Source organism: Ailuropoda melanoleuca, chromosome 10 (genome assembly GCF_002007445.2).
Source record: "Ailuropoda melanoleuca isolate Jingjing chromosome 10, ASM200744v2, whole genome shotgun sequence".
NCBI lineage: Eukaryota > Metazoa > Chordata > Mammalia > Carnivora > Ursidae > Ailuropoda > Ailuropoda melanoleuca.
The window spans coordinates 47899170-48038047 of record NC_048227.1 but is presented as its reverse complement, the minus strand read 5'-3'; the positions used below and the strand labels follow the sequence as shown (position 1 = coordinate 48038047).

At 39.5% G+C, this 138878-nt stretch overlaps 2 protein-coding genes and 1 long non-coding RNA gene across 4 annotated transcripts in view; 2 read left to right on the top strand and 1 right to left on the bottom strand.

Annotated features, from left to right (window-relative positions):
- Positions 1–792, bottom strand: part of LOC117804233 — a 4658-nt gene extending 3866 nt beyond the window's left edge. The window contains exon 1 of the long non-coding RNA XR_004628573.1: positions 499–792. This is a non-coding gene — a long non-coding RNA (uncharacterized LOC117804233). The remainder of the gene's footprint in view (positions 1–498) is intronic.
- Positions 793–827: 35 nt separating this feature from the next.
- NDUFAF4 (NADH:ubiquinone oxidoreductase complex assembly factor 4) lies at positions 828–8661 on the top strand. Its single transcript, XM_002927648.4, has 3 exons — positions 828–1070; positions 1587–1690; positions 6580–8661. The coding sequence occupies exons 1-3, from the start codon at positions 854–856 to the stop codon at positions 6865–6867; spliced, it is 609 nt and encodes a 202-aa protein (XP_002927694.2). The 5' UTR covers positions 828–853; the 3' UTR covers positions 6868–8661.
- Positions 8662–59366: 50705 nt separating this feature from the next.
- Positions 59367–112013, top strand: GPR63 (G protein-coupled receptor 63). 2 transcript variants are annotated; one of them, XM_034670846.1, is made up of 2 exons: positions 59367–59732; positions 106597–112013. In XM_034670846.1, the coding sequence occupies exon 2, from the start codon at positions 106747–106749 to the stop codon at positions 108004–108006; it is 1260 nt and encodes a 419-aa protein (XP_034526737.1). In that variant the 5' UTR covers positions 59367–59732; positions 106597–106746; the 3' UTR covers positions 108007–112013. The 2 variants fall into 2 exon arrangements, with proteins under 2 accessions (XP_034526737.1, XP_019663921.1); XM_019808362.2 differs by having other exon boundaries at positions 59367–59763.
- Positions 112014–138878: the final 26865 nt, after the last annotated feature.

Genomic DNA, 138878 nt, shown 5'->3' with positions numbered 1-138878 from the left:
CGCTATGAGCCTGCTTCTTCCTCTCCCACTCCCCCTGCTTGTGTTCCCTCTCTCGTTGGCTGTCTCTATCTCTGTCGCATAAATAAATAAAATCTTTAACAAATAAATAAATAAATAAAAATAAAATAAAATNGCTTGTGTTCCCTCTCTCGCTGGCTGTCTCTATCTCTATCTCTGTCGAATAACTCGTTGGGAAAGAATACACTTTCTTATTTTGAGATTTTTATTATTGTTATTTTTTTTGAGATTTATTTTTATTTTTTTAAGTTATCTCTGCACCCAACCTGAAACTCGAACCCACAACCCTGAGATGAAAAGTTCCACGCTGCTCCCGCCAGCCAGCTCCCCCAAAGAATACACTTTCATTATTTTCCTCTTGGGAAACAGGAAAGGGTGATTTTAGGACCTTCCCTTATCCTGGTGCACTTAGTTCCATTTTTATTGGCCTTTCTTTGTCTACACTGTCCTGTCAAAGGATTTCAAGGTCAGTTTCCTTACCACTTTGATTCTCTTCTCAGCCTGCAACTTCCGAATCACGAGGAAAGCTTGAACCACAGCCGGTGCTCACTCCGGAGGAATTAAATCCCAAAGTCTGCGGTGAGGCCTGGCACTGTTTTAAAGCTTCCCGCCGAATTGCCCAAGTCTGCAGGGGTGAGAACCTCCGCAGATCGGACCCTAAGCCCCGCCTCCTCCCGAGGGACGCAGCCAAAAGCCTCTCGCCCAGAAGGGAGGCGCTCTTTCTGACCCACTCAGGGGGGAGACGCGGTGTGCGCCCTCCCGACCGCTAGGGGGCGAGCCGGGCGCACTTAGCGCCCATTTTCCGGCGTGTAGCCGGGTCGAGCCCACAGTGCGCATGCTCGATGCGCCCAGAGGTCGCCGGCGCCGGTGTTTTCCCACGTGCGGCGTGAAGCAGAGGACATCATGTTGTGAGGAGATGGGGGCCTCGGTGTCTCGAGCAATCAGGAATTTCAACCTAGAGAGCCGGGCAGAACGGGAAATCAGCAAGATGAAGCCCTCTCCCGCTCCCAGGCACCCCTCCACCAAGAGCCTCCTGCGAGAGCAGATGAGCCGTAAGTGGTGCAAGGGCACTTCGGAACTCCGCTCGCGGGCTCCCGGGGCGGGCCGGGCGGTTCCGCGCAGGTGGATCTTGGCGGGGGGTGGGGGGTGCGGGTGACTGGGGTCAGCCGTGCGCGGAAGGGTGGAGCCTCCAGGCCGGTGACATTGAGAGAGTCCCAGTGCGCCCGCGGCGGAGTGGCGGCTCCGCCCACTTCGTAGTTCCGGTGGTGGCGGCCGCTGCCCCTGCTGCCCCGGCTCTCGGAGGCTTTTATCTTTACTGCTTACCGACTTGCTGAAGGGAATCCGAAAATGGAAGGGATCGTGTGCCTCGGAAATGCTCCCTAGGTGTCTTCACAGAGCGGTGAACCCCGAGCCCGACCTAGCATTTCGAGTTACATGTACAGTATTTCCCGTATTGTCCTAGTGGTTGTTAAACAGAAAATTAAAAGTGGCTGTCTTGTGTTAAGTGTTAGGATCTTAGAGGAAATTTTCTTTGGTTTTAGTATTTGACATTCTTTTTCTTTCCGTAGGCTATCCAGAAATTAAGGGAGAAATTGCTAGAAAAGATGACAAGCTGCTGTCGTTACTAAAAGATGTGTACGTTGATTCCAAAGATCCTGTGTCTTCTGTGCAGGTAATGTGTGTTTTAATTCAGCAGATAAGTAACTTAACCTTTTTTGTGCTCGAGGAAAACGATCGAGAGACCTGTGTGTGGTAGGTAGTAAAAGAGAGTGAGTGCTCTGCACGTTTGAAACTGTCAGTGTAGTTGTGACCAGAATGCAGTGCATCGGCAAAACTTACACGTAGTGGTGATATTATTTCACAGTTTATAGGATTTGGTAAAGTTCTTCTAGTGGTTGTCATTTGAATCACCAAGGGAGAGCCTTAATACTGTTTTCTCATCCTTCAGTGGATTGAGTTTTGTTCTAATTTGAGGGATTCCTTTAGTGTTGTGTTGTTGGTGTTTGGTTTTTTGGGTTTTTTTTAAAGATACGTTCAGATAGGAAATGTAAAAATTTGGAGATTACAGAATACATTGAGACTGGGAACCTATATGTAAATCCATATATAAATGCCAGGCACAAGTGCTTTGTATATAGTTATGAACAAAGCAGACCACTTCTTGCTCGCAGTGCTTAGAATATTGTGAGGGACACAGACATTAAACAGATGAGCAACCATTAGTACAAAATTACTGATACATCTGCGAAGGACAAGTATAGGCACTGTGAGTATATCAGAGGGACCTGTTTGTGATTGGACAGGGTGGCTTCTGAGAAAGTGACGTTTAAGCCCCAGACTGAAGGATGAGTCTGAGTTAACTAGATGAATTTGTTGGGGCAGGAAGGTTCTAGGTAGGGGAAAGGGTTTGATTAAAGGAGAGAGAAGTGCCAATGACAACACCCAGATTTGTTTCCATTCTGAAATTCTCTGGTACTCTGTCTAGATAGGCAATACTGTTTGCACAGTTAGAATTATTAATATAATTTTCATTAGATAAGTGAAATAAAATTCATGTAAAATAAGGTTTGTGAATTGTTGCATGTAAGAGCAATTAGAGGGTTCATTTATCACCAGAGGTTCCCATAAAAAAGATAGAAGGGTTGATGTTCATATTCTTGGTGTTGAATACTTCCATCAATAACAGGTGTTGAGTAATAACTTCCAACTGTTGTTTTTCTTATGCTATACTAAATCATACATTCAAAAATTGGCCCTTGGGGAGTGAAAAAAATTTAACAGTCTTAATGCATACAGTTACATAGATACATAAAGAGATATACAGTGGTATTAAAATTTTATGGGAGGTATTAGGAAAAGTCTAAAAAGACTCATGGGAGAATGACAATGAAAAAGTGGAAGTACCTATTTATGTTTTGTCCCTTTTTCTCTTTTGGGTAGTTCCTAGTTTTCTTAATTTGCGATGTCTCGACATTAGTGATATCATATGTCAAATAATTTATTTTTGCGGGGCTTTTTAACATATTGCTGTTCAGAATTCTGTCAGATATGTTAGCCTTTTTGTTCTTCATGGTATTGGAAGTCTGGACTCTAACATAAAAACGGTTTTCTGTATTTTCTTTAGTACTCTTACGACTATATATTTTACATTAAAATCTTTATTTGGCAATAAATGTAGTGTTTGGTGTGTGGAGATCTTTTCACCTGTTGTCTAAATATAATTTACTGAATAACCCAGTCTTTTCTCCACTCACTTAAAATACTAATACATACAAGTCTGTTTATGGATTCATCAGTTCTAGTTATTTTTCTATTTTGACACTAGGATCATATTATATTAATTAATGGAGCTTTGTAATGTATCTTGATATCTGTTAAGACTTTTCTTTTTCCCCAAAAGTTTCATGGCTCTTGTCACACTATTTTTTTTTCCGGACGAACTTGAGAATCACATTGTCAGGTTCTTTAATTAATTAAAAAGATTTATTTATTTGAGTTAGAGTGTACCTGCCTAACTCGCAGGGTGGGTGGGGTGTAGGGGGGTGGCCATTCTCAAGCGGACTCCCCGCTAAGCGCAGAGCTCTATGCAGGGCTCATCTCACAACCCTGAGATCAGGACCTGAGCCAAAATCAAGAGTCAGATGCTTAACTGAGTGAGCCACCCAGGCGCCCCTCAAATTGTCTAATAAGTCTGATTTGGATTTTGAGTATAATTGAATTGAAAAATATAGATTAATTTTATAATTAACATCTTTGTATTATTGAGTCTATGGGGCATAAAGGGAAGGCTGTTACTATGGGATCTTTTTTCACCCTAAGTTTTTAAGCTATTTATTGCCAGTGTGGCAGAAAGTGAGTGATTTTGTATTGCAGCTACCCACGTTGCTAAGTTATTACTAGCTTTTCAGTTGATTCTGTTACTGTTCTGAAGATACTCTCTGTCATCGGCATAGAATTACAATTTTCCTTTCTGATATTTATACTACTTTTATTATGTTTGTAGCATTAACATAGCAGTGAAAGTTGGTGTTCTATCCTGTTCTTCCTTTATATAGGGTGCCTCTAATGTTTCAGCATTAATTATAATAAAATCGTAAGGTTTCTGATTAAAAGATACTTCTGTCACATTGGAGACTTTTATTTTTAATTTGCCAAGAGTTTTTTTTTTTTTAATCAAGAGAGGATGTTGAATTTTATCAAGTTTTTTTCAGTGTTATAATAATTTCAGTATTTAATATTAATCAGAAGGGAAATTTGAATAAAAGTAAATATGGAGTGGAAGAAGGATTACCTGGGAATATAAAGTTAAGAGAAGCTTTGAGTTCTGGAAAGCGAAGAAGTTGGGAAGAGTGTTTCAAACCAAAGTTACAGTATAAAGGTAGGAGTGTGTGATGCCTTTGGAGAACAGTTAAGAGTTCATTACAGTCAGGGGAAAGTGTGAGCAATACATTTAGGAGAAATGAGATAGGATGAATGTAACAGGGATCCAATCATGAAGGTCCTTACTTATCTTGCTAAGGAATTTGGGTTTTATCTTGAGGACAATGGGAAGCCTTTGAAGAGCTTCATGTCATATTGGCTTCATAATGGACTGGGAGGAAACAAAATGCATTTTCAAAGGGCACCATTTGGAAGGAAGGCTTTTGTAGTAGTTCCCACAAGATTCATTGGCTTGGACTAAGGTGATGTAGTGATGGGGAGAGAAGTGAATGGGTTCAAGAGGGACTTAGAAGTCATTATCAATAGGATTTGGTCACTGATTGTGAGGAAGAGGGAGAGGTCAAGTATAATGTAACAGAAGCTTTAAGTTTTGGAATGCGATATGGAGGGAAGTGATATTGGTCACTGAGATAGAGAATATGGGGATAGAATTGGATTTTCAGAGGAAAGAGGTAAGTTCAGTTTTAGATATGTTGATTTTGAGGTGCTGATAGATTTTTAAAAATTAATTTTTTAAAGCATTTTATTTAGAGAATGCATGTGTGCACACGTGCAAGCAGGCGGAGGGACAGGGTGAGAGAGAGAGAGAATCCTCAAGCAGACTCCCTGCTGAGCGCAGAGCCCAACACATGGGGCTGGGTCCCACAGCACTGAGATCACAACCTGAGCCAAAATCAGGAGTTGGACACTCAACTGACGGAGCTACCCAGGCACCCATCAAGGTGCTTGTAGATTATCCAAGTAAAGATGCCCATTAGGCATTTGGGAATTTAGATCTGTAAGTAAGAATAGAGGTCTAGGTTTGAGATCAGCTTTGAAAGTTACTAACGTGTAGGTAGTAACAAAGTCCAAGGGGTATGTGGGATTACTTCAGTAGAATGCAAAGAGTAGAAAGAGGACCTGGGCCAGAATTTGGAGCATGCTGACCTTCAGGAGGCAGCTGAAGGGAATCTACAAGAACAAAGAAGGGAACCACTGGAAAGAGAAATGGAAAACTAGGAGAAGGGGTGGCATGGAAACCAAGGGGAAGGATTATTGTGGATGTGTTGGAGTGGTCAGTAGTATCGGGTGCTGTAGTGAGTTCCCGCAAAGCCTGAAAAGTGTCCTCTGCATTAGGATCTAATCCTGGGTTAGAGATCACAAATATCAGTATCTTTAAAGCTTAACTAAGAAGGAAACTGGCCATAAAAGGGAGTGTTGGTTCAGGTTTGGTGGCCAATTTTAAAAGGTACTGACTACAGCATTTTTATATTTTGACCAAACAGCAGGAGTAGGCAAGGTGCAGTTGAAAGAAAAAGGAAAAAGGAATGATTGGCATGGCCAAGTAACGAATGACATACAGAGCACGCAATGCAAAGATTACACTTGGTTGGGACAGACAGATGGAAAGATGGGTATGCATAGGTTGTTTTATGTTTGTTGGGTATATTGGAAGCATAAGTTTATTTTTTCTCACAAGGCAAGATCTCTAGCAATGTTTGAATTCGTTTAAGGTGTTTGGAGGCATTGAATATAAAATACAAAACTAGGAAACCGAGTGAAGATTATCGAGTAAGCTCTTAGGGCAGAATCAGAATTCTGCCCTTGTAAGACAGTTTTAATCTAATCCATTCGTTTTTGTTCTTTAATATACATGAAATAATGTGATGAGTGGATACAGTCAACTGTTATGTTCCAGAACTACCTAAATTTTTTTTTTTTTAAAGATTTTTTTTTTTTTAATTTATTTGACAGAGACAGAGACAGTCAGCGAGAGAGGGAACACAAGCAGGGGGAGTGGGAGAGGAAGAAGCAGGCTCACAGCGGAGGAGCCTGATGTGGGGCTCGATCCCATAACGCCAGGATCACGCCCTGAGCCGAAGGCAAACGCTTAACCGCTATGCCACCCAGGCGCCCCTAGAACTACCTAAATTTCTTAACAGTGATTGAGCTATAGTTATGTAATGGCCATGGGGCAAAAGTGCCATCAAACTATGTGTCATTGTAATGAGAAAAGGTAGTTTGGAGAAGCATGTGTAGTATTTATTTGAAGAAGTATAGTGGAAATTTGAGAAACGTGAAAGTAGATATCAAATCTTTTCTCTCATCTTGAAAGCCTTTTGTTTTGTTTTTTGAAACTAGGTGAAAGATGCTGGAACACGTCAAGAGCCAAAGGAGTTCAGATTGGCAAAAGGCAGTGACTTTAACATGATGAATATCAAGAACATTCCCAAAGGCAGAATTTCCATTGTAGAGGCACTGACACTTCTCAATAACCACAAACTTTATCCAGAAACGTGGACTGCTGAGAAAATAGCAGAAGAATACTATCTAGAACAGAAAGATGTAAAATCCCTTCTCAAATATTTTGTTACTTTTGAGGTCAAAATCATCCCTCCTGAAGACAAGAAAGCGATACCATCAAAATGAAGAAAATTTTGAAATTACTTTTCCTATATGTTCTCCCCATTCCCATGCCATGTTTAGTTTCTCATTTTCAGTTTGGTAAATTATACAAATTACTGAATGTTTAAAGCTCCCTTTTTGGGAGAACGTACTGTTTATTGGGCTTTGCTGAATTTTCAGGATTGCTGATAGAATGAATTTTATTTCCTTGTATAGTTTAATTTGGTTTAGGCATATGTTCATATGAATATCATCAAGACTAAGCAGCACGTATATAAATTGATTATAAATAAAAAACTTAAATTGTAATTTTAGGCACATCATATCATCAGCTTTTAGATTGGTCGTATGGCCTCTTGGGAAATGTCAGGAATCTCATTTACATTCAAAGTGTCGCCGTCCAATTTAGGTGGTTAATTTATTCTTCGTATGGAATTGTGAAAGTAAGAGTTTTCCTAACTCTTATGACTATGATACTTTCTTGTTAGGGAAAGGGAGACTTAACAGGGAGGCAGGATAACAGTATTCCCAAATGAAAGCAGACAGGAAAGTGGAGACAAAATCAATGGAGAGTACATTTTATTATTACAGGGAATAAGAGTTAGTGAGGACTTCTCTTGTTTTGAACTGTTTTATTTATGTATGGAATAACTTCTTAAAATTATAAGAAGGTATTTTCTAAATTTTAGCCATCTCTGTTTTAACCAACAGGTAGATCCAAAAAGCTTTCAGAGAGGCAGGCAGTTGTGGGAGCTATCAGGAAAAAATAACTTCTCTGGATTTAATATAGAAATAACAAGAAAATTGTAAAGAAGGGTTAAATCACAGAACCATGATAAATGAAATTTAGTGACGAATTATATATATTTTCTAATTTCTAAAATTACTGATTGAAAGGAGAGGAGAAAATTGCAAGAAGCAGCTTAAAATTTGAACATTGGAAGGGACCTGGGAAATTGCTGCTGCATCCATTGAACCAGCTTAGGAGTACAGCGTGTACCAGTACTACGGTCTTGAGTGAGATTGTATACATTAGCTGTGTCGTATTACCACCTGTGGGATCTTAGGTAGATTGTGTAACCTCTTCGAGACTGAATTTCCTCTATAAAAGGAGTATAACGCTGCCTTATTTAAATCTAATGGTTACTGTGAAGATGAATGATAATAAAGGACTCAACGAATACGACTTATTTTTTGCAGTTAAGAACAGAGAGCTGGGGAGTTTCATGACCCGCTTGGGATTATTCTCTAGCCGGGCCCAGAAACTAGGCTTTCAGATTCCTAGTGCTATGTTTTTTCTGCTGTGCCTAAAGGAAGCATATTTCAGAAGAGCAGAAAGTGTACGTTGTAGAAATATTGGAGAATGTGGTAAGAAAAATTCAGGTTATCTGTGTATTTCTGAAGGAAGACAGACATTTTACTCCTTCCCAGGGATTCCCCTGGAAATGCTATGGAAGATGGTAAGAATCCAGCATGATGATAGAATGGAGCATTTGCAATGCTGAGAAGAGAAAAATGGACTGAGATGGGGAATTTTTAGACTTGTTTTCAGCTGCACTGTCTATGTGAATAAACTGTACCATGTTTATATGTGGTTCAAAACAGTAGTTCTTTTAAGAAAACAACTATAAAATTGCATTTTAAAACTCCATATATCAGTCATCAAAACTCTTTATCAAATAAAGGTCAATACTTGAATTACTAAGACTGCTATTTCTGAGCCATCTTCCCTGTTCAAATATATACTGTGGTTAGGCATCTGTAAATTTGGCTGTTACATGGTGTCACATGATAAAATAAAGTACTTCCCAAATCTTTCATTAGCCTCTTACCTCTTTTTATTGTATGGAGAGCACTTGGGTAGTGGTGTCACAGAGAGCATGGAGTTTAGATTCAGAAAACCTAGGTGTAGATCTCAGCATCACCACTAGCCACGTGATCTCAGAAGTAAAATGGGTAACCATTGATAACATCTTAAAATCAATGACTGTGCTGGGCACTGATCTCAGTCCTTACCTTTATTAGCCTGCTTAATAGTAGCAAGAGAAGTACTATTAACCATATTTTACAGGGGAAATTGAAGCACAGAGGTCTAAAATAACTTCAAAAATTACCTAGTAAGTGTTGGAACCTGGGTTTAAATCTTAGGTTATTGTCAAAACCCTGTGCCTCTGAATGCTCTACTGCGTTACCTCTCTGGGATTATACGAATTAGGTGATGGCGTTGAAGGTGCAGGACTACTCAGTGCCCACTGTATATGAGAGTCATCGAATAACATGTCTGGGCCCTCTGCTACGACAGACTGGTTTAATAAGGTGCCTATGTTGGTGGGCTCTAGATCAGGGATGTTTTTAACAATATCTAATGACTAGCGTGGCAGCAGACTCCAGTGTGTGCTGACCATCTGTGCAAGCTGAATAACCACAGTGTCTGGATCTAAAGGTTATTGTGAAGAAAAGGAAGGAGGAGGAGGTAGGGGGGTGGCTTTGAAGGAGAGAAGCTTTCCAGAGCCTGAAGAAGGGAAGAGGAAAGAATTCCTGGAGATGAAAGATTTGGCATTAGCAAGGTTAGGAGAGGAGAGAGGAAGATTAATTATTGGGTGGGCAGGAGGACTGAGGTCCAGAGAGCCGATAAAAGCCACCCAAGTGGGTAGATTTGGCAAAGTTCTAAGATAAACAGGGTTTCCATATAATTTACTGCCCAAACTGGGACACTTGAAAAGGGCATCAATTGTATTCGGACATCAGGGACAAGAGCATAAACAAATGTCTTAGATAAACTAAGGAGGTGTGGTCATCCTAACCACAAAAGGCACTGATGGAGCTCTTGAAGGGCATCTCACCACAAACCACTCAGAAATGGCCCCTCTCTGTTGCAGAGGGCTCTGCTTGGCCCCAACAAATGCATGGACATCCCCTCCATATCTACTCCATGCCCTTAAACACCCATAATCCCAAGAAAAGGGGGGGGGCGCTGGACAATAAGTGGTGGTGTGATTAGGAAGCTTGTACCCATAACTCGAGATACTGAACTGAAGCATCTCCAAGCACCCTGAACTAGGGCCATGCTCTAAGATAGTTTGTCAGGTACAAGTTGAAAATATGTAAGAAATGAGCACACATAAAGGATTAAAGTATTTTCATGCATCTTAAATAGCCATCACTCATTGCTTGGTAGCTACTCTATCTTGCTTGCCGGACAAAGACCAATCCATTAAATACTTTGAGAGAAGGAACATCTGTTTATTTGGATACTCCATTTCTTCTGCTTTAGGGATAATAGGACTGAGTTACTCATTAGGAGAAAAGATGAAATATCAGAAGCGCTTAGATCTAAATCCCCATATAAAAACCAAAGCTTTACATTCAGAGCATTCAGGTCACTAATTCCGTGGTCTTTGCCATTGTCGGTGCTCCAACAGGAGAACTGTGTCTTGGGAACACAAGTGAGTAGAATTGTAGAAGAGGAACTCACCAGTTAGAAGAACAGAATCCTGAGCACACATGAGGTTCTGTCATTTTTTACTGTGTTGATGTAAAGTATATAGTAGGTAAATTGCTTCCTTTTTTGCTTCCTGTGGGGAAAAAAGCAATAGGTGGGTCATTATAAAGATGAATAATTTGGGAACAGGAATTTAGTCAAAAATGGGATAAGCCAGTACTTGGGAGTTGAGTAGTAATGCCCGACATGAAAGGAAATAGATCACAGTGCCCAGTCTTGATCAGGAATATTTCTCAGTTGTGCAAGGGAATATAACCTCTGGAAGAGTTAATTTAATTTTGAGAGAGGAAACCCATGACAGTGCTACCTGACTGATGATATATTCTGCTTATGGCTGCAAAGCAAGCAAGCTAATAAAAGGATGTATGTAAAGGGAAAGATTGTTTACTGACAGCCAGAACTGGAAATGGGAGGGGGGACCGAGGAAAAAAATAAACAATGTTTTATGTATTTCTAAAATAAGCCTCAGGCCTTTCTCTTATTTCAGAAAGATATGTATTGATTAAATTTAATGCATGTATATTTGGTAGTAAAAATTCCGTTTAGAGATAATGATTTTGAGCAATTTTGCTGTTTTAGTATACTTTGTAACACCTACGTATGAGAAATATCATAGCCAAATTTTTCTTTAAATGTCTTCCTGCATTTTGAAGTAAGCATAGTACAAGTCGTGCAATAATTTAACTGAACTATGTAATGATGATTATTACTTTTATTTTAGAATTATTTATAATTTCCTTTCATTTTTCAGTAATGATCATTACATAATGGTATATTTTTGTGTAATATTTTCTTTTTTTTTTTCAATATATGGTATTATGATTTTACATATCTTTATATGAGTGATGAGCATGTAAACAGATGCTGCTTTTTAATTACCCAAATAAAAAACAATAAAAATGGTCTCCTATTTATTATTAAGATTAGTGTAGAGAAACCCTTGCATAGAATATTCAACTCTCATTAACTCTATTCATTATTCCTTGGGCTGTTATCCATTCATTAATCAGTCATTTCTGTATCAGCCTTCCCGCTGGTACTGGTCTGCAACAGATGCTACTGGTTCCGATAAGGAGCTTAGAAATGGAAAAACCATTTAAAATATGAAAGAAGTGAGAGGAACGGAGGGAGGGAGAGAGGGGGAGGAAAAGGGAGAGAAGCAAAGAGAGAGAGAGAGAGATTATTTTTTGCTTTATAAATATTCCAGGAATACCACATCACCAAAGCAAAATGAGTACCTTTTCTCCTCTTCGGTTATTTTTTTTTTATTACATCCTTTCCCTTTATTGCCGGCCCTGGTGCTTCTGGAGGACTAGCAAAATGTAAGATAAAAGACTTTTTGAAGGACTAGATTTAAGAGATCTTAAAGCCTCAAAACAACATCCTTAATGAGGCCTTTAAATATTTAGGTTGCCACGTTCTATTTTCTTAAGAGACCCACTTTTAGGTAGGTCAAATGTATGACCCACTTCTGAATGTAGATATAAGATTAATAGCACGATTTTTTAAAAACGCTCTCTGCTCGCTCAGGTAACTTATTAAGCAAAAAGAAGACATTTAAACCTTGCTTAAGAGTTTTTTAAATGTGGCCTGTCAAGTCATTTCCTCAAATCAATAGTATTGCTAATTATTCAATTATTTATTCATTCACCACAAACATTTATTGATCTGTTTATGGTGTGCCAGGTACAATTCTACAAGCTGGGGATGCAGCTGGGAGGATAGTCTCGTGGAGCTTACACTTTCACAATGTTGGCTGCTATTTCAGTTACCTGTTGCTATTGCACAGCAAACCACCTCAAAACCTAGCAGCTTAAAACCATTCGTTACTATGTCTCATAGTTTTGCAGATTGTGGATGCTGAGCCAGGCAGTTCTCCCTTGAGATCTCGTGCAGCGGTGGCTGGAGCTGGTGTCATCTGAAAGCTAAACTGGGCTGGGCATCCAGGATGGCCGACTCCTATGACAGGCAGCTGATGAAAGTTCAACTGAGACTGGATTAGAACATCCATAGGCAAGCTCTCCATGTGGCCTGGGCTTCCCGTAGCGCTGCAACTTGGGAGGGTCCAAAAGCAAGACTTGCAGGACAAAGAAAGCAGAATTGTCAGAGCGTCACTCCTTTATTCTCTTTGTCAGAGCAGTCACAGAGCCTGCCTTGTTTCCAGGGTAGGGGGCAGACATATGTAGTCCATGCTTCTCTATGGGAAAAGTGTCAAAGAACTTCTTGCCATCTTTGCCCTTTGCAGCGCAGCACATCAGGAAGTCTCATTGTGGTGGTGTGAACCCTGACAGCTAGGTGAAGGGGGCATCGGCCATTTTCTCTGTAAAATGACTATTTCTTCCCTTTTAATTAATAAGATACTGATTAGGAAGGGGCACGAGAGGTACTGGAAGCATTCTCTGTCTTGACCTGGGTGGAAAATGCATTAGTACATACATATGTACAAATACATCAAGCTGTGCATTTCAAAATATTGTACATACTTTAGTTTATTATGCATAATACCTCAGTAAAAAATTAAAAAATCAAAGTTGCCATCTTCACCTTCCTCTCTTGCCCAGTTGCACTTTGGTTGGTTGGTTTGTCAGTGATGCCTCTAGTCTCTCGATTACAGATTGTAAAACTCAGATACCTCAGGCTGTTCTCTAACACACACACACACACACACACACACACACACACACACACACATGCACCCTGCTCCCTTCAGCTTTAGGCCACAGTCATGACTCTCCATAATTTGTTTTCCAACTGGCATTCAGACTGATTTTTTCTTTAAAAATGCAAATGAGAAACTGTTGCTCCCCTGCGTTAAGTTCATCCCATCAGCCCTAGGATAAAATCCAAATTTATTAAATTATAAGGCACTCCATGTCTGCTTAATCTCTCCAAACTCATCTCGTATGACTTTCTCAGTGTGAACTCCAGCCTTCCCAATGAAGTTTCCTACTGATGTATGTATTTACCTATGACCTAAAGTGCAAAATAACACCTCACTGGTTTATTGGATGGTAATTTAGTTCAATTCGGTTGAATGACTATTACTAGGTATTAATTGAGTGCGATCTCTGAGCTGGGTACAGAGGTAACAGTTATGGTAAAGAATTAACACAGCCCTTGCTTCCTGTTCGGATAAGAGTACAAATTATCCCACTACAGGGCAGAATTTAATAAGTGCCCTAAGAAGTATAAACACAGGGCAATGGGAATTCAAAGGAAGGAGAGATGAGAACCCTCCTAAGCAGAGTTTATTCACCTTAATTAATGCTACCGTCCTAAGGAAAAGGAAACTGCCATTTAAGGGGGAAAATCATATAAAAGTAATTAGTCCATCAAAGAATTGAGTTTCCAGAGAGCCCAGTCCCTCTGGCTCTAAGGCATATTTGGAGCCTGTGCAGGCAGGTTTTCCACTCCCTATGAATGCACTTCTACTTTTCTTGAGAAGCTATTGAAAGCACTTGCCTTTTGTGCGGTTTTGATTTTCTTACGCTGGTAGATACAGTTTCTGTGTTTAATTCCTCCTTGCAGAGCTCCAGTGGGGCTGGCTGCACTATAAGCTGAGGCTCTCACTGTGACACTCACTATGGGGCTTTTGTGCGGGACCGAACATGCTATCCAGAGAGAGAGAGTTCTTTCATGTTTACAGAGAAGATGTGACCTCTAGCAAAGTCCCAGATCTTCCTATTTCATTAGATACCTAATGTCCCTTTTTTACCAGGTATTTATATTTATCTACATTAGAGTCCTTTGATCACATGGCTGCTATAGAAGAGCTGACTGTACTGGTGTGTTAGGACTCTGCCGTAACAAAGTGCCACAGACCTCGTAGCCTAACTGACAGAAATTTTCTCACAGTCCTAGAGTCTAGAAGTCTGAAATCAAAGTGTCAGCAGGGTTGTTTCTTCTGGGGCCTCACTCCTTAGTTTGAAGATAGCCATCTTCTCCCTCTGTCCTCACACGGTCTTTCCTCTGTACCTGTCTCTGTCCTAGTGTCCTCTTTTTATAAGAACACCAGCACATTGGATTGGGGCCCATCCTAATGAACTTCCTTAACCTTAATCACCTCTTTGGTGGCCCTTTCTCCAAATACGGTCACATTCTGAGGTGCTACGGGGTAGGACTTCAACACATGAATTTTGAGGGAACACAATTCAATCCATAACATTGACCTACGTCAGATTTTAGCTGCATATAATTATTTTTTAGGGACGTAATTTGGTCTTGGCGTCTTTTACATTGCATAAAGTTCAATTTAGTTTATGCTGCAGCTCAGCCTCAACATTTCTGTTAATGATAACCGGGTGCAGCACCCATCGAAGCATCCTCTAGTGCTGGGTGGTATCTTACGATAAGGGCCAAGTCTTTCGCTTTGCAGGTTCCGGTATGGTGTGTAAAGTCAAATAATTAAAAGCAGACGGTAGAACTCAGGGTCTTGATTCCCTGATTCACCATGCAATGTTACACCCATCTTGTAACGTCACTTAATCTCCTAAAATTGACCAGGAAACACTGCAAAGATTTTAGTCTTTTGTCCTTAGAAATGAAATTAGTAGTAGGTCTAGTTTTAAGCTTATACTAAGACTTCTTAGTGCTCTGAAAATATTCACAACCCATATGCAATACCTATGATAATTTTTCGTAAGTGAATTAGGGGTTATGGAGCATATGAACAAGGCACATCTGTGTCCAAATGTCAGCTTCTCCCACCGATTAACAAGTTACTTAAACGTTCTCAATTCCATCTCCCCACCAGTGAAGTTCCCCAATGTCTGATCTTCACGATCTTCAGAATAGAACAAAAGCCACATCATAGTAGCAATGTACCATTTTAATACAGTTCCCTATCATAACTGTGATAATGATTAAAATATTGTTTTCTAGGCCTATGACGAAATTTTTTCTTGCTATGATTTTCTTTACAGCTTTATAAATCTGAACCCTTGTTACTTCACAAGTGTCCCCAGATTTATGAACTTGTATTACAATTTTAAGTTTTTTTCAGAATTTATAATACAGTTTATAAGTATAAAATAAAGTGGTTTCAGTGAAAGTTTAATCAGTTAAAAGGAAAGAGAATTCTATAAAAGAATGTCTAATGATTTGAGGGAACTTATCATGGGAGATAGTAGGAGATATAAGACATTGGAGAGAGGATTAATTCTTTTTTTTAGCTTATTTATTTATTTTGGGGGGGAGATAACAGCAGGGGGTGGGGAAGGAGCAGAGGCAGAGGGAGAGAATCTCAAGTGGACTCTAAGCTGAGTGCAGAGCCTGACATGGGATGCGATTCCAGGACCCTGAAATCATGACCTGAGCCAAAACCGAGAGTTGGACACTCAACCAACTGAGCCACAGATGCCCTGAGAAGATTAATTCTTAAACATTTAATTTGCTACACAGTGTAATATAGTCAGACTTCATCACTTGAGATTTTAATATTTGGCAGTGCTCAATAGAAGCAGACCATTTAAATAAAAGTGATCTCTAAGAAGAAAGCAAGCAACAGCTATCTGAGCAAACTGTTAGTTTGAGGCAAGTGTTGGTAACACATTTAGCTTGTTCTGGAGAATAATTTGCTTTTATTTATTTTTACTTATTTTATTTATTTATTTATTTATTTATTTATTTATTTATTTATTTTAAAGATTTTATTTATTTATTTGACAGAGAGAGACAGCCAATGAGAGAGGGAACACAAGCAGGGGGAGTGGGAGAGGAAGAAGAGGCTCCTAGCAGAGGAGCCTGTTGTGGGGCTTGATCCCTGAGCACCGGGATCACGCCCTGAGCCGAAGGCAGATGCCTAATGACTGCGCCACCCAGGCGCCCCAATAATTTGGTTTTAAAATCCAAAATTGTTTTTAAGACTTAGATGTTGTTACATATTTGAGGAGATTATGCTTATTACAGATGCATGATTATCTCTTCTTTCTCCAACTGGACTTCTATTTAAAACAGAAAGATGTGTATGTTTACACACCTTTGCTTGTGCTGCGAACTTACAAAGGAAAAACCACACTCCTTTAAAACTATTTTCAGTATCGCGGCTTCCACCTTTGTTACTTTGATGTGGGAGATTTCAATCTGATTTCAATGATGGTAAATTTTTATGAAATGAATAATCTGGGGGAAGCCCAAAAGTAAAACCTTTTATTCCTTTGTAGAGTCCTATAAATATACAAAGAACTGAGTTTATAATGATAATGGTGATAATAATAATGATATTTTTATCATAGTTTAGAGTTGCAGTGTTTATTATTTACCAGGCATAGTAGTAAATACTTTACATTCTTTATTTCATTTTATCTTCACAACTACTCTATGTGGCAGCTTCTTTTATTATCCCCAATTTCCAGGTAAGAAGACCTTAGAGTGCTGGGGCGCCTGGGTGGCACAGCGGTTGAGCGTCTGCCTTCGGCTCAGGGTGTGATCCCGGCGTTATGGGATCGAGCCCCATATCAGGCTCCTCTGCTATGAGCCTGCTTCTTCCTCTCCCACTCCCCCTGCTTGTGTTCCCTCTCTCTGGCTGTCTCTATCTCTGTCAAATAAATAAATAAAATCTTAAAAAAAAAAAAAAAAGAAAACCTTAGAGTCTAAATACTTGCTTGACTTAAGGTCATGTTGCCAGTCGGTGGGGGAGGGGCTATCCCAGGAGCACTTTCTCCCCAAGGCCCAGGTCTTGACCACAGTGGTGGTGGGCTACTTCACCATCACCACACCTGTATCCTACTTGTAATGTCCAGTACCTAACAAGCAAGATTCTTTTTAACTTTGAGATTAGACACAAGTATAACCATTGCCTAAGATTCCCAGAAAGATAAATTTCAAAGGAAGTGAAATATCACAATGAATCTTACAGGCTTAGTGGTTACTGGGCTGGACATTAAAGGAGAGGTAGGAATTCCACATGGAGGAAAGTTTAGTATGGAGAGAGGGAACCACATTAGTTAAGATTTAGAGGTGAAAGAGAGAATATGGACATGATCAGTTGTTTTACTCAGATCTGGATCAATAGTTTGCCTTGCATTCTTTTATCCCACATCTCTCTGCCTCCTACCGAGGATTATGCCTTTGGTTTCTTTACTTTCACAAGTTTAGAGGACCTAGACTATCCTGTATTGCTAGGGCCTGTCTTACATCACATTCTATCTTGAGACTGTGCAGGCTTGCTGTTTGCCTCGTCTTTGATGAATCACTGCTGGCCTTTGAGGTGTACACACATAGTTCTGCATAGTATCCTTGGTGATGGGATGCTGATAGAGGCTTTCAAATGCTAATTAATGAGACCTTCACACTTCAGGCATCTCAAGGGCTCCAGGAAGAAGGGTCAGTTACCTAAATGAGACTCCTAAAGGCAGGTACCAAAAGTTCTCTCCTCTCTTAACAACATCTTATTATGTTTATTACGGCACATGGGTTGTTCTGGTCATCGTAAGGGAGAGGAGGCAGAGCCAGGAAGGGGTAGTGAAAGGTCTTGTTTTGAGGGCAAGGAAGTAGGCTGTAACATCTTTTACCAAAGCTCATTCTCATTAAAGGTTCTCGGCTATCATGTTACTTACATCTGTGATTTTCCATGTATGTTTTCCATTTATATTATTCCATATATTTTTTCCATATATAATAAATATGCCTAAGAATCTTCAAAAAGTAAGAAGAGATCTGTGATACCTGTGCTTCTGATCTCCCATCTGACTAGCCTCTGCCACCACTTCAGCCTCTGGACTTACATGTATGGTCACGTCCTGAGCGCAATAGTGGTACATTATTCCTATTCTATTCATTAACCACATTTAGAGTTTTCAAAGATATTTCTCCAGTTCTACTGCTAATGCAGTTGATTTTAACAATTAATCGTTACTTAATAAATTAAATTGTTAATTAATTAAAACACAGTCAAGTAAATATTTGACCCTTACCATTCTCTAAGTCTCCACTACTGACAGAATTAATCTGTCGTAATGCTTAGGTCTCACACAGAGACCTAAGATTCTGGCAAAAGTTCTCATCTCTAACAGTTTTGACCGAAAGAGCTTTGAGTGGCCAGTCGTCATCATAGAGTTTTCCTGGGCTTCTCTCCTTCCCAGCTGATTGCGACAGCATTGATTTTAAATGGACACGCTATCAGTCTGACCTTGGAGGCTTTGCAGGGTCCTGCAAACAGTTATGGGAATGAAGATGAAGATGGCCTTCCTCCATACTGTCTGCTGTATTAACTCAGGATTGGGAGGGGTGGGGCTGTCCTAGATTTTGTTCCAGCCTCTTTGAAACATCAAAGAATGAGATAAAGCAACCAGACACCTCAGTATTAGAAAACTCTTTGTTCAAAAGGTGAAGGTGGAGCAGCAAGCTAATTTATCATTTATCTCATGAAAATGTTCCTTCCCCATTGTCAGTTAGGAGAGAGGAGGTCAGGTCTCTTTTTGAAAAGGAAAATAGGAAAAGTTGGCAAGAATTTGAAGATGGTTTGGAGTGGATTTTTCCCTGGATTTTCAAGAATAGTATTTGCATATATAAATACTTTTACTTATTCTAGATGTGAAAGAGGAAAATCACCATTTCTGAGGAGGGGTGAGCCAGAGACGAAAATACAATACGAAGGTGCTAAAATAATGCTAGTATCTGCCGCAATGTTGATTTACTTTCACTGTTACAGCTGAGGGCATAGAGAAAAGAGGTTAAGCTATTTTCCTCTTCTAGGATTCAAACTCCTTTTTCTTTCCCAGAAGTCTTTTTTTTTTTCTTTGCAGAATGTTTATTTTTTCAGCGTGGTGTACAATTTAACGAATCATTTATCTTCATTCATCATTTCGTATACTTAGGACTTCATAAACAACTTGTTCTCAGAAGGATTCCAGAAGAAACTGAAGTCACACAGGCTTATTCTCTGCTTTATCTCAGAACAACACAACAATATTTTCTAGGTATTTCTATTTTTACCCTATAATGAGAACACTCGATCTAAAATTGCACACTGTCCTGAGCTCTTACATCTCTGGTTCACTTTAACCTGAATAGGCCTTCAGGTTTTCCTGAAATCAGATGCGTGGGATGCCTGTTTTCAAGGCAGTACCTGGCTTGTTACCATCAGAATTCAATGTTTATTTCTCATTGTAATGAAAAAGGCTCTTTGCTTGTCCAACCAGCTGTAATTTTTCACCAGCTCTGAATAAACATTTCAACCCATAACGAGTCGTTGTTGGATTTGATGAAGAAAATGGAATAGAGACAGAGTAATTTACATCCATGTTGGCCACCCATTAAAGTTTTTCAACAAACGTGGGTGAGGCAACAAGATGGCTATAGTTTTCAAAATGTGGGGAAACAGTTGACAAAGACTGATGTTACTGCTCTGTGAAATGTGCTGTTCTGTGGAAACAAACAAACAAACAAACAAACAAAACAGGCAAAGCTGCTGTCCTTGCTGGTGTGGCTGACTGGTGTGCAGACCTCCTGCTCCACGACAAGAAAACCTTCCACAGAGATGAGATTGGATTCCCAAGAGCAAGGCCTGGCCTTCCAACCTGGGAGCTGGCCCTGTGGGATCTATCCCTGCCACGCATTCCAGCACGCTCCCATAGTCCAGACAGGAGCTCTGATCTGGAAGGGAGGCAGTCTGAGGAAGACGGTTCCTGTGTCAAAGGCGCCTAGGTCAGCTCCCCCTCGACTCTGTGTGGCACTCCTGGAACTGGTGCCCACCCCCACCCCCGCCCGCTAGTCAGATCGTTTGGGGCAGAGACTCTTTTGCTGAACATCAGTGAATTCACAACTCTCCCAGGTGTGCTAAGGAATTCTCTGTAATCCAACCTCTACTGCCTGAGAAGTTGCTCAAGGATAGGCTGCCTGAGTCTCTCACGTTTCCCCTTTACCCCTATAAACCACTGGATGCTTTTTTCTCAGATAATCAAGTGAACATTCAAATAAGCCAGGTTGTACAACGTTAGCTTTTAAGCTTTCCACGCTTTCAAAGCTCTGGACTTGTTGCAAGAAAATGTCCTTCTTAGTATGAAATTGTAGATTTGACTTACAGTGGAATGCTGGGAAAGGTCAAGGAGCCTCAGAATGATCAGTGATGGCATAGGTAAGTGAGCTCCCCCAAGAAAGGGGGAAGGGAAGCTTGCAAATCAGTCAGCCATCAGAGGATGCAAAGTGCAAACCTTCTCAGCATTCAGCATTACTCCCTGGAGCAAGGCACGACACCGCCCATCTTCTAAGTCACCATTTTTCCCTGCAGCCTCTGTGCCCTATCAGAGAAGAGACAATCATGCCTAATTTTATATTCACTGGTTGAATTTCTTTAAACCACTTTAAATATCACAGCAGCATTCTTAACCATAAACAGAAATGTTGTTCTGAACTGATTATTTAAATGAGTTTGTCACTTTCACAGACTGGAAGTTGTTTAGGGGATTTTGTTTCCAAAAGAACTTTAGAAACTACTTAGCAAAGATCTTTTATTAAAGTGAGACAAGTGATAAAGAACCGAATCTTTCTAAAATTACAGATTATGAATCACCGGAAAAACTGATGGCGTATGCATATCAAATCTGTGCTTGAAAACATCATATTGCCAGAAGGCTGTGACTGGAATGGAGAGTAGAAAAAAGATACAAAACGTCAATGACGAATGTGTAACAATGATCAGCTAGATCATTTTTGGCAGAAAAGCAGGCCTGGTAACTATATTTTTGCTTCGCTACTAGACATTACCAACTTTAGACGCTGAACAGAGATAGTTGTGTGATGGTTCCTAGCAAAAGAAAAATCAGAGTTTTTTAAAAGATATTGACAAGTATGTAAGCTGTTTGCTTACAATGGCAATGCCTTGTTTTTAAATAATGGTGTTGGGTTTGTGACAGTTATTTGATTCTGATATCTGAGGGCATGATGACTATATATAATCTGAGAAAATGAGGGTACCTTGGTGGTTCCGTTGGTTAAGCTCCTGCCTTTGGCTCAAGTCATGATGCTGGGGTCCTGGGATCGAGCCCAGCTCACATCAGGCTCCCTGCTCAGCGGGGAGTCTGCTTCTCCCTCTCCTTCTGCCCCTCCCCCCTGCTTGTGTGTGCTCTCTCTCTCTCAAAAAAAAAAATATATATATATATAATCCAAGAAAATGAGAGAAAAATGTCTGTCCTCAAAGGTCTTATGGGCAAAAGCAACAGATTGATCCTGTTGAGTTTTGCTCCTTTTCCTTCCTCCCCACCCTCCTCCTCCCCCTGTCCCTGTCCTCCTTCTTCTGTCCCTCCCTCCTCCTCTTCTTCTTCCTCTCCTCCTCCCCCTCCTCCTCCCCTTCCTCTTCCTGCTCCTCCCCTTTCCTCCTCCTCCTCCTCCTCCCCCTCCCCCTCCTCCTCCTCCTCCTCCTCCCCTTCCTCTTCTTCTTCCTTCTTCTTCTTCTTCTTCTTCTTCTTCTTCTTTTTCTTCTCTATTTCTACTTCTTCCTTATTTTGTAAAGCAAGGGGATTCTCTTTTAGGATGCTCTCCAATATCCCACTTAACGCATCTTCTTTGAGAAGTCATGACTGCACCAAGGAGCTCTATTGTAGGTGCTAGTTGTGCTTGTCCCTGTAGGGCAGAAGGAGTTCATTAAGTTAAAAAAAAAAAAAAGGAAAGAAAAAGAAAAACTATGCGTTTGAGTTTGAAATGTGGACTTTCCCTCATTTAAAGTAGAGTGGTCTTTTGTTTTTCTGCATGTCCTCTAACATGGAGCACAGAAAATGATGAGTAAATGATTTTTGAATGAGTGAATAATCACATTCAGAATGGAGCAGATTTCCATACAGACAGAATCTAATATGTATCATACCTAGAATTGATATGATGCATCAAAAAAAATTTTTTTTAATGGAGAGAGAATTGTTTTTCTCTCATGTGTCTTCACAATACCACTGCTTCTTAGTAGGCATTACCCTTTCTGGAGTAATATTGAGGGAAGCAGATTGCGGAAGGCTTCATAAGCCATGCCAAAGCGCTTACACTTGATGTATTCGCTCTGGAGAGTCACTGAAGGATTTAGAACATCCAAGGAACTTAATGAGAATGGTTGTGTGCAGGACAGTTGGGGCTGGGAACTAGGGGATGCAAAGTAGGATTCTGTTATAATTTCCCAGGTGTTGCAGGAAAGAGAACTGGTCTTAGATACGGTCAGTAGAAATGGAAAAGAGATGGATTTGAGAGGTATTTTGAAAAATTATGAACTCCTTGAGAGTTGGAATTCTGTCTCCTTGTCTCTGTGTCTGCTCCAGCACCATAGGATAAGGGACGCTTAGGATTCAGTAGGCATATGTCAGTGTAAATTGAACTGTGTGACAAAACATAGCACATAAGACTACATAAAAAACAATAATGCCTACAATGCCTGTGGTGGGTTGTTTAGGGGTGCAAATTCAGTTATATTTTGAAGAATGATTCTAAATAGGAAAATGGTGAGATCCTTGAGAGAGACTTCTCTGGGTTGAGGGTCATAATCAAACACCAATTCCATACTTATTTATGGTGCCTTTGAGCTGTCCCCAGACACAATTCCTTGATCCTTCTCTGAGCTCCAGGGCCATTTGATTCACTCAAGTGTATTGTTGCTCTTATCACATCGTATTACTATTAGTTCCCTCCTATTATAACTTCTTGAAGATAGGGACCTAATCATGCTGTTTTTGAAAACATAGAGGTATAATTGTCATTCAGTAAAATGCACATATCATTACTGTACAGCACAGTTACTTTCTACTTTTGTATACACCCATGTAGCCACTACCTGGCTCAAGATGTAGAATAATTAAATCACCCCAGAAAGTTCTCTTCTGCTCCATCTCAGTCAAAAGTCAGAAGTGTCATGGCCCCTGCCCCAGGTAATGACTATACTTTTTTTTTTAAATTTTTTCTTATGTTATGTTAGTCACCATACGGTACATCATTAGTTTCTGATGTAGTGTTCCACGATTCATTGTTTGTGTGTAACACCCAGTGCTCCTTGCAATACGTGCCCTTGGTAACGACTATTCTGACCTCTATTGTACAGCTGAGTTTCACCTGTTTCTGAATTTCATACAAATGAAAACAATTCAATGTGTACTGTAATGCTTGGCATGAGGTTCATTTGTGTCACTGTATTTATTGGTTGCTCTTTTTAATTGTTATTTATTTTTCCGATGTATGACTATTTCACTTTCCTGTTCATGAATATTTGAGTTGTTTCCAGTTTTGAGCTATTGTGAATAAAGTTGATGTTATATTCTGTGCATGTCTTTATGGTAACACATGCACTCATTTCTCTTGGGGTATGACCTGGGGGCAGAATTGCAGGGTTATAGGGTAAGCATATGTTTCACTTTATTTAAAAATGTCTAATAGTTTTCCAAAGTGGTTGTAGCATTTTACTCTCCCATTGTTAATGAGCCTTGCAGTTGGTTCATTGCCTTATCATACTTAGTACGGCCAGTTATCTAATTTTGGGTGGGTACATCATGCAGGTTTAGTTTGTATTTCTCTGTTGAATAATGGTGTTGGATACCTACCCATTGGCTTATTTGGTCATTTGGATGTCCTTTGTGAAGTATCTCTTCAAGTGTTTCGTACATTTTAAAAATTTGATTGTTTGTCTTGTTAATTAATGATGTTCCTTTTTTGGATCCCCAGTACTCAGTATAGTGATAATTAACAAATATTTTTATAGGTTTGTTGAATAAGACAATGAGAGTAAATGAAATTGGCTTTATTTGCAAATTTTTCTCTGTCACTGGCCATAGGAAATGGGTTGTGGAAGTAATTAGCTTCTATGATGCATTTAAATTTGTTGGTTTTTGAAAATATCAAGACATAAATTCTAAACACAGCTGGTTGTATTTGTGATAGAGCACTTGTAATTTTACATTAAATTTTGGTTCATTCATGCATGCATTTAAAGTACTCATCATCATAGTGTCTGGAAGCCCAGAAAGATTTCAGACCAGAATACAAATTGTAACATTACTTTTTGTTCTTTCATCATGTTAATAAGGTAGATTAGATATGATGTCCAAAATGCAGGATTTATTCCATTAGTTACATTTTTTATTTGATTTCTAGACTAGAAATGTGCTTTCAAATTCCTTAAAGATAAATAAGTTTAAAAAATAGGAAAAAAATTTAAGTCCAGATTTCAGTTTATGTTTTAATAACTATTTTTTTTTAAAGATTTTATTTATTTATGTGACAGAGAGACAGCCAGCAAGAGAGGGAACACAGCAGGGGGAGTGGGAGAGGAAGAAGCAGGCTCCCAGCGGAGGAGCCCGATGTGGGACTCAATCCCAGAATGCCGGGATCATGCCCTGAGCTGAAGGCAGACGCTTAACGACTGTGCCACCCAGGTGCCCCAAATAACTATTTTTAATTAAAAGTAAAGGCCACTCAATTTTGAATATTTACAAAATATGGTAATATAAAAAGAAAACAATCTTCATTTGACCAAATCCAGATTCCCACTCTGAACATCTGGCCTTCTCTCTGTGTTTTATACACATGCCTGTGTGTATATATACGTATCTACATATATGTGTCCATCTGTGTGATTTATGTAGCTACATGTTTATTTTTATAGTTCCCCTCAACCTACTCTTACAGTTGATTATGGTAGTTCATTAATATACTCGTAGAAAGAAGGAAGTTGGCTGTTTTAGGTCTCTGGTATCTTTTGCACAGCTTTTGCTTCATGTAGCAAGACTGCAAATAGGTACTTCGTAATGCTTTTCCACTCTCTGTGCTTCTTCAGGATGGGAGCAGTGTCCCTCTTTTCTTTGGCTAGCACTTAACATTATGCCTTGTGTATGTAGCAGGCGCTCGTCAAGTGTTCCTTAACGGGTCTCTAGAGAGCTGCTGGCTCTGTTAGAAGCATCACTGCTGCAGAGACAAGGCCAGGTTCTGTGCACTAAGTAAGAACAGGCTGTTCTATGTGGTCCTTCATAGGTGTAGAAACTCCTGGTTTGCTTATATGCCTGAGGCTTTGTAGACTCAGGAGATCCACAGGACCCTTAAAGATCTTCTCATGTAAGTCTTTGCATCCAGGCAGATGAATTACTAAAGTCTAGGACAGCCATCTTTTTAAAGATGGAGACTATTGAAATATTTTATCAAATGCAGTCTCTTCCAAATATTATTCTATGGGTAGATTTAGTCAGTTATTTAGTTATGTTTGAGATAGCTGAGTTTCAACTTTGACTTTTCTAATGTTAAAATTATAGGGGTGCCTGGGTGGCTCAGTCAGTTAGGTATCAGGCTTTTAAGGTGCTGGGATCGAGCCCAACGTCATTGGGTTCCACACTCAGTGGGGAGTCTGCTTGAGGATTCTCTCTCTCCCTCTGCCCCTCCTGCCCCTCGTGCAAGTGTGCGCTCTCTCGCTTTCAAATAAATAAATAAATAAATAAATCTTTAAAAAAAAAAAGCCTAGATAATTATATTGCACATTTAGGTGGTAAGAAAGAAATGATAGCAGAAAGCAGTATGCTGAATTTACGAAGTAAGGAGGTTTATTCTCTAAATAGTGAGTGTATAAAGTTGTAGCCTTGTGAATTAATGTGACATATGGATTTAAGATATGAAAATTAAATGTGATTTCATAAAATCTCACTTATCAAGAAATTAACCCAAAGGAAAGCATAAGTATAATGCAAATAGTTATCTCTGGTTAGGGCATATTTTCCCTTGGACTAATAAAAGCTTTGTGTATAAGGTACCTCCAAATATTATTTTCTTTCAGGATAAAATAAGTTTATGGGGATCACTCATGGAAACTTTACATGAATGTACAATGGACATTTTTTAAAACTTCAAAAGGTTTAATTAATGCAAATAAAAATGGACCCAAACCCCAAACTTTCCTCTCAGGCAAAGCATGATGCCAGGTGTGTGGAAGGATGCCTCCTCCTGTATCCTTGTCTTTCCAGAGTTTTCAGTTGGTGGGGGGAGGGGTTGTCATCTATACAAATCCTTTGATAGGCCAAGATGGCTCTGGAAGTTAAGTGTATATGCTTTCTTAGTCTAGGAATTTTCTAGGTGCTATAATGTTCAGGCTGTGGGATATTTTTTTGCAGCAGTGATACTAAGCAGCTGACCCCAGGCTCTCTATAGTATAATGAATGCAAAGCCCGTGCATCACTGCTGGCCCCCGACAAGGTAAAAGGATTCTTCTTTTCCTTTTTCTGCACCCCTCCTTTCTGTTAAGGTTTCACTCCTTAGTAGGAAGAATGAAGCTTCTGATTTTGATCAGAGTGCATCAATTGTATTTTTGCAATTGATAATGGTGAGTAAGTAGGCAAATTTCCTTAGTCAGTACACCCAACATGGCCCTGAAATCCTGCTATAAATCTAGTTCTTCTTACACCTGAAATATCAATTTAACTGAGCCTAAGAAAACCCCAAACTTGGATGAGGTTAATGAATTTAAGTTCCTTGAGCAGTCAGTTTCATATCAAAGCACTTACTGAGGTTAAGATAATTTCATATTATACATATCACAACTTATTTCATGCTATGTATAGAGCATTAAAATATAGTTTGTGCTTTATGTGAACGAGAAGATGGAATCATTATGTGGTTTACTCTTTTAAATGCATCCCTTTAAAAAATGATAAAATAGGTACATTCTACTATTAATCCCCAGTGTTCCCTTCCTTATTAGACATGAGGTCTGTTGATCAGTGCTCAGGAGACCTTGTTGGCCCCACATGTCTTTAAAATTGCCAATTAGCAGCCCTGCCCAGATGCAGCTTGTTACCAGCTACAAAGGAGGGATGTTGTTTAAAAACAGGCAACTCGCTTCTCCCAGGATTGGGCTAAAAACATGCAAGAGGGTTATATGAAACAAAGGGTGGCTTTGAAGTTGTTTAAATCCTTCTATGACTGAGAACCGTTGCTGCACATTTTCCTGTATGCTTCAGGACCTCTCCCCTGAGTATAAGCACCTTGGAGACTGGAGGCGTTGTTTTGCTTCACTCGGCATAAACTGCTTTGAGACTCTCTGACATCATTAAGTCAAATTTTAGCCCAGACATTTTGTTCAGACCTAAACTCTGAATGACACTTGTTCGGTTGATGAAGAGGGAAGTACAGTATCTGAGAACTGCTCATAACGTGATACAAATGCCAAAGGGTTCGACTTGAACTTGAGATATTTTTATACCTCTCAGCTCTCATTGTTTCACATGCTGGCGTGAAGATTTGATTTTTTTTCTCCTTCTGACACACTTTGGCCTGATTAATCATGCCTCAGGTCTAGGGTGTGTTTGCTTGAGAAGTTGGTATTCTTTTTCTCCTGCTATTTCCTCCCCCTTCAACTTCCCACCTCTCATCTTCTGTCCCCAAAGAAGTATTTGCCCTTTTATTTGTAATCTTTCATGTTATATTATTTTAATACTGTGAGTTTGAGTATGAACCTATACAAAAAGTTATCATCTGATGAAAATAATACTGGACCAAATTTATAAAAGATACAGAAATCTAGATAAATTCATTTAAAACAAGTATTATACCCTTAATGTTGTAGGGATAAGCCCTAACCACTGACTTTAAGTATAATAGTATAGTAGTCCTAACAGTATCAATGATAGTAGTGTTAACATTTACTGCAATCTTATTTTATGGCAGACATGGTGTAAGGTATTGTTCATTCATAATCTTTTTTTAAAGAGATTTTATTTATTTATTTGTCAGAGAGAGAGCACAAGCAGGGGGAGTGGCAGGCAGAGGGAGAAGCAGGCTCCCTGCTGAGCAAAGAGCCCGACGTGGGACTCAATTCCAGGACCCTGGCGTCATGACCTGAGCCAAAGACAGATGCTTAACCAACTGAGCCACCCAAGCATCCCCCCCATTCATTTAAGATAAATTCAACGGTCCCTATATTCCAAATGAAGAAATTGAGGCCCAGAGAGGTTAAGTAATTCATCTAGGATCACACAGGTCAAATGGGATCCAGGTAGGACAAAGATTTGGATTGAGTCTGTCTGACTCAAAGGTGACGTACCCGCACAACGCATGAATATAGCTGTGCAAGGCACTGAGTGATGGCGTGTTCGGGTGTGTCGAGAAATTTAAGAAAAGAGAAAATAATTCAAGACTTGGGTAGTCAGGAAAAGTTCTGCGAAAAGGTGAACACTCTTAGAAGTAGGAGGTTGGAAATATGAAGAAAAGGAGCCTGGGAGAGCTCTTCAAGGAGGACTCACACACTCTGCAAATCTGTGCAGGCCATGCCACGTCGGGTCTGTAAGTCCTCAGAGTCTCCGTGTTTGCCAGCAGCTTCAGGCAGCCTATGGACAGAGCAAAAACAGGGTTCCATTCACTATGCCTCCCACAGGCCTGCTGGGTACAAAACCCAGTGGATTTGGTCTGCATTATACCATTGACAGAGCTTTTGGGAAACTGTCAGCCCATTAGTTTCAATTAGGTGGTCTTCTAATTTGTCAGAAACTGTGGTTTATTTATCATTCTCAAGAAAATTGTCTTATTTGGGTCCTATCAAGGTAGGATGGGCATTATTATCCTCCTTTACTAGTGAAAACAATAAAGCTAAGAAAGGCTTTATAAGAATAGGATCCTACTATATTCTTTATTGCATCTTTCTTTTTTCCTTGACGGTGTCATCGCATATTCTTATATGATTAGACATTCTTTTACACCATCATTTTGAATAGTTATGCACATTTCCTCATATGGGTATGACCTAGTTTCCTTAAGCAGTGCTCTGCCGTTGGTGTTTAGCCAAATATTCCTTTTTGGTGAATGGTGTGGGGAAAGGTCTCTCCTATATTGGATATATTGTGGAAGGGACTTGGAATTTGATGATATCTATTAAAATTAAAAACACATGTGTTCCGTGAGCAAATGAGTCTACATTTAGGAATTTGTCATCACACATGTGCCACACCAGCATCGTTTACATTTTCAGAAACACTGGGAATAGTTCACACACTCATACATTACAGATTGGGTAGGACATGGTACATTTATAGATAGAAATCCCCCAGAGCCATAAAAAGAGTCGATGTGTGCTATCATGGAACGCTTTCCAGAATATATTTTGAGTAAAAACATCAGGTCACAAAACAGTATGAACCCACTTATTCAATGTGAGTATAGATTTATTTAATCTAACAGGCATAAGACATGTTTGAAGTACTATAAAACAGATCATCTAAAGTGATCTTTTGCAAGTTTGTTCGACAGGTGTATGGATGTGTTGGGCAAGGACCTGGAGACGCTTTGTATTTTATACATATCTGGTTTTCCTTAACTTTAATAATATTTAGATGGTTGGCCCTTGAACAATGTGGGGATTAGGGGCACTGATCTCCCATACAGTTGAAAATCTGTGTATAACCAAAAACTTTTCATAGCCTGTTGATGACCAGAAGCCTTACTGGTAACATAAGCAGTCGATGCACATATTTTGTATGTGGTATGTATTGTCTACTGTATTCTTACAGGAAAGTAAGCTAGAGAAAAGAAAATATTATTTGGAAAATTATAAGGAAGAGAAAATATATTTATTCTACTGTCCTGTATCAAAAACATCTGTGTGTAAGTGGACCCATGCAGTTCAAAGCCACGTTGTTCAAGGACCAACTGTATTTATTATTTATTTTTTAATTAAAAAAGTTTTCTGTAGGAAGAAGTACACAAGTGTTGTAGTTCGGTGTGGACCCACTCTGCTTGGATCCCGACTCCTCAACACAGCCGCCTGAATTCTGGCTGTAGGTCAGGTGCTTTGTGCACTCCCAGGCCACTGCCTGCTCTGTTGGCGGAGCTGCCCTTACACTGGGATCCTTCCTACCTCCCTTAACCAGCCTCCCTCCTAACACCATGAACAAGCCAGCTGAAGGGCTGCCCCAAACCCTTCCACCTACCTCACAGCCTATGTTTGCCCTTCCACACAAGGAGGTAGGAGACTCTTCCCCCCACCTAGTTTTGTGCGAGATCAGGCTACTTCCTTCATGTGATGAATTGCATGGCCAGACTCTGTGCTGCTCTTCACTCCGGACCTGTCTGCCCTGCTCCCGGCAGGTATCTCTTGACATTTCTGGTATTTCAGTGGTTCATTTCCAGTGTTCACATGTGCTTTGTCCCTATTTTTATATTTCCTTCATTGTTTTGGTCTGGATCAGAAAGAAGAGAGTTACATGTCTCTACTTATGTTTCTGTCTTGACTTGGGACTTACAGAGCCACACAGCAGTGAACCCAGACCTAGGAGGGTGTATCAGGCGGGGGGGTAGGCCTTGCAAAGGCACAGGGATTAGAGAGAGTAGGGTACGTTGAGGATACCATGGGTGATTAGGCCTGGCATGAAGGAGATGTTGCAAGATATAAAATATATGTGCCTATAAGCCATAATTTCACCTCCATCTACTACACACACACACACACTCATACACACTCATACACACACTTACACACATGCTCATGTGCGCACACATGGATGCCTTATGACTGTAGCAAATATCACTGATTAATTATGGAGGCGACCTCATAATCCCTCTCAAGAGCAGACTCTTCCAGCAGCCATCATCTGTGGGTATTGGTATATGAGAGAAAATTCATTCTTCCATCTTACATGTGAAACATTCCTTGAGGCCATGGGTAGAGTTGGTCACTATCTTTGCAGTGTGACCCTATCCATTGCACACATGACAATACCACACTGACAATATTTAATGGTTGATATTCATTCTAATTTATTTAGTAAGTATATTTTTTCTCTAATCTTTCTATTCATCCTTGGCAGGCAAATTGTCTCTTCAAGGAGATGAAGACTGCTGTGGAAAACAACATCACTATGGGGTTGAGAAAGAAGTTCAGGCCTGAAAGTTTCGTTGTGATGTCAGAGGGAGAGATAGAGCCCCTTTTCTCTGCAGATGGATAATTTATCTCTTGAATGTTTCCTACATTTTCCATTGGATTGGTATTCCTTAAGTCTTAATGTATTTATTCTCAGTGTTTATTTGCTGACAAGATCAGTTTTAACCAATGACATGGAAATTTAGGTCATAAAATAGATATTTCAATGTTAGTAGTTGGGAACTAAAAATGTTTCTTTTATAATGTTATTTTTATTTCCGAAGCAATTAAGATGTACTTTTATGTTTGAAAGTCCACTTTTTCTCTTGAGTGAATAGCCTTTTGGAGGTACTTACAGCCTAAAACTCTGCTGAAATTATGGATTGGATTTAATTCTTAAGGGATACTTTTTGAATTCTTCAGGACTACTTCAAGGTCTCAGATCAAGTTTCAACTAGAAAGACGTTTAATGATCACTATTGAAATGTTTACAGTTATATTTAAATTCAGTTCTTTGTAATGAAAGGCCTCAAGCAACATTCAAATTAATAGAGAAAACAATATTTTCTGATAACTTTATGCTTTTAAGTTTACTGTCTGAAACGGGTAAAATCAAAATAAAAGAAAAAGAGCATTCCCTCACAAACTTACCCTCCAACCTCTCCATCTGCTTTCATTGTTATCTGTTCTCTTTAAGTTTCCATCTATGTATAACAGCAATGTAAAAATTGTAGTATAACGTAAATGTATTTTTTTTTATTATTAATAGAAATTACATTTTACATTTCATGACCAAGCTGCAAATCTTTGTAAACATCGGTTTCTTTTCTGGTGTTATGTTTTCCATACCAAGATTTCTTGGATTCTCTCCAAACTCCTTTTCTGGTGTGTTCTCTCACCAGAAATTTATGTGTCCCATGGCCTCATCACTTATGAAATTATTTTCTCATTCATTCCAGAAAGTAAAAGGCAAGAGAGCTCCCAAATTTTGAATCTGTTGGCTTTTTGAGTGACCAAGGGGGAAGGGAACTTCCTCTTTTTCAATACTGTAACTCTAGCTTTACCGAATTCCTATTTTATTTTTATTTTTTATTTTTTAAAAGATTTTATTTATTTATTTGACACAGAGAGACAGCCAGTGAGAGAGGGAACACAAGCAGGGGGAGTGGGAGAGGAAGAAGCAGGCTCATAGCAGATGAGCCTGATGTGGGGCTCGATCCCATAATGCCGGGATCACGCCCTGAGCTGAAGGCAGACACTTAACTGCTGTGCCACCCAGGCGCCCCTGAATTCCTATTTTTAAGACATGCCATTTATACTCTTTTAAGCCTAAAATATTTGATACTTGATGAAACTGAAATTTTTGTGGGCTATCGGCACAGCAGATCCATCTTAGTTAAGAAAAAGAGGAAAAAAAGTAATAGGTTTGTGCCCAGTAGATGCTTGGCTGTAGGACTGGCTAACAAGTCCCCGGACCCAGGGCAACTTGGGGAAGAGGATGCTGCACCCTGTCTTTCATGGTTACAAGAAACCAAGGCCGCTAAAGACCTTGTAGAGGAGGAAAACTTTTCCCTTCTGCTTTTCTAGGTTCTTTGGCTGGCATCGTAATTAAACCGACATAAAAGAGCTTAATGGGGGAAAAATTTAATTTCTTATGTACAGGAGCTCAAAAAATATGAGACTCAAACACGGGACTAGAGCAGGCAGCCTGTATACCTTTTAGACAAAGAAACAATATATTTGTGGAGAATTGACAAGACACAGGGGTTTGGATTTGGGGTAATAAATTAGTGAAGCAGTAACAAGGGTTGTTTATGTGGACTTCTGGGCCCTAAATTCCTTATCTCTGGTGATAAGGATGTCTTTTTTCCTCCTGGCACAGGGAAGGTAACTTCCACGTGGGAGATTTATTTCCTGTTTTCAGAGGACAAAGGAAGTCAGAGTGTCCTTTTTGAACCAGATATGTCTTAAGCAGCTTTAATTCAAAATAATCAATATACCAAAGTGACATATTTTTGGGGTGGCATATTCTGTTTTCCTTCAGACTGATGCCAAGATGTTTATTTCTCTAAATACAATGACGTTGGAAGCAGGGCAAGAGTCACTGTTTATACGATGGCGTGGAATTTAATTCAGATATTAACTCTTACCAGATTTGTGCCTCAAAGCACAAAGGGAAAGGCGATTTTTAGTTTTAAAATCCAGATTTACAACTTTTTTCCATACTGTCAAACTTTAATTTTTCCTTATGTATGTAAAAGTCCCATTGATTTTGTTAGATAAGTTATCGCCATATTTAGGATCAGCAAAAGTTTAGAATTTGCCACGCACTTGTCTAAGGAATTTTTGTTTAATTCCTATGATCCTCCTGTGAATTAGACATTATTATTGTTATTAGTCCCAGTTTAATGAAGACATGACTATTGCACAGAAAGTTTAGTAACTTGCCCTGCTTACGTGGAGGAGCCAGAAGGATGAAGCAGGTGGTCTTGTTCCAGAGCCTTCGGACCTGGCTGTCCTCTGCAGCAGCATCCCAACATGCAACACGGCAAGAGTGAGAGACTTGCTCGCTGGCTGAGAAGTCTGTAAATACTTGTATGGAAGCCGTGGTTGCATGAATATAGGAAATGGGTGACGATGGAAACATCTATGTTAACTGTGAATGTTTCAGAGAAGGTATTTAAGTTTCAAATGATTTGTGAACTACAGCAAAGCCATCTGTATTTTGTAACCTCACGTGGGAGGCAAAATAACTGCTTGGATGTAATACTTCAGCAGAAATGGAGACGCTTTTCCGGGCTTGGGTGGAAGCCCTTTCAGACTGCGTTTGAACCTCGGTTCCAGATCACGGCCTCAGTCTCTTCACACAATAGCACCACCCTCATCTTCTCTTTCTACACAAAGCATCTTCCCTCTGTTCTCTTCCAATGACTGATTCAGAGATAATGCGGGTCTTCATTTGCACGCTAAACATCAGCACTAGCTTGGTAGGCCAGCGCCAGCGAGAGCTCAGTCCAAGCAGAGCTCCTTAGGGTATTTACGGTAAATTTAAATTCCAGACCCCTAAGCAAATTTCAAATTTAGAGGTGATTGTGTGAAAGAAACAAAGAGAGGCTGGGAACACAGTAGCTGAATAGGAGGAAGAAAAATAATCCTCCCTAAGATTTTGCCCAGGGCCCGCCCACCCGGCTGTAGCTTCCTCCTCATGGGGCTACGGCTGGAGGCAGGACACTTGCTTTTGATGGAGAGTGGCCTTCCTTTTGATTCAGCTGTTTGGATTCCTTGAACTAAATCAGAGGTGCCAATCAAAGCTATACCCCATCCTCTCTAGTTAGGATGTGCTCTTTAATAATGGTGAAATAAGTCACCTCTGTTTAAACCACAGGGCAGTTGGCCTGAGCAAAGCTAGACTGCTTGCTTAAAAGCGGGTATGGGCAAAAGAAACAAATCAAGTCTTCCGCTCCTGCATTTGAGGTTTTGTTTGGTTTTCTGGCTTAGTTTTTTTCAAATATTAATTAATTAGTTAATTAATTTTAAAAAATATTTTATTTATTTGAGAGAGAGAGCACAAGCAGGGGATGGGCACGGTGGGCAGAGGGAGAGGGAGAAGCAGACGCCCCGCTGAGCAGGGAGCCCAACATGGGGCTTGATTCCAGGACCCTGAGATCGTGACCTGAGCCGAAGGCAAATGCTTAACGGACTGAGCCACACAGGGGCCCCTCTGGAATGAAAGTAATCTAATGGTAGGAAGAGGTCACAGAGTTACCACGGGAAGGCATGATCCCGTCAGGGTGAGAGAAAATGCTTGCCTCCCTTAACCCATTGTTACCTTTGACTCAGGGAGTTGATCATTTGCATATAACAGAATATTGGGGCATTTCAGGAAAGGCTCATGGGACAGGATACTGACAGGAAGATGTCATCCCTACTAGACCTCTTGTCCTGACAACCCCTCCCAACTCTATAAGATGTTCAAAAGAAACTAGAATTAGTGAATGGAAGGAGAGAGAAATCAAGAATTTAGAACAACTTTAAAAGAAACAAGGTGTATTTACATGGATAAAATATAAAGGAATATCTCTTCTCGAAGTTGCTTCAACGGGTAAACAGAGAAGAGGTGGCCCCTGAAACTGATATGAGGAAGGAAGGAGAATGAGTGCCTGAAAATAATGTGGAACTGTTGTGGTTTGATTGTGAGGAACGTAAGAAATGTGACTTGAGAAAATAAACATGGAAAGGGCAGGACATGAATGTCCTGACTTGTTCAATTTAGACACTGCATACATATATTGTTTTGTTTTCTCTTTGCTTTTTATTTTTTTTTAAAGATTTTATTTATTTATTTGACAGAGACAGCGAGAGAGGGAACACAAGCAGGGGGAGTGGGAGAGGGAGAAGGAGAAGCAGGCTTCCCGCCAAGCAGGGAGCCCGATGCGGGGGTTGATCCCAGGACCCTGGGGTCATGACCTGAGCCAAAGGTAGACGCTTAACGGATGAGCCACCCAGGCGCCCCCCTCCTTGTTTTCTCTTTGAAGCCCTAGAAATAGAAATTGAAATATTCCTCCAGCATCTAGGAGAGTTTAGAGAGTCAATCCTTTCTGCCATCAAGGAAGGAGAAACTGGTTTTAATTTAAGATTGAGGCTCTGAGCATAATGGGCGTCACAGCTCATTGCGAAAGTAGAAGCGGAAGGACAGGGTCTGGGCAAAGCAGCAGAGTGGCGTGGAGAAGCTGAGACAAGAAGGAACTTCAACGTGGAACGAGGTTCCCCTGGGAATAGGGAGGCTCAGAGTATCTGGACTCCGCAGTTCCCCGGATGGAGCCTATGGAGGTGAGATCCTCAGTAGCAGAGCTGCCAGCTTCCTGGACAACGCCCACGTCCTACTGAGGGCAAGCAGGCGGAGAGATTAAGAGATGACGTCACGCTTGATGAGTGAAGATGCCTGCAGCAACCTCGACAAAAGGGCCGAGAGGCCTTCTTTCTCCAGGTACCCCGAATGCCTTCTGGTTTTGGATGAAGCTCTGGGATGGGATTAGGAGTCCCACATCGATGGCCCAAGTAGAACTGATCTCCAGTGAGATAGGCTCTATGGCCGAACGTGGATTGAATTAATGAAAATTAAGTGATATTTCCTTCATGCTTGAGGCCGTGGACTGGGTTTCTTAGAGCTATGTAGTTTTACCCAATATTGGCTTCTACCCGAACACTCACAATACATCTGGGCTTGTTTTCTGTGAAGGTAATTCGGATGTATCCTTCTCTATGAAGGGTGTATTTTTTTTCCTTTTGTGACTCAACATCTGCGTGCTTTTTTTGAGGGGGGGGGGTCTTATGAAATCTAGCAGAAATGCTGAAAATGAATAAGATTCCCCTAGATTTATGAGAGTCCCCAAATATAGGGAAGTACTCCCTACCCATCAGCCTTTAATTCTGGTTTAAAAGGATTAGTCTTTATATATGATGAGGATTTATTTGGATAGGGTCAAGCTTCAATGCCTGGATCACATATTTCACGTGTCTCTCCTAAGTCAACTGGATATAGGCAACTCAGATTTACATAAGCGACTGATCTGTTTTGCATAAATGGAAGATTGGAGTTTAAAGAAAAAAGTTTTTGGCTGAGGTAATTCCTGGCTGAAGTCCTATCAAAGTCCCATATTCTCCTTTTTTTGTGTTAATTCTCAGATAAAAGGCGTAGGGTGTGGAGTACTAAAGTCCTAACTCTCTGACAGTAATTTAGGGGTCTTGCCTTGAAAGAAATTTCCGTGAAGTAGAAGCAGCAGAGGGCAGATTTGGATTTAATTTGGGCAAGTGCTGTGACGCGCTGAAAGCTTGGCAAAGGGAACGTGAATTCCAAGGTGGAAACCAGCACTGTCACAGACACGGGGTTCGGTTTGTAACATTTATTGGATCAGATGCGGAAGGCGAAGGGATGGAAGGGTACCGATTTCATTTGAAAAGTTATTTTTCCTAATGATAAAAGCATTATATGCTCAATTGAGGAAAGTGGAGAATAAAATACACAGAAGAAAACAAACCTAGTCTCATCCAGAAATACCTATTATAAACATTTTGGTGCATTTCTATACATTCTCTCTCTCTCTCCCCCTTTCTCTCTCTCATATATTCCAAGATAATGTGCTGGAAATATACTGTAGATACTGTTTGTATACTATCTTATTCACTCAATAATAAATCATTAGCCTTTTCTTACATCCTTAAAAATTCTTTCCAAATATCATTTTGAATGATAATTCATCAGAAATGTATAGCATAACAACCATTCTGCCTTTTGGGGGATAATTTTATGGTGAAAATCATTGCTCAGAAACCTTAGACATACTTCAATTATTTCCTCATGACAGATTCATAGTTGTGGAATTATTTGGGGAGACAGAAGATAGAAACTTTCTCTGGCTCTCAATTTATATTATGAAATTGTTTTCTAGAAAAGTTCTATCAGTTTATGCAAGAATGCCCATTTTATGATACCTTGAATGTCCTGTATAGTATCTTCTAAAACTCTTTGTAATTTGAAATGCTGAAAAAATTACAATTGTTTGAATTTGCATTTTTTTGCTTATGAATGAGCTTGAACATATTTCATATGTTTACTAATCACATTTCTTCTTCTGTAAATATGTCTTTTACTTGCTTTTATGTTGGGGGTTTTAGTGTTTTTCTTAATATATCTATTGAAGACAGCAATCTTTTGTTATATTTTGACATACGTTATGAGTTGTATGGTACATGTATATTTCTGTACTAAGACTATTAACTCTCATTGTTGAAATCTGGTTTTGTCTCGTGTATATATCCTCCTCTGAAGTTTTTTTTTTTTTTTGAAGATTTTATTTATTTATTTGGCAGAGACAGCCAGCAAAAGAGGGAACACAAGCAGGGGGAGTGGGAGAGGAAGAAGCAGGCTCCTAGCGGAGGAGCCTGATGTGAGGCTCCATCCCAGAATGCTGGGATCACGCCCTGAGCCGAAGGCAGATGCTTAAAGACTGCGCCAGCCAGCCGCCCCCCTCCTCTGAAGTTTTAATCAATTCTTCAACACCCAGTCAAATCTCATTTCCTCCTAAAAGCCTACCAATACCCCTGAGGTGAAATGAAGCTTCTCCCCTTCCATGCCACCACCATATTTGGTTTTGTTACTCTATAGCACCTGTTTCCACCAGCTTTAAGAGTAGGCCTCTCTCTTTGGAAAGCAGCCATTCGGTTTTAATCATTTTGATATGCCTTACAATACTCACACAAACCTCTGCACAAAACAAGCATCTGACAAATCCTTGTTGTGTTAAGTGAAGTGAGATCAAAACCATTATGGCTTAACTTTCAAAATAATAGATCCTCGGGGCACCTGGGTGGCGCAGTCCTTAAGCGTCTGCCTTCAGCTCAGGGCGTGATCCCAGCATTCTGGGATGGAGCCCCATGTCAGGCTCCTCCGCTAGGAGCCTGCTTCTTCCTCTCCCGCTCCCCCTGCTTGTGTTCCCTCTCTCGCTGGCTGTCTCTGTCAAACAAATAAATAAGAAATCTTTAAAAAAGAAATAATAGATCCTCATCATCCTGTGATTACAAGTGCAGGAGACTTGACTAAATCGACTACAGTCCTGATGAGTTAAAAAAAAACAACTCACCATGAATTTCTCTCTCATAACCCAAACATAGGCAGGAGGGATTTGTGACTCTAGAGCAGTTTGGTTGAAGTTAGTCACTCATACAAGCTTTTTCTAAACTATAACCATGAGGTCATACAGTTAAATTTTACTGGGAAAAATAGATCCTAAAAACCACTCTAGGTGACACACAGAAAAGAGAGAAATAGAAGCTAGACAGGCACACTTAATCACAAATTCTAATGGATTTAGAAATATGAGCATGACGACCGAAACAACAAAACGTCCAAGAATGCAGAGTTGAAATGGCCAGGAGTGATTCTGAGTGGTACAGTTTTGTCTTATTGGTACCCAGGGTCCTTAAGGATATAGAACAGAGCGATAAACATAACCAGTACTAGAGTATACGGTGTAGTGGCGGGCTGTGGCAGGAAGCCCGATATAAGATACTACCTTTAATTTTAAAATGCAAGCCCTCAGTTTGCTTTGAGTAGCTAGAATTACCTTGTTTTTTGTTTTTCTTAGAAAAATTCATATGAATATAGGTCTAAAAGATAGGCCACAATGGGCACCCAAAGTAGTGTTAAAATGCCAGTTAATAGTGGGATTACTTGTGCCTCTGTCTCTTTGGCTCACCTGGGGTCTGGGTGTGCTCACTCCTTCAGGCTGACAGATCCTATCCCGACACCGACACCATCGCTCTTAGGGGATAATGATTTCAAAATAAGCAGATCCTCCAGGACCTTAAGGAAGAAGGAAAACCTTCACATAGGATGTGCTATAATTTTTTTAAGCCTTGAGTTTCAAAGTGTGAAATTACCCAGGTGTGAAGCAGAAGAGGTCTGGAGCAGGCAACTAAATTTTCTGCCAGCAAGATGAAAGAGTCTCGAATCACAGAGGTTGACGAGAAGTAGAGTTACGTGCAGCACTCTGTCTCTCCAAGCCCTCTGTCCTTCCTTCCCCAAGAACAAACTCTTTTGTCCGCAGTATGGCAGAGAACACAAGGGGAGCTTGTCCCCATTACTTTTGGGAGATCCCAGTGTAAAGGGGCTTTTTCTCAGCAAATGTTCCGAGGGTCACCAGGCATGGGAAGTTTCACAGAGATGTTGGTGAAGGGAAAATGTGCCGGGAATGGCCAGCAATCCCTGTACTGACAGATGAAAGATTATTCCAGATTTTGCTGTGAAAGAGAGGAGAAGGCAAAGGGGTCAATGCTCAGAGACGAAGACCCTTCACTCTTCTTTGTTCCTGCTTTTATTGGTCCTTCAGGATACTCACAAATCCTTATCACTCTGTTTCTCAAGCACGTGATGTGTGACAAGGGGTCTTACTAGAACTTGGAGGATCTGATTATGGGAAAGATACGATATGCTAATCTCTGTGTTCTACAAGTTCTCTTGATCATAGGGGCGCTGTCTGGGCTAAGAAAGCTTCGGGGAGGCAACTCCCTGTGGCATTCCAACTACAGAGTGGTCACTCAGGCCTCAGCATTCCAAAGGCCTAAGCCCTTCTCTGAAAGCTTCTTCTTTTTTTTTTCTTTTTAAGATTTTATTTATTTATTGGACAGAGAGAGACAGCCAGCGAGAGAGGGAACACAAACAGGGGGAGTGGGAGAGGAAGAAGCATGCTCACAGCAGAGGAGCCTGACGTGTTGCTCGATCCCAAAACGCCAGGATCACGCCCTGAGCTGAAGGCAGACGCTTAACGACTGAGCCACCCAGGCGCCCCTCTCCGAAAGCTTCTATCACCCCCAGCGGCCTCCGTGTTACACTTTAGCAAGCTGGGTATTATGGCTGGTTTCATGCTCTACATTAACCCCAGTGAAAATGCGCCCATGTGAATGCTCACTAATAATGTTATTATCTTTTATAATAACATTATGATCAGAAGTTTAATGCTACACTGGAATAATAGTAGACAAATTGAATTTTAGAACTGGAATGTACTGTAATGATGCCCTAGTCAAGCTCGACGTTGTACTGATGAGGCGGTCTGAGCAGCAAATTTAATTCCTTACCAGAGTAACCCAGCTCTTTGAAGGCAGAGTCCGGACTAGATTCCAAGCTCCCAGTGCCCCGTGCCTTTCTCTCCAGGACCCCGACTCCCCGTCCCCACAGGGTTTCTACTCTTCATCTCAAGAATTTCTTTGATGGTCTCACAATCTGTAATTTTTCACATAATTTTTTTTTATTAAGTCACATGTATAAACAAAGTTGTTTTTAAAAAGAAAAACAAAACTCATGGAAGGACTAGGGAAAAAGTAACAAGCCCTGGTCTTGTCTTCTATCCTACTCTATACAACTATGTTAACCCTTTTCTCCCATTTCTCTTGTAATCCTTTTGGTCTTTAACTCAAAATAAAATACTGATGTGCTGACATCAATGTCAGATTTTTGCTTGTGGATTTGGTAGAAGAGAATTGCGTTCATTCTAGTTCCACAACTCACATCATCCACCGTCTTTTGTTACCACTGACTCTCCTTACCTTTCGGGGCACAGTACTGCGGATGTGACTTATTCTGTTTATCACACACTTGTGTAGAGTGTTGTTATACATCTTTTGTCTTTTTATTTTTTAAAGTACATTATTTGATATTCAATTACATGTAGATTATGTGCTTAATACAGTTTTAATGCATATGTCTCTGATGCTTAGTAAATTCATTTTTGCAGGCTAGAGCCTATCTTCTTTAAAACCTACCAGCCCCAACACAAAGCTGTGCACTCCAGTGATGCTTAAAATGCAATAACTGGGCACCTGGGTGGCTCAGTCAGTTAAGCATTTTCCTTCGGTTCAGGTCATGATCCCAGGGTCCTAGGACTGAGTCCCGCATGCGGCTCCCTGCTCAACAGGGACCCTGCTTCTCCCTGTGCCCCTCCCCCCCCACTCATTCTCTCTCTATCAAAAATAATTTTTTTTTTTAAAAGTCCAGTGTTCAGTTTTGGTTGTTTTTGAGCTCTAACACACCCATAGTAGTATATTGTAAGCGGTCTTCTTGGACTTGCTGTCTTTATTCAATATTTTATTTCCAAGAGTTATCAATTGTGTTGCATTTCTCTGAGTTCATTTAATGTCTTTGTGATATTCCATTATATGAATGCACCACAATTTGTGCATCCATGCTGCTGCTGTCTGTATGGACACTTGTTTTTTCCTTTTCCTCCCTACCTCCTGAGGAGCATTCTTGTGTCTCCTGGTGGGCATATGCCCAGAGCTTCTCTTGCGTAGTCAGGAGTGAGAATACTGGGTCACCTGCTCTAACGATGTTCAGCTTTTAGAGGTATTGCCAAATTGGTCTGCCCTCTCACCAGTGATATATGTTTCCATTGATCTGACAGCTCTCCACATCACTGTGAGGTGGCATGCTAATGAGATTGAACATTTTTTTATGTTTTATATGTTTGTTGACCATTAATTTTATTCTTCTGTGAAAAGCCTACATACATCTTTTGTTAATTTTTTTGTTATATTGTCTTTTCCATGTTGATTTGTAGGAGTCACTCATGTATTATCATTACTGCTCTTAGGTTCATTTTATGGTATAAGTCAGGGTACTGTCAGGAAATCACACCAATTATTTGAACAGGGAAAGTTTAATATAAAGAATTATTAAGTAGTAGAAGGTAGTTATCTACTAAAAGAAGTGATAGATGAAGGTAAGAGGTCCAGAAGCGCTTAGCTCCCCAACCTCTCACTGCCAAGTCTGAGACTCACACCTCTTCAAAAAGGGCAGGGCCTCTTCGAGAGCCTTCCAGTGGTGAAGGCATTTATGAGAAGGTGTGGCCAGAGCTAGTCTGCAACCTGCGAGTGCAGAAGGTGTGGGCATGCTAGGTGTGGTCTCTAGAAGCGGTTCACCATTGCTGGAGGGCAAGTTGGTGAGAGCTGGTCTGTGGAAGTAATCAACCCTTGCAGATGGCCGTGAGGGGGTGAGGAGGTGGAGTGGAGGAGGGAAGGGGTGGGGGGTGGAGGAGGTGGGGGCGTTGGCAGGAGTAAGGCCAGAAGTCGTATCTTAACACTTGAATAGATTCAGATTAAACGTTATTGGCAAGACTACCTTACTGGTAGTACTGTATACTGCATATCTGACCACATCAGGAGGCAACTAATGACAGGTTAGTTCTTGCTATCTCCTAGAAATCTCCATGATAAACCCACATGTTCCTATTTGCTATTAAATGATGCGTGGGACGAAATTTTATACTCTGAGAATATATTCTTCCTCGACAACTTTTCGTGTAATGGTCTTTATAATTTTTGCCCTGATCAGATAATACATTGGGAATTACAAAATGATGATTATTTCAATTCTATCGAACTGCATTTATTAACCTGCATTCTTCTGTAACGAGGTACTTTCTTTTTATTTCCCGCCATTTCTTATGACAGAAAGCAGGCAAACACCCAAAGGCTGATTGGATAATGTCAAAAAGTTACAGAAGTCAGCCAGAACTCCCATGGGCCAAATTTGGGACAATTTGAGCACCAAAAAGAATGATGGTATAACTAATTCAAATGTATTCAATAAATAAAATCCATAAGTCTATAGTGATATAAAGAGCACAGAGAGAATTTCAGCTACCGAATTTAAACCATTTATACTTTCGGTTGTGAGTATTGCTATATTTGGATTTATCTTTACATCTTACTTTTGGACATCTATTTTTGTTCCATTTTTTTCTGTGCTTCTAGTGCTACGTTTGTTTCACAGAGATTGATTTTAGTTGTTAGGATTCACTTATTTTTACTTTTTCCTTATTCAATTTCACCCCTCCACATATTCTGAATTTATACAATATTTTCGTTCATTTAGTGTTTGTCTCTGAAAGATTACCATTTATATTTCTCAAGATAAAAACAATGTGCCTCCTTAACCAGACACACAAAGACCTTGGAACACTAACTCCAAGTAACCCCCTGTCTGGTATACTAGTATAGTCCAGAATGTTAGCTCTGTTCTTTTTTAAAAAGCATTTAAAATTAGAAACTATCATCATTGTTATTTTATAGAGAAAATTTTTGTTTGGATTTATATTTATGTTTCCATTTTTAAAATTTACCATTCTTTCCAGAATCTTAGACCCCTCTTCTAGGACCATTTTCCTTCTTCCTAAATTATATCCTCTATTAGCTCCTTTATTTTTTAATTTTTATTTTATTTATTTTTTTAAAGATTTTATTTATTTATTCGACAGAGATAGAGACAGCCAACGAGAGAGGGAACACAAGCAGCGGGAGTGGGAGAGGGAGAAGCAGGCTCCCAGCAGAGAAGCCTGATGTGGGGCTCGATCTCAGAATGCCGGGACCACGCCCTGAGCTGAAGGCAGACTCCCAACCGCTGTGCCACCCAGGCGCCCCTATTAGCTCCTTTAGTAATGATTTCTTAGTGAGAAATTCTCAGATTTTGTTTATTCACAAATGTCTTTATTTTACTTCCATTCTTATTTATTTATTTACTTGATTGAAAGAGAGAGAAAGAGAGAGTGCTGGGTGGGGGGAGGAAGAGGGACAAGCAGACTCACCAAGAGTGTGGTGCCCAGGGCTGGGCTGGATCCCACAGCCCTGAGATCATGACCTGCTGAAATGGAGAGTGGGACACTCAACTGACTGAGCCACCCAGGTGACTCTACTTACATTCTTAAAGAAATAGTCTTGCTAGGTACCAATTTCAAGGCTGGTTATTTTCTCTCACCACTTTGATGATGTCATTCCACTGTTCTCAGAATCCACTGTTGCTGTTGAGAAATGCGTGTCATTCGAATTGCCGTTCCTTTGGGTTCTTTTTTATTTATTTATTTTTTAAGATCTTCTCTTTGTTTTTGATGTTCCGTATTTCTACTACCACGTGCCTAGATGGGGGTTTCTTTTTGTTTATACTGCTTGTCTGCAGTTCTTAATCTGTAGATTCATGTTTTTAATTGATTCTGGAAATGTTTTAGTTATTAGCTTGCTGAACCTTTCTTCTTCCCTATTATGTCTATTCTCTTCTTCTAAGACTCTCATTTTATATCTATTAAACTCTCTCAATTCACTCTCCCAATTCTTAATATCCTTGTATTGGTCAAGGTTCTCTAGAGAAACAGAACCCATAGGAGGTGCATGCGTGTGCACACACACACACACACACACACACACACCTCATGGAAACACACACCTCATGGAAAGTTGAGAGAGAGAGAAAATGGGGCTTGGCCAGTCCAAAATCTGTAGGGGAGACCCAGGGAAGAGCTGCAGTTGGAGGCCAAAGGCAGTCTGCTGGCAGAATCCTGTCTTCACCAGGTAGGTCAGTCTTTTTTCTATCAAGGTCTGCTATTGTTTGGATGAAACCCACTCACATTATGGAAGATAATATGCTTTATTAAAAGTCTACTGATATAAATGTTAATCTCATCTAAAAACTACTTTCACAGAAACATCAAGAATAATGTCTGACCAAATATCTGGGTACTGTGGCCCAGCCAAGTTGACACATAAAATTAACCATCATATTCCTGTTCATGTTTTCTCTACGGTTTTTCTATTATAAATTCGGAACCATTTCTTTGCATCTGTCTCAGCCACTGTCTATCTCTCAGATTCTTTTCAGTTGTATAAAATCTACTCTTTAATAGTTAATTGAGATTTTTTTTCAACAAATATATTTTCAGTTTCTATAAGTTATTTAAAAAATATGTTTGCTTATTCTATATATTCCAATAGTCACTGTTTGGTCGATCATACATTTGTGAGTCATTCTTCATTTTTTAGACCTTCCTTGCATAACTGCTTCATATTGTAGACTTAATAAAATTCTAATATCTGTAATCCTTGGGCTCAAAATATGTTGTTTTGTTGGTTTTGCATTCTAGCTTGCTTTCCGATCTTTGATTACAGTTCCACTGACGGATTCTAATAGGTGGGAATCCTGTGGGCCTAATTTGGGGATTGTGGAAACTTTCCTGTGGAAAGGATTTGCTTCTGCTTTAAATGATGTTCAGATGGTGTCACTAACATGGGACCATTTCAGCTCCTCATGGTATAGACTGGGCCCATCCCAGAGTCCTTGGCTCCCCAGCTTCCCTTCCCCATCTGGCCAGATCAAGGTTCAATTCCTAGATAGCAATGCTACTATCTGTAGCCACTGTCAGACTACCCAGATCTTTGGTCTCAGCTCCACATAACTGTTGCTCCATCTTAGCTTATGTGTAATTAATCACTACGAAGACAATGTTATCATATATGATCAATAACCATAATAAAGATAGTAGCATCAGCTGACTTCTCTCCTCAATGGTGTATACAAGGAAAAGGAGGAGTGAAAGCTATGAATGTCCAGCTGAGGACACGCATGGAGAATCAAGAAGCCTCCATGGCAACTTTGAAAGAGTCCTTCCTCTCCTGTAGATTGCAGGGTAAATATGGCTGAATCCTGGGCACCAAGGCATGATGGGAAGTCCTGCAGAGTTGCAACATCCGTGAAATGCTCCATTCTACTTGATCTCTCATACTAAAGTAAGGGTGCCGGTGGGAAGGATGTGGATGAAGATATTTGGGCAGACACATGCGAAGCTGAGAGATTTCAACCCTCCAAACTTCAGGAATCTCTCTTGACAGAGGAGTCCTCTCCTGGTCTTCAGGACATCAGCATCACCCTGCATTAAAGTCTTTCAGTGAGAGCGCCTTAGGGAGCAGTTGCACAAACTGGCACTGATTCTTCTCAGGATCCATCCCTTCACTATTTTTTATTGTCTTCGTGTTTACATATAAAGGTTATATCACAACATGGTCCAGATTAAAAAAATATCAGGACATAGTTTCTGCCCCAACAGGTACAGTACCGCACCACATTCTATTTTCCGAGTGTGAGGAGCATGTATGGGAGTGAGTTCCAATGGCGTTCCCTCAAGGAGGATGAACTAGAAGGCTTGATTGGGCTGAATTTTTGGCCATGGTGTGCTCACATGGAATTCTGAATTTAATGTGTTGGTTCAAATACTTGTGATAGCATCACCAGCGTCTACCACTCTGGAATTCCATTTTTGGTCATGAGATCAGGGAACCCAATCCCATTGCAGCACCTTGTGTCGCCATCAGTGGTTTACTCAGGACAAGAGCAGTGGAAGGATGGTGATGCCCCCTTCTCAATGTATTTCTTAATGCCTTGGTGACAAGAGGAACTTAAGGCCTCTTGGAGGGGTATGGCTAGGGGATGGCTGAGAATATTGCATATACTTGAAGCCTTTGAACAGTTCCATCTCCCTGAGCTTTCAGATGGTTTCCTCAATATCTGGGTGCTCAAAGTGTGGTTCTAGTACCAGCAATGTCAGCATTCCCTGGGCACTTGTTAGAAATTCAGCTTCTTAGGGTGCCTGGGTAGCTCAGTTGTTAAGCATCTGCCTTCGGCTCAGGTCATGATGCCGGGGTCCTGGGATCGAGCCCCACATTGGGCTCCCTGCTCAGTGGGGGCCTGTTTCTCCCTCTCCCACTCCCCTTGCTTTTGTTCTCTCTCTCTCTCTCTATCAAATAAATAAATAAAATCTTAAAAAAAAAAAAAGAAATTCACCTTCTTAGACCCCAACCCAACCTACTGAATCAGAAACTCTGGGGTGTAACCCAGACATCTGTGTTTTAAAATACCCTCCTGAGATTCTGTTGTTTGCCAAAATTTGAGAACTAGTACTCAATAGCTCTGAAAGCACACTACGTAAGAAGTCCAGCCATTCTGAGGTCACCACACTGGAAAGACTATGTAGAGAGACTACATAGAAATAGAGAAAGATGCCCAAGGACCCCCGCCTGATCCAAGCCCTGGCTGTCTGACAGTCACTTTTAATGTTTTTAAAATGTCTTTGATTAGATATAGGACTTTGAGAACTATGTAGTGCTGTTTGGGTGTATGTGTTTTTAATTTACGTAAGGAGTATTGTACCGTTTCCTACATTTTTCACTTGACAGTATATTTTCATGTATTTCTCACCACTGCATGCTAATTCACCGTGTGTATCTACCACATTTAACATTCTTTCTCCAAATCATGAGCATCCAGGTTGTCTTCAACTTCCCAGTACCACAAATGATTGGTCAACATCCTCATATATGCACTGCCCCACTTTCATGAACCTAGGAAAATTTCTATGAGGAGTATACGGATGGAGAAAAACTTAAATCCCCATTTTTATTTACAAATAATTCTAGTAGAAGACAAGACTCTTCTGTCAGAAATTTTAAAAGACTGGTTGGGGAACAGTCAGTACAGAAAGGCTTGATGCTTTTCTAGTTTTATATATAAAACATACACACATAATACAAGCACATACATAACTCCATAGTCTTAGTTTTGGGGTTGAAACAAACAAAAAAGTCACGCAAGTGACACGTTGCTAATAGCTGTAATATTTGCTACTGAAGTGTATACTGATTGATGCTTTTCTTATAAACTATGTACACCTGAAGCCAGCTGAAGAGTGCAGTTTCCTGGGGGAATGTGAATTCCCTAGATGGTTGACAACAGCATAGTCTTAGTAAATATAACCAGATGTCAGTGAAGGAGTCATGGGCTAGCACTAAATGCTTTAAGAATATTCATGCACTTAATTGCTGTCTTGACAACAGGTCATTCTTCAGGACTTACATCGATATTTGTTGTTTTGTAAATTTCTTATCCATTCAGAAATAAATGTTGTCGTAATCTCCTTAGAAATGAAAGCAGTACATATACTCCATAGATCTCTTGAAAGCACTTTTAGTTTATTATGTATTATGTAAACTGTGGATATCAGGTACACATAAGTTAACTTTCTATTACCCATGCTTGAAGAAGAAGAATGAGTGAGTGTTGTTAGTGTGAAATTTCCTCAAATTCCACCACTTCCTCCTTTTCCCCTCTGGGGCTCCCTTGCTTATAGAGTGGTATATACAGGGACTAAGCCAATCAGGGAAACAATGGTAGACTTTTTTTTTTTTAAGGAAATGTCTCTGTTGCTTTTACGAGGAGTATATCTGGTACTTCGGGTCAAGACTGCAGTAAAAACAGAATTGGCTAAGCCAGAGAAGTATCTGCTAAGCGCTTGAGTATATCCAGGCTGCTGGACTTCCTAACTTACCCAGGAAAGGACAGAGGAGGGAAACTGCCTGGTACATTCACCCAAGCAGGCTGAAGGCTTACCCGCCACTGCACATGGAAACAGGACCTAAAGGAAATGATTGGTTTGGCATCTTCCTTTAAGGCACAGTAAACTTGTGCATTAGGTAATGGTGGCCTCATGAGTGTTGATCCCATCAATAAATATCTACTGAGAATGTATTTAACCAGGTACAAAGAGGAACACACTTTGTCTTTACTGTAAGAGTTCACAAGCTAGAACAACCTTTCTCAAAATGTGTATTCCAAAAACAGGTGCTTCATGCAGAAGAGATCTGTGGTCAGGAATGTTTGAAAAATGCTGGGTTGTTTTGATCTGTTCAGAGTATTATAACAGACTGGGTGCCTCACACAGCAAGTATTTATTTCTCAGTTCTCGAGGCTGGAAATCCAAGATCAAGGAGCCTGCAGATTCAGTGCTGGTGAGGGCCTGCTTCCTGGTTCACAGCTGGCTGGCTGTCTTCTGGCTGTGTCCTCACAAGGCAGAAAGAGTGAGATGGTCCTCTGGGGGGTGGCACTAATCCCAGTCACGAGGGCTCCTTCCTCATGACCTAATCTTTTCCCAAAGGCTCCACCAGCAGATACCATCACATTGTGTGTTAGGATTTCAACATATGAATTTTGGGGGGATACAAATATTCAGGCCGTTGCATAGGTTATAAATGTTAAACAGATTACTTTTGGCAGGACTTAAAGCATTTAACATGCGGATGACATTGTGACTCCCCAAGAGGAACAGAGACTATATTATTTCCCAAACCTCTTAAAGGACTCATGTTCCACTGAAATATATTTTAAGCTTCCTCCTTGATTCTCAGGCATCTAAGCCTTCAATGTTAATAATTTGTTTATGACTTCATATTAAAAAGAAAAATTACTATTTAATTCTAAAACTTGATTCACCCAAATTCTACTTGCTGATAATGAAAAGGATGGTTTTGAGAAAATGAAGTAGATCTGGCTTTAAAGTTACTTTTCAAAGCATATGGGACGCTAATTTTGATCTTAAGTTCATCTCCTCCCCATTGTCTCTCTTAATGGTAAGTCATTACAGAAATATATCCTTAAGTAGGACTCTGTGAACCAAAAAAAAAAAAAAAAAATGGTACCTCTTCTTTTTCCCCATCCTATGTTGAATGCTTGTTTACTGACTTGTCATCAAATGTAATTTGATTAAATTGTGCTCATTCATGCTTATATCCCTGTATGTAAGGCTAGCTTATTATCAACTAACAAAAATCAGGGGCATCTGGGTGGCTCAGTCAGTTAAGCAACTGACTGTTGATTTTGGTTCAGGTCATGATCTCAGGTTGTGAGATCGAGCCCTGGGTTGGGCTCTGTGCTGGATGTGGAGCCTGTGTAAGATTCTCTTTCCCTTTGCCCCTCCCCCCTTCTCTCTCTCCCTCGCTAAACAAAAAGCAAAAAACAAACAAAAATAAGAAGGAAGAAAATAGCACAGTTCCTTTCAGTTTCATCTTCCTTTAAAAAATAAACTTATGAAAATCTATGTGTAACTTTACTGATGTTTAATTTTTAAGAAGTGTTGGGTGTGGAGTCAGAGTTCTAATGGGACTAGAATAAACTTTAATAAATTTTTGTGTTATGGAAGTTTTCAAACATACACAAAAGTAGATAGAATAACACAATAAATCCTATGTACCTCTCCTCTAGCTTCAACATCTATCAACATTATATTATCCTTGGACTAGATTTGAAAACATGAAAAATGAGTCTTCATTACCAAAAGGAGTCCAGTTTTCAGTACTACATCCAGTCTAAGACTCAGTAGAATATAAGATAGATCTTGATTTCACACCACACTATCCTAGAACCAGTGAAAAATGTTAATAACTGAAATTGTCTGGAGAGCAAAGGTCCGGGGTGAGGAGGGGGAATTTCACCACAGCATGGCCGAAGGCAGTGGTGGGAGGGAAAGAAGCAAGATGTTTCCTTTCGCTTCTTTCTAGTTTTGTGCCCCTAACAGAGTCATCCTATTTAATTAATAGTTACTATTAACATTAGTCACATTTTTTGTGTGTTTTCTCTGTTCTAGGCAATTTGCTATTTCCTTCACAAATATTGCTTTATTCGGTTTTCATCAACCCTATAGGCCAGTTATCCCCAGTTTTCAGATGAGGCAGTTGAAGCTCAGAATGGCTAAGTAGGTTTCTAAGATTGCACAGAATCTAGAGAACAGGCTGGGATTCAAACCCAGGTCTGCCTAACGCTCAGCCAGATCCCACCACCCTCCATCTCCACCCCTATGGTTCGGGTTCGTGTGTCTCACCCTGTCTCTGTGACTCCTCTGTGAGGTTCCCGGCATGACTCTTTACCTTCATGTGGCAGATGCTGCCATTGCCCCACCAGTCCCCCTGGCCTGTACTATTTCCACGCAGGCTAGCTACACTTCTGATTGTCAGAACCTGCATCAATGCCTGCGAGCCTTCTCTCACCTCTGGAGCCAGCTCTGCCCCAGCAGAGGATAGGCCAGATGTTCCAGAGAATTACCACTCCCCACTCAGGCAGTGATTGACGGGAGCTCAATATCCAGGTCCCTCATCCTTGGGCATAACTCTCAAGTGCGGGCTCCAGAGTTCTCAGCAGTATTAATTCTACTTGCACACAGGGGAAACTTGTTTGAAAATACACCTTTTAAAGCTTTTCTTCCCTTCCAGTTGCATTTTCCCACCTCCCAAATTAACTTTCTGCACTCGAATCCTGTAGGATCTGCTTCTAAAGGAACTGAGACTCTTTCTATGCCGCAGTTCCTTAACTATAAAAAGTGCAGGTGTTGTACGAGATGAATTCAGGAGTTAGAGTTCTATTGCACGATGGTAAATGCAACCCAGACATCAAATACGGCCTTCTTGTCTCTTACGAGCCGGATCAAATGAGCTCAATACCATCGACCCTAAGTCCATGGCCATGGGAATCCAATGCCTTCTCAAGAGTTCTGAGAATTCCTGAAGGACATAATGCAGTCTGTTCTCATCTGCTTCCCAGGCTTCGGCTTCTTTAGAGACTGTTCTACCATGTGGATCCAGATGGGAATCTCAGCTTTGACTTCTCTTAAAGCAAACAAACAACAAACAAAAACAACTTCCTAAAAGCATGTGTAGCTTAGTCAGACATTAGCAAATTTCTGGAGAGAAGATGAAGGGATGGTTTGGGTTCTCATAACACAAACAACTACAATAGCACTGCTCTTATGCCAGTTCTCACCAGGTGCTGTGAGGACCCCTCTGCTGAGGAGTTTCCCTGATGCTTCCCCTCACCTGGTCTCAGGTCTTCTCCCTCTCTTTTTTCTCTCTTCCGCTCTTCACTCATCTCTCCTTGTTACTCTCAGGAGCAATAACATCCCATCCCCCGTCTGTGCAATCCAGCTTCTCCCTTCTGGAATGTTTTGGTACATGTTTGTTATCTAAGCCTTAATGGCCTTGCTTCTATGACGTGACTTCATTGATTTCTTCTCCCAAATAATGACACATTCCTGCTTAGGGGGGATACTGGTGGTAATGGTTCAGTGACTCATCCCTTCCCTTTCTCCCACCCCTTTCTCAAGTGAGTCAGATATAGCTCTTTTCTTTCTCTTCCTCTAGTGGGCACTGCTGTTAGCTCTTTGACTTACCCAAACAGGAATCCTCAATTAGTTTTTACATTTTCTGTCTTGCTCTCTTCTTTCTCCATCTAGCTGATACATTTTTTGTCCTCTTTTCCAGGCAGTCCTTGATGCTGGTCTGCCTCACTGCAAGCACGTCACAGCTTTCCTAAAGTTGCAGATGGCTTCTCACTGTTCTACTGATAATGTGCACACATGGTGGTCTTTCAAAGAAGTCCTCCTGTATTGAGCAAAATAAGCACACACTGACTCCTTGCAGCTCCCCTAGGCTGATGCTACACCTTCCCTAGTTTCTAACGAAACCTCAGCTACGCTCTTAAAAGTGTTTCCTAGCTGTCAAATTCATGTTACGTGAGTTTGTCTGTCTTCATCCACCAAGAAGCAGGCACCAAGACGGGATGAGGTGTGTCAGAGATTTATTGGTGGAAGTGTCAGTAAAGATAAAGAGGAGGATGTAGGAAGTAGCGAGAGCCTTCAGACCATGTTGCAGGTCTCAGTAGAGTGCAAGGAACAGAAGGAGGAAGGACGACTGGGGACGAAGAATTTCAGACTGTAGCACAGTTGTCAAAAATTTTGGTCAGTCTGATGAGGAGTCCTGGAGCCAAAGCTGTCTGTTAGAGAAGTCCCATGTCTGCAGGAGTGGACAACACTAGTGCCCTGGCCATTCTGTTGCTGGCTCAGTGCAGGCCAAGGGGAGTGTGGCCTCAGTGAATGCAGGGCTGGATCTTTAGAGCAGCAGGCCGGCAGTGAGGTGGAATTCCTCAGAACAGCTGGGTGGTGTGTTTTATTTCTATTTATTTATTTATTTAAAAATATTTCATTTTGGGGGGCGCCTGGGTGGCTCAGCCATTAAGCGTCTGCCTTCGGCTCAGGTCATGATCCCAGGGTCCTGGGATCGAGCCCCGCTTCAGGCTTCCTGCTCGGCGGGAAGCCTGCTTCTCCCTCTCACACTCCCCTTGCTTGTGTTCCCTCTCTTGCTTTCAAATAAATAAACAAAATCTTAAAAAACAAAAAACAGGTGTTGAATAATACTTCCAATTGTTGTTTTTCTTATGCTATACTAAATCGTACGTTCAAAAATTGGCCCTTGGGGAGTGAAAAAAATTTAACAGTTTTAATGCATACAGTTATGTAGACACATAAAGAGATAGACAGTGGTATTAAAGTGATTGAAGTGATACCTTTTGTAAGGGCCAGTTATAATTGTTTTTTAAAATATATTTTTTAAAAATTATTTTTTCAATTATATGAAAAATGAGTGATTACAAAGGAGATAATAGGTGATAAAACTTACTATTGGCATGGTAAGAACCACTTCACGTGTCAAAAAAATTCATGCTGAAAAAACCTCACAGTGAAAATGATATTGAACATTGTCAGTTACATTTCTTAATGGAAAAATTTCAAATCAGCTGCCTGTTATTCCAAACTTTCTAAAAGGAAATGAGATAAAAGAACACCCAGAAAAACACAAACGTGGTGTCATTAGTGATGGTTCCAACATGTACTGACATTAACTGTATCAGAGACTATGTTAAGTGTTTTGGATGAATGTTTTATTTAATCCTCATAATACTTCATTCTTATTCCCAATATACAGATGAAGAAACTGAGGGTTGAAGAGGTTAGCTAACCAACCGCCCCAGGTCCCTCCATCACGGTGGCACTAGAAATAGAACTGTAATTATCAAAGGATTTATTTATCTGCTGCATTACCTTGCATTTCTAGTTAAGCTCCTACTCAACTGGGCTTGCAGTGTGTGAGCTATAAGGCCTCTTTCTCCTTCTATAGGTAAAGATGGAATTTCAAAACTCTTAGATATGAAACACTTTCACAAATTTTGTCATATTCTCAAAATATCTTTTATTCACTTTTTATTCACTTAATATTTTTAATTGACTCATTTTTTAAAAAAAACAGCTTCATTACTAGTTATCTGAGCCCCTCGTCGGGTTTTCTGCTCAGCTTCTCCCTCTGCCTGCAGCTCCCCTTGCTGTGCTCTCTCTCTCTCTCTCTGTGTCAAATGAATAAATAAAAATCTTAAAAAAAAAGATTTATTCTTTTGAGAGAGAGAGAAAGAGAGAGCATGCAGGGGGAGGGGCAGAGGGAAAGGGAGAGAGAGAATCCCAAGCAGACTCCCTCCTGAGTGTGGAGCAGGACATGGGGCTCCATCTCACTACATTGACATCACGACCCAAGCTGAACCAAGAGTCAGATGCCCAAGAGATTGAGCCACCCAGGCGTCTCATGATCATGATTGTTACATCTCTTTTATTCTTTAATCAGGCCTTTGTTTTTTTCATGCCATTGATTCGGTAGAGTAACCAGGTCATTTTTTTTTATTGAACTTTTGACATTCTGGATTTGACTGATTGCTTTCTTGAGGTGGTTTGGTTTTCAAACTCTGTCCTCGGTCCCCTGTATTTCCTATTAGTTCTAGAGGTTTTATTAGATTCAGATTCTATCTTAGGCAAGAACACCTGAGAGTGGTTCTGGGTACTTCTGATTTTGTTATATCATGCTGCACATAAGGGCTGGTTGTTGGAATTTTAGGTTTTAGGTTTTTTATTCCTTTCATATCTCAGTTGCTCTGTCTCTTTGGTGAGATTCACAACCGTTCTACGTTATTATCTTTGCCCAACCGAATAAGAAAAAAGAAAGAAAAAAAAAGCCAAAATTTACAGAGACAAGATGACTAGGCAGGATAACCGGTTCTGAGTCTCTTGGACAATCTGTATTTGAAGAAAGCGTCTCCTGCTTTATACACAAAGGGATTGACTGTATAGGGGAAAAATGTCTAAGACACGAACACTTAGGGATTACTAAATGTAAGATTACAAAAAGCACATCACTAATTAGTATATTTAGAAACTGCACTATTAAAAGTCAGGATGAAAATAGCTGAAATTTAATGAGTCATTTGCTAATTATTTAGCTTATGGATTTCCAATGCCATTTGCTTCTGGCCCTTTTCCTCTTCCTTAGGGAATTTTTGGTGTTTTTTTTTTTTTATTGCTTTTTAACACCTCCGGAAACCACTGTATGCTGGTAACTGACCATAAATTGTACACTTGGAGAGATATCTAAGAGATTATGACTCAGGATCCATGCTGTGTTGCCGACTGAGTTAAACCATGAGTGGTTTGCACCACAGTTGAAGATTTTCAGAGCCAAAAGTAGTTAGAATTCTGCCGATGACCTAACTTGCTACCTATTGCTTGGTAAAGAAACAGAGACATAAATCATGAAGATCAATGTGCCTACTGAAGAAAAAGACAGTGTCTCACCATGTTCCTCAGGTGCAAGATGGGCTCTGCTACGGGTCCAGCCCCAGCGTCTGTAGCCATGACTGTACCGGGGAGCTTTTAAACACTGATGTGTAGACTCTCCCTTAGAATTGATTCTGGGTCTCTAGGGGTGGGTCCCAGGTACTGGGATTTTGACAAAGTTCTCCAGGTGATTCTCTTATCTCCAAGGGAGGCAAATAAGAGGTGCCATTCATAGGTCTCACTCTGTGCAAAGGACTGGGCTGAATATCTCTTGCACATAAAGAAACCGATCCTTGGAGGGATGTTATTCAATCGATGTCTTGCTACAAAGCAGAGTTTCACATCCGGTCTGTCTGGCTTCTGAACTAGGCGCTTTTGAACTTTTTTTGAACATAATCCAAAGTAAGATAAAAAATTTACGTCATAACTAAGAACATAACTAAGAACATAATGAAACACCAGTTTAACAAACAATACTTAATCTTATTAAGTATGATGCACACGGATATTCTGTTTTATTTAATTAAAAAAATACTCCTCAAAACCCACTAAAATGATCTCACGACTTGCAGTTAGAAACACTCTTCTAAACCATGACAGTACAGACTTCCTTTCTGTTACAAACACATGGTAGGATCTTTCCTCCAAGAGTGCCTTCTCATTTTGTTTGTTTTCTCATGTGGAGAGCCCATTTTTTTTCCTCTGCATTTTTTAAAGACCATCAAGGTGGTTCCTGGCTTAAAAGTGCTTCTCAGACGACTCCAGTTTATGGTGTCTCTTATTTCAAGGACTACAGGTAACACGCAGCTCACCACAATTTTTAAATACTAAATTATGTGGTATAATGTGATTCTCTATAATTGTCTTATAATATCTTAGATGGTTAATGTCTCCTTGACTGACTAAATTTAGCCTATTTTGAAGATAGTGGCCATATTGTATGCTTTTGTTTCTGTACTTTTTGAAATGTTGAGCCCAGAGCTGGGCTCAACACAGATGCCAAAAATAGCCGCACAATCCTACACAAGTCAATTTCTGAGCTTTCATTTCTTCCATGAAATAAAGGGGGCTCTTTTAGGTTCATTCTAAAGTCTCCTCCAGGTTAAGTCTATTTTTTTATGATACATACAAACTTCTATAAAATACAGAAATGAAGGAAGAAAATATGAAACATTTTTGTTAGCAACTACAAGGAAAGTTATTGTGTGGGAAGAAAAAAGCCTGAAACTTGCATTTTTGGTAGGCAAAATGTAAACTCCTCTGTGCTTTGTCTGAAAAGATTAAAGAAGAACTTGTTGGAGTTTGAAAATGAGGTTGGGCCCTGTGTCACTTGGATACTGAAATGTGATTATTCATAGGCCTCATTTCTTTCTCAGTTGAATGAACACATTGTATAGGTAACAAGACATTTCCATGCGCTCTTATCAAGTTGAATTGATTATATAATAACACAAAGCTTAAAAAGGAATGTGGAGTTAGGGGCATGTGGAAGCAGAGGTATCATGATTTAGGAAAAAAATGATTGAATACAATTACATTTTGGATACTGTTCGTTTGCAAGTGGTTGTTAAATATCACTGAGCACCTTCCCAAGGGCTTCTGAGGCCAAACGATGTGGCTAACTGTAACCCCAAGACCATTGGCATTCTTCTGGTCCTGAGGCTATTGGTGGAGAAGCCAGAGAGGTACTCAGTCCCTTTGGTGCTGTGTGTGTGGGGGGGGGGTGGGGCGTGAGGAATGGGGGCTGTTGGGAGTGGGTCATCTATGGTCTTTACCTACTCAATGTTCATTTTCTCTTTGCTGGCAAAACTATTTTCCTTTGGGGGAACCTCCTCTCTTCCACTCAGGTTTAGGTATACAGGCCGGGGGGCACTAAAGCTATCTCCCTTGATCTTTTTCAGACACAGTTGAGTGACCCCAACCTGCACTGCAAATTCAAACCCGTGGTTATAATGCTCAGTTCAGAGATGGGAGTAGGATCCAAGTGAGTCCAATAAGACTCATTCCTTGGCCTGTTCTCTTGCTAATGGGATCAGGTGCTGAGGACGCTGGAGGAGAAAGTAAGTCTGGGGCTGTCAAAGTCTAGGCCCTGATTAGAGAAAACAAAACCCGAACAATGAAAGCCGGCACAATATGGAGAGAAATGGAGTCCTAACATTCTTTGAGCATCTGGAGAAAAAAAAAGATTAAAAAAGATTCTTCTTCCTCTTCCTCCTTTTTTTTTTTTTTCTGCATCTACTCTTGGGATTTTAAGCATATGAGCCAATACATTCCAATCTCCTCCACTATAGGTTTTCTTGAGTCACTTTGAGTTGGGTACCTATCACCTCCAGTTACCTTGACTATATAGGACTTTATCGTAATAGCAAGATATCTTGCCTCTTGTTCACTGCCAACCTCCTCTCTCATCTTCATATTTGCTCCAGGAAGGACCATGTCTCCTGCTCTAATAGAGCCCAAGGCTTACTTCTGCTCCACATTGTAAGAGAAATTGCTCCAACCTTTTGCACGTTGTCTCCCTGCCCTCTTCCTCCACACATCAGCATGTGCTTGTCATACAGCTGCAGATGGCTGCACTGAGGTCCAGTCTCAGGCTACTATGCCAGTGCTTTTGTGTGAACTAGAATCTACCACTCCCTCTGAGCCCACCCCGCAGGGAGGCAGTTCTTCGTAGCCCAGGCTGGATCTTAACCCTGAATTGTGGGCCCATTTCCATCTCAGCCAGAGGACACTGCGCAGGGTACACACGACAGCCTATCCTGAAGCCCCGCAGTACAAAGAAGTAAGAACCTGAGCCGTGAGGTAGAAAAACAAGCCTTCTGCTGCCCACACCCACTGTTCCTGTGGTCGGTTCCTAACGCATTGAGGGCGGCTGACGCTGTGTGTCTCCGTGGCATCTCCACGCTGCGCACACCTCCCAGTGGCCTCAGCAGCGATCACAAATGTTGATGACGGCTAGGAAAACAGTATCACTTGTTACTTGAAAGCAGCATTTCCCAGCTTCATTTAAATCTTAAGATGGTAAGTTTTCTGGAGGGTCCTCCTGAGTTCATCCGGGGGATCTTTACAGCCGATCTCTGTTGATGAAAGTCAAAGTCAACAGTTCAAGAAATCCAGCTGGAGGCCATCTGGCAATTAGCCATCGGAAAACCGAGCACAGGGTAAAGCAGGACGTTTGGCAAATCTCCCATGCTCTATACAAATGACACTTTCAGGTATAGTTTTGGGGCCCCCACTGGCCTATCTGGTTATTTCAGTGTCCAGCCCTCCTGGGGAGACCCTCAATACTGTGTGGGAGACAGAGGAAGAATATGCGGGACCCATGCGAGGAAACGCAATTCCACTGGGCAGTCGCCAGCGGCGCGCAAGGGCTTTGGGGGCGCAGGCGAAGGCGGCGCTGCGGTGGGGGCAAGAAAACAGGACCCGAAAAGGATGGGGGCGGTGAGGAGACTGGGAGAAGTTCCAGGGGCAATTCTGGCACAAGCCAACGGCGGGTGCCGGGTCCCAGCACTTGTCCTACCTTTGCCCAGGGGGAGGGGTAACCAGATCTGGCGGAGAGTCGGGGGAGCAGCCGGAAACGGGCGGGCGCGGCAGCCTGGACGGTGGCCTCCGGAATCGCTCGGGCTTAGCTTGCCCCCTCCCTCTTTATTAGCCTCCGCCCCCTCACCCTCCTCCCCCTCACCTCGCGTCCTAAAACGCGGCGGGCGCCTTTAAGAGGGAGCTTTGGTTACCCTGGGGGCGGGAACCCCTCGGCAGATTGGGAGGCGGCGGCTCTCGCCCGCGATGCTTCTCACTTTCTGCTCCAGCTCCCGCCGCCGCCACCGTCGCCGCCGCCGCCTGGATCGCCACCACCGCCTCCTCCTCTTCCTCCCCTGCCTTCAAGCGTCGTTTTCTGCAGCAGTGAGAAGTGCTATGTCAGGAAAGTTCCGGGAGGGACTGGATGGGGCCATGCTCCCTGGGTTCTTCGGTAGGCGCCCGCGCGCAGCCCTTTGTATGAGGTGAGACTTGGGGTCCTCGGCCCCCGGACAGGTACCCGCCCGCGGGGAGCGCTTCGATCCGCCGCGTTGGGGAGGCTGTACTGTTGGGCGGAGCGTGTGGCGGAGAAGGAGCTGGTTAGACCGAAGTTGTGCAGGAGAAGCTCGGGTTTTCGGGAAGGTTTTCGGCTGAACTTGAGTGATTTCGGCAGCCCGCGCCGCACGGTGGGGGCCCGGTCGGGACTCGGTTTCCCCGGGTGCCGCCCGCCTGGCTTCCCGACGCCCCCTGTCGCCGTCCCCTGCCCGCTGGAGCAGTTGGGCCTTCTAGGAAACTGGGCGGCTGCAGGTTGGCACCCAGCGCCGGCTTTTTCTCTGCCGGGCTTTCTCCTCCCGAGGCTAAGTGCCGGGAGTGAGAGGAAGGGGAATGGAATCCTCTTGAACTTTTACACTGTGCTTTCGTCCCTCTTTAGGGGTGAAATTCACCTCGTCTGCCCAAGTCGGGAGGCTCCCCGCGAGCTCCAACAGTTTGAGAGCTTGCCTCTTACGTGTGGGTGAGCTTGCGGCGCTGTGTGTCTTTCAGCCCTGGTCGGTTTTCAGCGTCGCCCAGATTTTAAGTCCTCGCTTCCCCGCCCCTTTTGGGAAACACTTTTTTTTTTTTTTTAATATCCTTCAGGTTCAGGGTGCTACACACACACACACACACACACACACACACACACACACTAACACCAACAATATATGTTTATGATATGTCCCCTGGGGTTGATCCAAAATTTCAAAGTGATCCCGTAGTCTCTGATTAGATATTTAGACTTGGTCTGGATACTTACGGAATACAGGTATCCCTCGTAGTAGATAAGCAGTTTTTTTTTCGGTGAAGCAAGGTGAGGTTTTAACCATACCGTTTAAGATAGGATTTTCTCTTTATTTGTTTGTTTATTGGTGAATATGGTCTTCATTATGTCTTAGATTAAAAGGCTCCAACTAATTTCAAGGGTAGTGTTTCTAAGAATCATAAAAAAACACACACCCTGATGTTTCTTGCATAATCCGACATTACTTCAGACAGTTTTACCCTTGGATGAGGTATGTAATATGTGTAATTATTTTGATGAAACCTAATATATGAGTACATTTATTACACAAATGGGTAAGTTTTCTTTTTTCGTGTGTCCTGTGGGTGAAGGAAGCCCATTTTCTCACACCCCCAGGTCTAATCCTGTTTCTGTTCTCTCCACTCACGTGGCATACATCTGGTGTCAGCTGCAAATCAAAGGTGCTGATGAAAAGTCCCTGTATTTTGTGAAGTGTTGCATAGCCAGAGTTTTAGTGACATAATTGATTGCATCATCTAGATTATTTTAAACATTTAAAATAGAATGAGGGAGCTTATTTAAAGAAAAGAATATCAGAAGTATTTAAATTCTCAGTTAATATGCTTTATGTATAATCTCTGTGTGAAAAAATATTATCAAAATAGAGAGGGGGTATTGTAGGAAACATTTGTAGTGAGGAAATTTTGAAAGGAAACCATTCCAGAATAACCATTAATATTATAGCATTTTGTTTGGGATATAGATTTTCATCTCAGAGTAAAATTTTATCACTCTGCTGTGAAATATTCCAGAACTGAAACTTAAAAAAAAAAGAAAAAAGAACTCACTGTCCAAGCATTTTCTGAAAATTTGCAGCACATTGACCGTTCTTGGAAAAAAAATTTGCTTAGAAAAAGTCACATACTTAATATCCTCACTGCAGTTACCGTTTTACCTTAAGTTTGCTGGAGTCCAGTCAGGAAAGTACTGTATTCAATGAAATTTGGGGTTCTAAGGTGGATGGGACTTAGTTCCTAGAATACACTATTTTCTAGGAAATTTAACAATTTTGAGATTTTGTATATGGTTTATTTGATTTGAAATGATTGTTTTATGAATGATGCTTTTTTTTTTTTTAAGTAATCTTTACACCAGATGTGGGACTTGAACTCACCACCCCGAGATCAAGTTTCATGCTCTATCTACTCAGCCAGCCAGGTGCCTCTGAATTATTCTTTTTAAAGCTAAATATATATATATCACACACACGCACACATATGCACACACATATATTTACAAAATCCATATCTGTCTTTATCTATACTTACATATTTATATATCTGTAACAGGGACTTGATATAGGGACTTGATAATATGCATGCACTAGAAACACAAGTATAAGAGATCAGAAGTTAAAAATAGTTCCCGTTAAGGCTTGTCATCTCTTCAGCATTTTCATCAATTTCATCAATATAAGTTAAGTTAAAAAATACTGTGTTTTCCCATGTGTTCTTGTTCTTGCACAAGGCTTGTACCAGGGGGCCGTATGCCAACGATCTTAACCACATGTTTATTAAAATGGACTGAATTATCCCATCAGTGGATGATTGAAGCAGGCATTTCTCATGCTTCAGTAATTTATCTTCAGTAGAGGAATCCCTAGGAAAAAATTAGCTTGTCAATATGATGTTTTCTTTTTTAACACTTCAAAAATGGCCTTCAGGGCATTCTCCGAAGGTCTGAGACTTAGAGAGTAGATCTTGAAGGCGTGGGAGGCAAACCTTGGGAAGTTTTGGTCCTCCAATTTGTGAATGGTGTCCTAAATAAGTATTTGATTTGAAAGAGGTACCCATTAATGCTTGGGAAAATAATAGCTATGATACAGTGCTCTAATCACTACAAGCAAAGGTTTGGAATATTTCTTATCACATTCCACAGCTGAAGCGGCTACATTTTAACATATGTGTATGAAAATTAGGAATGAAGTGAAATAATCTAAAAGATTTTTGCTCTATTTGCTAGGCATTTTTTTAAAAAAATGTGTTTATATTTGTGTTTATATTTGCCACAAATGCCCTTTACATTGTGGCAGGTGGCAGTTTTATTCCTTTTTTGTAAGTATGAGCTGTGTTTTAGGGTGAATTCTTAGTGTTTACTTGAAACAGACAGTAATGTGTTTCACTGAGTTTATGTTGTGTCTCTTTGGCTTTCAAAAAATAACATTTGAGATATTTGATTATGAGCCTGAGATCACAGCCTTTCGGAACTGATGGGATCTTGGTCAATTATAGTTTCAGTTTCCTGGGAATTTTTTGTTAAGGTCAGATGTGGCCCTGATTTTAACTGGATGATCCACAAAATAGGTACTTTCGTAACCACAAGACATGGAGAACATTCCAAATAATTTGCAGTTTGGGCAGCCCAACATGCTTTAGTGTTTAGTTGGCTTGAGGCAGTGTGCCATGCTTGTAAAAAATGGTTTTTGAAGCTGACAGTGAGCTGTTTCAGTCTTTGAGTTTGACACATAGGATAAAGTGCCTTTTAGCCTCTATGCTGGCAAATTCGGACAGGACTGGTAAAAGTAATTTGTTCTCATTTCTGTCTGTATGACATAAGACTCAGAAAATTCAACCATGAAACTCTAGCTTAATATACTGGAAAGCTCATTCATGTTTATTAAAAAGTAAGGAAGAGTTGGGAAGGTTGGATTTTAACATAGCTTTCAGACCTTTGGCAAAAGAATGTATATTTGCAGTTAGGAGGGTCATCTAGGGGTCACCAATTGAAATTAATAATAACAGTGTTATTATCAGTATTTCCTTTGGGTGGTAATTCTGAAGAAATTATATTCTCTTAGGCCCAGTTTAGACTGAAAAACATTCCCAGCCAAATACTGTACGAATAACTAATCACCTGGCATATGTGTTTATCAATTCTTAGATAATTTTCAGTTGAAACCCTTATGTGTCATTTTAGCCGTAAGTTTTACATGCCAGTTGGGGTTTTTGACCAAAGCTGCTTCTTTAGCTTCTTTTCTCGCAATTGACTAAGTCTTGTCTATATCATGAAAGCATTCAAAAAACACGTTAGGTAAAATGTTTTATGTGGAAACCCTAAATGTTCTGCCTTGAGGAGGTCGTGCAGAAGAGCCGTGATTCTTTGTTCTAAGCTGTTACCTTCCAAAGGGAGATGCTGTCACCTCTTCCTGTTTTTTTTTTTTTAATTTTTTTTATTTATTCAACAGAGATAGAGACAGCCAGCGAGAGAGGGAACACAAGCAGGGGGAGTGGGAGAGGAAGAAGCAGGCTCTTAGCAGAGGAGCCTGATGTGGGGCTCGATCCCATAACACCGGGATCACGCCCTGAGCTGAAGGCAGACGACCAACCGCTGTGCCACCCAGGCGCCCCTGTTTTTTGTTTTAAACAAATTTTAGAGAAAGAACATTTGCAGGCATTTAAAGATGCTTGAAGTTTGGATCAGAATAAAAGTTTCAACTGAAAGTTACCTAAGAATCAGTTAACATTTGTGTCAGGTGTTCAGTACAGTCTCTGGCTGAGGGTGTCTGCTGCAGGTTTTTTGATCTAAGTTGGTCCTGGGAGGATACGGATTCAAAGCGGGGTGGAGTGGAAAGGGACTATTCCAGGCGTAACATCCATTGGCTTCCAGAGGGAAAAGTGTTGCATTTTGGGCACAACTCTAAATGTGTACTTGCATTAAAAACCCATTCTTTTAATCGTTTTAGCTTATTTTTGCCATTACCTCCAGGCCAGATGTGAAGTAGGCCGTCTTCCTGCTCCATTTTGATAAAGTTTGCCCAAACTATTGTACCTTCCACTGCCCACCAGTAGCAGGAAGTCTGTTCTTTTATTCCTTCAGCTAGTTCCCATTCAGTACTTCTTAGACACTTTTCCTTTTTTTGAATTATTGAGCTCTTTCATGAGAGGAGTTTTGGATTTGAAGCTCCCCCATTTTCCATAAATAGGCTTTGGGTAAATTTGTTCCTACAGAGAGGTGTAGTGATGTTGGGAACTTCTCATTTTTGTTTCCATATTCTGTAAGTAGTTGCTATTGTAAGGTTTCAAATCTTTATTCTTTTTTTTTTTTTTAAGATTTTATTTATTTATTTGACAGAGATAGACAGTCAGCGAGAGAGGGAACACAAGCAGGGGGAGTGGGAGAGGAAGAAGCAGGCTCTTAGCAGAGGAGCCTGATGTGGGGCTCGATCCCATAACACCGGGATCACGCCCTGAGCTGAAGGCAGACGACCAACCGCTGTGCCACCCAGGCGCCCCTGTTTTTTGTTTTAAACAAATTTTAGAGAAAGAACATTTGCAGGCATTTAAAGATGCTTGAAGTTTGGATCAGAATAAAAGTTTCAACTGAAAGTTACCTAAGAATCAGTTAACATTTGTGTCAGGTGTTCAGTACAGTCTCTGGCTGAGGGTGTCTGCTGCAGGTTTTTTGATCTAAGTTGGTCCTGGGAGGATACGGATTCAAAGCGGGGTGGAGTGGAAAGGGACTATTCCAGGCGTAACATCCATTGGCTTCCAGAGGGAAAAGTGTTGCATTTTGGGCACAACTCTAAATGTGTACTTGCATTAAAAACCCATTCTTTTAATCGTTTTAGCTTATTTTTGCCATTACCTCCAGGCCAGATGTGAAGTAGGCCGTCTTCCTGCTCCATTTTGATAAAGTTTGCCCAAACTATTGTACCTTCCACTGCCCACCAGTAGCAGGAAGTCTGTTCTTTTATTCCTTCAGCTAGTTCCCATTCAGTACTTCTTAGACACTTTTCCTTTTTTTGAATTATTGAGCTCTTTCATGAGAGGAGTTTTGGATTTGAAGCTCCCCCATTTTCCATAAATAGGCTTTGGGTAAATTTGTTCCTACAGAGAGGTGTAGTGATGTTGGGAACTTCTCATTTTTGTTTCCATATTCTGTAAGTAGTTGCTATTGTAAGGTTTCAAATCTTTATTCTTTTTTTTTTTTTTAAGATTTTATTTATTTATTTGACAGAGATAGACAGTCAGCGAGAGAGGGAACACAAGCAGGGGGAGTGGGAGAGGAAGAAGCAGGCTCATAGCGGAGGAGCCTGATGTGGGGCTCGATCCCATAACACCGGGATCACGCCCTGAGCCGAAGGCAGACACTTAACCGCTGTGCCACCCAGGCGCCCCTCAAATCTTTATTCTTCATCCTTATGCTATAATAGATATTTTTTTCTTACGGAAGTGACACACGTTCATTATAGAAAATTTAGAAAATCCAGACCAACAAAAAACCAAAAAGACCCCGAACAAACAGACAAGAAAAAAAGGAGGAAAATTATGCCCACAGATAACAATTGTTAACATTTTGGTGTATATTTTTATATAATGTAGAAAAATACTATAATATTTCAGTTTCTAAAAATGATACTATACCATATATTTCTTTTTTTAATTTTAATTTTAAAATTTAAATTTTCTTTTTTGGGGGGGAGGGACAGAGGAGAGAGAATCTGAAGCAGGTTCCACACTCAGCACGGAGCCCAAAGCGGGGCATGATCTCACGACCTGGAGGTCATGACTCAAGCCAAAATCAAGAGTCAGAGGCTGAATCAACTGAGCCACTCAGGCGCCCCACTATATATTTCTTCTTAATTTTCACACAAGAATGAACCACATTGCATATCATGGAGTGATCTTTCATAACATATTTTGTATACTGAATAATATTGTAGTCTATGAATGTAACATAATTTATTGGGGATATGCCATAATATCAGACAGGTTTAACTTTTTTGTTTTTTGCTACTATATAGTAGTAAATATCTTATAGCTCAGTTTTTCATACATATCTGTGATTATCCATTTGAGTAAAGCCCTAGAAGTAGATTTTTTTGGTAGGGGTAAAGGGCATTGATGTTTCTTGTTGACCTTAAGTCACTTTATTATTCTCAATATCTAATCTATAGACTTGGTTATACTTTTCCTTCATTGCCTTCTGCAGTTTTCTTATCAATGTCATATGAAATGCTCAAGTCGGATAGGATTTGAACCCAGACATGACTGACTAGGTCTTTATCTAAATGAAATAACCTTAGGTATTTCTAAGTACTCAACTGTAAGGTCCAGCCTCCACACCAAACCATTCACTAGGGCTTGGTCATAGCTGTAAATGCTATTACCATCTAAACAGGTACAGAAGTTATGAATTGCCCTGAGAATGTTCTCCATTTTCATTTTCAGTCTCCTTGCGATATAGCATCTGACCTGCTGCCCCCATATGCATACACAATTGCTGTGTGGTAGAAGGAGTAGATATTGTTTCCTGTGTAATCATCTTCAGGATTTAAAAATGTCCTGTTTTCTGTCCTTTGCTGCCAACTCTGGGACTCTTAATGTCCTGTATTAATGGGTCTGTTTCTGTGTATCTGTATTTTATCTATATCTTTTTCCCATTCTGTCATTAATGTAAAAACTCATCTTAACCAGAAATTACCTTTTGAAACCAGGTAAGTATCAATCTGGCTATCACAGAAACATGGTCACTTCTAGGAACAAAACTAGAGATAAAAATGGGCAAAACCAGGAAAAGGTCATGTGTGGAAACTTAAGGACAGATGGTTAAATGTAGAGAGAAGTTCTCCCCTTCATATTTATGACCATAGTTACATTTAGCCATCAAACAAGACCCTAATGAATGCAGAGTCACATTTGAATTTTCAGGCATATTTTTCATTTTTAGAATTTGGTCCTGGATGTAGAAGGAAAGAGAAAGTAAACACATACACACCAAACATATTTTCTGGGCCAGTTATTCTTTTTTCAGACATTGTTTTCTCCACTGTGAAACAATCTGCTTTCCTCATTTCTGCAAGTTGGACTGAGGTTCTCTGTTCCCTTAGTACGCACTTCAGAATGAATTTTTTGTTTAGGGGAGTATCATTCCCTCTGTAATATCTCAGAGAACAAGAACCATGTCTTTGTATTTTGGCATAGACTGTCACAGGCATGGAAAGATTGAAAAGGTAAATTTTTTTCAGGAGATCATGTGAATGTTCACTGTTTCCATGAAACTGATTTTACCATGAAATTTTTTAAAAGAACATTATTGTGAAGTACATTGTACGTATAAAAGTACATAAAACATATTTGTAAGTTAAAATACTTGAATACCCATGATCTACTACCAAGATTAAAAAGTGTGATATACCTAGAATCCCTCTATTTCCTCATTCCGCACCTAATGACAATGCTTTATCCCTAAAGCAGCGTATTCTTTAGCATTGGTTATTTTTGAACTTGATGTAAAGAGAATTATATATTACATATACCTTTATGCTTGCTTATTTGTTCACTCTTATGTTTTTGAGATTTGTCAATGTTTGTAGCCATAATTTGTTTTCATTTTTGTTCATGTTTTAGTGTATGAATTCCATAGTTTATCCATTCTACTGTTAAGGAACATTTGTCATTGTAACTAGGTTTTCAAAAGCACAAGTATTATCATAAAGTTTTCCATGATATTCTTTTATCTGTTTAATCATTGCTGCATCTGTGATATGTCCTAATTTTTTAAAGCTCATGATTTGCCATGTTCTCTGTCTCCTTCGATCCTCATGTATGCAATTTCTCTTAATCTGTTCAAAGAACCAGGTTTTGGTATTGCCGATTATCTCTATTATATGCTTGTTTCCCAGCTCTTTTCATTCTTGTCTTTTCTTTCTTCTGTGTTTTCAGGTTTATTCTGCTATTTTTCTAATTTCTTAGGTTGGGTGCTTAGCTCATTAACTGTGGATCTTGCCTTATTAGAGGACAGTTAATTTCCCTTGAATCACTACATTAGCTGCTTATCAGAAATTCTTATATAGTGTTTTTTCTTATCATACAGTGCTATTTGCTATGATTTCTTTAAAACGGTGTTTTCTAATTTCTAAACATACTTACTTGTTGCTGCTGATTTATTTCCAACCTACTTGTGATGTGGTCAGAGCATGTGGTCTCTATCATACCAGTTCTTTGATGCTTTTTGATGTAAGCTTCATGGGCTAGTGCAAATGTTCTCTTTTAGTAAATGTTCCATGTGTAACTTGAAAACAACGTGTATCCTTCAGTTTCTTGGTGCAGTGCTCCATGTAGGTCCGTGTGTATCCGTAAGATGAAAGTTTTAACTGCGTGGTTTAAATATTCTTTACCCTTATTGATAGTTTTGTCTCCTTGATCATTCACTTACTGAAAAATTATAAAAATGGATTTGTCAGTTTCGTCAAGATAATTTACCTTTGCTTTACATATTTTGAAGTTTGTTATTAGATGCTTTTAAGATTAGATTTTTAAATATTGTATGGTAAGTTAGGCTTTTTATCATATGTAATGACCTTCTAAATCTCTGATAGCCCTATTTGACTTAATGTTTTTTCTTTGCTATTAATAAAATGATATAGGGTTCTCTATGATCAACTTGATATAGTTAATGTTTTTAGATATATTTCTTGTAAATAGTGTGTAGCTGGATGTTTGCTTTAGAGTTTAGTCTTTTTATATTTAGAATGAAAACTGGTATATTCAGATTCATTTATTCTTGTGTTATGACGTATTTTCTATTCTACTTTTTCTGTGTCTTTCTCCTCTTTGTTGCTTTCTCTTGGACAGATTGATTTTCTATTTTCTTTACTATTTTTTTTTTAAGATTTTTTTATTTGTTTATTTGAGAGAGAGTGAGAGAGAGAGCGCACAAGCAGGGGCTTAGGAGATTGTTACACACTCAGTATCTATTTTTTTTAGTGGATACCCAGATAATTTTACTATGCATACTCATAATGATATTGTCTAAAGTTAATATCTTTGCCTTCTAATGTGGACTGAATAGTGTCTTCCCAGAATTCATATGTTGAAGCTCTAACCCCCAATGTGAATTTATTTGGAGATGGGGCCTCTAAAGAGACAATTAAGGTTAAATGAGGTCATAGGAGTGTGGCCCTAATCCAAGAATATTGGTGTTCATATAAAAAAGAGGAAGAGACATTAGATCTCTCACTCTTCCTTTTGCACAGGCAGAGAGGAAGGGTCATGTGATGACACAGCGAGAAGGTGGCTGTCTGTAAGCCAGGATGAGAGATCTCACCAGAAACCAACCCTGACAACACCTTGGGCTTGGATTTCTAGCCTTTACAACTATTAGAAAATAAATTTCTCTTGTTTAAACCACCAGTCTTTGGTATTTTATGTTAGGCCCAGCAGACTAATACACTGTTCTTCTAAAAAAATGCAAATTCCTTAGAATTTTTTTAACTCTTGTGATACCCACTTCCAACTTATGTATTATTGCTGTTGAGTATTTTAGTTCTAGCCTGTCTTTTACTTTCATAAGTTAGATGTTACTTTTATTGTTGTACACAGCATCTTTATGTTTAACCATGTATTTATCAATATCTGTTCTCACCATTCCTTCTTGGATGTCAGACCTTCTATGTGGGATCATTTTTTTCTGCCTGAAGTACATACTTTACTTTTCCTTTTACTTGTGTGTGTATGTGTGTGTGTGTGTGTGTGTGTGTGTGTGAGAGAGAGAGAGAGAGAGAGAGAGAGAGAGACAGAAATTGTTGTGTGTGATAATCCTTTTACTTCACCTTGTTTCTTGAAAGAGAGACTCCTTGGTATTGAGTTCTATTTTGACAGTTATTTTCGTTAGGTACATCAAAAAATATAATTCCCTTGTTTTATGAATTTTACTGTTGCCATTGAGAATTGAGCAGTCAAGTGATTTTTTTTTTCCTCTGTAGGGGAATCCATCTTTCCCCTCTGGTTCCCTCTAAGATCTTTTAAAGATACTCAGATATTCTCCTGCTCTCTGTCTCTCTTATTTCTGAATTTTCAATCTGATATTTCTGGGTATGAATTAAAAATCTTCTTGGCATTAGAGAGACTACATTTGAAAACTAGGATCTTTCAGGAATTCTGAAAACCTCTGTTTATTATCTCTTGAATATTTCCTCTATTAATTTAATGATCTCCTTCTGAAACTCTAATTGCATGTTTGTTAGACCTTCTATATTATCTTTCTTGTCTCTTATCTTTTTAATCTCTTGATTGAATTTGGGAAAATTTATGTTTCAACTTGCAGTTTACTAATTCACTTCAGCTGTGCCTAATATTTCACTTTGTTGCTTTTGTCTTTAATATTGGTTATTGTATTTTTATTTCTAGAACTTTGATTCTTTTTCACATTTGCTTATCTCCTTGTAATTTCAACTATTATTTTATATTCTAATAACTTCTATAACCGAAGTCTTTTGGTGGGTCAGTTTCTTTTCTCCTCCTGCCTTTTTTTTTTTTTTTTAAGATTTTATTTATTTATTTGAGAGAGCATGAGAGAGAGAGAGAGAAGAGAGCGAGAGCACACGGTGGGGGCCGGGGGGCAGAGCTCCATCCCAGGACCCTGGGATCACTACCTGGGCCGATGCTTAACTGAGCCACCCAGGCGCCCCTTCCCCTGCTTCTTAATCACTCATGTTGCTTCTATTATTTTAAGGTTTTTGTGATTTTTTTTTAAGATTTTTAAAAATTTATTTGAGAGAGAGCATGAGCAGGGGGACGGGCAGAGGGAGAGGGAGAAGCAGACTCCCCGCTGAGCAGGCTTGATGTGAGGCTTAATGTGGGGCTTGATCCCAGGACCCTGAGATCATGACCTGAGCCAAAGGTAGATGCTTAACCAACCGAACCACCCACATGCCCCAAGGTTTTGTGATTTTTGGCCATGAGCTGCTCACTTTCTTTGGAATTTTGTTTGTGGTAATTGTGTCAGGCTGGGTTGAAGGTGGTTTCCTGCAGAGGGGGAAATATTTTGCTTCTGCTACTAGCTTGGGCACTCTATTTACCTGGGCACATTTTAAATCAGATTTCTGCTTCAGGGTCTTTTTGTTTGTTTGTTTGTTTGTTTTTAAATTTCAGTCCCAATTTGTGGTTACAGTCCTTTGGGGAATTATTTTCCCTCATCCATCTAACATCAGGATCAAGACCTGCAGTTTTCTTTTTCTTTGCCCTTTTGGCATGGAGGAGTTTGACCTCAGACATAGCAAATGTAGCCTTTTGAAGTCCTGGTTGCTGTTGGGGTCTTCTGACAAATATTATAATGCTATAATCCCAACTCAAAATTTGGTTTAAATATGACTATACTAAAGAAACTATTTGGTGTCTGAGATTGTAGATATGTCCAAAATAGGATGTCTTTTTTTCAGCTTAGTATGTAAACCTTAACTAATCACTATAGGGTGTTTGGTTTTGAAAAGAAAAAGCAGACCCTAATGTGTCAAAATACAGTGGCAAGCTGCTTACCTTTTTTTTCCCCTTTAACTCCAATTTTATGATTTATTTTCCTCTGCTGATAAATTTGAAGTATTGGTATTAACACTTTCTCTTCCTAAGCTGTAAGCTTTATGTCGTTTACAGTCACTTTAACTTTAGTTTTGTATTTTGGTCTTTAGAGAGTTAGTGTAGGCATTTTATTTTAAATTAATTGGTTATACCTGGTTTCATCTTTGAGCTTGAAAAACACTGCCAGTCACATTTAGTTTAACGGGAAAGTTAAAAAGCCACCCATGATCCATCCACATTGCCCTTATTTATTTATTTATTTAAAAAATTTTTTTAATTTTTTTTTTAATTTTTGATGTAAAGTTCGATGATTCATTAGTTGCGTGTAACACCCAGTGCACCATGCAATACGTGCCCTCCTTACTACCCATCATCAGCCTATCCCATTCCCCCACCCCCTCCCCTCTGAAGCCCTCAGTTTGTTTCTCAGAGTCCATAGTCTCTCATGCTTCATTCCCTCTTCTGATTACCCCCCCTTTCTTTATCCCTTTCTTCTCCTAACGATCTTCCTAGTTCTTATGTTCCATAGGTGAGAGAAACCATATGATAGTTGTCTTTCTCTGCTTGACTTATTTCACTTAGCATTATCTCCTCCAGTGCTGTCCATGTTGTAGGAAATGCTGAGAATTCGTTCTTTCTGATAGCTGAGTAATATTCCATTGTATATATGGACCACAGCTTCTTAATCCAGTCATCTGTTGAAGGGCATCTCGGCTCCTTCCATGATTTGGCTATTGTGGACAATGCAGCTATGAACATTGGGGTGCATATGGCCCTTCTCTTTACTACGTCTGTATCTTTGGGGTAAACACCCAGTAGTGCAATGGCTGGGTCATAGGGTAGTTCAATTTTTAACTTTTTAAGGGACCTCCACACTGTTTTCCAGAGTGGCTGTACCAACTTGCATTCCCACCAACAATGTAGGAGGGATCCCCTTTCTCCACATCCTCTCCAACAATTGTTGTTTCTTGCCTTGTCTATCTTTGCCATTCTAACTGGCGTAAGGTGGTATCTCAGTGTGGTTTTGATTTGAATTTCCCTGATGGCTAATGATTTTGAACATTTTTTCATGTGTCTGTTAGCCATTTGTATGTCTTCATTGGAAAAGTGTCTGTTCATATCTTCTGCCCATTTTATGATTTGTTTATTTGTTTCTCGTGTATTGAGTTTGAGAAGTTCTTTGTAGATCTTGGATACCAGTCCTTTATCTGTAGTGTCATTTGTAAATATATTCTCCCATTCCGTAGGCTGCCTCTTAGTTTTTTTGACTGTTTCCTTGGCTGTGCAGAAGCTTTTTATCTTGATGAAGTCCCACAAGTTCATTTTATCTTTTGTTTCTCTTGCCTTTGGAGATGTGTCATGAAAAAGGTTGCTTTGGCCGATGTCGTATAGGTTGCTGCCTATGTTCTCCTCTAGGATTTTGATGGATTTCTGTCTCACATTGAGGTCTTTCATCCATTTAGAGTTTATCTTTGTGTATGGTGTGAGAGAGTGGTCAAGTTTCATTCTTTTGCATGTAGCTTTCCAATTTTCCCAGCACCATTTATTGAAGACTGTCTTTTTTCCACCGGATGTTTTTTCCTGCTTTATCAAAGATTAGTCGCCCAAAGAGCCGAGGGTCCATTTCTGGGTTCTCTGTTCTGTTCCATTGGTCTGTTTGTCCTTATACTCTCAAAAGCAGCAAGTGAAAGATGGCAAACTGCAGGGTTCTTCTGGGTGGCTCACTTTGGAAAAGGAGTAATTATTCTATGCTTATTTCAGATGGTTACATCTTGGTAAATATTTTAAGAAGCACATAGTTTTTCCTTTTGTTATTATAACATACTTAGCTTTTCCCTTTAACCCTGCGTGGGTTAGATGCGTGGGCACAGCCTTGGTTGTGATTAACAGTTAAAGTCGAAGAAGTTTAAAAACCTTACATTTATTTCTCCATACTCAGTCACTGTGGATTAGCTATAAAAACTTACATACAGTGATAAAATGAAGCCCAAAAAAGAAGACTAAAGTAATTAACTTGATTACCTTTGGATAATTATTCCATTCATCAGGTGCTAATTATCCATGTCATCGAGTTAGCTTTTATTATTTTCTGTGCTCTTTTTATGACATAATTTTTCTTTTGCATTATGAATTTTAAAGTCCATCTTTTTGTCCTACTAATTTTCCTCATCTTGCATAACGAGGCACCAGTACAGAAATGATTTCTGAAGCCTGAATATTAGAATCTTATCCCGGTAAGGTCTGTCTTTCTTTCTTTCTTTCTTTCTTTCTTTCTTTCTTTCTTTCTTTCTTTCTTTCTCTTTCTTTCTTTCTTTCTTTCTTTCTTTCTTTCTTTTTTTTTTTTTGGTTTATTTGTTTATTTGAGAGAGTAGGAGAGAGAGAGAGAGAGTGCTGTGTGAGTGGGGGGAGGGGCAGAGGAAGAGAATCTTCAAGCAGACTCCCTTAAGGTTGGAGCCAGATGTGGGACTCCATCTCATGACCTGTGAGATCATGACATGAGCTTGAAACCAAGAGTCAAACACTCAACCAGTTGCGTCACCCAGGTGCCCCATTATTCTTGTAAGGTTTTTGCTCATATCTAGATTCTAAGTTGGAATAAAGTTCCAGGAAAAGCTCTTTCTGGTAATTATTTTTTTAATGAATAGACAGAATACTCATACGAAAAGCCATGTTACATAAAGCACCCATTTAGTTTGTTGCCCTGTAGAAAGGGAATTTTCTGTTTACCTAATATCAAATTGAGACGTGGATTGATCATTTCACTGAATGCTGTCCCTTCTAGAATCTGTGTGAAATTCTGCATCTTCTACTCAAATCCAGAATAATAAAGTATTCTGCATATAAGAAGAATTTTCCTATTTGTTTCATCAACCATTAGGCAAACTCTACATTTGGGCCATTCTAGTGCAGTGGTTCTTGCCATTATGGTATATATAGAATACGCACACACCTGCATGCACACATGTGCACCACGTTCTGGCATCACTCTTTCTTTCATAGGCTGTATCTGCTAGGGGATATCAGGTGAGATATGGACATGAATAAAGTACAATACAACTAGAAAAACCCCACATAAATACAAGCAGTGATGTTCATACAGCAATATTTAGTGCTCTTCCTCCTCCCTGTGTGTGTGTGTGTGTAAGAGGAAATCCAGGAATTACAGTTTTGACTCTTGTGTGTGCAGTTGACATTGGGCTAGTGAACTCCGTAGGGGTACTTGTTACCGGCCGTATGTCAGTTGCATCAGCACCTTGTGAACTTGCAAGGCTTCTGCTGATGCTGTGATCTTTGAACAGAGGACTAGAGGACTAGCAACCGGCACCTTACTGAATGGCAGCATCACTGGTAAACTATCAGTGGGGAGCCACTAATGAACAAACACTACAACCCAAATCCTTTCTCCCTCTGATTTATGATGCATGATAAGAAATTGTTCTTTGGAGTTCAGAATACAACCATTTTATCAGCTTGATTTTTTTTAATTTCTAAAAAAAATGAATATTGCAGGTTTTCTTCAAAAAATTTGTTTGCTAGGGGTGCCTGGGTTTTTCAGTGGGTTAAGTGTACGACTCTTGATTTCGGCTCAGGTCATAATCTCAGGGTCCAGGATGGAGCTCTGTGCTCAGGAGGGAGTCTGCTTGAGATTCTCTCTCCCTGTCCCTCTGCCCTTGTCTCTTGCATGCTCTCTCTGTCTCTCTCTCTCTAAAATAAAATAAATAAATCTTAAAAAAATTTGTTTGCTGAGGCATGATTTTTTTTGGGGGGGGGAGGAGGGTGAGTGTTGGGAGGTGATATGCAGTACTTTGAATTTAGAATGACAATTATGTAACAGGTTTTGCTTAGCGTGATCCTTCCCCATTGTTGGATGTACAGCAAACTTGATTGAAAATTTAAATTTAGAAATAACAGAAATGGAAATAAGGTTGGGTTAGAGGAGATAGTCATTTTTATGCTTGATTTCTGCTATATGTTAGGATTTAGTAGAGTCCTTCAGCTAGTGAGTTTTCAAGAACCATTTTCATGAATTTAAAATTATTTGTCAAGGGGTGCCTGGGTGGGTCAGTTGGTTAAGCAGTGGAGTCTGGATTTTGGCTCAGGTCATGATCTCAGGGTGGTGAGATGGACCCTATGCTGGGATCTGGGCTCAGCGCAGGGAGGCTGCTCAAGATACTCTTTCTCGCTTTCCCTCTTCCCCTCCCTGCCCCTGCTCGAGCACACTCCCTAAAAAAATTATTTGTCACGTATTTGGTTTCAGAAAACTTTTTTCAGGGCCCCTGTATTTTGTAAAGTTGTATTTATTCTTTCAATGAGAGAGTCCTGCTTTTAGTCTTTTTATTTTATTTTATTCTATTCTATTTTATTTTACTTCTTACCCCCTGTGACCTATTTTCTCCTGCCCCGTACCCACTAAAAAATAAAGCAGAATACAAAAAATAAATGATAACTTTAAAACCAAAATATACTAGTCTTTAGCCTAGTACTTTTGAGTTCATCATAGTGGATGATATCACACTATCACAGAACATGAGATTTAAAGGATGTTGCAAGAATATGCGGACACATGTAAATGAGGAATTATGTTTTCTCGTTTTCTTCTCTTTGAGAATCCCGAGTTTTCCTTCATAGCACACATACTCCATTGGTTATTTTGTGTGTGTGTGCATTTGGTATGAGTCAGGGCTCTCCAGAGAAATAGACAATAGGAGATGCATGTGATTTATTATAAGGAATTGACTCATATGATTATATAGGCAGATGTGCTATGATCTGCCATCTGCAAACTGGAGACCGAGGAAGGCTGATGGTGTGGTTCTGAGAACTAGAGGACCAGTGGCGTAAGTATCAGTTGAGGGTAGAAGACTGGTGTTCAGCTCCAGTAGTCAGGCAGGGTGCAAAATCCCCTTTCCTCTGCCTTTTTGTTTTATTCTGGATTTCCATGGATGGATAAGGCCCCACTACACTGGGGAGAATAGTCTGCTCTACTGTACCAATTCAAATGCTAATCTCATCCAGAAACACCATCATAGACACACCCAAAAATAACGTTTAAATCAGGCACCCTCTGTCCCAGTCGAGTTGACACATAAAATTAACCATCACAATGAGTCTCCACACTACACTTGTGAGTTACATAAGATCAGGAGATGTGTTTTGTTCTCCATTGCATGCTGTGCTTAGTCAGAAGCTGGCTTAGAGCAGGTGCTTAATGACTATTTGTTAAAGGAAAGAAGGAAATTTAAAGAAGTACGTAAGTGAAGCTGTAAATTATATGTCAAGGATTTATATAAAACACATGGGTAGGGGGACACCTGGCTGGCTCAGTCAGTGGAGTATGCAATTCTTGATCTCGGGGTTGTGTGTTCAAGCCCCGCGTTGGGTGTAGAGATTACTTAAAAATAAAATCTTTAAAATACGGGGGTAGCATGGTGGAAGACTGAACATCAGGGCAGAATATACAAGTGAAGGTAATTTCAATTGGCACATGATGATTCTGTTTACGTTTTCTTTGTCTTTATCTGGTGGCTACTTTGACTACTAAAACTAAAGTCTTACTTCATAGATTTTTGAACTCTTAAGTATTTTAAGTATGACCTTTAGATTTTTCAGAATCTTCCCAAGTTAACCAGAATTATTTTGATCATGGCAGTGAATCAAGGTCAAACAGATCTGCCATTATTTCTGAGGATGAGTCAGCAGTGCTCTTCAGCAGTCTTATTTTGAAATGGCATACTAAGAGCAGAATGATCTTTAATTCTGTGCTGGTTCTCCTGTGTTATCTTCTAGCTTCCCACTCATGAAAAAATTTGTAATTGCATATTTTCCCTTATGTTCATTATTGGAATTTGCTATGGTCATGAATTATATTTTCATATGACAGGACCAAGGGACCAATGATTTTAGCAGTCTTTCAAAAAATAAAGATATACAGTTGACCATTATATATATAATCGAGAGGTTATTTGAGGCCTTTGGTGATATCATTTAGGTCCTCTGATTCTACATTCTGTGAAATTTCTATGATACTGTAGGAGAACATAATGTCCAGTCATTGCAGGTGAGGTGAGGTGAGGTGGTAAGTGGTGGGGTAGGGAGTCTCATAAACTGTCTTATGCCAAGAGATGATGTTTGAACCATCTTAGGCAGTGACATTGCCCAGATATGTAGGAAGAAAGAGGAGACTATGGTATAGGCATCTTTGTCCCTCTTGTTTTTAGTGGGTAGATAGCATGTCATATGAATCACTGCCGACTAGCATAGTACCTGGCACATGGTTGATGCCCTTGACATTTTTGTTGAATTGACTTGGCTGGAGCTCTCAGGGACAGTCACAGTCACAAAAAATGTTGTTATGAAAAACAAATAAGCTATATTATAGTTGCACCTGGAGAAATAGGAATAAACTGGACATGGTTGTAGTGGACTGTTTCTGAAAGGTCTAGGAAAGAATATATAGACTTCTAACATGTTTGAAGCAATGAAAGAACAAGAGAAGCTATCTCTTTTGTTCTGAAAAGAGACTATCAAAAGTCACTGTTCTGAATAAAGGGGGGCAGAAGCTGGAGTGGAGAAGGTCAGAGGAAGAGACACAAAGGTTTGTCAAAATCATAGTGCAGAATCTTGAAGTGAGAAAGAGATTTAAGTTCATTTTGGGGTGATATATGAAAAATAGTCAATTGCAAGGGTGATGGACGAGTATCCCAAATGTCACTCAAGTGCTGGTGTTGTGGAGGACGTGGTTTTCCTTTGTGGCCTAAGTAGAACTGCTGGCTCATATTTATTGAGCACTGATTACGTGTCAGTACTTTACATTTGCTGTCTCATTTAATGCTACGGCAGCTTCGTGAAGTAGGGTGTATTACGATCATCTCCGTTTTCCTGAGGAGCTGAGAGATGAGGTAACCTGCCTGATAACACACAGCTCGTAAATAGCAGCTGGGTACTCTGACCACTGCTAAGGTGGACACAGTGAGCATCTGGAGGAAGAGTATGGAAGTGCTCAATAGAAAGCTTATGGTGGCCCTTGACTGACTTTTTATTACCTACGAAGGACATGCCAAAATCATTTGTAGTAAGAGGCAGTGGAGAATAGAGTACCAGCAGTTTTAGAAGAAAATACCAGTGTAATAGTGGAAAACATTGACTTTTGATTTGATAAATTTATTGGAAGGCCTTGGAAACAAACTCTCATTGCTCTAACTTTGTGACTATTAATGAAAAATTAGGGGCGCCTGGGTGGCTCAGTCGGTTAAGTATCTGCCTTCGGCTCATGTCGTGATCTCAGGGTCCTGGGATTGAGCCCTGCATCGGGCTCCCTGCTCAGCAGGGAGTCTGCTTCTCCTCTCCCTCTGCAGCTCCCCCTGCTTGTGCTCTCTCTCTTTCTGTCAAATAAATAAAATCTTAAAAAAAAAATTAAATGTCTAATTCTCGCGCAGATAGGCGTATGGGGTCAGATGGGTACAGAGTTACTGAAGAGAATAGGTTTAAAGAATGGAGCAGCAAGTTGAGCTGTACCCAGAAATTCAGATGATGCTAAAGTGGGATTAAAAAAAACACAAAACAGAAGCCCTTTTGTGGAATAGCATGAAAATAAACAAAAATAGGCAGGCTTTTTTTTTGTTTTTGTTTGCTTTGAAATTGCAGTGATTCCCAGGTGATCTTTGTGTGAACCAGAAAGGTGATCTAGAGATTAATATGAAAAAATAGGCACTGTTTCTTTAGTAGGTAAATAATTGGAGGAAATATGGGGTACTTTTAAAAGTAGTGACTAGATAAATTATCATATTTAAAATTTGCGGATTTGAGGATAACAAAATTCTGTTCTACTCATAAATCTGTTATACCCTTTATTGATGAAAGTACATTTCTTGTATAATAGCAGAAACAGTTGAGTAATTCCCACCAGTTTCTAAATTTTTAAATATTGTGTTATGTTTTAACTATGGACAGTAGGAATGATGAGCTAGGAGGATGCTTATTTTGCTTTCTTAATGCCTTCCTAAGGAGTAGTTTATTATTTTTTTTAAGAAATACATCTTTAAAAAAAAGAAATATATCTTATGATCATTGAAAAGAACTATTCATGTATATTTTTTACAATGTATGAAAATGCTCATGTAGAATTTTTTCTTTTTTTTTAGAAGTTTTTCTTGAATATAGGAAAACTCATTAAGATTTGGAAAATACAGAAAAATACCGAAAATACCCAGAAAGTTATTACTAAAAAACTTACTGGTCAGAAACCTCTGTTCATGTTTTGATGTGTTTCCTTCCAACTCCTTTTAAAAAATTTAAAAAAACATAGCAAGAGCATACTGTATAAACAGCTTCGTAGTTTGTTTTCTTCACTCAGCATGCTTGCATAATATTTTCTTGTGTCATTAAATACTCTTCAAAAAAAGTTTTAATGTTTAATGGCTATCCAGCATTCTACGATACAAATCACATAATTAGCTCAAGCTATTTCACAAATGTGAACCTTTAGGTTGGCTTTATTATTTTGTTATCGTGTACATGAAATTTTTTAACATCTTTATTGAGATATAGTTAACATTTTATGAAATCCAGCCTGGTCAAGTGCATAATTCAGCATAAGAATATGCTGCTGTGAATGTTCATGTGTAAGTCTTTGTGTGACACACATTTTCATTTCCCTTGGGCTAATACCTAAGAATGGAATTGTTGAGTTGTGTTGGGAGTTTTGTGTTTGACTATTTGGGAAACTGCCAAACTCTTTTCCAAAATGGTTCCACCATTTGACATTCCCACCAGTGACGTCTGAGGGTTCCTATTTCTCCATATCCTTACCAACATTAGTTGTCTGTCATATTTATTATAGTCATTCTAGTGGATGTGAAATATTTCAGTGTGGTTTTAATATGCATTTCCCTAATGACAATAATGTTGAACATCCTCTCATATACTTGTTAGGTATTTGCATATCTTCTTTGTTGAAATGTCTGTTCATATCTTTTGTTCATTTCTCAGTTGGGTTTGAATATTACTAAGTTGTGAGTGTTCCTTGCACATGATGGATACAAGTCTTTTATTTGATATGTGTTTTGCAAATACTTAAGTCTGTTTCTTGGCTTTTCATTTTCTTAATTATGTCATCTGCAATGCAAAAATTTTGAGTTTTAATGAGGGCCAATTTGTCTGTTTTTTCTCCTATGGTTTGTTTTTGGTGTCATGTCTATGAATTCTTTTGCCTAACCTAAGGTCTGGAAGATTTTACATATATTTTAATTACTTGAACTTTCAAAGGATAATTAAAAAATATTTCTTAAGAATGGGTCCTGAGAAGTAAAAGTTCTACAAAGTTATAATTATTTTTAATGGAAGTTTAAAAAATATTATATGTAAGCAGGAAGATGTACAAATCAAGGGCATAGCTCAGTGAAATTTGAAAAAATGAATACATGTGTGTAACCACCATGGATGTACCAGCATCCCAGGAACCCCAGAACCTTCTAGAAGACCCTTCCCAGTCATTAATTCTACTCTTCCCCAAAGGTAGCCAGTAACTTCTAATACCAAAGATTCATTTTGCCTGTTTTTGAATTTTATATAAATAGAGTCATACTCTGTATACACTTTTGTGTCTGTGCCTTTTGCTTGGTATTACATTTGTGAGATCCATCCATGGCGTATGGCGGTAGCTTGTTCATTTTCGTGGTTGTATGGTATTTCATTATACAGACATACCACATTTCTGTTGATGGACATTTTTGCTGTTCTAATGTTTGGCTATTTCGAATAGTGCTACTAGGAATATACTTTTACTTGACTTGTGGTGCAGAAATGTGAACATTTCTTTTTTTTTTTTTTTTTTTTAAAGATTTTATTTATTTATTTGACAGAGATAGAGACAGCCAGCGAGAGAGGGAACACAAGCAGGGGGAGTGGGAGAGGAAGAAGCAGGCTCATAGCGGAGGAGCCTGATGTGGGGCTCGATCCCATAACGCCGGGATCACGCCCTGAGCCGAAGGCAGATGCTTAACCGCTGTGCCACCCAGGCGCCCCGAAATGTGAACATTTCTGTTCAGCATATACTCAGGAGTGGGATTGCTGGGTCATAGAGCAGGTATAACTGCAAATTTACCATGAATGGCAAACTGTTCTGCACAAACAGTTACCAATATCCATTCCCAACAGTCATGTATGGAAGTTCCCTTTGTACCTCATCATGACCAACACTCGCTGTCTTCTGTCGTTTTAATTTTAGCCATTCTGTTAGATTTGTCTTTTTGTGGCTTTTATTTGCATTTCCCTGATGAATAATGAGGGACAACACCTGTTTTTGGTGTGTGTGTGGCTATTTGGGTATCTTCCTTTGTGAAGTTTTGGTTTATTCCTTTGCTCAGTTCTCAACTGGATGTATTTGTGTTTTTCTTAAAAATGTGTCAGCAGGAAAAAAATGTATATATATTCAGGGTATTAGTCCTTTGTCAATTATGTGATTGCAGATGTCTTCTTCCTTTTGACTTGCCTTCTCATTTTCAAATGATGCCTTTTGGCTAACTTATCAATCTTTTCTTCATAGTTCATGCTTTTGATGTTCCATTTGTGTCTCAAAACATAAACTTCATTTGGAAACTTAATTAAGAAACCTAAACTTGAGCTAATTAGGTTGGTGTTTGGTTGCTATGAGAGTTCTTCAATTTCCTGTCCATGCCTAGTCCAAGAATGAAGTCCTTTGGAAGTCGTTCCCACCACCCTCCCATGAGCCCTGGACACCAGCTTCCAGCTGCTGGACATGATATGGACTGTGCTCTGCTCGGCGTCTCAGCCTCCCAGCTGCCTCTCTTATTCAACTGTAAGCTTCTCAGCTGCTTTTAAGCCTTTCAGCTGCCACTTTTCAGGCTCTCCACCTCTCAGCTGCCTTGAGAAAAACCTCTGAGGTTGGCATTTCAGAACTGGCTCATATCTCAGGGGAAAAGTCTCATCGAATGCAGAACTACCTCACTTTTCTATGCTTCCTTCTCTCTGAGATCTTGACCTCTCAAGTTCTCCTTGCTTTAGTAGCTCTTAGATGCTTCAAAGAAGATTTAAAAAATCTGTCCAGCTTTTTCAGTTGTTCTTGGTGGGAGTATTGGTTGACCACAAGCTCATCTTTGCTAGGAAGGGAAGTCCCTGGGAATATTTTCAAGGCTGTTGATAGAGAGAGCATGCTGAAATACTGTAAGGTTGCATTTCCACTCTTGGAGCATCAGTTTCCTAGAAGTATTTTCATCTTTTTTAAACCTTTGGAAATTTGTTAGGCAAAAAATAGCACTATTTTTCTTTTAATTTTAATTTTAGTGAGACTGAACACTGTTGGAAATGCTGGCTGATTTTTTTTTTTTTTTGCATCTTCTGTTACGAGTTATCTATTCCATTACTTCTCATTGATTTTTTTTTAAAAATTAAAATTTTCTTAAGTTCTAAATTTCAATTCCAGTAGAGTTAACTTACAGTGTTATATTAGTTTCAGGTGTACAGTACAGTGACTTAGCAATTCTGTACATTGCTCAGTGCTCATCACAAATGTACTCTTAATCTCCCTCACCTGTTTCTCTCATTCCCCTACCCATCTCCCCTCTTCTCATTGATTTTCAAGAACTGCGTAGCATTGCTGTTATTAATAAGAATTCATGCATCTGAAGATAAAGGGTTTTTGCCTTAATGGACTTCATAATTGGCCTTTCCATTGTTCTTTATGTTTCGACACTTTTGAAGGCAAGGATTATATCTCCTTTTCTTTTGTATTCTTTCTTGGTATCTGGCGCAGAGTACAGCCCGTAATAGGGGGAAGCAGATTATATTAAACAGTCATGTAGAGATAGGAGCCAGGAGCTCTAGAAGATTGTTCTCTAGGTCATGCTGTGTTCCGTGATTTTTTTTTTAAAAAGATTTTATTTATTTATTCGACAGAGATAGAGACAGCCAGAGAGAGGGGGAACACAAGCAGGGGGAGCGGGAGAGGAAGAAGCAGGCTCATAGTGGAGGAGCCTGATGTGGGGCTCGATCCCATAACGCCGGGATCATGCCCTGAGCCGAAGGCAGACGCTTTAACCGCTGTGCCACCCAGGCGCCCCTGTGTTCCGTGATTAATCACTGTGAAAAATTTCTTTAGTTATTGGTTTATATTATTTCATCTAGGAGCATGGCCTCAAGTCTAGGTCGTGAGGCATCCCATTTTTGAGTCATCTTCTTCTTCACATCCATCCAAATCACTAACTTAGGGTCAAATTCTCCTTTGTGATATACCACATCCCTTAAGGATAAGTATCTCTTCATAAACCTCCACAAATGTAAAAGATAGGGATTAAATGTCTTACCTTCCAATCACATGAAGTTAAATTAGTGTCATTCCTGGAAGTGTCATCTAAATGCTTAATGGCAACCTTATTGGTTGCATTTTGAAAGAGTTTAAGGGTAAGGCAGTTTTAGACTGCAGAGTTCCAAAGCATGCCCATAAAAATTTTAAAGATCTAAAGCATTCTTCATTCACATAGTTTATCCAATTCTAACCAAGTGTTTGGATTTCAAGAAATCATCCAGTTTAATTTTTAGTCAGCATTACGAAAGTAGTGTCTGAGGATGAGGGATGGTGGAATTTTCCTTATCATGTCAGGGATACTTTGGCTTTTTTAATTGTGTAAGTTAGGATTTTACTCCCAGAAATGTCCTTGTTTTAGTTGCTGCTCTCCCTTTTTATTTTATTTTTTTGGTCATTTCATCAATGCTGCGTAAAACATAGTGTCTGCTCTCATGGTGCTTCTGGCCCTCAGGGAATGGTGTTCTGAAGAAAAATTGAAGCCTTTGGGGAAGGCTGGTCTAAAAATAAAATCCCCAAGGTGTTAGACCAGGAGAATAGGCCAGCCTAGGGACAGCATTTTTAACATCACACATTGCTGTATTAAATGGAATAAAAGTCTCTTTCTCTTTCTTCCGGTGATGAGGGAGGCAGCAAAGCATTTTGTAAAGAGCAGGACCTTGGAGCTGGAGTGCCCTGGGTTCCAGTTCTAGCTGTCCCATTGTTTGTGTGATGGGAGGCATGTCAAGCTTGGAGCCTTGGTTCACTTGTCTTCACAATGGGGAAAGTAACTTCTGTCTTTGGGGTGGTTTGTCAGGATTAGCAATAATCTATGGGAAGGTCTGGTACATGGTGGGTGTTGAAGGAATGGTAGCTATAATTGCGCTTCTTAAATTCTTTCTCTTGTTCTAGAATAAGACTTTTTTTTTTTTTCTCCCTAATGGGATGATGATTCACAGGCTAGAGCCAGGTAGTGCAGGCGCTCGTCCTCGCTCTGCTGTTGTTAGCTCTGCGACCTTGGGCTACTGGCTGGTGTGTAGCTCGGCTTCCTCAGCTGTCAGTGAGGTCAGTTTTGGTGCTACCTTGTGGAGTTGTTCATGAAATTAGTATTTGTGAAGTTCCAGAATAGTTTTTAGCTAATATGTAAGTATGAGATATATAGAAGGAAACACTTCAAGCTGAGGTTAATTGGTTATTGTTCTTAGTAAAGGTAATAGGATTGGAGATGGGGCTGGAGACAGCAGTGCTGAGTCATAAATGACGGCCTTCAGGTAAGGGAGCAGGGGCAAACAAATGTCGTGGGATAAAAATTGACAGCTCTGAAGCTGGCGCAGATTCCCATGGCTGCTGTGGATCAGTGGGAATATCAGAGCGGTGGGGATATGTACTTCCAGCTTACTCTGACGACAGCCTGAAGAGAACTGTAATCACAAGAGTGTTTCTGCTGTGTTCTCCGCTGTCAGGAAAGAGACCAGAAGGAGAAGAAATGTGACTTGGGCAGAAAATACCTCCATGCAGCACTCCAGAACACCATTCATTTTCTCCTTTGGTTGAAAAAAAATATGTATTTATATATATAATGGGCATACATATATATACAAATATATTTTTATACTATCATGTTTCAGATAGAAGGCTGGAGGTCGGAAAAGTCTGGATTATTTTTGGAGACCCCCCAAAAATGTTTTTTTTAATTTACTTTGAAATAGCATAAATAATACCAGAGTTATTTTCTCTTTTCATTGAATTTTTATAATAATTTTATTTTATATCCTACATTTGAGCTAGTGCCAATCTTCACATAAGGCTTTGTTTTAATACAAATTGAGTATCTGGTAGATTTATGCAGATGCTCATATGTTTGGCATCCTTTAATACTCATGCTTATATTTAAAAAAGACATAGCTACTGCCTAGACATAAGTCAAAGAATAGAAGACATCTTAAAGGTGAAACAAACTTGTGGGGGAAACTCAAGAATGTGTACATATCTGTAAAATGAGAAATGAGATGCTTTTTATGGCGAGTGATTTCTCTCTCCATCTCAAATTTTATGGAGATTTTTAAAAAGAGAAAAGAATAAAAACAGATGGGTTCAGTAATTTCTTAGCAGGAATATTGAGAATACTTGAACTCCTGAAGATTTTTGAAAAGTTTATCACATTTTGTTTTCTGCAGACTTCCATTGGCCATAATAGGTATTTTATTTTATTTTATTATTTTTTTTAAAGATTTTATTTATTTATTCGACAGAGATAGAGACAGCCAGCGAGAGGGAACACAAGCAGGGGGAGAGGGAGAGGAAGAAGCAGGCTCATAGCAGAGGAGCCTGACGTGGGGCTCGATCCCATAACGCCGGGATCACGCCCTGAGCCGAAGGCAGACGCTTAACCGCTGTGCCACCCAGGCGCCGCCCCCATAATAGGTATTTTAAGAGAAAGATTCAGGGTTCTGAGTGCAATGAATAAAGGAGGTAGAATGAATAGTTAGACTCAGCCCCACACTTGCACTCTACCTGCAACACTACTGTGTGAAATAGAGCAGCCCGTCATTTTACCCCTGAGTTGAAAACTAGAGTCTTTTCTCAAGAAATCAAAGGAAGTGGCTGGTGGAAATTTGGAGCTGATAAGGGCAGTACACCTGCCCCAAACAAAGTCCCTTGTCGTCTTCGTATTTGAAGGCCCACCCTCTGCTTACCTTAAAATAAAGTCAGTCTTTTGATGTCTCCACACACACGACTCTCTGCCAACTGCCTTATTATAGGAGAGACCAGCAGAAAAGCAGAGGAAACTCACAGCAGTCATAGAGGAAAAAGCCACTGTGGCCTTTACTCAGAAATATGCATTAGATATATGAAAAGAAACAGCAGCAAAAGAATGACAGCATAAACAGAACAAATATTTCTAGAAGAAGCAGGGATTAATTAAGGAATCGAGGAGAGTACGTAAAAGAAAACTTGAGGGGCGTTTTAAGAAGGTGACATCTGAAAAATAGCAGGATGCAGGAAAATGGAAACAGTTAAAGAATAAGGACGAACTCTTGAAAATCAGACATTTGTTTGCTGAAATTAAAGTAGTGCTATATGGAAAATTTGAAAGATGACTATGAGGAAATCTCCTAGAATGCAGTGCAAGCAGAGAGGCTGAAAACTTACAAGAAGGGCGGAGAGATAGGCTCAGTCAAGTTGGTCCAGTACCTACATACTTAGAATTCCAAAAGATAGGACAGACTTAATGAAGAGTTGAAAAGATCAGATTAATAATAGAAACTTACTTTGTGCTCAGACACAATCTGAATCTTGACAGTGACAAGTTCTAAGGGCTCAGCAAACTGGATGAAGACATTTTCAAGTTTAGACTAATTTTTTTAAATGATTTTTTATTATATTATGTTAGTCACCATACAGTACATCCCCAGTTTCCGATGTAAAGTTCGATGATTCATTAGTTGCGTATAACACCCAGTGCACCATGCCATACGTGCCCTCCTTACTAATTCTTAAGGAATTTAAGGACACTAAGTGTAAAGAAAAGATCCTCAAAGCTTCTGGAGAGGGAAGTGAGGTTGTCAAGTCCTCTTTAGTCTTGAGCACTTCTCTGAGGCATTTCAGCCCCATTTCATACTTTTCCTATCCCAGACCTGGGGTCAGCCACCTCTCTAAGAAGCCTTGGTTTCTTTTGATGGTCAGTGGTGTTTGGAAACCAAGACTTGAATGTGCTCATTGTATCTGGAGTATGGTGGCTTCTAGACCCTTTCAATGGATAGAGCTAGGTGGGGAGAGGATATAAATACATAAATGCTTTATCCTATGTTACATGTACAAAATAATTTTACCAAATATCAGTATCACTACTAACAATTATGCTAATTAAAGCTCAGAGTTTCTTTGCAGATTTTTTTTTTGGCCTTTAGAATATAGAGTGCTCTTTTTTTTTTTTTTTAAGATTTTATTTACTCATTTGAGAGACAGAGAGAGTGAGAGAGAGAGAGCCGCACAAGCTGGGGGAGGGGCGGAGGGAGCGGGAGAAGCAGACTCCCCGCTGAGCTGGGAGCCTGAAGTGGGGCTTGACCCTAGGACTTGGAGATCATGACCTGAACCAAAGGCAGACACTTAACCATCTGAGCCACCCAGGCGCCCCAGAATATAGGGTGTTCTAAGGGCATACACTAGAGCACTATGTACAAAAGATAAATCCTTTCTTCAGTGTGGCATATGGGTTCAGGTTCATTTATTTTTGTGTGTATTAAATTTTGAGAGTTTATATACTTACCCCTTTAATGTTTTTTTGAATATATAAAATACTTAAATGGTTCAAAAGTGAAACTATATAAAAATATGCCCAGAGAGGCCTTACTAACAGCTCTGTTTTTCCATCTCGGGATCTTGTGGAAATGTAGGTTCTCATTTAGTAGATCTGGAGCCTGATGTTCTGCATTTCTCGCAAGCCAACAGGTGCTGCAGGTGCTGCTGGTCCACAGACCGCCCTTTGAGTAGCCAGTTCCAATAGTACAGATTTGCCTGTTTTTCATTTGGTATTTTATATACAAGGGACAGGATAGCAAATGGCTTCATATTAAAGGCTTATCCTTTGGATCACATCAAAGAGTATGAGCGACAGGATAGGAAGAGCAGGAGGAAAGAGGAGCAGATAGCCAGGTCATGGGGATGTCCTTCCCGTGAGCACCAGCGGCCTGTGCTGCAGGAAACAGCAGCAGTGGTGAGGGTGGGGGCTGAGGGCACCTCGAGCAAGAGGAGCAATCAGAAGCCGATGTCCGAATAGCTCCGCCGGGGTGGGGGTCACTGGGGCTGAATAGCTGGCCCCCTTCCCTTCGCTGCTTTAGCCTCTGGAAGAGCACATTGGGAACCTCCTGGAAATGTCCCCCAGTGTGGATTTCACACACAGTTCACTGACTCCCAGAGACAACCATCTGTCCCACTGAGGAAAGCAGACCGTTCCGGGCCTGGCTTTCTGCATTCTTTTGGGAGCTCTCAAGATGTATGGTAGCCCTGAGTCCTACACGTCTGATCTGCATCTTTCACGACACGGCAGCCTAACTAAAGAGGCTAGGAAAGTGAATAGTACTCGTCGAAACATGTTGGAAAGATAGTGAAGTTCATTCACTAACTGCAGTTTAGCTGGGTTACTCAGTTCCAGTGAATAATTCTTATAGGCTAAGGTTTTACTATATTAGAATTTCATTGAGGAGTGGGTTTATGCACTCTTTCAAATATATTGAAATTATCCCATGAGGTTCAATTTAATTATTTTTACTTTCTCATAGAAATAATAAAAGCACATTAAAAATGCAGTAAGAAAAGTCCACATTCCTACCACAATTTACATATTACACAGCATTTGGGTGATTATTTGCCTTGAGCTTGTGTGTGTGTGTGTGTGTGTGTGAGAAACAGAGTTATAATTATATTATAGAAGCAATATTGCATCCCACTTTTTATGATTTTACATTATAAGCAATTCTCCAGTTTTTAAAGTCTTCATAAATAACACTTAAAGTGACTGAATCATGTCTTACTAATTAGGCCCCTAAATTTTGATCGTTTAGGTTGAAAGATCCTTAAAGAGTTGTTAGCATTTGAAATATATGGAATGGGAAATAAACATAGATGACTAAGAAAAGGAAATGTTCTTTTGTTCTTTTTTGGTACCTGTTTTTTCTCCAAGAGTAAAATTATCTCTAAATCTTGAAAAGTGTGAGACAGTTCTGTTACTTTATTAAAGGCATTCATAGAGATGGGTGTTTTACTTGGTGGGTAGTTCTGTAACACAATGTATTTAATCCAAAAGAATTCCAAATTACTTTTTAAAATCAGTCTTCCCTCACCACCTGGCCTTAGTTAAAAGCCTGATAAAAGTTCCTAACAGGTGCCTTGCTCCTGAGGAGATAATGTCACTGTAACATAGTGCTAACCTAGAGGTATGCATAGAGTATAGCGCAAAGAGAGAGTGCTCAGTCTAAGTTGCAGCCTTGAGAAGGATTCCTGGAGAGAATGGTTTCTTAAAGGAAGTGTAAGAGTGTAGAAGAGTGACCTGACAGAAATGTGGAAGGTCCCATAGTTAGAGGGACCAGCAGGTGTCATGGGCCCATTCTCAGATCAGTTGCTGCGTGGAGCTGGAGTGCTTGGTAGTCCCGTGACTGCCTCCATTGACCAGGGACCCAACCCTTATTAGATGATGGGCAAAGAGGCACTAGTCAGAAACAACAATAAAAACAACAAAAAGGAAAAACAAGTGGGCATAGTATAATCTGGGAGAGCAGAGAGGAAGGAACTTTTCCTAACTACTTAAGCATCCTTCAGAAATTCTGATACACATTTTTTGAGTGGCCATCCTAATATACTCCCTTGTCCCCTTGAAGTCTTATGAGTATGTTGCATCCCTCAGGCTTATTGAGGAGGAAAAAAAAAAAGTCGGCCACCATTGCTGTAGTTGAATCCATCAAGTATTTAAATGATTAGGATTGTGGTTTTTAAAATATTATTCATCTGGCCACAGTTGGTCAGTGAATTTAAAAAGGGAGGATAACGTCAACATAAAAAGCTTCTGCACAGCAAAGGAAGCAGCCAACAAAACTAAATGGCAACCTACAGAATGGGAGAAGATATTTGCAAACGGCATAGCCAATTAAGGGCTAGTAGCCAAAATATAGAAAGGACTTAGACAACTCAACACAAAAACCCCCACAAATAATTCAATTAAAAATGGGCAGAGACATGAATAGAAATTTTTCCAAAGAAGACATACAGGTGGCCAACAGGCACATGAAAAGATGCTCAACATTGCTCATCATCAGAGAAATGCAGATCAAAACCACAGTGAGATATCATCTCACACCTGTCAGAATGGCTAAAATAAAAAGCTCAAGAAACAACAGGTGCTGGTGAGGATGTGGAAGAAAAAGGAACCCTCTTATGCTGTTGGTGGGAATGCAAACTGTGTAGCCATTGTGGAAAACAGTATGGAGGTTCCTCAAAAAATTAAAAATCAAACTACCCTATGATCAGGTAATCGCATTACTGGGTATTTACCCAAAGAATACAAAATCACTGATTTGAAAGGGTATTTGCACCCCTGTGTTTATTGCAGCATTATTTATAAGAGCCAAATTATGGAAGCAGTCCAAGCGTCTATCAATAGATGAATGGGTAAAGAAGATATGGTATAGATATACAATAGAGTACTATTTAGCCATAAAAAGGAATGAAATCTTGCCATTTGCAACAACCGGAATATATCTAGAAAGTATTAATGCTAAGTGAAATAAGCACCAGAAAAAGACAAATACCATATGATTTCATTCATATGTGGGATTTAAGAAACAAAACAAATGAACAAAGGGAAAAAAAGAGACAAAGCAAAAACAGACTTTTAACTATAGAGAACAGACTGATGGTCACCAGAAGGGAGATAGGTGCAGGGGTGAAATAGGCGAAGGGGATTACGAGTATCCTTACCTTGATGAGCACTGAATAATATGTAAAATTGTTGAATCACTATGTTATAGAACTGGAATTTGTATAGCTCTGTATGGTAACTACACTGAAAATTAAAAGGGAGGATGAGACTGAGGCAGAGAGACCATTTAGTAGGCTCCTACCTGGACTGGAGACATGGTATGGGGATTAAGGAGGAGAGAAAGCAGTTCGAGAACTGCTTCCCCTTAGTGGGGAAAATTGGCAAGTGGGCTGATTTGGTGTGCTGGTAGAAGGATGAGAAGCAACCATGTTTGACTCCCGGGTTTTGGGTTGAAGTAAATGAGTGGTGAGGTCATTAACTGCAGTTTGGAGGAGAGGTCTGGCAGCAGTATCGTTTCAGATTAGTATCTCTTTTTCAGTGCTTTTGTGTTTCTTAGCTGGGGTTTCCTAGACACCATAGCCTGAGGCAAAGCGAACGTAATGGAGGGCTGCATTGGGAAGTGCAATCCCAGGGCAGTGAGAGTGAGGGGATAGCAAAGTGAGACAGGAGGAAGGCAAAGCACACGCAAGGTGATGTGTTACTGATCTGGCTACAACTTCATTAAGTGAGTTGTCTTCTAGACAGGCTTTAAAGAACTCTCCCTGGGCCTGGTGGTCATTCAGGAGCATAACTTTCTTCCATCTTCTATGTCTCTCAGGCATGGAGGTATTGTTTTACCTTCACCCTTGGACTGGGGCTAAGGGGCTACTCTGGGCAGCCCATGGGAAGCAGATCCCATGCCCCATAATGTGGTGAGTAGTATGAGTCGAGGAGTGGCTGGAGGAGCTGGAACCTCTGTGGTTTCTGTAGAGTCAGATTTGGGCAAACAGCTGAGGCCCAAGGGATTTATGGAGGTACAGGTGGCAGGGGTGGAGTGAAAATAGAGAGGCATGCTGGCAGAGTCCAAAGCACTTTCCCACAACTACTCTCAACCCTATTCTCTTTCCCTAGCTGCCCATTTGTAGTCTGAGAGTTTTATGATGCTCTGATTTTTACTACACTGTTTTATTTTTAGTACTGCTCGGGTTTTAATCTTAGATTTGTATTCTTCTAGTTTATGAGCCCAGTACCTCCATTCACATAATTTCTAGACTATGGGTTTAGTATAATTGTGTTCTTCTATTTTTTCTTAGTCTGTTTGGGCTGCCTAACAAAATACCACTTACTGGGTGGCTTCTTTCTCACAGTTTTGGAGGCTCGAAGTCCAAGAGCAGGGTGTCAGCATGGTCGGGTTGGGGGCCCTCTTTCAGGTTGCAGATCGCTGACTTCTCAGTGTATCCTCTCATGGCAAAGGAGATTCGTTGGGCCCCTTTTATAAGGGTATAATTCCCATTCATGAGGGCTCCACAATCATGACCCAATCATTTCCCAGAGGCCCCATTTCCTAGTACTATCATCTTGGACCATTAGGTTTTCACCATTTGAATTTTTGAGGGGAGGGACACACACATTCAGACTATAACAACTCTCGGGCTCACTACCTAGATGACAGAAAGACTTTCCTAAGGGTCAGATCCCAGAAAGTGCTTGATTTGTCTGTTCCCTTTGTATTCCTGTGCTCATCTCTGTAGCTTGCTTCCAAAACAGACAAGATAAACTAAATGTTTCAGTAAAGAAAGCTAAAGGCAATGCTTTAGAATAGACTCTTCTTTCTAAGGATGTCATAAACAGGGACACCTGGGTGGCTCTGTCAGTTAAGCGTCTGCCTTCGGCTCAGGTCATGATCCCAGGGTCCTGGGATCTAGTCCTGTATCAGGCTCCTTGCTCAGTGGGGAGCTGCTGCTCCCTGTGCCTCTGCCACTCCCCCAGCTTGTGTGCTTTCTCTCTCTCTCTCTCTGACAAATAAATAAAATCTTTTTTTTTAAAGGATGTCATAAACAGGGCATAAAAGGAGATATTTCTTTATGAATATGATGTCAGAATTTTTAAAGTTAATTTTGTAAGCTTTTTTTTGAATGTGTACTATATGGGAAGCTCTTAACTGAGTTTAAGGATATAGTGCTGACCAAAAAATGTCCCATTTCTGCTTTCATGGAATTTTCTCTCCAGTTGGGGCAGGGGCATGGCAGGCTTGGGCACAGGCAGGAGTCAAAGGGTGCCACGGATCCCTGTAAAATGACTGCTGACTCAGTGTTATCAGAGAGCAGTACATGTTGAAATGAGACAGCAGGATGGGGGTGGTGGGTAGCTCAGTCAGGGGGCCAGAGAAGCCTCCCATAGTAGTGAAGAGTCAGGATTCACAAAGTGAATGGGGAATGAGGACTGGTGGTTGCAGGAGGCTGTTTGTTCATTTGGCAAGTGTTTACTGAACACTAGCATGTGGTAGCACAGCCGTAGGTGTTGGGAATCCAGTTGTGAATAACCCAGGCAAAAAGTTCTGCCTCGTGAGAGTGGTTGGTAGTTTGGACCGGGATGGTGATGGCAGAGGAGGAGGAGAAAAGTGGCTTGATAGGAATAATATTTAGGAGTCAAAATTGATCATTCTTGGGGAAAGGACTGCGTTATAGCTGAGAGAGGCAGGTGTCAAGGAGACCCGTTTCTGGCATGCCAGATGGGTGGCATTTGTCACTGAGCGTGGGAACTGTGGTGTGGGGTAGCTTAGAGTGGGGAGGGACTATCCCCCTATATCTAATTGGACGTGCAGAGTTTGTCGTGACTTTGAGATGTCCGGGTGGTGATGTTAAAGGAGCAGTTGGGTACATGAGGCTGGAATTCAGAGGTCAGGTTTGGGGTGTGGAAATGCACTTGGCAGGTACCTGCATCAGGGGTCATGGCATTGGGCAAGAAGGAGATTGCTAATGGAACAGAAAAAAAGAACCAAGCTTTTAAACCTTTCTTTAAAACCTGTGTTTTTCAAAATCGGACAAAATTATATTGCATTTAATTAGCATGCGATTTCAGTCTGAATGCCCGTATACTCCGTGATGAAACAAAACTTATTTTTACCCTTGCCCTATGCAGATAGTTTATAGGTGAGAAGAGGAGATATTCAAGTTTTAATGAAGCAGTTATAGATCTAGGCACTATGATTTAAGATTCCAGGTTCACTGTTTAATAAGCCTTGGTATTTCCTTCCAAATGTGGAATTTACAGTCAAACCACCATTGTGAGAAACATCAGTGGTAGGTAAGTGCTGTATCTGTGAACTATCCCAAAAAGGCTGGTGAAATTAAATTGGCCTGCGTTTTCCCCAGTAATAGTTTCAAGGCAGGTAAAGATTCGCAGTAGAACAATGACCTAATGAATGTGAGCCAAGGAATAAGAATTAGAAATAAGAGACAAAAGGAATATGAACAAAACCTGTCACCCATGGGGCTCATCATTTTTTTTCCCTTTGTGTATTTCTAGAAGGGTTCCGGAAGGTTAATCTTCTGTTAACCACTTAAAAAAATATATTTTCCTAGTTTGTAATTATAATTAATTTACTTCTTTATTAAATGTTGACCTTTCTTGCTGGTTGAATTTCAGTTTTAATTGTCATCAGAAATCACTTAGAATATTCTTCTCTGAAACAGACCCTTGCTGACATTTTGTTTAATTTCTCAGTATTTGTGGGGAAAAGTAACATGAATGCAAATAAATTCTCATGCTTATTAATCTAATTTTTTAAATGTCCATGGAAGAACTAAATGTTCCTTTGAACATTAGTGAGAAAAGTTCTTCTTTTTTGTAGTGAATATTCTGGTTGGAATTAGAAATCTATTGGGAAGGGAACAGTGTTAGAAATAGAACACTGCTTATAGTTCATATTTAAAATGTGCACACAGCGTTTTTTTCCCTTTAGCTTTATTGCATGTATAGGTTTTAAGTTAGATATACTTTGAAAATAAGTGAAATTTTGATTCGGTGTTGATTTTTTTCTTTATAAAAATAACTTCAAATAAGCTCTCCCCTACCCCATCCACTCCACTTGATTGTTGGCGTATTTTCTTCTTTTTTGTTTTTTAAGATTTTATTTATTTATTTGACAGAGACAGCCAGCGAGAGAGGGAACACAAGCAGGGGGAGTGGGAGAGGAAGAAGCAGGCTCCTAGCGGAGGAGCCTGATGTGGGGCTCGATCCCATAACGCCGGGATCACACCCTGAGCCGAAGGCAGACGCTTAACCGCTGTGCCACCCAGGTGCCCCGGCATATTTTCTTCTGGTTAGTTTGTTCAAAGCTTCCTTTTACTCTACCTACAGATAAACTACAGATAAAAATAACAGAATAACAGAATCCAGCAAAAAAAAAAAATGTAGACATTTTTATAGTGGTATAAATTTATCTCTGGACTATTCTTTTTAGTTGTAAAGCAGGTTGCCCAATGAAAGTGACTGCTCTTTTTGTTTTTTAATGAAATAAAGTTGTTATTTGGGCTACCTCTGTGGTCAACGGCCTGGTTCTTTATTTCTGGTTTCACCTACTTCATAACAGAACTCAGGAGTATACTCAGCATATTTGCTTCCATCCTGGTGTGTTCTCTGTTTACCATTCTTCTTTTCTAATGGGAATCTCTAGATGTGTAGTCAGAGTCTAATAAAGGCAAAGAATATGGATTTATGGGTGATATATCATTTCTTTCCTCTCTGTTTTCCATTTAATTATTTTCCCGAACGAGAGGAAAGGTGGGGGTGAAGAGTGGAAGGCTTTGGGGCCAAGTGGAATTCTTTTTTTTTTGGCTAAGAGTGTGGCAAGTATCAGAAAAGTCCAGTGGTGTGAGACCTTTTCTCTAGCACAGTCTCTGGTCCAGAATGGGAGAGAGATGCTCAGTAAGTCAAGTCTAGAACATTCCTTTCTCTTAAGTTTTTTTCCTTTCTTTTAGATTTATACTTCATTCAAGACACAAGCGGACAGTCTGAGTAAGGCCAATATTTCCAATTCTCACCCGTTTTTATTCTGCTCTGTCATTTATGAATTTGCTAGAACACTTGGGTTATTCCATGAGTCCTCTCCTGGTCTTTCCCAGTAGCCAATTATATGTTTACTTCAACCGTTAAGGAAAAGAAGAGTTCTAGGGTAGTAGTTATTTCAAATTGGTGCTCTTTGACTCTTCCCAGTAGCCTGAGCTCAGTGGACTCAAAGCCGGTCTTTAGAGTGGGTACAGTATGCTGGGACTTGGAGTGGTCAGAGGTCTTTGATGGGAGCCATGAGAAGCTTGAGCCCGGTCCTGTGCTGGGCCCATTTGTTGATACAGCCCACAGCCTGGATAGTTGAATGCTCACCTTCTTCTCCGTGGGTGGAGTATGTTATAAATGGTTATTGCATTTTAAAGGTTATTTATTTATTTATTTATTTGAGAGAGAGCACACACGAGCGGAGTGAGGGGCAGAGGGAGAGCGAGAAGCAGGCTCTCCACTGAGCAGGGAACTCGATGTGGGGCTCGATCCAGGACCCTGAGATCATGACCTGAGCTGAAGACAGATGCTTAACCAACTGAGCCACCTGGGCGCCTGGTTATTGCATTTTAAGCATCACTGGAGTGCACAGCTTTGTTTTTGGGGCTGGTAGGTTTTAAAGAAGATAGGCTTTAGCCTGCATGCTCAAGGACTTTTATACAGGAAATAGGTGACACACTAATAAAGATCAGTGTTGATTTAATGTGGAAAAAAAAATCTCTACAAAAACCAAAAGTAAATAAGGAAATATATTTTGCCCTTTTATTTTAACACTAGAGAGGAAATCCTTTTTGTAAGTTTGGTGTCTCTTCCTTTGTCTGTTTACTTGTCTGTACATGTGTACGTACAAGTACACATACACATATGTATAGTGTACAGACATATGCACATCTATGTACATCTCTCGTAGTGGGACTATGTTGTATGTCATTCTGCAAGTTGATTTTTTTCACTCAGTGTATGATGAATTATCTCTGGTATCACTATTATAGATTAGTTTAATGTTTGTGATTATTATTTTATAATCCACTTCTATCTAGTTTATTTAATTCTCCAAAACCACCCTGTAGTGTGGATACTATAAGAAAAGAAAATTACTGCCTTTTTTGGCTTGGGTATCTGGGTTAATGTTAGCCTCGTAAATGAGTTTGGAAGTGTTCCTTTCTCTTTGGTTTTTGGGCAGAGTTTGAGAAGGATTGGTGTTAATTCTTTAACTGTTTGGTAGAATTTCCCAGTGAAGTCATAGTCCTGGGCTAAAAAGTCCTGGACTTCTATTTTTTGGGAGGTTTTTGATTACTGATTGAATCTCCTCGCTCATTATTGGTCTGTTACTTTGTGATTCAGTCTTCATAAGTTGTATGTTTCTAAGGAATTTATCCTTTTCTTCTAAGTTATCTAATTTGTTGGCATGTAATTGTTTAGTTTCCTCATCCTTAAAAAAGAATTTTAGTGATAGTAGTCTCATAGAGTTGCTGTGAAATTTTAAAAAGCTGATTTACATTCAAAAAGCTTAAGACATTCTTTGACATTGTACTTCCTGACAAAACTCAGGAGAAAAGAATTTAGTCTCTCTCTTTTTTAAAAAAAGATTTTATTTATTTATTTGACAGAGAGCACAAGCAGGGGGAGCAGCAGGCAGAGGGAGAGGGAGAAGCAGGCTCCCCACTGAGCAGGGAGCCCAATGTGGGGCTTGATCCCGGGACCCTGGGATCATGACCTGAGCCAAAGGCAGACGCTTAACGAATGAGCCACCCAGGTGCCCCAGGAATTTATTCTTTTTAAGAGTACCACAGATGAAGTTTGAAGAGAGGATCGATGCAGCAAGAATAGGAGTTGCGGGAATCTGAGTCACCTGCTCATGTTACCTAGCTGTGCCCTTGGGATCGGTCAGGCGCGATTTCACATATACGACTTCTGCTTAAGGTTGAAGTGCTCTGTGCACACCCAGCTTCGTGGCTTCGGAAGATCAGTCAACACCAAATTCACGTGGAGCGCTCTTGGTGCATAACTTCGTTCTAAAATCCTAAGGTCTGTGTTGTGATTCACCTAGAGCAGGCCTGTCAGATGCCATACAGAATCCCTATCTGACACAGAGACTTAAAACACCAGTGAGTCTGGGTCGTCTAGCCCAAGTGGCAGAGCGGCTGCCATGGCCATGCACTCAAACCTCAAATGTCCCACTCAAACCTGGCAGATTTTCAAGCAACTTGGTAAATGGGTTAGAATAACATACTCATAAAGGTATATGATGCCTTCAAAATTTGAAAAAGCCTACTAAGAGGTGGGCTTATTTTTTAGTGATAGGGAGAGCCAGCTATCACCTTGGAAGAGATATTTTGACATAGTACAAGTCTCCTAGAAAATGTACAAATATGGCAGGCCTTTGAAGTTTTGTAGGAATCTTTCCCCACCCTTAAGCACATGCGTATCTCACCAAGGTTTGTCGAGTAGGTACTGTTTATTCTTCACTCAGCATTAATGGAAAGCATGGCATTCTGTGGAATGGGGAGACAAGTGGGGTCCCTGTGGACTAGATCATGACAGTGTGCTGGAGAATCGATAGCTCTGGGTTAGGCCAGTAGGGTGCCAGCTGGAGGCAAACTGCTCAGGTGTTCTTTGCTAACACATATAGAGAAAAAAAAACACAACAGTTTGCCAGATCAATAGCTATGTGCCAGATGCCGGGGAATGTGTTGATTTGCTCCAGCAATGAAGGCACATCTGGTACAGCATCTGCTTTCTACAAAATCCATCTGTTTTCTATAAGGCCAGATATGCAAGTTGAATGTGGATGTGCTGGAATGATCACCTTCATCCTTCAAGTCCTTGATGGTGATCCTAATTTCTGCAATCTCTGCAGGAAGGGAGTTTTTTTGTTTGACTCTTTTCATAGGTAGAGACAGTACTAGGGGTTTGCACTTGACTTTTTTTTCTTTTTTTTTAAACCGTTGTAGCCCTTACACATCAAGGAACCAGTGAGAGACTCTTCGCATTGCTATGTCTGTTCCAACTCCATATTTCAGAAAATAATGAGGGCATGAGTTGTGGGATAAGTGAGAGTTGGAACTGAACCTAAACTCCATTAGTCATATGATTTCCATAAGCCTCTACTCTGAATGGTGTAACATGGTACCATTTTGGGTCTTCAGGAAAGAGTGCCAGTTCAGAGCCATATTGGACAATCCTACAAAATTCTGATTATTTTCTCTTCCCCAGTGTGTAGTCACTCTGGGAATGGGCTGCAGGTTTTTTGAGGAAGACTGGGAGGAAGATTTATAGTACAGATTTTTGGCTGTGTAGCAAGGTCCTTCCGCAAGGGCACCTGGCTTCCTTTTACTCAAGGGACTCTAGGTCTGTGTACTGGCTCAAGTTGGGGAATTGATCGAGGGGCTGCTACTTTCTGTTTTATTGACTTGATGCTTATAAGTATCAAGTAGGACTTGATAAGCTTCTAATTAGTTCTCTCTTAGAGTCCCCATGATCAGACACCCACAGGATTGGATTTTGGTTTAGTTTTCAGAAACCTCATCTCTGGGGTTGTAGCAGATGGAAGTTTCTTTCATAGTGGTAAATGAAGCTTTTCGGTTTTTCGGTTTTTCGCAAATCCTTGAGTCTGGAATTTAAAGTTCTCCATTTACTTTTTTCCTTCCTTTGGAAATGCAAATTCTGGGACCCACCCCAGGCTATAGAACTAGTGACTCAGGGGTTGGGATTCCACAGTCTGTGGCTTAACAGCTACTCCAGGTGATTCTAATGAAGCGTGAGCTTAGAGAACCACTGATGCAGAGCACCTTCAGAATTCTCAGAGAAAATTATTTTCCTTGGATAATTCTAAACCAAGACAATTAAGGGACAGAATAATGACTTAATTCAAACATACAGGGACTCAAAAGTTACCTCCCTTGTATTCTTCCTTTGAAAGCAATTGGACAAACAGTTCTTGGGAAAGAAGGAAGTAAACAAAGGAAGCAGTGAAGTGGAAGACAGAGAGCCTAGGAAATGTGGAAGCCAAGAGCCAGAGGCAGAAAGGAGGATTTCTAGGATGGTAGTAAAGGGATGTCTCAGGCTGCCTTCTGTGTAGCAGACCCAGAAAGTAACTGCTCCAGGGAGGGTTAGGAGGACAAAAGCTATGACTCTAAGATAAAAATGCAGTTGATAAATTTGACCTTCCAAAATAAAACACTTGTAGGTATAAAATCTGTCTCGCAGAGCAGGTAAAAAAATAACTGATGGTTATTTTTAAAAATTGAAAATAAGAATAAGTAAATTATTAATTCTAGGAAATCCAAAATTTATACATGATAGGAAAATATTCTCTTGGCTTATCAGCAAATGTCAACATTAATGTCCATTGTAATTCAAATTTTCAAATAAGATTTTGGTAGTATGAAGGGAGGAGAGAGAAGTTGGAGGTGCTGTGACATCTAAACTCATCTATCCTAATAGGAAGTCAAGATTTAATATATAATATTGACAATCAAAAAGTAGCAATAGCTTCATATTATTTAGATATATAAAGAATAAGTACTTGAAAGACCTTTAAAATAATTAAAAATGGCCACCTCAAAAAATGGTAATGGATTGTTGAAGGGTGGTACGGGGTTCGACTATTACTTAAAAAATCGTTTGATTATTTTAGGGGTGTCTGGGTGGCTCAGTTGGTTAAGCGTCCAACTCTTGGTTTTGGCTCAGGTCATGATCTCAGGGTCATGGGATTGAGTTCGGATTTGGGCTCCATGCTCAGCGGGGAGTCTGCTGGAGATTCTGTCTCCCCCTCTCCATCTGTCTCCCCCCGCCCCGCATGAGTGTGAATGCTCTCTCTCTCTCAAATAAATAAATCTTTAAAAAAATCATTTGATTATTTAAAAAAATTATGTGCATATATCATATAAATAAATATTAAAATGAGTAAAGAAGAAATTCCCTGATCTCACAAAACGTAGCGCACATCAATTTTCTGTACTGGGCTGTGTGTAAAGCATAGCAGTCAAAGGGAACTATGAGATTAATAAAAGCAGTCTGTGCCTTCTAGGCGAATATAATCTTTGCAGAGAATAAAACAAGTATGTAAAGCCCCAGAGTAGCACGTTAAGACGAGAGTATACCACAACCTCCACTGCCCATTCTAGCCACTGACACTGCAGTAATTGTGACATTCTGGCACAGTCCAAACATAAAACACTTTACTCATATCATTAACCTAATTAGCCCAGTTTCTGTGTTTGTTCCTGGAGATGCCTTAAGAAAAGGGCAAGAATCGTAAATCCAATTACTTCTTCCGTAAGTGAGTTTTCCCTGTGCACATACATGTGCGGTATGTGTATATCCACACATGCACACATTCACACAGAATTTTAAGTTTTTCTTATTTGGAAAATGTGGTAAGATTTTCCACCAAATGGCAAAAAAAGACTAGTTTAGATTAGGCTTAACATTAGGACGGTCATGCAATATTATCGAACTACACTAATTTTCTAGTTCTCATGTTGCTACTGCCTCATTTCCTTTGGAAATGCAAATTTTATTTTATTTTTTGGAAATGCAAATTTTGACTATAAAACTTTTATTTAGTCTAATATAAAATTCAGAAGAAACTTCAGGTCATAATACTATTTGATGGAAGTCCTGGAGGAAAGAATCTTTTAACATGGTTACTGTGAGCATTCAAAGCACTGCTTTGGTTATTATGCTTCCCAGTAAGAAAAGGAAGAAGGCCAGAGAATATTTACATTTACATTGTGGTGAGCCAGGAGTATAATGAATGAGGAACGCTGTATAGATACCAGGGCAAAGGCATTATTAAGTCCATGCATGCTGTGTTCCTTGATATTATAAATTCTGGTTCTTTTCCTTAATGTTTAATTACAAAATTGCCTTTGCTTAATTCCTTTGTAGATTCGTTATATATTAGAGAAATTGACCATTTATATTTAATAGGCACCGAAAAGCTGATTTAGAAGCCCTATGTGCATGGGTTGGGCTTGAGAGTGGATGGGCTTCACTATACAAGGTGATTGGGCACCAAGCTGGCATTTTTCCTGGGTACTACCCAGTGTTAGAATCTAGAAATTTTTCCTCTAAGGCTTTTTAGTGACTGAAATACATGAACATTTTAGCCCTGCATGGGTAGCATGTGTCAGGCTGCTGGCACTTTGGGAACTGGGTAGAGAAGGTGTCTAGGTTCTCCTGTGAACTGTGCAGACATTCAGTCAATCTCCCTGTTTCAGCCCTGCACTCAGTCTCAAGTTTATGGTCATTAGACTCAGTTGTGCCACAGACTTGGGCTGCTGGAATGGGAGAGTGTGCTTTCATGTGGTTGCTCAGAGGAGGGGCGATCTGGGCATGGAGTGGAGTTCTCGTGGCTCTGGAGATAGATTTTCAGTCAGTTTAACAGTTTTTAGTGCCACCTACACTTTCTTTGGGAACTGGTACCTTCCAATCCAGAGCCTCCCTACAGGGTGTGTCTGCTGCTTCTAAGCATATTTTCCTGGAAATAGTGAGGATAACGAGTTTTCTGTTCTGTTCTGTGCAGTCAGCTACTCCATCTGCTTTTTGTCTGACAACACTTTAAAAAATTCCTTATCTGTTGATGTGTTTTTCATTCATACCTTTTGCCCTTTGGTATTGTGCATTTTGTTTAAAAAAATCCCTTTACTGTCATTTCAGTATGATTTTGAGATGCAGGGTCTGTGGTCGGTCTGCCCTTTTTAACCAGAAGTCTGAACCATTTTTTCATTGCTGTCTCTCTAGTGCCTGGCACATACTAGGTACTTAAATAAATATTTGATGAATGAATAATGGAATGAATTAAGTTAGAAGTTTTTATAGTAATGGGGGGCTTTGATGACAGAAAAATATTATGACTATATATGTTTATATAAAAACCTAAAAAGCATCTTTTAAATTGTGGTTTTGTTTTTGTTCCTCAATATGGTTGAGGAAACCAAGTGTTTCAAAGTGCGGCCATCAACAAAATGAAAATTCTCTCTACTGAATGGGAGAAAATATTTACAAATCATGTATCTGATAAGGAGTTAATATCCAAAATTTATAAAAAACTCATACAATTCAATAGCAAAAAGCCAAACAGTCCTAATAAAAACCAAGCAGAAGATCTGAACAGACATTTTCCCAAAGGAGACATCCAGATGGCCTACAGGTAAATGAACAGATGCTCTACATCACCTATCATCAGGGAAATGCAGATCAAAACTGGTGAGATATCACCTCACACCTGTTAGAATGGCTGTTATCAAAAAGACAAGAAATAAGTATAGGTAAGGATGTGGAGAAAAAGGAACCATCATGCGTTGTTGGTGGAAATCTTAAGTTGGTGCAGCCACGATAGAAATAGCGTGGAAATTCCTCACAAAATTAAAAATAGAACTGCCATATATTCAGCAGTTCCACTCTTGGGTATTTACCTGAAGAAGACAAAAACACTAACTCAGAAAGATCTAGCACCCGCATGTTCACTGCAGCATTATTTACAATAGCCAAGATATGGAAACAACATAAGTGTCCATTGATGCATGAATGGATAAAGAAATTGTGTATATAGATATACAATGGAATATTCATAAAAAGAATGCAATCTTGCTATTTACAACAACACGGATGGAGCTTGAGGGCATTATACTAATGAAACAAGTTAGATAAAGACAGATACTGTATGATCTGTCTTGTATGTGGAATCTAAAACAAACAACCAAAAAATAAGAAAAACCCAAGCTCATAGATACAAGAGAACAAGAGATTAGTGGTTGCCAGAGGCAGGGGGTGTAAGTGGGTGAAATGAGTGAAGGGGGTCAAAAGGTACAAACTTCCAGTAAGTCATGGGATATAATGTGGAGCATGGTGACTATGGTTAATAATACTGTATTACATATATGAAAGTTGCTAAGGGAGTAGATCTTAGAAATTCTCATCACAAGAAAAAAATTTCTTTGTAACTCTTTGGTGATGGATGTGAACTAGACTTATTGTGGTGATCATTTCTCAGCATATACAAATATCGAATATGTTGTACAAGTGAAACTAAATAAAGTTACATGTCAGTTATACCTCCGTGTGAAAAATAAATTATAAAGCGTGTACTACTTCAGGATGGAGGTATGTTTGTTTTACTTGGTCGAGCACAGTTATAGCTATTATGTTAGGCTTAAGATACACATTTGCCTATTTATAATTTTTCTTTAGGGATAGACTTGTATTGAAACTGATTGACGTAGCAGGCACAGTCTATTCTTATTTGAATGTATATTTAGGTAATTTCGTTTATTTATTTTTTATATTTAAGTAATTTTGAAGAGACTTATGGTGATGATGTTGTAAAACTTTCCAGCTACAACTGCCCCTTACCCATTGGACCTTGGTGGTTAATAAAGTTTGAGAATTAGTGGATTACTGTGACCTTGTTTAAGTATATTTTGCATTTTGAAGTGAACATGTGAAGATGGATAAAATCTAATAGGAACAAAGAACTTAAGCTATAAAAATGAGAGTAAATATTAAAATTAATATTTTGAACAAATAGGTTAGTATTCTCCTTATTCATAAAGGCAGCCCTGGACAACGAAGAGGGCATTGTAGAGAGATACAGTGTGGTAGAGAGCCTGTGATTTGGCTAGAGTGCTAGATCTTGGGTCTTGAAGATGGGACGCCTCTATCCTGCATACCCCAAGAAATGAACTTTTTGCATTTTCCCCTAAAATTGATGACTTAATTCTAAGTTCAAATAATGAGCAAATTACAGTGTTGTTTTAAACTTCCATGCATTTATTTTTTCTCCAATCTTTGAGATTTATAAAAGGAATCTACTCATAAATCCAAAGAGAGGTCTAATTAAAGAGGTTACCTCCCCAGTAAAGAAGGAAGAGCCCATGCACAAAAGTGGGTTAGTAAGATAGTAGATTAAGAAAGTCCCTTGTGGAAAATTCTAGGGTTGCAGAAATTGATAAGAAGTTGAGGGTAAGAATAAGAGAAAGGTAGTAAACTTCTGGAGCAAGATAACCAAATATCTTTGGGGTACCTGGCTGGGTCAGTTGGTAGAGCATGCATGATCACAGGGCTGTGAGTTTGAGCCCTACGTTGGGTATAGAGATTATTTAAAAATAAAGTCTTAAAAAAAAGATAACCAAATATTTTAAAAAGTTTTCTGTAATAGATTCTCCACACCTGAATGTTTTTCTGGTTATCTCCTTTAGAATCCTCATCTTTGTTATTTGTTTGACATCTTTTATCAAGTTGCTAACACACAATCAGGTTGGTTTTAGGGAGAAGAAATTGAGAAGATAAAATATATAAATCAGAAGTTAAAGAATGGAAATGGTTGGGCATGGGAAAGAAGACAGAATATGAAAAGCAAAGAGAGCTTTAGAAAAAGAATACTCTTGAAAATATGACCAAGACTTTTTACATATATTTTTTTTCCTCCTCTTGAATAAGTTCTCCAGTATGGTTGGTGTTGGGATTTCTGAGAAGAAACACACAAAAAGATAGAAAGCCAGAAACTTGTTTCAGACCTTCATAGAAAATAACTTAGTATCTACTTATATGGATGTTAGAACAAAAGTGTGTGATTATAATGCAATCAATAGGAAACTGAGTTTGGTGTTTTGTGCAAAATGGTTTTGTGTTAATGTAAAAATGGAATAAGAACCTGTACCAAAGAAATATTGAGAAAAATATTAGTACTTTCAGGAGAACCAGATAATAAAATCTGTATCAGTAGTGACTGTGGAAAGGCGATGCTGCTATCGGAAATTTAAAAGAAAAATTAACAGGAAGGTTATAACTTTTGCCTTTGAGGCAATAATACATTTTGATTCTCTTCATTTTCACTTTATATTAAAATGTCATGAAAATTCCATCATGGTTGACAAATATAAAACAGAACAACAGTATTTTAGTGCTGACTAGGCGAGAGACTTAAGTATTTTTCAAAAAACTGATCTTTCATGATGAAAGATAAGACATCAAATGTTATTTGCAAAGCCCATTTCTCATTGGCTTTTTGTGTTTTGGGCTTGTTTTCAGGCAAAAGGACTCCTGTGGAAGATGGAGCTCTTTGTCCGTTTTCCGGAAGGTGTGTCCAAGCGCATCAATGAAACATGATACTGCTGCTCTGTGTTGAAATGCTTGAAGAACACCCACATCTCTGCCAGAGCCTTCCATCCTGCTGACACCATGGTCTTCTCTGCAGTGTTGACTGCGTCCCATACTGGGGCAACCAACACAACATTTGTGGTCTACGAAAACACTTACATGAACATTACGGTCCCTCCACCGTTCCAACATCCTGGCATTGGCCCGCTGCTCAGATACAGCCTAGAAGCGATGGCTCCCACTGGAATGAGTTCCTTGACAGTGAATAACACAGCTGTACCCCCAACACCAGCAGTTGTTAAGAGCCTAAACTTGCCTCTCCAGATCATCCTCTCTGCTATAATGATATTTATTCTGTTTGTGTCTTTTCTTGGGAACTTGGTCGTTTGCCTGATGGTTTACCAGAAAGCTGCCATGCGCTCTGCAATTAACATCCTCCTTGCCAGCCTGGCATTTGCAGACATGTTGCTTGCAGTGCTGAACATGCCCTTCGCCTTGGTAACTATTCTTACTACAAGATGGATTTTTGGGAAATTCTTCTGTAGGGTATCTGCTATGTTTTTCTGGTTGTTTGTGATAGAGGGAGTGGCCATCCTGCTTATCATTAGCATTGATAGGTTCCTTATTATAGTCCAGAGGCAGGATAAGCTAAATCCATATAGGGCTAAGATTCTAATTGCAGTTTCTTGGGCGGCTTCCTTCTGTATAGCTTTTCCTTTGGCTGTAGGAAACCCTGACCTGCAGATCCCTTCCCGAGCCCCCCAGTGTGTGTTTGGGTATACAACCAATCCGGGTTACCAAGCTTACGTGATTTTGATTTCTCTAGTTTCTTTCTTCATACCCTTCCTGGTGATACTGTATTCGTTTATGGGCATACTCAACACCCTTCGGCACAATGCCTTGAGGATCCACAGCTACCCCGAGGGTATATGCCTCAGCCAGGCCAGCAAGCTGGGTCTCCTGAGTCTACAGAGACCCTTCCAGATGAGCATTGACATGGGCTTTAAAACGCGTGCCTTCACCACCATTTTGATTCTCTTTGCTGTCTTCATCGTCTGCTGGGCCCCATTCACCACTTACAGCCTTGTGGCAACATTCAATAAGCACTTTTACTATAAGCACAACTTTTTTGAGATTAGCACCTGGCTACTCTGGCTCTGCTACCTCAAGTCTGCATTGAACCCACTGATTTACTACTGGAGGATTAAGAAATTTCATGACGCCTGCCTGGACATGATGCCCAAGTCCTTCAAGTTCTTGCCACGTCTTCCTGGTCACACAAGGCGGCGGATACGTCCCAGTGCTGTCTATGTGTGTGGGGAACACCGGACAGTGGTGTGAATATTGGCACTGCTTGACATTTGGGGTGATGGTTGCTCTTTATCTGACTTTGAATTTTCTTTCACGTGGGTTCTCCAAGTATACCTTACTGGTTTATATAGGGTTTGTGCGTAAGGGTGTGTGTGTGCAGTGTAAAGAAAGAATGGTGATTAGTTATAGTTCTGTTACAAAGGATATACAGTAGGGAAGTGATCACAAATGTTACCTCCAGGGTTCAAGAGAAATCCTTGATTTAGGGTGGGGAGATGGTGTTTTGTTTCTTTGATTGATTTTGTTTTTGAAGCAGGAATCAAGATTGTGCTTTATTGAGCCTGCAGTTACATTGAATTGTAGGTGTTTTGTATGCTGCTAAGGTATGCTTAATTGAGTTTATCATTTTTTTTTTTCTGGAAGACATTGCTGCTTTTTGCCATCACATTGGAGCCAAAACCACGTAGATCTCAGTAGATAAATATTCACTTTTATTAAAAAAAATAACCCAAGGGGGTTAGTGACATTTTAAAGGTCATTAATATTTACTTTGGTGCACTTTAAGAAATAACGTACAAACTAATTCAGTCATGTTTTTCAGAATTGTTTTTATACGTGACATGTTGTGCTTTAGGGAACATTGCATTATTATTTCTAGGAAGATTTTAAAAAATGTTTTATCTGCATGTCCAGTTTTAAAGGAGAGAACATAAAAATGTGGACATTTTTCTAAGCACAATAGGGATTCTTCAGAGCAAAGTCGAGGAGACAGAGCATCCTTGCAAATTTAAATGGGATGCAGTGAGGGGGTAGCTGGTGTGGGCTGTGGTATTTCCTTTGACTCCAGGATTCTCACTGAGTCCAGTGGGGAGAAGGACCTACCACTTGTTGGACACCTACCATCTCCCAGGCCCTGTGCATCTTTATCCTCACAGCAATCCTGTGAGGTAGGTATTCTTTTTCTCTTTTTTTACGAAGAAAAAAAAGTCTCAGAGAGATGCAAATCCTGCCCAAGGTTAATGGTAGAGCTGGAATCCAAAAAAGTCTGTCAGAATCCTTAGACTGCTGTTCTGTGCCACGTAGACATATCATTCAGGTTTAAGTATTTCATAGTCAAGAAGGAACTCTGTAGCCTTTAATTTTTTTTTAGACTAAAACCTTCCTTTTAAAAGTAGCTTCACTTTTTTTATTACCAAAAAAATGTGAAAACATTACAGAAAGTGAGGAAAATAGAAAAAAAATCTCTCACAACCACCCTTTTACAGTGGAACTTAAAAATCTTAGACAAGGCTGTAAGGACATAAGGTGATTTTTTTTGGTTTGCAAAACAGGTGACTAACAACTATGGAGAAGTTAAATACAGCTGTATGTAGGTCTTGTCCTTGCAGGGTCAGAGGTTTCCAGTGGTCCAGCTGTTTCTAAATGTTGCCTAAGGGCTTGCCTGTAGCACAGCTGGAGTTTGTCAGTGTGCGCGAGTGTGTCTCCTACAAAGAAGCAAAGATAAGTCCTGGTCTGAGCATAGAGCAAGTTTTAAGAGGGCAGGTTTGGGCTTTCAAATTATTTTTCTCTTGCCTACCCCCCAGGTACATCCAGAGCCTTTGGTCCCCTTGCTCTGTGGCCACTGGCACACTTTATAAAACAGCTGACAGGATGGGGCTGCTGATGAAGGTCATAAGGGTAGAAAGTGTAGCCTTGTGACCACATCACGGGCTTTATAAATAGCTGAGATAACATGAATACTTTTTGGATTTTTATAGCATCTTTCAGCATTTTAGTGCTTTGTGAGCCATTGCGAAAAATGAGTCTCTGTTTCTTCAGTTTTACAACCACAGAGTTGGGTTAAATGAATCTTGACCAACCCTAATGTGCTTTCCTCCATTTGAGAGTAGAGATTTGTGAAGAACTCGGCTGACGTCAGCATCAATCTTTGGTCTCCAGTATTACTTCTTTGCAGTTTACTTATTAGCTGTTTCTCAAAATGGAATGTCTGCAGAGCCCACAGCACAGTGTCAGGAATTAGGACTTTGGAAGATTGATGCCATCGTGAAGGACCTGGGGAACCGCGCTCTTGAGGCAGTTGTGGTATTAGAACTCATTTTCCGGTTGAAGGGCTCTTTTGGGACTCAAAGCACTGACTCGGCACGTTGTTTTGGGATCAGCCTTTGCTGATAGTCACCTACCTCTTTGGTTTCTAATTTATATTATTCACAGGTTGAAATTGTTTTTGTCCGTTAGGGATCTTACGGAACATAAACACTGTAGTAGATACCTAGAAGCACCTGGGGGTGTATCATGCGTTCCATTTTCAATATAAACTGATTTCAAGCGGATATTAATAAGTCTATTTGAAATTAGACTTTCTCTGAGAAAAGTCAGCGTGATCTGTATTCATCTCCCATATTGGCCGTGGGCCTTGAGACTCTTTTTGTGATAGGCGTTGGGACTGAGCTTTGTTTTCTTTGTCCTTTCTTACGAGCGGTGCTCGGGTACTTGTGTGCTGCCTGGTAGGCAGTGCCTCATTGGGCGAGGGCGAGGGCGAGGACGAGGGCTCGGCGTACCTGCTGAGATGCTCCGTGAGAGAAGACCGCTTGGGCCTCAGTGGGAACTCTAGCACCACCACCCAACAGTGGTTCTCTCTATACTGGACACTGTTGATAGGGGGCAGTTCACAAATCAGTTTGAATGTGTTTGTTATGCATACATTTTGGAAGCTTTAAAAAAAAATGTACTCTGGTGTACCTTTGAAAAATTTAGGTGCAGAATCCTATTTTCCTGTTCCCCTGTATTTTCTTGAGGTGAAAAAAAACCACTACTAATTATTGCCGCTGACAGACATAATCAGAAATGTTTTTGTTTTCGTTTTCCTTCTGGCGAATAAGTACAAGGCATGAGAGAGATCACGAAATATCTGCGATCAAGGGAGAAAGTCAAAAGAAATCCCCAATAGTCTGGAGTCGTGATATTCAAATTTGAATAGAAATTTGTGTCTTAAGTATTCCCAGGGGAGCTTGTTAACAGTACAGAGGCCCGGGTTCCCCAGAGGGGTGCTCTGATTTCGTTGAGCGCTCTGATTCCCATGCAGGTCCCTGGGTCCCTGATCCTAAAGCAGGTGCTTCAAGAAGCACTCCTGTTGAAAATATACCTATTTTAAGATTGTCTGTTTTACACGAAAATGTTAGTGTTGGAAGCCATTATCTCCTAGAGCATGGGTAATCCACATTGAGCGGAAAATCTACACATGGTTCATGTGCCTGATTTGCTGCCACATGTGTTAGTGCTGGGTCTCGCCAGTGTGGGCTGTATATTCTCTCAGCTGGCAAAATTCTGATAGGCCATGCTGTCTCACGCTAGAGCAAAAGGAGTCATTTAGTATTTGAAAGTCATGACTTTCAAGAGTCTAGTTTCTCTAATATTTTCTTTTCTTCTAGAGAGATGTCTTTACTGTATATAATCTCTGGAAGAGAATGAGGGGAATGTAAAAATCATCGAATTTCCCGTTGCTCTGCTTATGCCAGTCGTGTTCAATGGAAGCATGAAGAAAATAAAATAATCTTTTTACTCTTTGTATAATTTCAGTTGCTGACAAAGATATTTAATTTGTTCTTAATCTTTGCTTTTGTTTACATGAAAATATTTATGTATATATCACAGAAAAATTTCTACTTGCTTGACATTTTATTCTACTATGGTTTTTAAGTTTAAAGGATGGCTTAATTCAAATTTATTTTCACAGCCATAGTCCTGCTAAACTGCCTTCATCAAAGACTCAGTTTTCAAATAATAAAAATATCAAAGCACATGTTTGTTATTACAGGTAAATGGTAATACTTTTCTTAGCTATATATTGGTACTAGTCCTTTGTAATTAAAATTAACTTATTTTACAATAGTACCTGACCTCTATGGAAAAAAAAAACCACTTTGAATTTTGGGTTGTAATTCAAGAATAAAAAAGTATGGTTATTTGTGCATATTGTTATTACAACCAGGAAAAGAGCTCCCAATAAGAAAATGAATAAATATTTAACATTTCTAAAAGTGGAGTTTTTTTTTTTAAAGGACTGCTTCATCTTATCTTAGAAAGATTTGTCATGAGTAATACTTTCTGTTAAATTAAAATCTGAATTGAGTTTCAAATCCTGCTTCCTTTGGGTTTTTATTTTCAAATTAGCTCTCAAAGCCTGTGTGTATATAATTATATTCTAGTTTTAGAAGTTCTCAGAGAAGTTAAAGATGAGATGAAACTTGGCAAAAGACCACTAGTATTAAGAAACGGTTTTAAGGAATTCTCTCTAGGAGAATTATGGAAATTTTACTGCTGAAATTATTTAAAATTGGATTGTCACTTGGCAAAGCCGTGACAGTGTCTGCTCCTATTTTGACAAAATGATTTCAGATCGCACTTCCATTTGTAAAACCTAAGTCCTTTCTGAAATCCACTTTTAAATCTATAGGAAATATCAATTATTTGTATATGAGTTTCAGCTTCTTGCCAATTAGATAGGAGGGTTTTATTTTCTCTTCTTTTTAACTTCCATGCTGTAGTTAAACATATTTCTTTTTAACTTACAAAAGAAGATTGCCATTGAATCTACATTTTATAGGTTTTTTTTTCTGAAATGGGAAGAAAGATATAGCAAAATAGAGGAACATGTTGAATTAAAAACATTTTCATATCTACCATGAAAATAGAAAAAAAATATCTACCATGAACCCTACTTAACTCATACATATTAGAGAGTAACTTTAGGAGCAATTGAGATATCACAGTGCAGTCAATTAGATTTAATACAAAAAGAAAAAAAAAATTTATGGCTGTATCAGTTGGCATTTAACCAAAGAAGCCAAACTGGTAGAAGATATTTCTTAAGAGATGTACTGCAAGAATTAGCTTACGTGATTGTGGGACTGGCTAGACAAATCTGAAATCCCAAAGGCAGGCGGGTCAGGTAGGGCAAGCTAGAATTCACAGGTACTAGCTGAAGCTGTTGCCCAAGGTGGAATTTCCTCCTCCTGGGAGAAACCTCTGTTCTGCTTGAAGGCCTTCCAACTAATTGAATCAGGCCTACCCAGATTATCTAGGAATATCTCTCTTTGTTAGTGGGTTGGTGATGGATTTTTATCACATCTACAAAATACCTTCACAACAACACTTAGATTAGTGTTTGATGGATGAACCGGAGATGGTAGCCTAGCCAAATTGACAGCAAAAGACCATTACAATGGTGAAATCCAAATTTAAAATATAATCAAATCCTCCTATGATGCTGTACTGCTAGTCCAAAAAATTCAGTCTGTGTTGAGGTTAGTGCAACGACTGAGATAAGCTTGTGGCAGAGGGTGGAGTGCACATTCTGACTGCATTATATTCAAATCCACATAATCACAGGGCACAATATTTCTCTCTGGTTTTCACTGTATCTATTTTGAAACTTCCCAAAAGGGAAAAAGAGTCATTGATCAGAAGATGATGTAAACCAACTTCCTTTCTATGTGAGCTTTCATTATTTGTGATACTTGTTAAGGATGATGTCTTTTTAAAGAATTTGAAAACATTCATAGTTACAACAGTACTAACACTTAACATAAAAGTATGTTAATTGTCATAGTAATAATGATGGGTGCCATTTTTGGTCAGTTATATCAAATACACATTATCTATTTTAATTCACAGTATTTTTTCCTTTTTCCAACTGAGAAAACTATGTTGCCGGGAGTGAAGTAACTTTTTCAGGCATAGCTTGGATTCACAGCTTTGGCCTAATGCCGAAGTTCATATTTTTCTATGCCACCTTGCTTCTGTTATTTTCTGATAACTGAGTCCTTAGTGAGAAGAGCTCATTGAGCATCATACTGGATCATTACCACTCTGCATGCCCTCGATAATAAATAATCATAGCAGCAAAATCTATACACAAAGCTGTGGGTATTAACATAAAACCTAGATTGGTCTGTTCTTGGTTTTAAGTCATTAACCATATTTGGCTACATCAGAAAACACACTGGTCAGCTGACTGGGCCCCTGGTAGCCTTGGACACAGCCTCTCTCACGGCACAGAACCTTCACGGAATTTGCTGACTGTGGCAGAAATTTGTTTTTTTTTAAAGATTTTATTTATTTATTTGACAGAGATAGAGACAGCCAGCGAGAGAGGGAACACAAGCAGGGGGGAGGGAGAGGAAGAAGCAGGCTCATAGCAGAGGAGCCTGATGTGGGGCTCGATCCCATGACGCTGGGATCACGCCTTGAGCTGAAGGCAGACGCTTAACCGCTGTGCCACCCAGGCGCCCCTGTGGCAGAAATTTTGGGGCACTTAGATAACCAGTACTTCCCTTAAGTTGCATTGATTCCAGAATCCTTTTGGAAAGCCTTTCACCCTGGTGCACAACTGGAATTCAAATATGTACCGATTCTAAGTACCAGCATTTACGTACAGTAGCAAAGACGGGGTGAGCAGGTGGAGGTGATGAAATCAAGAGCCCTGGGGTCCTTGTTCCAGCTTTGACACTCCTGTTCCGTCACCAGATCTCTCTCAGCCGGACATAAGATGGCAGTGTTTTAAGGTGCTCATTAACTCATGATTGGTATGGTAATTTGAATTGCTCAATCAACTGAATTCTTGTACTGAGAAACTACTCAAAACCTGTTACTGTAGTTTGTTATTACGTATTTATGAAAATATGTTTTAAACTGTGTAATTTATCTTACTGACCATCTGTGACAGTACCTCTATTAGAGGTTGTCAAATACATTATACTCTAATAAACAGATGAAGAAACGGTTTTAGAGCAACTAGATGACTTGCCCAAATTCCGGCAGCAGTGAGGAGGCAGAGCTGGGATTCAAACTGAGCTGATGGCTCCCAACTGTAGAGCTTCCACTTCCAGTCAGTGAGATTTCTACCATCACAGAGAGAAGGGCAGGACAATGTGGGTGCAAGGTTTGGAAAAACCAGTGATTGAGTAAGCAGAGGCCAGATACGTGGTTCTGGAAAGTATCTTAATTGCATAGGTGCATTTTTATTAGTAGAAAGAATAATAGAATGTTTACATTTTAAAGAAAATAATTTCTCTTTTTTTTAGTTCATCACCCAAACTTTACCACTAAAAAAAACAGCTGAGCTCATGGACAAAGGAACGCAGGCAGGTCAATGTGAGGAGGCCAGGAATTGCTGCTCTCTGTGTGTGGGCCAGCAGTTTGTTCTCACTGTGGACTTAAACTTCAGAGGGGACCTACTCTGGGTCTGCATACCCCACATTTGCTCTGGTAAGCATTGCTGTCCCTTCTGTCCCTCTGGACCTATGCTGGAAGAACTTTTCCTTCATGGATGCTGGGGACTCCTTGGGAAACTGTCAGTAGCCAGGGAATTTCCTTCTGCTCTCACCTCCTCTTCCAGGATACTCTTCTGATGAACAGGGTAACTGCAAATGGCACGGAAGACATTTCTCTCTGACAGGAAGAAAGATGGCATATTCTTGTACCCCTTCCCCTTTATAGTCTCAAAAACGATGATTGACTTAGATGGCAAGATGTCACAGTGTCATGTTCATTTGTGTGGAGGCTGCTATTGCTAAGCCCTGGGTTCTATTTGATGTCTTGAGGGCAAAAGGCTTCTCATGAAAACAAATATGTAGTAAAACCAAATGCACACTAAAGGGAATGTCATCTGACCAAGATGCAGTGACAGCCAAAAGACAAAAAAACAAAAGAAGACATCCGCTAGGTCTAGATTTCTAGCCCCACCTTTCCCCCTTGAGTTCATGGGTTTCATTCTCACTGGACACTAAGCTCCCTGAGGGCAGAGCACTGTGCTTATCTGTTGTTTCCCCTGCAGCTAGCACAGTGACTCACAAAGGGTAGTGGTTCCCAAAAGTCTGGAAATGGACCTTTTGATAATAGGATCTTGGCAGTAAAAATCATAATGGATTTACTTAAACCAAATGGCTTCTAAGTGGCAAGACCCGAGACCACCACCCTGGTCTTCAGTCTCCAAATCCAGTGACCAGCCCACTAGACAGACCTGCTTCCTTGACTGAAGGTTCTCATCTGGGGGTTTTCAGACACTGTGGCTAGGCTGGTTTGGGGGATGATTGTAGAATGGACAGGGCTTCTAAATTTTTATTTGCTAAACCTGGCAAATGCAAGAGTAGTGCACATATGTATATAATTTTTTGACCCTGGGATGTGCAAATCACTTCGTGGAGGAGGTCCTCTGTTCCTCTTATTCGTAAGGTCATCTGTGGACTACTTCCTATGGTCTTGACTAAATTCGCTGGGGCTCAGGCTTCAAAGGGAAGGAGGAGGACATGACTCATGGTGCGGCTGAGGAGCACAGATACAGAAGGACTGATAACAGCAAGGACAAGGTGTGTTTCTGTAACCATTTTGCATATCTGTTTGTTGGTAAATGAATGACAATGGTGTATGGACAAGATGTATTCAATAACCATCTCCAGGGAGATTTTGGTTGGGAAACGTTTTCTATTGTTGGAATCAGACATCCATATGTTGAATGCCATTTGAACACTTGCAACAGAAATTCAAAGTTTAAATCACTTTTACCATAGTTTTGGCAGGGCTGGGAACACATTTTTTTTCAGCTGTTCTTCCTGATGGGAGCTATAAATAGTTTTGGGGAAGTATATAATTATCTCCAAGTAGAAGCTAAAGATAAAAAGCTGCTTAAGATTTTAAAGGAACATTTAATGGTTATTATTATGTAACATTTATTAAGTATGCACACTGTGATCATTGTCTTTGCCAGGAAGAAACTTGGAATAAAAAGTCAACCCAAGATGTGACATGTATAAATAGACCTAAAGGTATATTAACATGGTGCAGAACAAAGGGTTGATTCAATAAAAAAAAGGATTTAGGAGAACAAAAAAGGCAGCCAAAGCAGGGTAATATTGTATAGAAATGAAGAAGACTTATATTTAGTAACAAATCTTTAAAAATACTGGCAATTTAAAACCAAGGTGGATAGTCACATAAAAACAGGTAACATTATGGTGCATGCATGGGGTAGTACTGTGTTTTTGGCAGTTAGCTTAGACTTTCACACAGAAAAGGGGTTTACTTATTCTGTTCAATGAATAAATACTAAAACACTTAAATACTAAAGATTCATTGTTGGCTGAAGCAAGTTAAGTGTTATGAATAATGACTTGGGACACCTGGCTGGCCCAGTCTGTAGAGTATGTGATTCTTAATCTCAGGGTTGTGAGTTCAAGCCCCACGTTGGGCGTGGAGCCTACTTAAAATTTCAAAAAATAAATAAATAATACTTCGGTCATCAGCTCCTGGCTGAGACTGTTCCTGCTGTCTAATGCCCACAGAAAGCTCACAACCAAATAATCTTATTAATACAGCCACCATTTATTGATGCCTGCTGTATGACACAAGTAATACATCTGTATAAATAGTCCCTAATTCTTATAATAACTCTAGGATGTAGATATTATCATTATATTTTACAAGTCCTTTAAGGCTCTAAGGGGTTAATTGAATTTTAAGAGGCCATAGGACACGCAAAGTAGAGATACAAGAATTAAACCCACATCTGCGCGGACACTGATATTCAGTTTTTATCATCTTGCAGTGCCATTTGTCCATCCTCTTACCTAGGCTTGCTTGTTTCCTTCACCTTATTTTTCCCTCATTCACAAAAGATTTTCCTTTAGAATCTGATTGTCCTAGTTCACCTAGCGGACTTTGTGATTCATCCTGTTGCCTCTGGGCCTGCCCTCAGTTTGTCCTCAACTCTTCTATGGTTTTCTGGCCCTAAGCTTTGGTGATCTGTCTACATTATTCATCACATATTTATCTTGGTGTATTCTAGGTTCAGTATTGCCAAAGCACTCCTCAGTGCTGATAATTTACGTGGGTGGACCCCACAAAATAAAACATGAATATTCTCATTATGACCTGAAATCACGTGTTACTCATTTGCAAAGAAGAAGCATAGGAGATAAATCAAAGATCCTTATTAAGCGTTATTGGTCCTTGTCCTTAGAGAACTTACAAGAAATCCTGCCAGACAGGCATACAGGTCCTAGAGGACAGGGCAAACAAAAGACCTTTGAGATCTCAGTAATCCCAATGGTGGTAGTTTCTTTGTGTTGGGGTTCTTCCTTGGAAGGGGTCCAGACATGGGGACCACTAGAGACAGGCGAGATTTTGGTTGTGGGGAGGGACTGAGGCTGGCAAAGTTTCTACTGAGACCTTTAACAAAAAGCTGGATGCCTCCTTCCTCAGGAATGTTAGCTTGGTGGGGCTCCTGGGTGGCTCAGTCTTAAGCATCTGTCTTTGGCCCAGGTCATGATCCTGGGGTCTTGGGCCATGTTGGGCTCCCTGCTGAGCGGGAAGCCTGCTTCTCCCTCTCCCACTCCCCCTGCTTGTGTTCCCTCTCTCGCTCTCTCTCTCTCTCTCTGTCAAATAAATAAATAAAAGAGTCTTATTAAAAAAAAGGAATGTTAGCTTGGTGAAGAGATCATGGAATGCCTAGAGGCTTGTGGCACTTGTCATAAAGTCCTGATATCTCAGAAGCAGGGGACTTCATGGGTATTTGCCCCCTTCTGCATCCTGGGTGCTCATCTGGGTGCTTTCAGTTCAATCCCAGAAGGGGCTAACAAGTAGTGGTATCGTGGAGTGCGAGGGTTAGGAATAACACTAGAGTGAAAACAGCAGGTTCTTTCTCTTCTGAATAGGGGCTGGTTACCCACCGTAACCTACTCAACAATTACTAGCTTACAGAAAAGTTCAAATACGAAGCATGGATATGTTGAGGACTTGGAAGAGGAAGATGAAAACGATATCAGTGTGTGGCAGGTACAGACCAATGTTAAATACAAGAAGTTGAGGGGCGCCTAGGTGGCTTAGTCAGTTAAGCATCTGCCTTTGGCTCAGGTCATGATCCTGGGGTCCTGGGTTCGAGCCCTGCATTGGGCTCCCTGCTCAGAGTGACTGTTTCTCCTTCTCCCTCTGTCCCTACCCCCCCATGCTTTCTCTCTCTCTGTCTCTCCCTCTCAAATAAATAACATCTTTAAAAAAAAGTAAAAGAAGTTGAAAAGTGAACCAGCCTTTGAGAAATGGGGTTTTTAGGAATGAAGCCAGTGGGTTGAGGCTTGAGCAAATGGGATGCAGAGCTGGCTGTGAGAGATTGGCCGAAAGTGTCTGGATTTGCACAGTTCCTTTACATCTTTAGGCCTCCCTCTAAGGTCACCTGTGCATCAGACCTTTGCTGCCCTCACATCTCTGCCTTCAGCCTACACCATATGCTCTGATCGTCTTCATGCCCAGCAACCCAGCACGCTCACGGGCCTCCTGGCTTTCTCCTTGTGAATGCTTTCCTCACTTGATCCTGACTTTTGGGGATACTCTTCTAGCAGTTAGTTTTGCTTCCTTCTCATTACAACTGGAATTCTCTAGCCATGTTCCTCAGGTGACCCTGGTTAATCATCTTCCCTGGTCTCCAGCTCCACAAATGTGACACAAACATCAGTCTGTATATTCATTAAATTAGTGCTAGCTTTTGTGACAACAAATCCTTCAAATTAGTGGCTTAACCCAGAATAGTTCTTGTTTTTCATATAACAGCCCAATTCATATGTTCCTGATTGGTTCCAAGTAATCACCCAAGAAACCAGGATGATAGAAACTCTATCATCTTCAGCATGTGGATTCCCTTCTGCCAACATCCAGCAGACTGGATTAATGAGGTACCATGCCTGGAAACCTGGGAGATTTTTATAGGCCAAGCCTGGAAGTGTGTTCATCGCTTCTCCCCCACATGCCATTGGATAGAATTCAGCCATACATGTACATCTTCCTGCAGTGTTTGCCCAGATGAAGAAGAAAAGAGTTTTGGTGAAAACACAATGTTTTCTGCCACAGTAGAGCCAGTAGTGATCCCTTTGTTTCTGGCCAGAGTATCCCAAAGAGAGGAAACCACCTGAGACGATGGGATTCTCTATTTGATAGTGGCCTAGTAGAATTACCCCATGTGCAGGCCCAGCTTCCTTTTTGATACTTTTGTTTTTATTTTTTATATTTTTAAAGATTTTATTTATTTATTGAGAGAGAGGAGCATGCATGAGCAGGGGGGAGGGGCAGAGGGAGAAGGTGAAGCACAGCTCCCAGCTGAGCAGGGAGCTCCATGTGGGGCTCCACCCCAGGACCCTGGGATTATGACCTGAGCTGAAGGCAGATGTTTAACTAACTGAGCCACCCAGGCGCCCCTTTTTGATACTTTTAGAAGACAGATTTGCCTTGGCATAGGTATCCTTAAGTCATTGATGAACTGTGTACCCCAGGTTGCGAAATTTATGGGGAGGGAGAATGAGTGATAATCATTGATAGAGGTCAGGGCCCAAGGTTGCCTATATCTCAGATTCTTTTACCCCTAAAATATTATATTTCGTGTGTGTGTGTGTGTGTGTGTGTGTGTGTGTGTGTGTGTATAATAAGCCCAGTTAGGTGATTGAAAGTCCAAAGCCGCACCAGGGTCTACTGAGTCAGATGATTTAATAAAACAGTGTGAGTGATCCCTATTTTGCCATTTAGGAGGTTCTTTTTTGTTCATTGCTTTCCATAGCTACGTCTCAGATGGGAATGGGGAGAATGAGCTATATAATAATATCATCTTGGAGCAGTCTGCTTCAGGTTAGTAAAGTTTTGGGGTCCTGGGAGTTGAATTAGAGCTCAAGTAAAGCAATATCCTTAACAACTTATGAAGCTTTCCACCTCTCACTCCCCTTTTCATTCCCTGAGGTACAGGGGCTAGGAACCCAAAGTCAGATGTCATATCAAAACATAGCTTGTGAATTGTGGAACTGGGCGTGGGAATTTCAATCTCTTAGCAGCTGGCCTTGCCTTCGTCTCAGACATTGGCTCATGTACTTGACTCTCAACTGAATGGCTTCCATTTTGCTCTCTGCCTAAGGATGAAATTAAACCATGGCTGTGGTAAGAATCACCAGCGATTTGCCTTTTGCTCGCAGGCTTCATCCCAGCTTCTTTGCAATTAGGTTAGTTGTTCTCTTTGTCAGTCTAGAGTGCATAACAGCAGATATCTGAGTGGGAAAATATCCCAGTTTCGGTTTCCTGGAACAACTCCCCCCCTGCCTTTCCTGGCATGAACCTTAGCTGACAGGAAAGCATTCCATTTTTCCAACCTCTGGTTCCATTTCATTGGACTTTTAGCCATCTTGGATTGCAGGCCACAGAAGTGGTCTCCATTAGCATATCCATACTCTTCATTCCTTTCTGCTTTCAAATGGGCCAGTTTCAGCCTAAGTGAATCTTTTCTTTGTAGGCCCTTCTAGAAAGCCACAATAAATAACACTCTTCGAAATCCTAACTCTTTTCCTGTCAAGTCTTTTATTGGGGAAGCTGCAAGAGGCACATGGTCTCGGTCCCTAGGTACAAATAGAAGACGAGATACTCCTTAGGTGCTTTCTCCCCTATCTTCACCTATTCCATCTTCTTTATCCATTTCCTATACTATGCCACTTGCAGTTTCTTTCTTTTCTTTTTTTCTATTTCTTTCTTTCTTTCTTTTTCTTTCTTTTTTCTGTTTCTTTCTTTTCGAATTCAGTGAGGACTTTTTCCATTGTGAGTGACAGAAAACCAACCAATCTGGTTTGTGTCTAGGGAATATACTCCACACCAGGGCCCACAGTGTGTGGGCTAAAAGTGGGGGAAGAAGTACATGGTTCTCTAGAGAGAAATTGGGGTACAATGAATAAAATGATGGTTTATGAATATTGGATCGTCAAAAAACAACACATTTCCATTACATTTGGTTTCTTAGCTGAGCTGCCGAATGCTGCTAGAGACTATCACACAATGCTAAAGACTGGGGATGTGTCAAGATTATGCTCTTCAATTTTATTTTGACCTTAGCACTACTTAGCAACCTTTTCCCATTGCCCTGGTCATCTCTTTTATAGGTTCCAAAATGATTATTCGTAAGCCTCACCGTTATTCCTTAGATACGACTACCCATTCACGTTCAGCAGACGACCTTGCCTTTTACTTCCTATGGAAAGTTGTGGAAAAAAGAGACCTCTCTCAACCTCTTGTTTCTACATATGCAAACTTATCTATATTGAAATGACTTGTGCTCCTTTCCTGCTCCTGTGTCCTCTATAGGAAACCCTCAACTATCATTGTGCTCGCTCTCTCCTGTATTTGCATAGTCTTCCCTCAACCTGCTTTTCTCTCCCAGGCGGAGCTGGTTTTACCATAAAGCTAATGAAGCTTAAATAAACTTCAGTACTTCTCACTTGCCTGAGCCCCTTTGAAGGCTTTGGGTGGGAATTTAGTAGTGTGTTCCCATGGTCATACGTATTTGTGCAATGTACAAATGTAAGATATAGTAATGGTAATATTTATGTATATAGTTTCTCATTCACTCCAAGACCATTGTCTCTTTCTACTTTGACTTACCTTCAGTCATATTTCCTTTGTGTTCGGGGAATTTTGTAAGTGTTTTGGGATCCAAACTGAATTGGAGACACACTTTAATTCTGGTTTAGTGGGATGCATATACAGTGAAGTTATTACTAGCAAATCAAGTGTAAGACTGGCTTCCAGGAATACTCCCACTCCGCACTGTGCTGACTCATGCCACACTGTGACATGAAGGTGCTGTAGGAATGCATCTTTCAGTGCTTGGCACCAGAAGTATGGTGGAGAAGAAATGATGTTTGAAATGTTTGGAGCCAGAAACTAATTTATGCAAAATTCCTCCAATCTTCTTATATGTAAAAGTAGAAGTAGATAATTAAATTTTCATTGAAGCCTAGTAACATAGATGTTCTCTTCCTGTTAGGAACCTATTCACTAATGCAGTAAAAAATCAAGCTTACATATATATTTCTTTTGGGATGGGAATAACGTGAAATAGAATTTATCAGAATTCCCATGTTTGCAAGGCAGAAACCTTTAGCAGTGTTACAGATGACAAGTATCTATATTGAAGTCTCATGTTTTATACATTCTGACCATTAATATAAATAATTTTTTATTGAGCAATCACATTAGAATAATGCCCGAGTTATCTTCTTGTTATCAATTATAAATCCTTTGCTATCTGTTCCTAAAGCATGGCACTATATACTCCATAATGCTTCTCACAGTCATAATTACTTCTTTATTGCTTGCCTTTTGCAACAGTGTAAACTCTGCTAGGTAAGGACCGTGTCACCATTGTTCATATTTGACCATCGTTATCACTTCTTTGTTCTCTTTGCTAGTGGAACCATGTTTTGATATCTACTCCTGTCCTCTCCCCAACTCAGCCCATGTTCCTCAGTAGACTATCTTCATGCACCAGTCCAAAACTATCCCTGATTGATCTAATGTCCATCTTCTTTATCAATGAATTTTTCAAAATTGGGATTGTGGTACAATTTGGGCCAATGAGGCACAAGGAGAGATTTGACAGGAGCATTTACTTCATCTCATAGGGAAACAATTCTCTCTTCTTCTGGACATGTGATACTTGGAAATAAGTCCTATCCTTCCTATCAGACTGCGGGTGAAGTCAATATGCAGAGAAAGGGAAAACCAAGAGAATCTTAGTGAAATGGAGCTGGAGTGCATGGATCATGTCACTCCTGAGACCCATATCACTGCTGGATTTCTTTTATGTAGGCCAATAAATGTTCTTCTTTATGGCAATTTGAGTTGGGTTTTCTCTTACTGGTAGCCCAGTGCACCATATCTAAGCAATATGCCTGTTCTCTAGCACTGAACAAATGCTTATTGAACTGAATAGAAAATTCTTTCATATGTATGATACATGTATCTTCCTTTGTATATAGTTTGTCTTTTTCTCTTACATTTTTTGTTTTGTTTAAGATAGTAGATGTTCATTTTTGATAGTCAAAGCAATATAGAACTATGAAGGAAAACTTGAATCTCTACTTCTTATTACACCTTCCTGAGGTAACCACTGTTAACCATGAACTCTGTATACTTATATATTTTCCTCTGTGCTTATAGAAACTTATAGCCTTCTGTTGTGTTTAGTTTTGTTTGCTTGTTTATTCGTTTTACAAAAATGAGGTCATATTGTATGCATTATTATACAGCAGTACCTTTTTAAAAAATTGATAGATCATCGCTGTTTTCATAGGTCAGCTAACATAGATAGAACTCATTCTTGTTAATAACTACACACAGTGGCAGTATCTTGGTGCATCTTTGCCCTGCTTAAGTGTTTCTCATAGAGTTTTATTTAAATTCTCTTCTGTAATTATATGTCTGAGCCTTTAATTGTTTCCTCATTGACTATTCCACCTTCATTATGTCTCCAAATTTGGAACATTAGAAGAAAACAGTGGTGGATGGAGTGGCTTAGACAATGTGAAGGGTTTGTAAACTTTGCTTGTGTTATGGCATCTTCCATAGTTTACCATTTTGAAATTTAAGATTTATTTTTCTTTTCTTGAAAAAAGCAAATTGTTCTTTCTTCTGCTTATTATACTAACTGGAAGTGTTTTCTCCGTGCCCTTTGCAAGGAACCGCACCTAGGGGACAGTCCTAGGGAGGCATTACAGCTGCAAGTAATAAAGTAATGGTTTCACGAGGGATCTAGAAATTAGATGAAATCCAGAAAGATCTGAAATTTTAACTCTAACCCAGCAAATAAAGACTTGTATTCTCCCTTTGAAATGAAGATTTATCTCTTGGGTGTGTTTGTTTATTTATCATCAGTGGGGGATAAATACTTTATTTTCAATGGCTCTATTAAATATTAATTCTTGCTGATTGAAGATAGTTTCAGTCCATGCTAGTAGGTATGCTATAGTTGAAAGTGTGAATAATAAATGACTTTATAATGATCAGTTCTCCCCACTTCCCTTCAAATATATGCAAGAGTTGGAAACAGTGATTTTAAACTGAGGTTAAAACGAAAATTACCTGGCACACTTGTGCTCAAGGTGACACACACAATCAAGACTTTTACTGGTTTCCCTAAGGAACAATTTATTCTTGGCAACAGCAAAACCTAATTTCAGAGAGACAGAGAAAGAGAGAGAGGGGGAGGGCGAGGTGAGATGATATGAACCAAATTGGACAGTATAATAAGGGCAAGACAGGGATAGTCACAGTATTTCCAAGTTTTTATCAGCTAAAGAATACCAGAGAGAACCAAACAGAACACCCTTTGGTAAATTAACCTATAAGCCAGATAGATAAAGGCAGCTGTGTTTTTTGTATAAGTTCAAAGCACAGATGAAAATTAGCTCCTCCGGGTATAGTCATTTTAGACTCCGGGAACACTGGTAATTTTTTGAGGTTAGAAATATTGCAAAAGTCTAAAGCATGATCTTTCCTGAGATAACCAGACTCAGCTTGTCTAAGTATAAAATGATTCAAGGCTTAGGGAGAGTAAACCCTGAGTTGTTCATGAAATCATTGAAAATGAAAAAGAAACGAAAGTGAACAAATAGACGAATAAAGTAAGACAAAGAAAGTCTTTTACTATTATTCTTAGGATAGATACAAGCATATTTGGGTTTTCTTAGTTTTGATTTTTCTTCACAATGAGCGAAGGTTTTATTTTTGTGAAATACACTTTTCCCGGAGCGGAATATGCTGGTAGCGTTCCGTGAGTAGGGTGGTAGAGAGAGAAGCTTGAGAACACAGGGAAATTCTCTCAATTGTATGAATAGTCCTGTATTTAATTCATGGAAGGCTAATGGGGATGAGATACTAGGTATGGACTCTAGGGCACAGTTGGATTCCTTCTGATATAATCCTATGTTTTCTGTTCTGTAGCAAGTAATATTTTAAAGTGACATTTTAGTTTGCTCTTTGAGTGGTTTTATTGTAGTATACAGGGGCTAATATATTTCTTGGAAGATTACATTTTGAGCACTAATTTCTATTTTAATTTAAAGGCTGCATGTCTGTTAGCTTCAAAGCAGCTGTCAGAAAACTTATGAATAATGTAAGCTTGGTTCAAGCAGGTAGCAGTTAGCATGCCAGACAGTTGCCAAAGCTGAAGAGAATTCTGATGTGCCTTGACGCTTCTTTTATGAGAGATACCAATTATCACAAGTGAGAAGAAGTCGGTGAAATTCTGGTGCAGATGAAGTAATCTTTCTTTACTTATGTAAGTGGAGTCGTAATTTAGATTCAATAGAGTTCCAATCATGTTCGCAATGTTTCAAAGAATAAAAAAGAGGATAAAATACTTAGTTTAAATATATATTTACACCTTGTCTTATTAAAAAATGAATTTAGGTGACAATACAAGAAACACAAAATTCAATGAGATAATTTAAGGAAGTACAAGGGAAAGTAGAGTTAGGTTGTAAGAAAGAGTTGGGAGTAAAAGTAGGCACACAAATCGCATGGGTGTGCCACACATTCCAATCTGAGCTTCCTTAGGGCCAATTCAAAGAGGGAAATGTGATCTTTCATAGGAGTGTCAGGGTCACAAGGTAAGCAAAAGTCTTGGCACTGAGACCATAAACCACTTTCAGTTTTCTTTCGCAGGTAAGACACTGGAAGAGATCATGTTGAAAGGCATCCTTAATATCACCTTAACAGAAAACACAGTTTTCTAGAATTTCTCAAGCCCTCTCACTATAGGTGGAGAGCATCACTTACGATTACATTTCAGGAAGAGCAGTTGCCTAGTAGGGAGAACTGTAAGCAGGACAGGTGCTTTCCTCTCTGCCAGTCTGGTTTTTCTGGAGCTAGATCTCACTGAGCAAAAGCAGGGGAATTGATAGAGTACGGACTGTTCAGGAAGGCCTCCATAAGGAGTGCTTCTCTCCACGGAGCTTCTGAACATGGTGAATTTGAGGGAATGTTCCCAGACAAGTAGCTGGACTGTGGCATTTGTGTTTCATTAACTGCGTAGCTGGGGGACATGACTGTGGCTATTGCTGGGTGTAGTGACAGCATCTAGTGATACTGCCCCGCTGCTTGAACACTGGCCTGATAGTGTACCATTATGTCCAAAACAAATGAGACACAGCTTATGATTCCAAATAAATGGAGCGATACCAACGGGACCTGTATGCAGCTCTTACCTCTATTATTGAGGTTGCATTTCTGTCTCTACTCCTGGACTCTCTAAGTTCCTTGAGGACAAGGAATTAGAGCTTAGATATGGAACACCCTTGTTCTGGACAGGGACTGCAGGGACTTGATCCTTGATGAAGCAGTGTTTCCCAGGGAAATTTATTTAACCTTTTGAAGTCTCAGATTCTTATTTGTAAATGAGTATGATAAAAATGATATCAACTTCATAGAGTTGTGAGGATAAAAACATAGCTAATGTAACATGTTAGATGTGATTGCTTTTCTTATTTTTTATTCTTATGGCAAGAATATTGTGCTATAACGGATATTACATCATCTTCAAAGTCAGATCTGTGGTTGGATTTGTGAGTTCTTGGGCAATTTATTCAATATTCCTATAACCAGGGGCGCCTGGGTGGCTCAGTCAGTTATGCATCCGCCTTCAGCTCAGGTCATGATCCCAGGGTCCTGGGATTGAGTCCCACATCAGGGAGCCTGCTTCCCCCTCTGTCTGCCGCTCCACCTGCTTGTGCTCTCTCTCTCTTTGACAAATAAATAAATAAAATCTAAAAAAAAAGGCATATGTACAATTTACTTATTAGGGTATAGGTCTTCAATAGCAAAAGACCAGAAACTTCACAAGTGCCCATCAATGGGGACCTGGTTTGCCACAGAGTGGCATTCTATGCCATTGTGAGATATTCATAATGTGGTAGTGTGAGAAGAGCTCCAGAAAATATTACTGTTAACTGAAGAAGCAAGAAGCAGAATTGTGCCTATATATTAAGCTGCCTTTTATCTAACAAAGATGAAAGAAGAAGAATATATATCTGTATTTGTTTACATTTGAATGAAGATATTTTAGAATGGTGATCAAGAAACTAATAAAAATGTCTACTTATAATGGGTGAAGGGACACAGTAGGCAGTAATGGGGATGGGACTAAGATTTATCAAAATACACTTAAAATTTTTTTTCAATTTAACTTTTATATATTTTATTTTTTGGAGTAGTTTTAGATTTAGAGCAAAATGGAATGGGAGGTACAGACATGTGCCATATATTCCTGTCTGCATACACACATAGCCTCCCGCATTATCAGCATCCCCACCAGAGTGGTATATTTCTTGTAACTGATGAACCTACATTGACACATCATAAGTACCCAAAGTCCATAGTTTACATAATGGTTCACTCTTCATATTGTACATTCTTGGTTTGGACAAGTTTATAGTGACATGTGTCCACCACTTTAACCGAGTACTTTCACTGCCCTAAAAACTTTCTGTGTTCTATCTATTCATTCCTTCCTCCAGCCAACCCCTGACAACCACTGACCTTTTTATTATCTCAGTAATTTCAACTTTTCCAGAATCTCCTATAGTCAGAATTACATGGTATGTATGATTGGCTTCTTTCACTTAGTAATATTCATTTAAGTTTCTTCCATGTCTTTCTATAGCTTGATTAGCTCATTTATTTTTAGTGCTGGATAATATTCCATTGTCTGGGTATACTATAGTTTATGCATTCAACTACTGAAGGACATCTTGGTTGCTTCTGTGCTTTGGCAACTATGAATAAAACTGCTATAAGTAAATATCCATGTGTAGGTTTTTGTGTGGACATAGGTTTTGAGTTTCTTGGAGTAAATACCAAGAAGTGAGATTGCTGAATCATGTGGTAAGAGTATGTTTAGTTTTGTAAGAAACCACCAAACTATTTTTCAGAGTGGCTGTACCATTTTATATTTCTACCAGTATTGAATTAGAGTTTCTACCGCTTCATATCCTTGACAGTACTTGAAGTCAGTATTGTGGGTTTTGGCCATTCTAAAGGGTATGTAGTGGTATCTCATTGTTTTAATTTGCATTTCCCTGATGATATATAACATGAGTCATCTTTTTCTTGACTGTTTACAAGCTATATATCTTCTTTGGTGAGGTCGGTTTTGTTAAAGTCTTTGGCCCATTTTTTAATTGGGTTGCTTATTTTCTTATTGTTGAATTTCAAGAGTTCTTTGTGTATTTTGGCTAACGTTTTTTGATTAGATATGTCTTTTTTTTTAAGATTTTATTTATTTATTTGACAGAAAGAGAGAGAGCCAGCGAGAGAGGGAACACAAGCAGGGGGAGTGGGAGAGGAAGAAGCAGGCTCCCAGTGGAGAAGCCTGATGTGGGGCTCGATCCCAGAACTCCGGGATCATGCCCTGAGCCGAAGGCAGAAGCTTAACGACTGTGCCACCCAGGCATCCCATGATTAGATAAGTCTTGTGCAAATATTCCCTCCTAGTCTGTGGCTTGTCTTTTCATTCTCTTGATAGTGTTTTTTACAGTAGAACATTTTTAATTTTAATGAAATCCAGCTTCACCTTCACCTTTCTTTCATAGATTGTGACTTTGGCGTTGTATCTAAAAAGTTATTGCCATGTGCATGGTGATCTAGATTTTCTTCTCTTCTAGAGTTTTATAATTTTATTTTTTACGTTTAGGTCTGTGATCCATTTTGAGTTAATTTTTTAATGGTATAAGGTCTGTGTCTAGGTTGATTGATTGATTGATCAATTTCAAGTGGATGTTCAGTCCAGTACCATTTGTTGAAAAGACTTATTTTCTTCACTATACTGTCTTTGTTTCTTTGTGAAAGATCAGTTGACTGGGTTTATTCCTGGGTTTTCTGTTGTATCACATTTGATGTATTTGTTCTTTCACTAATACTGCACTGTCTTAATTATTGTAGCTTTATAGCAAGTCTTAAAGTCAAGTAGTGTCAATCTTCTAGTTTTGTTCTTCTCTTTCAATATTATGTTGGCTATTCTTGGTCTTTTGCTTTTTTGTATAAACTTTATAATGAATTTGTTGATATCCTCAAAATACCTTGCTAGCATTTTCATTGGGATTACACTCAAGTTGCAAAGAACTGACATCTTGGCAATAATATTGAGTCTTCCTGTCCATGAACATGGAATAGGTCTCTATTAATTTAGTTCTTTGATTTCTTTCATCAGAGTTTTATACTTTCCCTTATATAGTGTAATACATATTATGTCTGATTAGTATTTCATTTTTTGGAGTGCTAACATAAATGATGTGTTTTAAATTTAAAATTCTACTTGTCCATTGCTACTATACAGCAAGTGACTCATTTTTGTATTTTAACTTGCAGGGTTGTATCCTGAAACCTTGCTGTACTTGGTTATTAGTTTCCAATGTGTTTTGTCAATTCTTTTGGATTTCTACAAAGATGATCATGTCATCTGTGAATAAAGACAGTTTCGTGTTTTCTTTGCTAATATGTATATCTTTAATTTCCTTTTTCTTGTCTTATTGTATTGACTAGACTTCCAGTGTGATATTGAAAAGCAGTGATGAGAGGGAACACCCTAGTCTTGTTCCTGATCTTATTGGGAAAGTTTCTAGTTTCTCACCATTAAATGTGATGTTGGCTCTAGGTATTTTTTAGATATTATTTTTTTAAAAGTTTTAATTTAAATTCCAGTTAGTTAACATACAGTGTCATATTAGTTTCAGGTGTACAATATAGTGATTCAACACTTCCATACAACACCTGGTGCTCATCACAAGTACACTCCTTAATCCCTACCACATATTTAGCCCATCTCCCCACTCCTCTCTGCTCTGGTATACAGTAGTTTGTTCTCTGTATTAAGAGCCTGTTTCTTGGTTTGCCTCTCCTTCTTTTTCTTTTTTAATTCAAAGAGTATTTATTTATTTATTTATTTATTTATTTATTTTAAGTCTTTCTTTTAATTCCAGTTAGTTAATATACAGTGCTATATTAATTTCAGTTGTGCAGTATAGTAAGATTCTTTATTAAGTTGAGGAAGTTCCCTTTTACTCCCAGCTCAATGTGAGTTTTTTAAAAATCATGAATAGGTTTTGGATTTTATTACTTTTAAAAAATATTATTTTGGAGTGCCTGGGTGGTGCAGTTGGTTAAGTGCCCATCTCTCGGTTTTGGCTCATGTGCTGATAATGAGATCAATGGTCATGAGATTGAGCCCCAATTTGGGCTCCATGCTCAGCATGGAGTCTGCTTGAGATTCTCTCTACCTCTCTCTTTTCCCCTCCCCCCATTTTCTCTCTGTAAAATAAATAAATAAGTCTTTAAAAAAATAAAATATTTTGATTTTTGAAACTTATAAAAATATTATTTATTCACAAAACATTATATATGAATATTACCTGTAGAGTAGTAAGCCCTCTACTGTGTAAGTTCATGTCTCCTTCCCCAGGGCCCAGGAAGATTTGGCTTAAAACAAATATTCTGGAAAAGCATGAAGTACCACAAAGCGTCTTTTCCCTAGATCTTACTTATAATCAGCCTGACTTTAAAACAATTAAATTAGGACTTATATGAATTAAACTTAAAAAATTAAACTCTTCTTTTTAAAAGTGAAAGTAATTATTTTCATCCCTCTCTCAGAATGTGTTCTCAGGTTGCTTGCTTGTCCCCTAGCATTTGAAGTTTTAAGGGATTGAATATGTACTTAATTACACCCTAAACTCCTAACTCCTTACTAGTGTCTGATATTGTTTGAAAAGCATAACAGGGTTGGACTTTAAGAGTTTCATTTTTTTTAAAGTTTATTCATTTATTTTAGTAATCTCTACAACCTATGTGGAGCTCAAACTCACAACCCCAAGATCAAGAGTTGCATGCTCTTCCAGCTGAGCCAGTCAGGCACCCTGGACATCAGGAGTTTCTAATCTGTAATCTGCCACCGAAAAGCTGTGATTCTCCTACTGGGTAGTCTGTAGGTAAAGTGATTCAACTTTCACCCAGCAAATGTTTATTGAGTGACTCTATGTTCCAGGCCCTGTTATACAGCAAGAAAAAAATGACAAAAACTATTGCCCTCAACTGTTTATACTCTTACCTGGAAATACTCCTTGCTGCCCAATGGTCCACAGTCAAGGAGGCCATCATGTTGAAGCCTTATGTGAACAACAGTGGAATTCAGTGCATATATGACACCACTGAAAGTGTAAATAGCTTCTTACTGCAAAGCATAGGTCAGTTCCAGGTAGGTAAAAGGATGAACATGTAGGGGGCACTGTGCTCTCTACCTCAGCCTTCCCAGAGGGGCCACAGGACTGCTTCCTCCTCCCTAACTCATCGTATTCTCTCCCTTGATCCTTATCCTTATTCCCTGTGTTTTTAGTTCTCCATCTTCCCAGGATTTATGTTTCTCCACAGATGTGATAAAAACCCAAGTAGTTCTAATTTCTACTTATTTCTAATTTCTTTTTATAAATCTAAACATACTCTGAAAAACCAATGAATTTTTTCTCCTGTAGGATCCTGTAGCTTTACAGAGAGGAGAATCAAGTTAAAATCTGGTGGAGGTAAGAGTGGAAACAGAGCGTACAGGGTGGAGTTAGAATCATTTCCTCAGGAGTAGCTGGGATCCTAAAGTATTTGGAATCAAATATTACTAGCATCTCAGTTTTGATGTCTTTCTTGGGAGAAACTTTGGGTTGCTTGAGAGATTTATGTGGCTCCTATCATTAACAAAAATTTGACATTACTTCTTGAAAAGGAATAACCTTTGGTGTTCTTAAACTTGGACTTTCCTTATCTTGGGTAACACTACAATTGATATTAACTACCTTAAAGAATACTCTGTCTAGCTCTTTTAGTAAACAGTAATCCTGTTTTTTTCCTAGGTAGAGACCAGAGGGTAGAGGGATACTAAATGCAGGCATGGGGAGTGAGTGTATGGGGTGGGAAGGCTCAGTTTGATATGCCCCAATGTCAAAGCTGGAGAGTTGGGTTGGAAGTGAAGTTTGGCACTTGTTTTCCCAGCTCCCTAAATTCTACAGGAAAGTTTTTTGCATTTTTATCAAAACAGGATAAAAAACAAATTGACCACGAACAGTAACAAACAAGTAATTTGATATTGGGAGTTGCTGTTTTCCTTTGGAGGGACTGGATGAGTGTAACCTTTCTGAACTGCATTAGACAGTTTTTCTTGTGGTCACAGGCTTAGCAGGTTTTTGGAATATGCTTTTCAGGAATAGTAGCACTCAATAAGGATTAATGGTTATAATGGGCGAGAACAGGCAGAAGATTACCTTAGTCAACAATAGAGAAGTACTGAAGGAAATTAATTTTTTAAGATGTTAAACCCTACTCATGAAAATTCCTCTTTGTCTTTTAAGAGAGGCTATGGTTTCTGAAAGATATTGTTTTGTAATTAGGGTGGAAGTCTGAAGTTTAATACAATTACATTCAGTGTTTTTGAAGTGCTTTGTAAATCCTATGCAACCTCCCTTGACAATTAGCATTTTAAGACTTTCTCTCTTTAAAGAGGATTTTCTATCTTAGGAGTGATATGGCCATCAGAACTTCAAAGACCCTTGAATATGTAGAAATGAATACTAATTATCCTGAACACTTGTTCACAAATTTGTTTAATATTTTTTGTTTGTTTCGAAAGATCAGTAACTCAGTTAACACATTTGTGCTCAAATGTCATTTGGTTACTGTCAATATACTGCTCATTAGGGGTGCTTTCTTTAATCACTGAAGCATAACAAAGGATAAGCTTTCTTAATAGAAAGTCTTTTTTAAAATAATGAATGCCACAGTGATCTTTGCTTTTAAGTGAAAACTTCTGCTGACATATTCAAAGTATCTTGTAATAGAGATGAATACCTTATTATATATGCAGAACAAAAATTTTTTCTGTACACATAATTTTCATAAACTTAAGCTTAAAAGTGAAAAAAAAGAGTGAACTAAACATAGTTGTGCTTTTGTGTGTTTTTTAAGAAATACAATTATAAAAATGTGTATTTATGTATTCCCAATGGCTTTTAAATAATAGTTTGGCCATGGTCAAAAGAATGGCTTCGTTGCCACCTTTTCAAGATCCGTACAGGTAGAGCTAAGGACTACCTTTGGTCTATCTCACCTCAGAAATAGGAAATATACTGCATTTTTATTCTTTGATCTATTTTTTTGGGGGAAGAAAAGATAGCCATATTCTTAAGAAGGCCAAAAGAAAGGTGTGAACACTAATGTGGATGATTTGGTTGTTGATTACCTAGGGATAGGGAATGGGCCACAAAAATAATTTTAATCAGCATGCCTTATTAGGAAATGTACCATACATGTGCGTGTTCTGCAGATGTGGTATAGTATGAGGAAGTCAAAGAAGGCTCCCCTTTTCGCAGTGTGGGCTTTTCACCTCACGTGCAATTTTGTATGCAGTTATGTTTGGATGAGGGAATCTGTAGGCCTTTGGGTCTGGGGTAGATTAGAAATAGGCCAAATAATTAGTTAGGCAAGCTGGACACAAAGTTACTGAAGGAAGCATGCTATCACCCTGCTTTCTGCAGGCTTCATAAAATTTTATGTGCAAGTGCCTTATCTCTCCATTAAAGTACCTATGGCATATCATTGTGGTAGAACAAATGATTATGTTTGTTGTTGAGGTATTCTTCCTTCTAGTAATAGTTTGTTGAATGTTCATATCATGAAAAGATGTTGAATTTTCTTGGGTACTTTTTCTGCATCAGTTGAGCTGATAATGTGTTTTTTTTTTCCTTCCTTCATTCTGTTAACGTAATGTATTACATTGACTGATTTTTTGGTATGTTGAACCATCCTTGCCTTCCAGGAATAAATCTCAACTTGATCATCGCGTATGATCCTTTTAGTATGCTGCTGATTTAGTTTGCTAGTATTTTGTCAAGGATTTTTCAATCAGTGTTCATAAGAGGTATTGTTCTCCATTTTCTTGTTGCGTCTTTGGGGCTTTGCTATCAGGGCAATGCTGGCTTCATAGAATGAGTTAGAAAGTATTCCCTCGTCTTCATTCTTTTGGAAAAGTTTGAGAAAGATTGGTATTAATTCTTTATATGTTTGCTAGAATTCACCAGTGAGGACATCAGGTTTTTTACTAGAGATTCATTCTCCTAACTAGTTATAGGTCTATTCAGATTTTCTTTCTGCATGATTTGTGTTTCTAGGAATTTGTCCATTTCATGTAGGTGATCCAATTTATTGGCATACAGTTTTTCATAGTACTCTCACAATCATTTTTATTTCTGTAGGACTTGGTAATAGTAATTTTGTCTTCTCTTTTTTTCCTAATCATCTTGCTGAAGGTTTGTCAATTTTGTGGATCTTTTCAAAGAACAAACTTTTGGCTTCATTGATTTCTGTATTGTTTTTTTATTCTTTTTTTGTTTTTTAAAGATTTTATTTATTTATTTGACAGAGAGATAGAGACAGCCAGCGAGAGAGGGAACACAAGCAGGGGGAGTGGGAGAGGAAGAAGCAGGCTCATAGCGGAAGAGCCTGATGTGGGGCTCGATCCCAGAACGCCAGGATCACGCCCTGAGCCGAAGGCAGACGCTTAACCGCTGTGTCACCCAGGCGCCCCTATTTTTTTATTCTATATTTCATTGATCTCTGCTCTAATCTTTATTATTTCCTTCCTCCCTTCCATCTTTGGGTTTAATTTGTTCTTCTTTTTTGAGTTCCTTACATTGTGCAGTTAGGTTGTTGATATGAGATCTTTCTTGTTTTTTAATGTAAGCTATAAGTTTCCACCTTAGCAGGGGTATAGCTATAGATTTATAACTGTTTATATTAATAAACAAACAAATAAATATAGCTATAGCTATAAATTTTCCCCTTAGCACTGCTTTTGCTGTGTCCTACAAGTTTTGGTATGGGTTTTTTTTTTTTCATTCATTTCTAAATATTTTCTGGTTTCCCATGTGATTTCTTCTTTGATTCATTGGTTTTTTAAAGAATGTGTTGTTTAATTTCCACAAATTTGTGAATTTTCCAGTTTTCTGTTATTGATTTCTGATTTCATCCTGTTGTGTTCAGAGGAGATCCTTTGTATAATATCTACCTTTTAAACTCTCTTGAGACTTCATATGTGGCCTGATATATGGTCTATCCTGGAAATGACCCATGAGAACTTGAGAAGAAGGAGTTAAATATTGTTGTTGATAGAGTGTTCTATACATGTCTGCTAGATCTAGTTGGTTAGTTATGTTAAGCCCTTTATTTACTTACTTATCTTCTGTCCAGTTTTTCTATCCATTATTGAGAGTGAGATCTTGAAGTCTCCAACTATTATTGTAGAACTGTCTCTTTCTCCTTTCAATTCTGGTAGGTTTTGTTTCATATATTTTGATGGTTTATCATTAGGTATGCAAATTTTATAATTGTTATATCTTTTTGCTGTATTGACCTTTTTATTAACAATGTCCTTCTTATCTCTTATAACCTTTTTTGATTTAAAATCTGCTTTGTCTGATATCCGTATAACCACCCTTGCTCTTTTCATTACTATTTGCGTGGAATATCTTTCTCCATCCTTTCCCTTTTCAGTGTATCTGTGTCTTTGGATACAAAGTGCGTCTCTTGAAGATAGCATATAGTTGGGTCATGTGTTTTTATCCATGTTGCCAATATCTGTCTTTTGATAGGAGAATTTAATTCAAGTTTGATTGGAGAGAGTACAGTTGACCTTTAAACAATGTGGGTTTAGGGTTACTAACCCCCCTGAATAGTCAAAAATCCATGCATAACTTTCAACTCCCCAGAAACTCAGCTATTTATAGCCTGCTGTTGACTAAAGTCTTATTGATAACATAAACAGTTAACATATATTTTATATGTTGTGTGCATTATGTACTGTATACTGAAAGTAAGTTAGAAAAAAGAAAATGTTGTTGTGAAAATTATAAGAAAGTGAAAATACATTTACAGTACTGTACTGTATTTACTGGAAAAAAAATCCATGTGTAAATGGATATCTGCAGTTCAGACTCATGTTGTTTAAGGGTCATCTGTAATTTAAAGTAATTACTGACTGTAAGGGACTTATTTCTATTATTTTGTTATTTATCATATGCCTTGTAGTTATTTCCCCCCTTCACTTTCTTCATTGCTCCCTTCTTTTGCATTTAGTTGATTTTTTTTTTGTAATGAAATGTTTAAATTCCTTCCTCATTTCCTTTTGTGTATATTTTATAGCTATTTTCTTGGTGGTTACCATGGAGATTACATTTGGTATCCTAAAGTTGTAACACAGATTTGAATTTATAGCAGCTTAACTTTGATAACATACAAAAATTAGCTCTGTCTCCATTCCTTTCAGTTGTTGATTTTCCAAAAATTACATTATTATTACATTATTATTGTGCCCCAGAACATAAACTAATAATTTTTTAAAATGTGTCTCTTAAATTATGTAAGAAACAAAATTTGATGTTACAAACTAAAGTTACAGTAGTACTAGTATTTAAATTAATAATTTTTAAAATCTATTAGTCTCCTAAGTCATGTAGAAAACCAAATCTTGAGTTACAAACCATACTTAAAATAATACTAGCTTTTTAATTGCTCATGTATTAACTTTATTGAGCTCTTTAGTTCTCCATATGACTTCAAGTTACTGTCTAGTGTTCTTCCATTTCATTTTCCAGAACTCCCCTGGGCATTTCTTTCAGGGCAGGTCTGGTGATAATGAATTCCATCAGCTTTTGTTTAATCTCTCCCTCACTGTTGAAGGACAGTTTTGCCAAATATAAAATTCTTGGTTGACAGGTTATTTTTATTTTTATTTTTATTTTTATTTTTTTATTCCTTTTAGGATTTTGAATGCATTGTTGCACTCTCTCTAACCTCCAAAGTTTCTGGTGAGAAAATGAGAAATCTGCTGATAATCTTATTAAAGATTCGTTGTATCTCATGCTGCTTTCAAGATTCTTTATCTTTAGAAAGTTGCATTATAATGCGTCTCAGTGTGGCTGTCTTGGAATTCATCTTACTTGGAGTTCATAGAGTTCCTTGGATGTTTATATTCATGTTTTTTTTAAATCAAATTTGGGAAGTTTTCAGCCTTTATTTCTTCAAATATTCTCTCTGCCCCCCTCTCTCTCTCTTCTCTGTCTGGAATTTATACAATGTGTGTGTTGGTCTGCTTGGTGGTATCCCACAGGTCACTAACACTCTGTTGCCATTTCATCCATCTTTTTTTTTTTTTTTTCTGTTCTTCAGATTGAATAATTTCCATAGTCCTGTCTTCAACTTCACAGATTCTTCTGCTGGTTCAAATCTATCTTTTGAATCCTTGCAGTGAATTTTTCATCTCAGTTATTCTATTTTTTTATAAGATTTTATTTATTTATTTGACAGAGATAGAGACAGCCAGCGAGAGAGGGAGCACAAGCAGGGGGAGTGGGAGAGGAAGAAGCAGGCTCATAGCAGAGGAGCCTGATGTGTGGCTCGATCCCATAATGCCGGGATCACGCCATGAGCCGAAGGCAGACGCTTAACTGCTGTGCCACCCAGGCGCCCCTCAGTTATTCTATTTTTTAACCCCAGAGTTTCTTTTTGTTTTTTGTTATGTTTTCTACCTCTTCATTGATATTTCTGATATGTTCCCACATAATTTTGTTGACTTTCTTCACATCTCCCTTTAGTTCAATGCACATCTTTAAGATGGTTGTTTTAAAGTTTTTGTTTAGTAGATCTGCTGTCAGATCTTTTTTCAGGGACAATTTCTGTTTATCTTTTCCCTTTGAATGGGCCATATTCCTCTGTTTCTTTTTATGTCTTGTTATTTTTTTGTTGAAAACTGGACATTTGATTCTAATGTGGTAATTATGGATATTAGATTCTCCCCATTTCCTAGTGTCTGCTGTTTTTTGTTATTTATTTGTTTATTATTATTTTTTATTTTTTTATTTTTTATTTTTATTTTATTTTATTTTTTTTTAAGATTTTATTTATTTATTCGACAGAGATAGAGACAGCCAGCGAGAGAGGGAACACAAGCAGGGGGAGTGGGAGAG

Coding starts and splice junctions, on each gene's coding strand:
- NDUFAF4 (XM_002927648.4), top strand. CDS start 854: ATGCTCGATGCGCCCAGAGGTCGCCGGCGCCGGTGTTTTCCCACGTGC. Junction 1,071..1,586: donor CCTGCGAGAGCAGATGAGCC/GTAAGTGGTGCA, acceptor TTCTTTCCGTAG/GCTATCCAGAAATTAAGGGA. Junction 1,691..6,579: donor ATCCTGTGTCTTCTGTGCAG/GTAATGTGTGTT, acceptor TTTTGAAACTAG/GTGAAAGATGCTGGAACACG.
- GPR63 (XM_034670846.1), top strand. CDS start 106,747: ATGGTCTTCTCTGCAGTGTTGACTGCGTCCCATACTGGGGCAACCAAC.